General features: G+C 43.2%; 1 protein-coding gene and 1 long non-coding RNA gene across 2 annotated transcripts; one reads left to right on the top strand and one right to left on the bottom strand.

The window, feature by feature from the left end:
- Positions 1-31,459: 31,459 nt before the first annotated feature.
- PDXK (pyridoxal kinase) lies at positions 31,460-103,382 on the bottom strand. Its single transcript, XM_090061594.1, has 11 exons — positions 103,133-103,382; positions 75,265-75,319; positions 60,327-60,431; positions 58,862-58,945; positions 56,158-56,204; positions 49,777-49,862; positions 49,034-49,079; positions 46,081-46,192; positions 44,544-44,680; positions 43,787-43,853; positions 31,460-42,972 (listed from the first exon to the last, which is right to left on the bottom strand). Exons 1-11 carry the CDS (start codon positions 103,229-103,231, stop codon positions 42,860-42,862), a joined length of 951 nt encoding a protein of 316 aa, XP_089917720.1. The 5' UTR covers positions 103,232-103,382; the 3' UTR covers positions 31,460-42,859.
- On the top strand, positions 82,961-84,482 carry LOC149874434 (uncharacterized). The gene is made up of 2 exons (XR_016439943.1): positions 82,961-83,079; positions 84,182-84,482. It is a non-coding gene; the product is annotated as an uncharacterized LOC149874434 (long non-coding RNA).
- Positions 103,383-122,911: the final 19,529 nt, after the last annotated feature.

Raw genomic sequence — 122,911 nt, 5'->3', positions numbered from 1 at the left:
TGAAGAACAATGAGACCCATTAAGTCAACTGATTCCCTTAGTTGCCTGGATAGTAATGCCACAATTACGGCACTATAGAAGCACACTGATTTGATTCCTGTTCTATCCTTGGCAGAAAGTCAGCTTCCCCACTTAATAAATGCACCCCAGTTTTGGGGGGTTGAGGGGAAGGGATATTGATTTTTATGGAAAAGATCCATGTTGTATGTGAGAAAATATGGTATCTGGTCTTTCATATTAGTTTTTGCAACTCTAAAACATGTTGCCACAAATAGAATCCCAATTACTGATCTTGAATATAAGATCACCTTTGCTTTTGGTTGTTACAGATCTGGATTGGACTGAACCCACAAGAAAGAGCTGATAACAAGCTCTGTATCCCATTAGAACACTGCATTTTTAATCTAGTTTGAAGGTTTGAGATAGCTAGCATCATACAATGCACTGAAAACACATTTTATAATTTATCATTTCTAGATGAAGACAAGCTCTGGAGCACTGTTCCATGTTTCCCACCATCATTCCAGTCTAGGAAACTCCATATAGGAGGTGACTCTATCCCCACCCTCCTCCCTCTTCCTCTTCCTTAGCAGAGACAATTCACAAGGCTTAAAATGGGCTTGTGAAAGCACCCACTGAAGACATTTCATGCTTGAATATATTAATTTGAGACTTTTATATTTTAAAATGCATGTGAAATATTATTTGTGTATTTTAATTAAAATGGAACACACTGCATAATTCACGCAAAGTGCTGTGGGATAATTTAAAATTAGTCTCAGTGCCTAAAAAATGTTGCCTGGCCTCTATAAAAGGGATGGAATTTTTTTCCACCAAGCACAATTCCCCATTCCCAGCCTAGTTTTGAGGGTTATTTGGATTTCTTCAGAGTATTTTGGCTTCTAAAAAACAAACTACTTTTCCCCCTGTAAACCTTTTGAGTTTGCAGTTTGCAAATATTAAATGTAAAATAAATACAATTGTTAAGTTCCTTTACCCATTCTAATAGAGCTGAGATGTAATTTTCTATTATTAAATTCCACAAGAAGTGGGGGGGTTTTAAACCCGTAGAAATGCCATCACTTTCTATTAAATTGCATAGGATTTTTGCATAAGGAGAAAAAACAACAATAAGGGATCTAGGCAGGATTAAAATTCTGACCCCAGTGAATGCAATGGCAACATTCCCATTGCCAGCCATTTCAATGGAGCCAGAATTTCACCCAGAGTAAGGAAATAAAACATAGTTCAACCTTCAGTAAGCTAAACACAGCTGTGCTTTTCGGAGAGGAGACTCATAAAAATGTGTATGTGCTAAAGACGACATTGAAGCAATAGCACCCAACTAGATGGGTATTTACAGTGTAACATGGTGACAAACAAAATCCATGTGGTTTGTGAATTGATCCTGCATTATTTAATTCTATGGGTGTTTTTCCAGTAATTTCAATAAACACAAGGCCAAGCCCATTGAGAGGCACCCCATAATGAAAAAGGAGCTGACTCAGAGGGTCCCAGACAGACATTAAGCCTCTCTCTGAACCAACCCTCACATGTGATGACTTGTACCATTGTGCTCTAGATATCACTTAATTCAGCCTAGTGATGGATTAGGGTCAGAGGAACATCCAGAGGGGATGCAGTTGTGTGGTCCCAATCACTTAAGAATTCCCCCCTTCCCTTTCCTTTTCTCCCTTGCCTGCTGCTGCTGCTGTCCCTGCCGTCTCCACCTAGCTCGGGGTAGAAGCAGCTGCAGAGCTGCTCCTGTCCAGCTCTAGCTGGGCTCAGCCCATTACAGTAGCAGTGAACAAGTTCCTTCTCTCTCACCAATCATTCCAGGTATTCTCTGCCAGGCTGGGACCAGGTTCAGGAAGGGGAAAACCTGCTCACCACCATGACCACCACCACCACTGTTGCTGTCCCCAGCAGCACTACACTGCATATCAGCTTACACAGCAGCAGCGACCAGTACGGGAGGTGACAAATTGGAGAAGTAGTCAGGGGAGGGGAGATGCTGCTGAGCATGGAGGAGGGAGCTGGTGCTGAGGGTGGGGGGCGGGTGTAGAGATTCTTACCTGATATGGAAACTTTAAAAATTCCCTATCGGCTGCTCATGCAACATGGTTTGCCCATCTCAGTGGGGAGGGGCAAGATGAGAGACGAAGTACTACCACCCCTGAAGTACTAGTTGCTGCTCCCGTACCTCCCTGGATCCCACTGCCCTTGGTTCTTGCCCCTAAAACAGCCTCCCATTTACAGTAAAATCCCTGTTATCCAGCACAGGTGGGGAATAGAAGGGCCCGGTAAGCTAAAAGTACTGGTTACCTGAGGCACGAGGTTTCCAAACAGATGTGAAACAGGGGTTGGGGGGGGGAGGGAAGAGGGGAGCGGCGGCAGCCGTACAGGGGGTGGGAAGTGGCTGGAGGCACTGCCTGGGACCATGGGGCTCCTGGCTCTAACCCTGGGCAGGGCAGGAGGGACCACAGGAATTGCTCCCAGGACTGGTGGGTTACAGCTGCACCCTGGCAGCTCTGGCTGAGGCCCTGCCCTGGGTGCTAGGAGCTGTGAGCCCTGCTGGGGGTGGGGAAGACAGGAGAGCCCGGTCCTGCTCCCTGCAGCAGGTGCTGCAACCAGCTGCTCCACACAGGCCTGCAGGGCTGGAACTGCTGCCCGGGGGTATGGGGATCCTGGCTAGGACAGAAGGTCTCCCCCACCCCTCCATGTTTGGCTGCGCACCAGCATGTGCATCCCACTGCTGAAATTCTGGTTAATGAAGTATTCCAGTTAGTAAAATCCTGGTTTGCTGAGGTTGCTATACTGTGTATGACTAAAGAGGCCTTGACATCAAGAAGAAGATAGATGGGAAAAAACACAAGGAAAAGCAACAAAAAGGATGAAAGGCTGGCAGGAGTGAATGCTGATGAAAGATTAGCCAAAGTCTGCTAAGCTAAATAAAGACTTGGGAAGACACAAAACTTTACAAGAATTTAAAGTGTATAAATGCCAGTGAGGGAGGAGAATTACTTTGCATTGCTCCAAGAATACAACTAGGCACAGTGCCTTCGAAGCTCTCTCAGTGAAGGCAGAGCAGTATCCTTATGGAAGTTCTTAGAAATACCCTGGAGGAGGTAGGAGAGAAGCAAATTGCTAGAGACAGCAGCAAAAGCAACAATCCTGCAAAGGCTAGAAGCGGGGGTGGGGGGACAGATTGGCTGAGCTACCAAGTCTTTTTCTGTGGTTACCATTATTCTGCACCCACTTACTTGGAGTTCAGCACAAAAGAATTATTTGCAGCCAATGTGCTGGGTGTTGCTTTAAAACAAGACGTAGGGGACTAGGTTGGAGCAGGGTGACCATATGAGATTTCCTTATTTAATATCACTGTAGGTCAGAGACGAGCAGTCTTAGAGCCAAGCAGCATGTCCCATCATACGAGCTCTAAGGTCTTTAGCTCTGTCCTAGTAACTGTGATCCAGATACAGCTTAAAGGCTGAGTCTCTAAAGCTTACTGTTAGTAACTTGGCAGTAATTTGTGGTTTCTGGCAGGTGAACAAAACTACTGCAGTTGGCAGCCTTCTATCAGGACTGAGAAAGTAAATGATAAAAAAGAACACTCTGTTTTCAGATCAGCCAAGAAAACAGGACTGAGGTTGTAGAGAATTTCCCACCAGCTCCAAGATGCAAAAAAGCCACTTAAGAAAGCACTCTTAGAATAACAGTACCGAGAAGCAAGATTCAAGTTACAGTTGAAGGAAAGCTCCTAGAGTGGGCTGATTTCTCTGGGGATGCCAGCCCACCACCAGCAGTTGTTTCTCTGGAGCTGTTAGGCAGAGAAAATAAAATCCACAGGAACCCCACAGACTGGTTCACTGGAGTTATACGTAGCACAGCAGCAAAATATTTTATATTAAACCATTTGAGTTGACTGGGAGACAAAAATTAACATGCCTGCAGAGAAGTTTCACTGTCAACAAATTCTATGGAAATTGCCTTGGACGTGTAGGGTGAGATCCTGTTCCAGCTATTTAAGTGGAGCTGAAGCCTCGAAGTGAGATCACATGCCAAACTGCTCGAATCCCTGAAGAACCTTTACAAACACACAAGGTAAGTGGGTTCTTCCCTCCTCCCTGAAAAGTCATGGCTCTTTAGGGCAGGGGTGTCAAATTCATATGGCCCTGTGGGCCACATGCGTGCTGTGGGGCCAGTCCACGGACTGGATCAGGCCCATGAACCTCCTCCTGGTCCGCTTCCCCAGCACACCTGATCTGGCTGCTTCAGCTGGTCTGGCACTTGCATTGCATGTGGTGCAGATCCTGGAGTGGCTGGAATAGGTGCTGTGAGAGGTGCGGTCCGGTGGGAGCGACAGCTGCACTGTACGTGGTGGCTGCCCGAGCTAGACTAGACGGCTGGCAAGCAGGGGTGCGGCTAGGAGCTGCCAGGCCTGCCCCAAGGCTGGCCAGCTCCCTGGCTCTCCAGAGGCTCACCAGTGGCTCCTGCTCACCCCCTCCACCCCACCCCCCTCAGCTCTCCAGCAGCTCCCCACTCATCCGTCGCTCCCCAGCTCTGTCAGTCTGAGGCAGCTGAGTTCTGCAGGATAGATCAATCACATGTGGGGGGAAGGCTGGGAGAGGTGCAGCCTGGGATGAAACATTCTCAGATAAAAATGATCAAAGTTGGCTTAAAGTTGAGAGTACATATCAATGCTTTAGGCTCCATTTCAGCATTCCAGTAATGTATGCATCTCCCCTTATCCACCAACACATTATAAATTCAGGACGAGAGAATGAGTGTCCTTATGATAACTAATTACAATGCAAAGAGGTTAATTAGTTTTATCACATCCAAAGACATGGTTGGGAAGAACACTATGATCATGCAGGAGAGCATTCAAAAGAATACATGGGTGTTCAGAAACGGGGTAATTATCAATCAGATCGACCATATACTTATAGATTCAAGACAGAAGATAACACCCATGATGTCAAAAGTTTAAAGAGAGCTGGCCGCAGCTCAGATGGCTCTCTTGAAAGAGTGATAATAAGAAAGAAAATTGCCACAATAAAGAATAGAACAAAACAGATGAGCAGCAGATACAACACAGAGTTTATGAAAAATCCAAATGCAGCCAAGAACTCCCAGCAGTTGGTTCAAAAAATAAAAAATAAAAGATCTGAAGAGTTTTAGAAGACTGTAAAACTCATGGAGAATGCCAATAGTGAATGAAAGAACAGAGATATAGTAAAGATTACTGCAGAAGAGAATGGAGGAATAATTCCATGCATGAAGAACAATGGGATGGCTTGATGAAGATTGTAGGAAAGCTACATGTTGATTCTCAGTAGCAAGGAGTGCATGTCCTCAGACTCGGACTCTGTCTCATGTTCAGAAATATGACCAGAAAGATGATGGAAAACTCACAATACTTGTGTGACTTGGGGGAGAAGGATACGAGTAAGTACTTCTGACAAGGGAAACAGTAAACAGAGGAAGGGACAGCAATAGTGAACAAACCTAATAAGGAACAAAAATGGGAATCTTCTAGTTACAAAGAATGAAATGACAGAAGGATGGAGGGGTACTTTAATTAGCTCCCCCATGGTGAGAAAGATAAAAGAAAAACAACAGAGCTCTATTTTCCAAATAAGTAGTGCATTTGTAGAATAACCAATTTAGGATAAATTCATGAGGCAGTCAGAACACAGATGACTAGCAGAGCAGCAGATGCAAACAAAATTATAAACATGGACAAAATGGAACCTAAGAACTATCATGGCATCTCCCTCCAAATTATGACCTATAAAATCCTACTTTGATATTTTAATAGATTTACCTCTTACTCAGGGGAGATGGTAGGAGACTATTGGTGTGGGTCCCAGAAAAACAGATCTACTGTCAATCAAATATTTGCCGTTCATCAATTCTTCAAGAAAAGATGGATATATGACAGAATACGTATGTAGCTTGGATACACTTTTAGAAAGCACCTGGCAGGATATTGTGAGATGGCCTCCGAGAGCAATGAAAGAATTTTGAATATCCGATAGACTTATTAAGATACTGCAGCTGTGTGTTTACAGTTCAAAAATTGGGAGTATTTGGCTAGGGTACAAGATTAAGGGAAATGGGCTTTCCTGGCTACTATTTAACATGTGGCTGTGTAAAAAAGCTTCCATCATAGCAAAATTCTTAGGGTTGGGTGCATTTAAATGGGCTGCACCAACTTTTTGGATATGTCTTTCACAGGAGATGCCGAAAACATGGCCAAAGGATGGCTGGAGAGTTAAGAAACCAGGAAGAAAAATGGGACTGCATGTCAATGAAGACAAAGCCAAATGCTTGGTTGTAAGCAGACCAAGAGATCTTGGACAAGTCTGGTCCAACCCTAGATATCAGTAGATGTCAGTAACCCCAGCTATCTAATTAGATGGTTTAAATACCTGCCTAACTGTGGCCAAAATCCCAGTTGTACCCAGTTCACTCTCCCTTTCAGCATCCCTTTTCTGCCACTGAGAGACAGGACACTGGGCAAGATTGACCTATGGTCTGACTCAATAAAGGGTCTTCTTATGTTCTTACCTAACAACATTACATACTAACAACAATTTAATGAGGGAAGAAAAAATGTGAACCAATAGAGGAGTGTGATGTGTGCAGAAGATCCAATAAGGAACTGTGTAGGGTCCATGGAGAATGAATAAGTCCATAAGGGGTGTGCATCAGGATCTGGGGGAATGTCTGTTCACCAGAGCACCCCAAGGGATGACAAGGTTGAACAGTCACAAACTCCTCCAGGACTGTTTTAGGCTGGACATAAGGAAAAACTTCTTTACTGTCCGAGCCCCCAGGGCCTGAAACAGACTCCCTCCAAAAGTGGTACAAGCACCTACTCTGGACACTTTCAAGACACATTTGGACATTTATCTTGCTGAGAGCTTTTGACCTCAGCTGACTTCCTGCCCCTGGGGCAGGGGGCTGGACCCGATGATCTTACAAGGTCCCTTCCAGCCCTAATGTCTATGAAATGACATCAGCCTGCCATAAGGATGATGGAAAAAAAATAAACTAGCTAAGCATCTCTTATGAGGCTGTTCCTATGGTCATAATTTCTGTCATAATGTTAGAAATGCACTGTATACACTGGTCTAGCTACTCTTTAAAGGTGTCCTTGTCTCTACTACTGAAAGGCTGCTTAACTCATACACCCTCTATCCTTCACCTTTATAAAATACTTGGACTTGCAAACTTTGGTGTTAGTGAAAGGTATCATCTTGGTAGCCTTAGAGACTGGAGTTCTTTATCCACAGGACAGACACAGCCGCAGAGCAAGTTCTTCTCATATACTGCCCCCCCAAATGCCATTTCTCTCATCTGCAGAGGCCACCTACAGGGTGAGAAAGTGGTTCACTGTTCAGGCTTCTTCGGTTCTTGGCTTCTCTAAGACTCCTCATGAGGGTGATGGGGGTAGATTGCAATGTGGACACTTGCCATGTGCAACTGGATTGAGACCAATTAACTTTTTTTCTTTTCATGAAGAAAAACCTAAATCTAAAATCCATGGCATGAAATAGTCACCATGTTGCATTTCTGTGGGAGGAAACCAGTCAATTAGGGGCTGAACTTTAAACTATAGATGGGGACGTAGGTTGTTCCCTTAAAAAAAAATGTCAATAATTTAAAATTCAGACCATTACTGCATTCAGCAATGAGTTGCTTGTACATTGTTGCCAACACTATTGATTACTGCTACAGATAAAATATTGAAATAACGTCAGCAGAATAATTTGTCCATAGTTAAGCTTTCTGAGCAGCATTAGTGAAATTTTCCCTGGCAAAGGATGGCAAAGTAAACCTACACGCAATTAGCGCGCATACCTTCATTTTGGATTGCTAGTTTCACTTAGGATTTCTCACAGAATAGCAGAAAACAAAAACCCTTACCCTTTTAGTCATGAAACAATTCCAGATGCAGAGCTCAGCTGAGAGGAGAGAGCCAGTGTAAGCAAACCTTGGAGTCTGGGATGAGGCAGAAGCCATTCTGTTTCACATCAGAAGTTACAGCAGCCTAAAGGTTGCTTTAAGTTTCTCCTGGCTGCCTAGAGACCCATGAAGTCATTCTGGCAGCTGAAAATATCCATAATTTAAAGGACATGCCCTGTAAACTGTGTATCTAGGATATAGGTGGCATAGACCTGCTGTGATTGTGTCAACAGAGGTTTCCCTCACAAAAGGGGAGCTGATCTGGTTTTCCAGCTACCCTGGGTCACTGGAGCAGAGACCAAATCTTCTATTTCCTTCTGACTCAGTCTTCTTTTATAATCACTACATCAAACCTATCTTTTTTTGGCACACACTTATATCCATGTAGTTATTTATATAATCGGGCACTTGATACTTGCTTCTAGACCATGTGATGTTCAACCAGAGTGCCACAGCAGTTCTCTGTAATAGAAAAAAAATGCCCTATTATTTTTCTGTAGGCAAAAAAGAGTGAAGGCTAAGGACTGGCATTTTCCAAGGGAAGCTGTTGGCAAAGATATGGCAGAGTCATCATTAGTATGGGCCCTTTAACGGATTCTGGAGCTACATGACAGACCTGAGGCTGCCTGGACATGCTGGTGGGACCCAAGAAAGCAGGGAGCAATTTTTACATTTCAAAGCAGAACCTATAATGGGAATACCTGGGAAGAGACAGAGACACTGAACATGCAAGAGTCATGAAGGGTATGTGATGAGCGACAGACGTGAGAAGCATGTTATGGTCAAAGTACCCAATGGGGAGAAGGAGGTGGAGATTCTCCTAAAAAAGCCCAGGCAAAGGTGAGGCTTGTGGGATCTCCTCCTCATCACCTAAGACCACCTGTGGATGCCCCAGAGAGACTTTCTGAAAAGCAGTCTCCAAGGAGACCCACTGTCCTCAGGATTACATAAGATCTGTAGCCCTGCCAACTAGGGGACCACTGGCAGGGCTGGGGGCTGTGAGTTGCAAGTGAGGGGTACCAGCAGGGCTAAGGGGGTGGGGGACTATGGGTCGGGAGTGAGGGGTCATCCTGAAGAAATGGGGTCATGTTAAAGAAGAGTGCTGAGAAAAAACACATCGATTAAAACAAACAGTGTTACTTTCCATTGGTATCTCAGGCTGCCCTGTTCCTGCCATGGATCCCGATCTATGTGTTTCTCTCCTCCTTTTATCAGACAAGCATCACACTGACCTGCGCTTGATCTGCTTGGCTCCCCTTCCTGATACTACCCCACTCTGCACATCTGGTCTCATTTCTGTCATCTTGTACCAGTCCCATGCATGTGCATTCCAGCTTAAGCTTGCGTAAGCAGTCCCTGCATTAGTCACTGCTTTAGTGAGGTCTACACTGGTCAATGCCTTAGCAAAGCCTTTGTGGGAGCACTACTTGTGCTAATCAGTGCCTGGACTAAGCAGTGCTCCAGCTGGGTCTCCACCCAGATTAGTTCTTTGGTAGGAAATTCTGTTTAAAAACTCTGGTTTTTCAGAAATATCCAGAGGTACTTCAATAATTTCAGAGCTTTATGCCTTATACAGGTTTCCCTCAATTTATGCTATACATGCATTCCCAGAGAATGGTGCATAAATCAAATTCACATAAAGCAAACCCACTTTACAATGTAACAAATAGGGATAAGTTCCCATGGCGGTGAGGGAAGAAGGAAGTGAGTGAGGCTGGGACTAGGGAAGGGGCGGGGCGATTGGGGATGCTCCCAGGGCTGCACAAGGCAGCAAGGCAGAGGGAACAGAGGGGCACTCACACCAGCCCCGGCTGCAGCAGCCCCAGGAGTGGCCACCGCCAGTTGCCTTCAGCTGCTGGGCTGCACCATGCTCTGCCTGTCCCTACTCACCTCTGCTCCTGGGTTGCGCAGTGCCCTGGTGCAGGCAGCTAGTGTCACCTGCTCCCGGGGCTGCTGCAGCCAGGGCTGGGGTGAGTGGGGCCACGGCCCTTTCCCCTCCCCTGACAGACTTACCTGCTGAGAGCATAAGAGTGAATTTACTTTGCATATAACGAATTATGGGTCTAAATATGCTCATCACATAAGAGCAAATTCACATATAAAGAACCCACATAAATTGAGGGAAACCTGTACCTGCCTAATTCAACTGTAGTATTAAGTCAATACCAGATATGTTTACATAAAGGCAGGGCTGTCAACCATACAGCCCACAAGCTGGATCTGGCTTGCAGAGCTGCTTCATTTGATCTGCCAGGCCACCAGAAGTGTGCATGTTGGGGGGTGGCTTGCCGTAGACTCCAGGGCCCCTGGGTCCCAATGGACATGACCACCAGCGGCAGGAAGGAAAGCAAGGACTTTGTTGGTACCACCTTGCTTGCCATACTGCTGCTGCTCCCACCACAACCACTGCTGTCCCCACAATCATCCTACCAGTCTTGCTGCAGTTGCTGCCATATCCTACTGATCCCAATCATAGTCCCTGTTGCTGGCCCCACTGCCATCCTTTCAGATCCTGCCACTACTGCCCTGTCCATGCCCCAGGCTGGATCAAGGTCACAAAAGAGCACTGTGATCCCGGTATGGCTCAAGACACAAGCCAAGTTTGACATGTATATTTGCAGATGACATAGGCACTATGACATGTGGCTATTCTCCCAGCTTCTATAGAAGATTGAGTACATCAGACTCTCAGTATTCATTTATGAAAACTAAGTTTCTAGGATCAAGAGCTAGATAGAAATCTTTAAAACAAATCTGAATATAGCTGATGCAGTGACAATCCAGTCCAAGCCCAGAAAACTCTGATGAACTTCAGGGCCCAACATCAAATGTCCTCCTTTCCTGCCTTCCCGGCAGCATGTTTGGAGCTCACAGAAGTGCGGCAGGTTACAAGTGGATCCAGTCTGAGAGCACCAATCCCACCATTTCCTGAACCTAACTTTTGCACCCACAGAGGTGTGACATGCAAAAAATGCACGTGGGGTAGTCCGCTTTCACCTTTCCTAAAAAGAGAGCATGCAGGAGCAGCAGCAAGCAGTACAGTGCAAGGTGTTCTGGGAATTGTAGTTCTCTCAAGAGATAGGGTATTTGCTGCTTCTGGGAGGAATTTTCACTCCCTTTTTTTGGCTGCCAAAGCCAGTGTCTCTCAGGAGGGACCCCTGTAGCTGACGGCAAGGAGGCCGCTGCTGCTACTTCTGAGGACTGTCTGATGCCAATACAACTACCTTTCTGGGGGCTGAAGAGCTCAATACCTTCTATTAGGAAGGTATCACCGCGTGTAAGAGGGCCAGGCTGCTAAGCTGTTAAAAAGGAGTTAGCCTAGGATGCTATGTTCTCCTCTTACCCTGGCCTTAGTAAGAGGATAAATCACATGCATGTTGGGCAGAGGGGGAAAACAATAGCTTGTATTACAATCTTATGCCCATCTCTCTCCTACATATTCACTCTCCTATGTAATTCAGACATGCAAATAATGTAAAACATGCTAAGTAACTGATGTCTTTCAGCCACATAAATTGGTTCTGTGCAGTAGCTTTTTGAAAGGGCTGGGCTATGTGACCGTCTAGTAGAGGTTGCTGAATAGTGTTCCACTCTCAATTCAATTCACGCTTGGGAAGGGAGGGGAGTGCAAGACTTAATTAAGTCAATGAGCACATGTCTATTCACCAGGGCACCATGACATTTATTCACATCTGTTATATAAATTTCAGTCTACAGTACACTGCTGGTTTCTTTAAGACACCTTTATTTTGTGCAGGGGTAAGTGAAAAAAAGAGGGACAGAATTTTACAAAACTTTTCCAAATCATTCACCTCCTTGGTTGGGGGAGGGGTAAGAAAGGGGAAACACAATGTGGGATGTTTCAAGCTACACGAAAGCATTTTTAGAAAGTTACTACCAGCACCTGACTAAGACTCATTCCAGCACTTCCACTAATAGCACAAATATATATATAATTTTACATGAATGTATGTATGCAGGATGCATGTTCATAAAATTTCTAATCCCCTTCATTGTTCTGCTTACTGCTTTATAAAGAGTCTTTCCCAGGATGATTCCAAATTTCTGAAGAAGAATAAAGATCCTCCAATAAAAAAGGAAGAAGAAAACCCCCAGTAATTTAGTCAGGGATGATCTTGCCTTAAACAAAAGGCCGGACTAGATGACCTTTTGAGGTCCCTTCCAGTCCTATTTATTGATTATCTTAATTTTTAACAAAATTTTAAGACAGAATCAATTTGTAATGCTCTAGGCCATGAGTTAGTATCTTTGAATTATGAGTCAATTCATCTTAAAAGGGAAACCATCTTATTCTTCTTCCCTCTCATTCTTTCCATGGCCTTTGACATGCCCACATAGCACATAACCAGGCTAATTAAAACTGTGATCCTTGAGATGCAAGAAGAAGGATCAAAAGGCCTTCAAACAGATAGGTATACTGGGAAGTGAGACTAAGCCTGTGTCTACACTTTGAGTTCTTTGGTGAAGGAGGTAGAGCTGTATACTGTGTCTTCACGATCAACTTCCCTTTGCAGAGCTTTGAGGTAATATACATTAACTGCAGACCTGCATTCTAAATATCTTGGTTGCATAGCAATAAGGAAATGTTTATGTTCTCAGAGTACAACAGACCCCAGTCCAATAATGGAGCATGAACAATTAAATGTATATGCTAAGACTCAAAACCATCATTCTAGATATAATCTTTGTCAAAACACTCAGTTCACACCAATTTTTTCCAAAGGAAAGAGGAGCTTTTTGCTTTGTCTAATTTGGCTGATATTTTTTCACCTCCAAATTACAGTGACAACCTGCTATTTTTAAATGAATTTGTCTGAACCTTGGATAATCTTCATAGTCATGCATTTTTCAGCTTTTGAGACTTCCATGTCTGATTTCTGGGAGTGCTAGAAGATCCCCAGAAGGGCAAGGAAACTTTGGCCACATACAGACGTTCAGTTTCTCCTGGGAGTCACATGAAAGTCACTGCTTTCCCAAAAGAAACCACAAGAGGACAGATGTTCAGGATTTTTTCTCCCAGAATGGCTGTTGCAGGAGAAAAATAACCCAGGAACAACCAGGGCTAAATCATTCCTAGGACATTTTCTCCTGGGAGAGTGAATGCTCATACAAGTTCTCTTCTGAGTGATGTAAATATCACGGTTCGTTTCTTTGGAGGCTCATTGAATAACAATCCTTAGGCACACATTGTTGGTGAGACAAAAGGTATATATTTGCAAATAGGGTCAGAGGGAGAAGACAAAAGATCAAAACCCTCTGCCCCCGGGCACAATCATTAGCAGGCTTTTATCCCCTCTCCTCTGGCACGTGTACAGAAGCAGGAACTCTTACAACTCATTTCCGGTTCATACAAACATGCATGAGAATACGTCAGATCATGCATCCCATGTGTATTACAATTAACTACTTAAGTATGCGGGGCGGATAGGCTTAATATGTATTAGGTTATTGCGCTTGCCCAGAAAGCACTCGAGGTTATGGAGGGTTTAACTTCAAGGCTAAGATTGCAATTATTCTTATCTTAGCCTAAGAATGTGGGAGCCATGAAAGAAAGTGTGATTTAGTGTAACAAAGAGATAGTAAATTTGCAGAACAAAGAGAGAGTGATACCTTAGTACAAAGAGCTCTTGGAGTTTTTCCTTCAGTTTCCAACCCCCCCCTTCCCTCTCTCATTAAGGAGACAAGGAGGGCTGGCAGCCGTGCTTATTCAGAGGACAACACTATTGATGGGAGCTAACAGCTATTGATAATGCATTTTTAATAATATTTCTAACATGAGCACAGCATAGCACAGTCCTCCAGAATCCCAGGGTGCTTTGTTCCCACCTCCTGAAGAGACCATGTCACTCACTGTACCCTATTGCTCCAGCTGAGCAGGGAGCAGAACACACCCCCTTCACCATCCTCACATTGTCCTGCAGGGAGACACAGGCTGACCCTGAACAGTCCGGGTCAGCCAATCAGGGCTGCCCTGTACACTGCTGCTATTCTGTCTCTAGGCAGACTGAGGGAGCCTACAGAGCAAGTTGAGATGTGTGCATGGGAGCCCCCTAGCTACACAGCATCAGCACTGCAAGCACTAAGCTCTTCATTAGCTCAGTATTCAAATAACTACTCAGGCATAGGCAGAGGGAGAAAAAAAATATTTCGGGGGGGGCTGACCACGCACACATGTGCATGTGCACAACCCCTCCCCACCAAGCAGGAAAGACTGTTGGGGGAAGGGTGGGGAGGAAGAGGGAAGGGCCATGGGGGGAGGGGCAGATTGAGGCCCCCATGGTGAGGGAGGGGGCAAATCAGGCCCTGGCCGAGCCAGGTCGTGGGACAATTGGCGCCTGAGCAACTCATCCAGAGGTGCTGGGGAGGTGCTGGGGAGAGAGGGGGACCCTGTCACTGTGTGTACCTTGGGACAGTCAGAGTCCAGGTGACTCATTCAGGGGTACAGGGGGGCTCCCGCCACTGTGCACACCCCGGGGGAGCATGGTAGGCATGTGCCCCCCTAATTTGTGCATGGGGTAAAGGTGGACTGCCACTGTGCACTGGGCTCTGATCTAATGCCCCTAAACAAGTTGCCTGGGCTCCAACTGTCCCATGACCCAGCTGGCTAGGGCCCCACTACCCCTAACCCCTGCCCCACTCCCTCCCTCAATGTGGGGGCCTTGATCTGCCCCGCCACAAAGCCCCTTCCCCTTTACAGAGTAGACTGAGTCTTTCCTGCCATGCCGGACAGTGATCCACATGCCAGGCTGTGATCCTGGATGTGTGCGCACCCCTCCCCCTGCTGCAGCCGCCCGCTGCCCTGTGGTTGAGCTGGGGGGGTTAGCCCCATTAGCCCTGGCCTTCCACCACCTATGTACTCAGGTGTCCCTGGGTAAGGTTTGATAGCAGGAAAGAATCTTCTCTTATCATTTGAATGTGCGTACATAGCCTTTGTTAATCCTGAAGTATCCCAATCATTTGTTTCCTCCTATCAGGATATTTTAAAGAATAAAAATCCCGTATAACTAGAAAACTAACCAATTCATTTTAAAAACATTTATTACTCAAAGAAATGCATGAGAAAATTTGTATCCAGCATGGAAGTGGGTTTTTGTTCTGAGGAGCAGCATGATGTGACAGCTTAAAACCTTGCTGTGGATGAATGAAACAAAAGGTAAACAATAAACAAACAGAAGCAACAGTGACTAGCATGCTCCACAACAGTCCCAGACTAAATCTATTTAGTATCAACCCTCTACCTTACATATTTCTATAGTCCTTAGTATTGCAGCAATCTGAGCAACTCAGTCTTTTTAACTTATCTATCCTAACATCATCCATAAAAGATAGGACTGCAATTAACTCCAGTGAAGACAGGCCCCATTACTAAGGTAGAACTATAGAGCAACTGAAGTGAGATTATAGCACTGGTAGGTGGCACAGCCCTAGGTTTTGTCTAGCTAACCTGTGTAATGATAACAGTAAAGAAACAGTTGCATGGAATTCAGTGCAAGATACCAACCAAAACACAGGACCCAGGCTCCATAGTAAGCGTGTATAGCCCACTTTGAAATCTGTGCAGCCACATATTCAGAGGCTTTTGCTACCTAAAGTAGCTAGGCGAAAGCTAGCACAGATGTACCTACCTGTGCTGGAGTTGTAATATCTGTCTGCAGGGTAGATGTACCTCAGTGACTCGCCCAATGCCAGAGATGGAATCAATGGCAGAGCACGAACCTGAAGCCAAGTTGCAATCAACAGGGCCACAAATCACTGGACTATCCTTTTCTGGTTCATAGAAAAATGCCCTTTGTTTTCATTGGGAAAGGCATCTTTCCTTAAGAGTGCCCTATCCAAAAGCAATGGAGATGTCTGTATGGAATGAGGGGAAATTAAGCCATGACTTCAGAATTTGTTGCCAACTAAGAGAAAATTAAGTCTTGTTAGTGCTCCCCTTCTCCTCCGCCCCACCAGAAGTGGGATTTCTTACTTCTTTCTAAACCTGTCTGCCATTGCAGCAGCAGGGCATCATCTCCCCTGCTTCTGCCCATGTCAAGTTATAGGGTATTCCTGGCTTTGTGCCCTGCAGCAGAATATGAGGGCTTGAAGTGATGATTTTGGGGAATCCTGGGATAAACAGTTGCCTGTAAGTACAGGAGGAAGGATGCCATGGCCCGAGAGGCCCTTTCTAGTCCTATGTTCCTCTCTGTGCTTCACTAATCACCATGGCTTTTTAGCACTTTGCCCAGTGATACAAATTCAATACACAGATTGTCTTAAAGTTCTCTCCCAACTTTGTCAGTGGAGGTGGGAAATTTCCTCCCACATTTTCCTTCTCATTCCTCTTCCTTCATAGTTTCATGAATATGCTCCAGACCTGCCACTCTCTTTTTGTGTCTGTTGGAGGTTTATAACAGTGGGAAATGAGTAAGGAACCTCTTTGTCTTTTCAGCAATATCCTATGACAGATTCTGGACTGTCAGAGTAGATTAAACTGAATGGGAAAGTGTATTCAGAGGCATTTTAGACAACTTAAGAGCATTCTGTACCTTGTAGGTGCCCAAACATTTGCATCAACAGTGCACTGTCAGCATTTAAAATTTTTCATGGACTGCCATGCACACATCAGCATCAAACTTTTCATTGAAAAAGTGGGAAGATGTGTAGTCCTCTGGCTGCTTACCATGGCCCTGCAGACCCCAGGAGCCCAGGGACTACAGCTTGGGAGCCACTGCTCTGTAGACTTCCAAACAGCATAGGAAAACATACCTTAGGGCAGGGGCTTCATACACTTCACCCCCATGGGCCAGATGAGTGGTCTGGGGCCAGACCACAGGTGGGATCAGGCCCACAGACCCGTTCTGTGTGCCAGTTCCAGTGCATGTTCCAGACTAGCCCTGCAAGCAGCTTGTAGTACACAGATCACCCCTGGCCCCGAGCACTGAATGCCAAACTACATGTACATGTGGCATATGGGTCAATCTGGAGCATGCCACCTGTGGTGTGTGGGTCCCGTCCAAGATCCATAGACAGCAGCACAGGACAAGTAATAAGGTTCTGTGGGTCAGATCCAAGCTGCATATTTCCCCCCACCTTAAGGAACACCTACTGATGATGGCTAAGTGTGCACACAGATTAACACAACCTAATCAGTCAGTCAACAAGGATTCTTTCAAGGCTGTCTCTTGCAACCAACTTCCTGGAATTACTATGGACCTGATATAAAGTGATCAATCAAGTACTGATCAACATTAGCTGGATAAACTGCCACCTGCAGGCCATGCTGGAGCACTGGTTAGTATCAGCAAAAATTAGCACATATACTACTGCCACAAAGGCTTTGCTATGGCATTGACCAAAGTGGGCCTCATTCGAGCACTGACTGATATACAAATTACTTACACAAACTCAAGCTGGAATAAACAGACACAAGGTTGGTACAAGATGAGAGAATGATATAAGATGCATAACACTTCTGGGAAGGGGAGCCAGGTGCATCAAGCACAGGTCGATGTACTATGTTCATGATACAGAAAGAACAGGGACACATAGATCAGGATACACGACCGGTAAACAGCAGCCCAAGTTACCAAAGGAAAGTAATACACAGTTGGTTTTAGTCAACATTTTTTTTCTTGGCAATATGGGTTGGTCTGTATAAGGGCCTTGTTACACATTAATTTTGGGTGGTTCCTGGAGCTCTTAACCTGGATTGTCCACACATTAAACACCTGAAATTAGTTCTAAGCACACTTTAAATGGTGTAAAGTTATGCCACTCTAGGGCAAGTTTATCTCTGATCTGTGTTACCCAGCTCATATTCCATTATTGTATGGCCATTCCCCACAGATGAGCTGCCCAAGTCGCAGTGTTTCAGCATCCCAGGATGCACTATCCCCTCCCTCACCCTCCTGCTCTGTATGGAGAAACTTTCCACCCCCTGAAATGGATAGGCCAAAAAACCCAGTAATAATAGAGAGAGAGAGAGAGACAAATGGTGCTAAGCTTTGTGAGGACGTGATGCTAAAGGACATAACAATTGCTCCAGCAAAGTAAGCTGGGGTTGCTGAATTAGTCACTACCAAAAGAAGTAAAAGCAAGGTCTCCACCAGAAGCTGAAAAATCCATCCTCTACTCCTGGGCCCAGCTAAGGCACCCATCCTGCAAACCTTTACACTGAAACTTAGCTTCATGCTCTGATTTCAGTAGGACTGCTTGCGTGCTTCCAGTGAACTGTTTGCAGACTTGGGGTTTAAGAAAGCCATGTCTCTCACAGTGGGAAAAACTGGCTTATCTACATCAAACCAAGAGCAATGTAACTTAGACATGTTAAAAACAAAAACAGCAGCACTGCCACCAAGTGTCAAACTCACAATATCTTCTGTATGCTTCAGTTTTCAGAGAAATCCCAATGTGTGTACATCCATCCAGGTGGTAAGTTGCTTGATTATACAAACCCTCACGAAAATTGCAGAGAACCTTGACCTTTCCTGTCCAAATACTTTTTAAAATGAAATGTGTGATGCTTCTCAAAAACTGAAATGCTGCAAAATCATTTCCATCTCCTCCAAGACTTCATCTTTTAAAGGGGTTTTGCTTAGGTTTTCATTTACTGCTTTAAGTTCGAAAGGCATATTTCCCCAGAGACTATTCTGAGTAGCCACCACAGTCAAACTTTGGGGAATTTCTCAGAAATGAAAATTGAAGAAATCTTAGATGTGTTAAGTTTCCTTTCCATCTCCAAAGAATCTCAATTTCAAGTGCTACTTCCTTGACTTCTGAATATGTATGCAGAAAAAATTGGGAGAAAAAGGAAAATTGGTTAATTTTGAAATCCAACCAAACCAACCAAACCACCTGCAAAGTGTTGTACCCAGCTCCACACCCCAAATGAATTTATAGAAAGCACCTATGAAGAAAGACTCCATTTTAGTTCTGAGCTGAAGCTCTTAGACTGGGACTTGACTGGGACTCCAGGAGATCCGAATTCATTTTATGGTTCTAGAATAGAGCTCCTGTTTGACCATGAACAAATCACTTTACTTCTCTCTGCTTGCATGTCTCTTCACACTTTCCACATCACAGGGGACTTGTGAGAATAAAAATAATAAAATAAATCATTGTCATTTCAAGGAGTTCAGACTGGGGTCAAAGAAGGACTGAGGCAGGCAGATGGTTCTAACAGTCGCATAAAACATGGAAGTGGAGTTAATGCAGTGAGTACAAATGCAAAAATGTGTGTGCCACAATGAGCTTGACACTTTAGTTCAAAATCCTTTCTAACCCTGGTCCTGTCCCATCCTGAGGATTTACCCAGTCCCCCTCTGCCCACAAACACTGCTGCTTATCCTTAGGTACAGAGACAGATGGATCCTCTGCTGCCTCCTGTGGGTTAAGTAACCTCACCGCTGCCAAGAGACAGTCCCAGCCACCTCCTGCCTCAGGGCAGCCATAGGACCTGTGGGCCAGACCTGGACTGGGTACAGTTATAGCTACTGCCATCAGATTTGTCTCCTACCTCATCCACAGTTCTTCTTTTCAGCACCACCATGGAATAGGGATTACTTGAAAACTTGCAGCTCTGCTGTTTCTGCAGTAGTGTAATTAGGGGTGGAGGAGAGGCGCCTAGTGCAAGTGCCCCAAGTTAGGAGAGACACCAGAATCACCTTCCCACCCCAGCAGGGTCCATACCCTGTGCTGGGTACACCAAAAACAGTCCTAGGCTGCTGTTACTTTAAGAGAAAGAGCCCTGTGGGCACAGCCCATGCACTGGGCGACAGCAGCTCAGCCAAGACAGTGGAGTTCCCAGCATGGGCAAGAGTGCTGCCCTCCCCACCCCAGCTCATAACCCACACGTACCCACCCCCGCTTTCTGATCCCATGCCCCTACCCCTGCTTTTAGATCCCATGCTCCCTACAACCCCCTCCCTTCCCCCTCCCTCACTGTACTGCAGGGCTTGCCTAAGGCAGTAACTACTTGCTACACCACTGAGTTTATTAGAGGTTGCCTTATGCTCCTGCAGTGGAAGTGTCAAAGCCTAGCAAAAGTCTATGGACTCTTTGGAAAGAGTCAGCACCCATCTTCAGGCTAGATTTTCAAAATACCTTTTAGGAATTAAATCCATGTCTGGGTTTTCAAAGGAACTCATCAAATGGGACACTGAGCAATTTGGAAAACTCCTCCACTATGGAGTTTGGCTAGGTGCTAAGCACTTTTGAATAGCAGGTCCTTATTTAGGGCTGCTGGGCTTTTTGAAACTAGAAACCCACATCTGGGTTTCTTCAGGAATGCTCTCACAGCAACAGCACCATCCCACAGCTGTTATACGGCCCTCAGCCCCATGCTAACAGAGCACATACAATCAAACTGAACAGCTTGTTTTTGCTAGCTGTTCCATTTTCTTTTCTTTTCATACAGTGCTTTTTTAAAGTTTTGTTTCAAGGGCCAAATTAGTTATGAATTCTATTAGGCAGAGCCCAATAGTCAAATTCCAAATTTCTCAGTCATGCAAGTCTGTGTGTGTGCGACTCTGCCACTGGGCAAGTATCTTCCCTCCCAGATCCATCAGTCCTGGGCTTCAGATACTCCCCAAATCCATGGCAAGCATCCTATGTGCAGGCTCCAGGCCCAGAGGCCTTGGGGTTCAAATCCCCGCTAGTCTTGCTTGCTCCTAGCCAAAAGGCCAAGGAGCAAGTGAAATTCAATACCACCCCCTCTAGGAAAGCTCCTATCTGGAGCTGTTTCTTCTTGAGTATGACATAACCCTGCTTTGTGGTTTCTGTGCCTTTTTTCCTGGGCATGGATTTAAATGCACATTTCCATGCACCTAAACAAGATGGGTTGATGTTGCTTGCTGAAAAATCCTAATGACAGCCTCTCTGGCTGTGGTAAAACCTGCCAAGTTAAAAAGGCAATTTGGAAATATTTTAGAATAGGTCAAAAGATAGACATACTTTTGTCTTTGCTAGAGGAAGAAAGGTTTTGTGGTCCCCCCACCAATATATCTCACTAACACTTGCTAGCCAGCCTATCAAAACCCTAGCAAGGGAACTGAACCATAGACCAGGGGCGGGCAATTATTTTGGGCAGAAGGCCACTTACTGAGTTTTGGCAAGCCATCGAGGGCTGCATGACAGGTGGTCAGGAGCAGAAAAATATTAATTTTCTAAAATTTTTAGGGGCCCTGCGGGCCAGATAGAATGGCCTGGCAGGTAGCCCCCAGGCCACATTTTGCCCACCCCTGCCATAGACCCATTAACAAGCCAAGGAAGAATACAGGGTTTCCTTTAGTCTGCTAGTACAGGGGTTTTCAACCTTTTTAATCAAAGTACCCCTGATGGCTGGATGAGGAGCTTGGGGGAGGGGGAGGGTGGTGTGTGGCCAGACACACAGCAGGGGTGGGGACCAGCTGCAGAGTAATGAGGGGGGGCTGGCATGGGGGCAGGCAGGGGGAGAGTACCACTGCCTCTCAGGAGCAGAGGCAGAGCAGAGAAGATCACCGGGCTGGGATGGAGGCAGTGGCATCCCTCTGTGCGGTGGTGAAGCTCACTGGCCTGGTGGGTGGTGGCAGTGGCTGCCGTGCGTGAGTTTCTCTGTGCTGCAGAGGCGCTCCTGCCCTCGACCCACCCTGGCCCTGCTCCTGGGAGGTGGCAGCACTTTGTCCCTGCCTGCCCATGCGCACCCTGTAGGACCGTTCCAAGTTCCCCCGGGGTACATGTACCCCCAATTGACAGCCCCATGTGCTAGTATATATGCAGATGACTGTAGCCTTGCCTCAACTAACACTGGTTAAAAACACACTTGGCAACAGCGGCTTAATGCAAGACAAATATATTTCTTTGAATTGAGTTTTGAACTCAAATATCCTTGTAAAATGTTCTCACCAAACCTGGAAAAGTGCTGCAGGAGAAGCAGAATGGTTTGAAGTAGCAGCACATTTCATTTTCAAACTGCTCCCATCTGAGAGAAGAGATTTCCAAGGAACTTAAGCGATGTCCTCCATGAAGCTGCTGATTTAGCACTGGCATACTATTTGTCCCAGCAATGATATAAACGGTTTCTTTTGGCTATTAGACAAATCTCACTTTCAGCTCTTAAGGACCTGGTGTTTTTCCTGATTGTGAAAATCTGTAGCAGAAATTAATCTGAGATGGACTCTCCTAGCTGCGGTTCCTTTAACTCAGATAATACAACGATAGGAGCCATAAAAGTTACTTGGGGATATTTGGCCCAGATGCTGTGCTAATATGCACGTGCCAGCCTAATGAAGTCAACAGTGCTACAGATAGCTAATGATAAAGAATTCAGAGCCTCTGGCTTTATTGCTTTTTATGTCCTTTTCTGACCTTTGTACATTTCAATCATGGATAAATATATCCACAATGTGCTATGCTGCTTGGATGAGGAAGTATGTGAACCTTTATTTTTCCATCTGCTAGTGAAACGCAAGGTAGTGATTCACTTCCTGAGGGCTTGCCTACTTGGGGACACTCAGGACGCTTAATCCAAATTAACTTTTAAAGTGGATTAGTTAAATTGCATTAAGCCCCTCTCTGGACATTTTTTAAATTCTGAATGAAAAGTCTCTCTATTTTGATTTAGCATCTCATTCATCCAAAATGAATTAAGCTAACTTAATTTGTAAATTGAATTAAGCAAAATCAAAATAAGGATTCTAATTCTGAGGGAGAATGTCCACACCAGAGTTTATTGCATTTTAATTAATTCATATTAAACTCACACCATTAGGCTAATTCAGATTAATCTTCCTGAGAGTCCTTATGTAGACAAGCCCTGACAGACAGGGGGAGAATCTTGGAAGAAACTAGTCTGGAAATGGATTGTTTTACCACTTTGTTTCTCTCCATAGCTCTGCTCACCTCTGAAGGTACACCAGCTAAAATGTGTGCACATTTGCTGACTGAAGGGCACAGTTCAGTAGGTAAAGCTGTTACAGCCAGGAATGTGTAAGGACTGAAAACATGTCTGTGTATTCAAGTCTCAAACAAAATTAAGTCATTCAGCACAGCATTTTCTAAACCCACATATACTGACTGATCTCACAGGAAGAGAATCTGTGATATTAGGGTTAAAAAAAAATTTCCCTATTTAACTGTCAGTAGAACGGACACCTCAGTTAACAGTTTTCTACCATCAGGGGCTTAAATCAAATCACTGAATAATCCAGTTATTTTACTGAAGAGACGCCCCTGGTGTCCAGAAGTAGAACTGTCCAACCAGGGTCAGCAACAAGTCATGCAGATTGGCTGGATCCCAATAGCCTGAAGGCATTAGAAATAGCTAAGCGGCTGCTTGGGTTTTGGAACTGGTAGCTGAACTACTTTCCTTCCCACAAGAGACTTTGTCTTCATCTTTATTAAATGAAAGCAAGCCTACATGGCACAGCAGCTATTAGCCATTACTCTGCCAGCTTCCCTCTCAACACTCACCTGCCCAGACATGCCGGATGGTGCAGAATTCAGGTGTCCCCAACTGACCCACCACTGGTAGCTTTCTGTCATTCTAAAAGGGACACGGTTGTCCCCTGGATAACTGGGGCTTTGACCATTAAAAATTTGGTGCCCAACCTTCAAACAATTCTGAATGACAGGTTCTCTTAGGAGGCATTTCATAAAGAAAATGACTGTAGATACTATGGACATATCCACACAGCCTCATCATACCTGGGAACATCCCTGCAAAGCACACACTGCCCACTCACTCCCACACTGTACACACCAAACCCTAGGGACAAGGCTCGAGCCCCTATCTTCAGCTCTTAGTTTGGGATGTGTTACTGGCACAAAAACCGCCACCCAGCTGAAGTTTTGCTTCGTCTCTTCCATTTAACAGGGCCATGGCCTATCTGGAACATGCAGATATCAAGTGGCTGCAAATAAGGGGATAGTGACACTGATAAAGTGCTCAAATATTTTCTCTCTGCCTCTGTCTGCTTTGTATTTGGGACTGCAAGCCCTGTGGGGCAGGTGGCGCCTGCAAGCATTTGTGCCACACCTAACACAATGGTGTGCTAGGACTCAACTGCCATACCACATAAAGAACAAACACTATTGATTTTAAAAGCAAGATCTTTTCCCAGTCTAGGAAAAACCTCTGAACATTTGGTTCCAGCTTTACGCTCCAAGTTTTTTTTTTCCCTGAAAATGTAAGATAGGGTCAGTCTCACAAGGTATTATTCAGACCTTAACTAATACAAGGAAGAGAGGGAAAAAGTCCATGAGGAATATAGTGTGCAGACAGAGGTGACAAATTTTGCCCAGTTTGGCCAAAGAGAGGTTTATAGCTGTGACTAAAGACAAGTGCACGGCTGCAAACAGCTTAAAAATGGCTAATTGGGTGAAAAATCTGACCTTCATTGCATGAGGTATCAGATAAAGGTGTTACAGCATGTAGCATCTATTGCAACTTGTGTTTGCTGAGTTCCCACCCTGCCACTGTTTTCAGAATGGGAGGGGGAAGGGAGCAAAGGGTTCACAGTCTGGGGGGGGTTTCAGCCTCACTGGGAGGGTGGGCAGGTGTATTGCAGCCCCTTCCCCCCAAGGTGGGGGGGGCTCCAATTCACCCACCCCACACTTCAGCACCAGCACCACCACTACCACCACCCACCAGCCTGGTGACCTTCTCCGGTCTGCAGAAGGGCACCGCTGCCCTCACCCCAGCCCTGCGTGCTTCCCCACCCTGCCCCAGCCCTGCTTCTAAGGGGCGGTAGCACTCAGTCCCTGCCCACGCGCTGTCCTTGCCTCCCTGCTCAGTGTCCGGCCATACAGTCCCCACCCCCCCTTGGCATTCAGCCACGTTCCCCTTCTCTCCCTCTTCCCCCAGTGTCTGGCTGCGCATCACACCCTCCGCCACTCCCCCACTCAGCACTGGCCGCTGGGAGTACTTAGACTAAAAAAGGGTGAAAACCTCTGGTTTAGTGCTATTTCGCTATAACACTCATTTTAAATTGATACCCGCTTCTACTTAGTGCTCAGCAAGTTTCATTATAATGCTGATGGTCGCCATCTTGGGCATCAAATGCTTTGTTTTACTTAATGCTCATTTCGCTTAACACTAAGTTTTTCAGAAACTGGTTGAGAGCACTAAGCGGGGGCTGCCTGTATTTGATCAGAAGTTAGAAAGACCTGAATGGTGACAATAGGTGAATGAAGTCAAGTTCATTTAATTAATATAGATGCAGACAGAAGTGACGATTTCTACTCAATCTGGCACCTTGAAGTGCTTTACAGGTGTGCACTGACAGAAATGCATGGCTGTAGAGTGCTTTAAAAGAGCCCAATCCCACAACAACCTGACCCTTCATTACATGAAGGTTCAGCTGAAGGTGCTCCAGAGGAGTGCCTACATTAACAGGTCTGCATGTGACAGGAGCAGGACTGGACAGCCCTCCTTCCAGCACTGTTTTCAGAATGGGAGGGAGGAGAGGGAGCAGGGGAAGCTCATTTTGGGGCTTGCCCAGCTGGGGATGGCGGGGGGCTTCAATCCACCTGCTCCACCCTCCAGCACCAGCTGAAGAAACCCCAGACTGAACTCCCTCAGCTCACTCCCTCTCTCATTCTGAAGTCAGAGCCAAGCATGGAGGAGAAAGGGGAGGAGCGGGGCTAGGGGACAGCAGTGGCGGACTTGCAGCCACTCCAAATTGCAACCAAATCCCCCAACCCCTGGGACGCAGCAGGGAATGTCTGTTGGGTCCAGGGAATTGCTGTAACTCAGAACTTCATATGAAACACTATGAGTTATAGCAGGGAGCTGCACTTCTGTCTGCACCTTAAATACTTTACTGACTTTTGAAAATGCAGTGTCGATGCTAGAGAATCTTCAGCCCCGCATCTGGAAGAGTGCCTCACATGCTTGCTGACGATCTGTACTCTCTTGTAATAATACCAGTAGTTTAACTATTGAAGGAGAGAAAAGAATTTACCATCTCTGCCCAACTAAACTCACCTTGGAGGATGACTTGAAAAGCCAGCCATAGACTGTGATGTGCTATTTGTATGCACTGAACTTTATTTATAAATGAATTTAGGGAAATAAGGTTTATCATATCAGAGCACACTATCATTACATCCAGTACTAGAACTGAGAGAAAACACATCTATGCCAATGCTGGACATTGGAGACTGGGAAACAGAATGTTAAATTCCTTCCTGGTTCTTCTGTAGCTTTGTAGCTGCTCCAAGAAGCAAAAGAATCGATTCCCTTTGTTTGAGCTTGCATAACCAAACAATGTTATCAATGATCATAGAAATGCCTAGCTCATAACCTTCTTCAGTAATGAATGTAAAAAGCTGCCAATGCTGTGTGAACTATTAGACCCTCTGTTCATTTTAAATCTGTCCATTAATTTGAGCTAGCTTTTGTATTAACAAGCAAAAAGGGAACAGTCAGCTTTTATTACATGCTTTACCATCGTAACTCTGTTATTTAAATCTCCTGCAGCTTGCTTTATTTGCAGCTGAAATAATACTAGCATTTTTAAAAAACACTGTATTTGTGAAATTGGAGCAACAAATCTACCTCCTGGAAAGGGCTTGGTTCTATGTAGAAACATTCCACAGGCTGGGATATAAATGTGAGATGCCCTAATCCCATCAATACATAGCAGAGACCCCAGGGATATCAATGGGAGGTTTGCCTAGAGATCAAACATAGAATGTGATTTTCATGAATTAACTGTGCATTTAGTTATTTGTTCAATGCTTTGCTTAATCTAACACTACCCAGATGGAAAATATCTTTAGGGCCATCAGAATTTCTTCTCTCTGACTCTGTTCTTCCTCCAATCTCCTTGTTCTTTTTATTTGGGCTTTCCCTACAGCAGTTCTCAGCCTTCCAAGCTTCACTACCACCCTCTGCTCTGCTTGATTTAGCTGAAGCTATCAAGTAAACAATAGTGAAAGGTTAATATTTAAAGCATCAGCGCTAGCAGCCCAGCAAGATGAACAGGAAGGGAGCATCACATCTCAGAGCCATTGTTTCAGGCTCCCTGCTGAGTGACTCAGGAAGGCCTTGTGCATTGGATACACTCAGTTCTCTTGTTCCTCACTAGACTAGAGGACTGGAAACTGAATTTTTAAAAAGAATGGAGTATGCCATTGGCCAACAGGGATCTCACCTGGTGTATTTACATGACACCACAAGGAGCTGGATTTGGCCAGTGGTCTGGCTACACTTCCTGTTGTTTTGGTACAGGTCATCTCTGATAGCCTATTCTGGCCCTCTTGAAACTCAGCTTGGAAATTTCCAGAGGAGGAAGTGAAACTTTGCTGTGGTTTTCAGTTGCATGATGAGTTTAGCTTCTTCTCTCCACTTAGTCAGCACAGTAACCAGAGCACCTGCAAACAATGAAGAAAAAACAAAGCACCATTCTGAGGAAAGACTAAGGGATCTGGGACTGTTCAGCCTGGGGAAGAGCAGATTGAGGGGGGACTTGGTGGCCATCTATCTATAAGTATGTAAGGTGTGAATATCAGGTGCTAGGAAAAAAACTGTTCACTAGGACACCCCAGGAGAGGACACAGAGGAATGGCCATAAACTGTTAGAGGATGGTTTCAGGTTGGATGCAAGGAAGAACTTCTTTATGGTAAGGCTGACCAGAAATCTGGAATAGGCTTCCCACAGAGGTGGTGCAGTCTTCAACCTTGGAAGGTGTCAAGAGGAGACTGGACAGACATCTTGCTGGGTTCATTTGATCTCGGCCGTATTCCTGCCCAGAGCAGGGGGGTTGGACTGGATGATCTTTTCAGGTCCCTTCCAGCCCTTCATTTCTATGATTCTCCCCAGCTGTTAGACTTAGAGGTATATCCTCAGCCTCCTTAAGTTGCTCCCACTTTAGTGAGCTCAGCAGAGCTCTGACACATTGCACCAGCTAAGGCACTGCCTGCTAATGTATTAGCAGAAATTAGTCTTTTAGTTCTCTCTCTCAGCCTGGGTCCATGCTCAGAATTTTCTTCAACAGTGCAGCAGCCACTCGAGAGACCACTACGTGTCACTCAATATTCATACCCGCTACCAATTCCCAAGTCAGGTGTAGGTCAAATATACCATCTACCACTGACTGTACTCACGCCAACTTCATTCCAGAGATTGCTGTTGAGATATTATTTCCATAAATCATATGCTACATAAAGATTGAAAGTGGGTGGATAGAGAAAGGAACATCTCAGGGACATCATTTAACATCTCAGGAACACCTTCAGGGGCCTGTAGTAGCCTTACAACAAAGGACAGCTGCCTAGAGGTTAGAGCACAGAGCAGAAAAATCAACCCTTTTGTTCTCTTCCCTTCTGTTTCTTGTTGAATATCCTGGTCTAGTAACTCCAGTCCCAGCATGTCTGTATCTCATTATCTTCACTTTACAGACATAAAAACACAAACCTATTTCTGAAAAGGACCAGCCTGACTTCCCTGAATACAAAGGCCTGCACTTATCCGAGGAGGAAAAAGCAATTATAATGAAAAATGCATATAAAGGAAGTAAATGCTGATGTGGAAGGAGTACTCCTAGACTTGAGAAGGTAATTACTTCTGTGCCCACCCCATCATTGGCACTTGTCTGAATTTGCTGATTGGCATCTTGGTGGGGGAGGGCAGGGAAGGTGCTTTCCTTTCTGCTTGCCAACATGAAGAGCTGAAACACTAGGTCCCAGACAGATTGCTAAATGCCTTAAAGAACATAAGAAGTGCCACACTGGATTAGACTAATGGTCCACCTAGCTCAGTATCTTGTCTGGCAGTGGTAGCGGTGGATGCTTTAGAGGAAGACCATTGAACCAGATATCTCTAGATCGATCTATCCCCTATCTGTTACCCCACCGTACCACACCCCCTGGCACCCACCAGCATGGTTTTAGAGATGCCAGAGGAAATCTCTTAAACTGTTCTGTTGAACAGATATTAATAGATCTTTTATTAATGAATTTGTCCAATTCCTTTCTGAACTTAGCTATGCTACCCAGTTCCACCACCTCCTGTGGCAATGAATTCCACAAGTATACATTGTGTAAGAAAGTACTTTATCTTGTTAGTTTTAAACCTTCCTCCTATGAATTTCAGTGAGTGCCCCCTAGTTCTGGGACTTGATGAATAACAATCCCCTGGTCACTTTGTCCACACGCTTCATAATTTTATAGGCCTCTGTAGGCTGCACACTATGGGGCTGGGCAGGGCTGGCCCTCCTTGCTCGCTGCCACCACATTGAGCTTCAGGGACTCGCACACTCCTGGGACTCCAAGGACCCCCACCCCACCACCACACGCTTCCACATACTCCCACACACACCTAACACTACCCCACACTCCCCATGCCAGCCACATACCCCACACCCTTCTGCACCCCCCACCCACAATATACAAGAGTAAGACTGTATTTTGAGCTCTTATTTAATCACCTCTAGATACACTATGCACACACACACACATCAGGACATATTTTTAAAAATAAAATTAAAACAAGTTCAAGCAGATATTTGATTTTTTTAGTATATGATTTTTTTTCCAGTTTCAAGTTGGCAACCGGCCCCCATCTCAAAAAAAAAAAAATGCTTCCAGAACAAGGGGAGAGACACTTCCAGGAGCAGAGGTCAGCAGTTACAGGGCCAGACTTCTGGTTCCAAGATGGCAGCCAGGTGCAGGGCACCTGTCAAAGGGTGGGGTACCCTTGCAGCCCTCAACAGCTCACCAAGACTTGTTAGCAGCCCTCCAGCCAAAACAACTGCCCACCTCTGCCCTAAACCCGCCCCAGGAGACAGTTCAGGAAGGTTTTTACAATGATGTTTCCTGTGCAGGACCAGATTAATGCACAGGCAAACTAGGCACATGCCTAGGGCCAGGTGAAGAAGGGGCCCAGTTGTACTTATTTTACATATAATAATTATAGACTGAAAAAGTAATATAAATATACAGTATTAAGTAGAGGCCCACGAGTTTTCCTAGGGCCCACTAAAGGCTTAATCTGGCCCTGTTCTGTGGTGGACAGCAAGGCGATCCCTCTGTAATTTCCAGTCAGATCCATCTTCTTTCTTGAAGACTCTTACATGGCATCTGGGAGTTTTCCAGATCTTTAAGCTGACATATAAAGATACTTAGCTGAAATATGAAGGTATATCAAAATCACATTTTGATAAAATACTATAATGTATACAGATAAGAGAACAATAAAACTCATCACATAGACAACTATCTTTTCCATATACATATAATCCCTGACCCTTGCTGAGAAGTGCAACGTTCTTATCTGATTGATGTTTCCTTTTGAATTTGTGATGCCAGTGTCAGGAAAACTGGCTGTAACACTACAATAATCATTCAAGAAATAAAACACAGTTAAGGTGTTACAGGTTACCCAGAAGTGGAACCACATTAAAGTTAAATAAATCAGAACTTTTTTAATATAAAGAATTAACAGTTCCCTCTACTGTTTTTTTTCCTTCCCATTTCATTGTGATTAATATGTTCAGACACTTAGCAAATGAATGCTTTACTCATTCATTAACTTCACCACACATTGGGTGATATTAACTAGATATGGACATTTATCAGGTTAAACTACACCTTTGAATAAAGGTTTGGATAAAAAAATTGGACCAAGTTTACTCTGTAGGAACATACATGTTGGGAAAATTGTTCTTAGGTGTTACCTCAAGGGGTGAGAGCATACCTATTCTTTCCTATGCCTCTTCTGTCTCTCGCACTAGGAAGTCCAGTTGTGTCAGTGACTGTGAGGATAAGATGATACTCAATCGTATTGCTTGCTAGATCAAGCACTTGTGCGATATACCATAACATCTATACATCCACAGATGGACTCCTAAAATTAATTAATCAATTTATCATTTATAATAAATTTTGCAGACAAAAATGTTATGTTAGGTTGATGACATCTTGCAGTTTGCTACCTACAAACTGAGATTCCACTTTTTCTAACAAAATGATTCTAAGGCTGTGTGGCGAAACTTTCATGGCCATCAATTTGGGACCTGTTCATTAACCTCAATCCAGAGTTACACAGTCACATACCTTACAGTACTTTCCTGTACCATGCACAGTGGCACCATGTACCATGCACACTAGCACGGTCTTCTGGGGCTTCAGCATTCTGTGCTAGAATGATTTGAATGCTAAAGAACCATAAGGATTTAGCATTAGCCAGTTACTATCAACCAAAATATTGTGTTGAATTCCAGCCAGCAAGTCTACGATACCAGGACTTCGTGATTCTTTTCAGGTATTTTGCTCCCATAGGTGGTAATTAGTAATCTCTCACTGCTTTGATAAACTTTGTATGAGCTTGAAGTACTTGATCTTTCTTGCAAGGAAAAAAATTAGTTAAAAATGTATATAAAGGTGAAAGTTAGGCCCCTGACTCATTTAACTGCATTTCTTACTGAGCTTTCTACACAAAAAAATATTCAATAATTAAACAGTTCTTTGTGAAAAAAGGAAAAAGGCTACAAAGGAAAATATTTAGGAAAAGAAATACTTTATTGGAAAAAAAATTACATTTCACTTGCACACCATGAAAATATTTGTTTAATCTTCATAAGAAGAGATTAAGATTTTCATCCAAAAAAAATACACTCTGTATTACAGCATTACTCATTATGATGATAAACTCTGCTGGCATCCGCACTGTTCATTTCTACTGAGCAGTACAGCAGGATTAAAATGTGCTTCATACAAAAACCCTAAATATTGGCCTCTTCCAGTTGCTCCTACTTCTTAGTTCAGAAAGGCTTCCAACCCACTTGGGTTAATATTTAAAATTTATTTTAAGCAAGGCCAAATTTTTGTCACCCTTTCCTTATTTAATTCTGAAATAATTGAATAATTGATCAATAACCTAAAAAATTCATATTCTCATTCTCCCAGTTATTAAGTTAAAAAGCACATTAAAATAGCATTTATGAAACAATGGTTCATTTCCCAATTAGTGACATAAAAAGACTATATTCAAAATTACACAAACAACAAATAGTAAATTCATGAACTGCATTAGAATAAGTCATCCAGAATGTACACATTTCTCTCTCATATAAACCAACTCCTATAATGATAAGCTATGCTGCAGTTTTCCAGCGTTGAGAGGGGGGAAATATTGTTCAACCAACTAATATTAATATTTTTACATAAAAACTAACTTTACTAGATTCAACTGAAAAATGTTTGGATAAGGTTTCCAATTTGCAAAGCACTTAAGCACAAATTCCGTCTTAACCATGTAAGACAGAGTGCTTTGCTAGGTATACCATGTCATGTATATACCATAAGTGATCTTACAAAATTACTTGTTAACAGTTTCTGCAGACAAAGTGTTGTTAGGCTGACAATTTGTAGTTTGTTGCTTCAAAATGAATTTTTTGAAATGCCTGCATTTATGCTAATATACCTTTGGTTCAGGAAGATTTGAGAAAAAAATGTAAATGGACACACACACACACACACACACACACACCCACCCCAATTAAAATTTAAAACTTAAAAGGAAAATAATAACCCACAGGCTGAAGAATACAGCACAATTTTAATTTAGTGCTTCCTGCACTGGAGTTTGAGCTTTACTGGGCACCTTAGGCCTTTCTTGTGTAAAAGCCCATGAATCCAAACAATGTGGCAGCCTTGTAGGATGAACTAGAGGTATTTGTTCCATAAAATTATCACTGATGGCTTGGGGGTGGGAAATGTGAAACAAATACCGGATCTGCTAACATTGGTAAGGTGCGAGTATTGTCACAACGGAAATTGAAATAACCTGTGATGTTAGCAAAAGAAAACCATTCTGCTCTCTATTTCTAGTGGTCTCCTGATTAGGAAGACAAATACTAATTTTCTAACTATGAAACAATTTCCTGTTATGGGAAATGTAGTAGGCTGGAATAACCCAACTAAGATTATTGGGACTTTATTACTGGTTCCACCCAGTTTGAGATTTTCTTTTTAACCATTAAAAGAAGATGATACTGGCCAGTAATACAATATCTGTATTTTCAAAAGGAGCTGGCTCTTACTTTTAGAAGAGTAGGTGATTCTAAAAGAATTCTAGATAAAATGTCCTACTAACTTAGTACATACTATTGTACCAAATAAGAACTATTATTTTATTACACGTTCAGGCCCAAATCCCAGCAAGTGCTACCGTGTTTTCTTAAACTTTAATGCAGGAGTAGCCCAAATGGCAGCAAAAGGAACTAGCAGTGTGTGTGTTAAAAGTTTAAGGACTTATTTGCAGGATTGAGGCCCAAATCTTCCAAAAGGTGGGCAAAATTCTATCCTCATATTTCATTGTCCAAATATACAAAGAGGCACCTGTAAATTAAGTATATTGGCACCATTTAACCTCCCTGGAAATCCCCCCCTTTTTAATCCATTAGCAGAATTTCATCAGTAAATCCAGCACCGAAAAAAAGTGGGTAACCTAGTGGGATTCCAATTCAGGAGAAAATTGGGCACATAATCTGGCATGTAACCACCCACCCACCCACCTCTTCCCCCACTTTGTTCAGGCACAGCCTAGGCACTCTATTGAAAAACAAACCCAGTCTTACTGGACCCTCCTTTTCCTAAGATTTTGTCACTGAAACAAAAAGCAAAGCTACATATCTAATCTGCCAGCTCAGAAGAATTGTCTTCCTGAGTAGTGAGACAGAGAAGTAACTGGATGTTGATAGTTGTCCCTGAAGAGCTCAAGACTCCTCACATATACATGGTACCTACTGATTCTGATTAGTCAGGTATGTGCATAGTATTGCAAAAAAAGTATTCCAACTAATGTGTTAATTTCTTTAGTTCTTTGCTATCTCTGAAAAGTAGCAGCAGCAATTTCTTTCCATCTACAGATAAGTGAAAACTCCCAAGAGAGGAAAAAAAGGCTAAATTCTTACCTAAGTTTTGGCAAACAGTCACTCTTAAGTATTATCAGGAGACTAGACTGCTCCCCTACCCCCTTTCAAAAATTGCTACTACTTATTATGGTCAAAATCTCCAGTCCTCGTTAAGTACATTCATATCCCAGGCATACACAACATCCGAAACGGGGCCCTAGAATCTGACGCTGACACTGGCACCTACAGGAAAGGCCCTATAAAAAAAATGTAAACAGACAAAGATGCATGAAAACTCATAACAGATTCTTGACACTGGAAGCAATTTGCTTTTGTCCTGTTCTCCCAGCCAGAGAAATCTGAGTTGACAATGGATCCGTTGAAAGTCAGGCCACATATTAAGGATAAATTCTTATTACTGTACAAGCTTCTCAGCTTACTATCATGTACTGACTTAAGAAAATATATTTTCTTCATCTCTCCTTTTTGTACTTCATTTGAGAGGCAGCTCTCTTTCAAATCCTGTGCATCATCCAGTCACGTTCACCTTGATTCTCTTGCCTCATCTCTTCATACATAGCTTACTCTTAGTTTCCTACCTCCAGGGAAATTATTTAAACAAAAAACAATTTTAACTTAGCCCAACCTTTACTTCATTATGTGAATGCAACTTGAAACCTAAATTTGGAGCCTACTTGATAATTGATTTTAAAAATAAAGATGCACAATTTAGTAGTGGACAGGGCAACAATATTTAAGAGTTTTCCCCCCCCAAAGAGTTATCTGCTATACTACTACTACTTCCTTCTACAATTAAGCATCTAAGCCTTATTGCAGGAAAGATGAAATTCATGAGAGCCAACCAGAAAGTACACAAACACAAGAGCCTACATTTTCACTAGAAATTAAAAATCACTGTCATTACACAGCACTCTTTTTTGTTGTTGTTTACTTTTTATATATGCCTCAATGACACCTTTAAGAGAGGTAAATACAGAACAGGTCCACCTATTCAATACAAAGCACCAGCACCACAAACGTCAAGTACACAGAAAGTTTGTTTTAAATATTTTTAACAATTTAGAACTAAAAAAATATTACTTTAAAAGGCATCTTTATTTATGTTCCTCTGTCCAGGGCTGGTGGGGTTGTACTCTCCCTACCACATGGTCGCTACCCTTCTACTCTCTTCCCTTGCCATTTCACGTTCCTGGAAGAGGCAGATATGGTGCAACTGGGACCTGAAACCACAGTGCTGTCTATAAAAATAGAATTCATTCAGACTTTCCGCTTGCATTCTGAAGGCATGCACAGCCAGCCCCCAAATTCTTCCCACTGCAACTAAAATGTCAGCACGCACACACACACACAGATGTATACATACACACGCACACAAACCACATATGCTATGATCTTCTAGACACGGTTTTTCTAAATAGCAATGCAACAACAAAGGCAATAGGTAAGTAATACATGGGATTTCTGTGGTAACATATGGCACAGCCCCCTCTCACATTGCTGGCACTCTCACCAACGTGCTGCTTTATTCTCTATCCCATAAATTCAGTTTTCTGCATCAAGATCTGCAACTACTCACTGGGGCACCAGTTCAAGAATGCATCAATTAAACTTGTTCAGGAAAACACTCAGACACATGCGTAAGTCCCATTTGTTTAAAAGACCCATTAAAATTAAAGCATATGCTTAAGCATTTTCCTAAATTAAAGCTATAACGAGCCCAGTAGCTGAAGCAACAAGTGCCAATTTACAGAATGTTTCCTTCAGTGTCATCATTCAGTTCCTGGTTATCTGTACGGAAGCTCTGAGGCCACTATAAAAGGCTGCACTTTTGGTATGTTCTTCCCTCTAGAAAATTGCCTTCTGATTCGTATTTAAACAATGAGCAGGTAGTTCAGACTCTTTCTGACCAAAAACATATCTGCAATATCAGATCTCCCAGTGTTCAAGGCCATTCTTTAGTGAATTAAGGACACACTTTTCATGTTTCTGAAAAGAAACAGATGCATCTTATTATCTTAAAACCTGCTAATGTAAAATGTACATAAACCATCATTTTACCCATTATTCAACGATACTGGCAGCACGATGTATACTTTCAAAGCTTAACTCCCAGTATTGACATTCATGGCAGTTATTACATTTCAGAACGCTAGCAGAATAGAAAATTATCTTTCAATAGTCTCAATTACCAACAGTAAATACCAAAAGAACATTTTCAAAGACTTTATTTTTAAAATCTTCTATTCCAATTATTTTACAAATAATCTGTTCCTCTTAACAGGAGGTGAGTAGTGTTCTAGGAGTGATCAGTGAAAGGATGCAATCTAATGCAAGAGAACCAGTTGTTTTCTTTCTCTCTCCTAGTTAATCAAAAAATATCTTGGCTTCAAAGAAGCCAAAAATTTATATCATGTATGTACTGGCTTGTAAACCAATTATTTAAATGGGTAAAGGTGAGCCACTGTGTTATTTAATTGAGGGACACCTGGCGTACATACGGATAGACAAATCAACTTCTCTGCTGGACTTGAGCAACTGAACAAGCACCTTTAAAAGAGAAATCACCAGGGCTCTGCTCAATTGGATGGCCTGCCTCTTCCCACTCACAGAATTGACCTAAATATGCAATATGCAATACAGGAATTAGGGATATAGCCTCTAAATTAGAACTTCCTAGACCTTAAATGCTGGAGGCTGCAAGTGATAGGAACAGTGGAAAAAACCCTGGTCATACCCGTTCACTATCCCTTTCAGCATCTGCTACCACTGTGAGACACAGGATACTGGGCAAGATGGATATATGGTCTGACCCAGTGAACGGCAATTCTTAGGTTTTCTAATGGATAATGCACAAGTGTGTAATCTGGCACTGCACTTGAGTAACAGTTTCCCATCCCATGCTCTTGCTTATGTGGCCTTCATCTAAAGCCATACTGTATGTTAACAATGTGCCTTGTTAGGGCACAGCACAGCCAAGTGCTGCTTCGAACAGAGCGTGGAATGAACAGAGGCAGTTCCTGCTCCAGAGCCCCTAATCTCTTGTGCATCATATAGGACAATATACCATCTGACCTACCAGTAAGCGTGAAAGTAAAGTGCACATGGGAATGGAGATGCAGAATGCTGGAGTTATTTTTCAATAAATGAATAAAGGTGTTTGACAACTAAGGAACTAAACTCTAAATAGCAGCAACAACATAATCCTGTATAAAACTCAGTCTCACACTTTGGAGTTCCTAACTGCATCTCCTTTCCTTTCATGGATGTTACACCTTAACTCTCCAAGTAAGTCTCTGCTGTTATGAAACTCATTCAAAGAAATGCTCAGAAGGCAAACCTATTATGATTGGCCAATCCTGTGATTTTACACTGGGATAACATTCGTCTCTAAAAATAGGCTCTTTCCCTAAGTGCCCATTAATTCTTTTTTACCCAATTAAAAAAAAAAAAAAAGTCTTCAATTGAATTCACTTTACCCAGGAAGACTATCAACTGTTCTTGTTCTCTTTAATTCTGAAATGGTCCAACATTTAGATCTTTTTTTTGGATGTTACGCACAATATATTAAATGTAGACATTTATTACAATCTTTCTTGCCACATATCATAAAATAAATTAATACAATCACCGTAACAATATCACACAACAAATCATCACTTTCCAATCAAAATAAGTATGAGATACGTCTAAACAAGGCAGTATTTTTAGCTAGAAACCTTGGTCCACCGAATATTTTATATAGGACAGGGGTGGGCAATTATTTTGGGCAGAGGGCTGCTTACTGAGTTTTGGCAAGTCATTGATGGCCACATGACAGGCAGCCAGGGGCAGATAAGTATTAATTTTCTAAATTTTTTTAGGGGCCCCATGGGCTGGATAGAATGGCCTGGCAGGCCACATCTGGCCCACGGGCCACATTTTGCCCACCCCAGTATAGGATTTTGATTACAGATTCATTACATTTGAAAGTGTAAATCACCAAACAAACATTTTAGTTAGCTATTTTACTACAAGCTTTTTAAAAAAGTGCGCTTATACCAAGCGAAAATAAAATTTCCACAAACCACATTTCTTTGACATTATCATGATGAGTTTATCCATGTAACTTTCAAGGAAGTCAAAGTTTAGAGCATGTGAAAGGTACATTTAGGCCAGAATAGAGAAAATAATTCATTTTAAGGTAAGTTTTGGTCTACCAAAATGACTCCACAAATTAGTGAAATTGCACTAATCAAAATGGCTGTACACATGGACTGAAAATGTCATTACCAGAAAAGGATTGAAATACAAACTGATTAGCTGTAGCAAACAACAGGAACCTTCCTTTTTCTTACTAGTCATAAAAATTAATGAACAGAATTTACTGAATCTAGTAGTCTCTGCCAAGGTGCTTGCCCTCTGCAGTTAACAGACGCCCTTTTGGCTTACCTTAGTTATCATTTAGTTACTTTTTTGTGTAAGGATTTCTGAGGAGATAAGACCACAGGCACCAACTTTGGTTTTTGCTGGCAGGTGGGGGTTTTTCTGCGTTCTTGCACCAAGCCCCACACATGCACAGAAGCAGCAGCGTATTACTTCAACCCAGCACGCCCAACATGGTTCATGGGTGCTGAGCACCCGCTAAATTTCTTCCATGGGTGCTTTAGCCCCAGATCACCCACAGAGTCAGTGCCTATGGATAAGACTCACAACTCCGGAGATCTGGTCACTTCCTTGTAATAAATAATGGTTAGATGTCCTGAAGGACAAGTAAAACAAACATTTCCTGGTTGTTCCACAAATAATTTCATTATAAATGCTATTTTTGTGAATCAGGACTCGCAGTAGAGATGATATCTTTTATTAGACCAACAAGATTTTTGCCAAAAATTCTTCAATTTCTTTAAAGAAATATTTTTCAAAAATCTTGTTGGTCTAATAAAAGACATCATCTCTAGTACAAGTCCTGACTACCTGTTCCTCCAGACCAATACAGCTACAACCTGGATATCTGACACCTTTGTGGATGTCGCATCCACAAAAGGAAAAGGGGAAAATAAGGTTGATTGGATATGATTGTGCTGAGTTGATGTATTTTGCTCTAAATTGTGTTCTTAAATGAAAAAAACAAAAAAAAAAAGCCACTGCCCTACACACACGCACACATGCACACTAGAAAAAAAAGTGCAGTATAACATTTAACAAGTAAAAATGAACCTACATTTTATGCATAGCTTCAATATTTTTAAATATCTATGTCTGTGTGTTTCAATTACAAAAAGGTAAATACCATATGCATTTACAGGAGTTTGCTTAATGATTCCTCCATTGTTAACAGAGGCCAAGCATTATTCTAAACCTTCCACATAGGTCTAACCACATTTGGGGTAATTCAATGGGCAGTTAAATCCAACAACATATAAGCAAATCCCACTATCTTCAACCCAATTTACTTTCAGCAGTGGCTGCCAAATCTTGTCAGTAGAAAATCTGAACTGCCAGCTCAGCTTTTAAAGCAGATGTTTGCTCTTCTGCTTTCTCCTGAATATTATATTAATTTCTTACGATGTCATAGCTATTAGGCTAGAGATCAATGACTGAAGTGCTCCACCTTCCTCTGAAGCACCAGGAACAGGCCACTGCTGCATTTCCCAATATCTGACCTCAGTCAGTGCTCCAACCTGCTAACACACATGTTTAGTTCCTTATTAGCTTGCCCCTACTCTATCTTATGGTAAAATGTGCTTTCACCTCTGCTTTCCAGATTAAAAAAAAAAAAAAATCTGTGTTAAATGATAATTCAGTCCAACTCCTGTTGGTTTAAAACAAACAAATCAAAACTAAATGTAGCCATCAGGGCCATTTCTGTAGATCCACAAACTAATATATTTTTCCCTTCATGCTAAAAAGGACTTGTTTTGGTAGCAATTATCATGTTTGTCACATGTATGGTCTCTTGATAGCAAGAAACTTGGATAGACTGTTGTTATTACTACTATGATTTCAAAAAGGGAGGAGGGATTATGAACTTTCTTTCACTGTTTTCTTTGAAATGAAGAACCTGAAATTTGCCTTAAGCTATGGAGAAATAAAGATTCTGGATGGAATAAGGTTAGATTTACAACTGAAGCAATGCAAAAGCCTCCAAGAGATAGGGCAGTGAAATATCCTTTTTGTTCAAAAGCTGTTGTCTCTAGAAGTTAAGATTTCCCATGCAGCTTCCATAGTAAGATATACAGCAAAAGCTGTGTTAACTGGCACTTTATTAGCCAGAAAACTCTATTAACTGGCATCTGAGGGATGCGGCAAAAGCGAAACTGGAAGTACCACTTCTGGGGGACTTCCCGTTTTGCTGCCGCAAGCCAAGTTTTTCTTTGCCACTTCTTCAGCCCACGGCCCAGGGCAAAGCAGCCTGCATGGGGCAAAACAGCTTGCACAGGGCCCCCCTCTCTGTCCCACGGCACACTGACACCGGGGAGTGTACCAAACGGTGTACGTTTGATTAACCGGCATCCCCCATTCCCAGGGGATGCCAGATAACAGAGCTTTTACTGTATCTATATTAAAAAGGACAACTGATGAATATAAAGAGCTGTTTCTCTGTATATTTATGAGAAGTGATTAACAAGAAACAAAACTAATTCAAAGTTTAAAAACACAATACAGAGGAAAAAAGCTACTGTTTACTTTGCCACCTTTACAAGATTTAGAGGACTGTCACAAGCTCCCCCCTTCAGTGTAGATGGCTATACTTCATTTGACACCAGAATTATTATTGCTACAGTTATTTCATGGCAGTGGTTACCATAAATTGTGGCAGCAGTCAAGTTTACTAGGTAACCTATGGATTCTTTTTCTGTTTCTTAAATAAGAAAGACAAATTTGTAATTGCAGAGCAAAATCAGACTCGATTATGAAACTGTTAGCTAGGTAGGACAAAACCTGAGAGTTCTCTAAATCTATTACAAGATGCATTTACTTAAATGGCATTTACTGACTGAAAATGAGGGATTTAAGAGGCCTATGAATTATACTACCTTCGTCCTATTAATGAGAAGAAGAAAAAAATCAGTTCAGCCTAACATTAGCTGTAAAAATAGTTTTGTTTGCCCCCACTAGAGGCCAAACAACAGTACCAATAACAGAAAGTCCACACAGGAACTCAGTGAAGATAACTTGCACAACTGCAGACTTTAAAACCAGACCCAGGTTTGTTGGCAGGAGTGAGGGAGAGTGGCTCAAGCTAGATCACTGACACTGATTATAAATCAGACAACCCTTGCCAGGAGAAGGATGCTGGGGAGGAACACAGGAGACAACGACCTTGTGTTTTTGCTGTGCAAAACAAAGCTGCCCTCCCTTCTTGGTGAGCATCTGATCTCTGCTATTGTACAAAAGTGCAATTTCTGTGCTACCAGGACAAGTCCACATGCCAAGAGATGTCAAGAACTTGTGACTGCTCACTGAAGTCAACAGAAGCTGTATGTGGTCAAGACCTTCCGCCGAAAAACAGTAAATATAAGATGTGCCTGAGAGTATGCAGGGAACTGCAAAGGACTGAGGCCCCATGCTACAAAAGCTTCAGGGGACAGAAGTCTGATAAAAAAAATGGAATTATATTTCCCCAGCTGTTCTGTAAAAGGAAAGAAAAAGCTAGGTCAGGGGCACCGTTATACTGAGGTGCTCAGGTACTACAGTGATTATGAGAGAACAGTAGAGCTATCTAGATATATTTCAACATCCCGCTATACACAAGCATGAAACAGACAAGCAATGTTGTCCATCTTGCTCATGAGAGATTCAAAGAAACTTGATAAGAATATAGCAATATAAATGATAAATATAAAATGGAATAAACTGTGTATATAAAATCTTTGCTCTCATAAAATCTCTAGCAACTTATTTGAATAATGAACATAAAGTTACTATTTGTTCTGCAGCACAAGAAAAATGGTTCTGAAAATGGGCTATTGCAAAGAATGACACTATGAACAACAATTTTTCTACACATTACTCACCATGAGCAAGCTTATAACTAACCCAGCCTTTCCCTACATAGTGCATTTACAAATGAAACAGACTACTCATTTTTATTAAGCAGAACTGCCCTCTGGTGTTTATAAACAGAACTATCCATGAAGACTAAACTGTCCTCAGCAAATAATGAAGGTAATCAGTAGCATAGTATTCCAATGGATAAAAATTGCTAATAGGTTACTTAGCTTTCGGAGTAGGTAGCCACATTATTTTCCTTTCATAAGGAAGCTTTGTCTTGAATAATCTTTAGTAAAAAAGGAATGAAGTCTGCTTTCAGAGGTAGAGTTATAAGTTTCTATGCAGTGCTAGTAAATAGATATTTGTTTCTTTGTTGTCCATCTTTTTTGGAGTGGGACATGGGAAGAAAGTCATGTGGATGCTTGTCGCTGAGAATAAAGCGATTAGCACCTGTAGAAATTGGAACTGTGTAATCATTCATAGGCTCGAGACAGGAGCAGTTATCAGAAACATGAAATGACACCTCAAGACCTCTGCAGAGTACTGAAAGCAAAACATCTCTCAAGTAACTCCCTACACCCATCCTGGACCTTCTGGGCAGTTTTAATCATACTTGATTTTAGAGTAATTGAAATGCTGAACACCACAGTAGGCTACCAACTGGAATCAGCAAAAGGAGCAGGTAGCCAACTCAATTGGCACAAAATGCATTACTACTGCATAGGCTCCAGTCAGTCAGTTATACTAGCAAATTCACACCCAATGTCTTTGGCAAGTCAGGAACCCTTGTACTCAGTTGCCCAGGGTAATAAAAGACTGAGTGAATTTCACAGCCATTTTGATACCTTGCAGTAAGTTTCAATACTTGCTGTTTTGCTTTTAAACCAAGCCAGGCCGGCACATATGTTTGATAATAGGTATCTGCCTATGCTGGGTGCTATTTCATGGAAGTCAGGTTTCTGTCACAGATCTAAGGCAAACATTACAATTTACAGGAAAGAAAAAGAGGACATCAATACATTGTGCGTTATTAGGAGACATACAGCCTTTATAACACAGTAGCTTTTATTATTATCGCTGGGTTTTCTATGTCCTTTTTGCTTTGGACCATCCTTAATTCCAGCTGGGCCGAGTTTGGTTTGTTTCCTTCTCCAGCCTGTGCTAAAAATATGATATTGAAATGTCAATAACAGTAACAAAAAAGAAAAAAAGAAAAATTGTAGTTTCTTTCCTTTCCCACTATCATTTTTAATTCTTCTACCCATCTGCCCTAATATCCTAGGAGCTGTCTGGCACTTCAAAATCCCAAGACCCCTCAAGTCTCCCAGAATTATTCTTAATGTTTTATCGTTGCTTATAGACTGATCCAGATAAGTTTTGAGGTCATGCAACTTTTCTTCGGACCTTGATGGAAACTGAAAGAGCTCAGCAACAATGTACTTGCACATATCCTAGGTGGGAAGTGCCAAGCTGATGTGCTAGTACAGTCAAATATATGCTCAAAGCTGCATTCTCCTCCACTTCCAACGGTAAGGCTAGTTAAAGAGTAATCTCTTCAGCTAGACACAAATGCACAGCTCATTACCAGTTGAAGAATCCATTCCAGTCCTAACATATACAGGAAGAAGAAAATTCACCAGAGATGAGGCTCCTTCATATTGCTGCACTCAGCTTTGCTACAAATTCTCACATCACTGCTCTAGCAGTAATACAAATCCACACCTGTTGGTTGCAACACTAGCACAAAATGGCTAGTGACACTCATCACCATATCACCCAAAGCAAGAATAAAGAACACAGTGGTAAACAGACCAGCAGCTGAGCTAACTCTAGCCCCAGCACTGGAATTCCCTAATACACTGCTGTACAGAGTGCAGGAGACTTCTGCAGTGCTGAAAATCAAAAATATTTCAGACTTTTGTTTCAAAGAGGATGTGAAGAGAGTAAATTCAGGAGCACAGAGTGAACTGATTACCTTTTGCACTTGTGATGGTCCTTTGTAGAACATGTTGCATGGCTGATACAGTTTTTTCACATGCCACCTGTAATCATAGGAAATACATTCAGGTTTCACTCATATTTCAATTACTCAAGTTATTAGCAGTGCTTTTGAAAGGTAAAGTTTAGAGGATAATTTGAAAGGTAAAAGAAAACTGAGTTGTGCAACTCTATAAAAGTACAGAAAGAGTTTGGCAGTGAATGTAATATACGGCACAAAAATCTTTGGAATTCTTTAATAATCCAAAGTAATAAACCAGGAATAAAATGTTCAAAGCAAGAATGCAGTATCCAGAAGAGCCATAAAATAAGACCCTTAAGCCGATACCTGATTTTAGGCTCTTTTTATGAACCAAGGATTCAAAAAGTTAGAGATATAGAGTATCTCAGATTGAGCAACATCCCAAAATCATTTCACAGACTATATAAAGAGATATTCTAGGTCAACTGCCATTCAAAGGATAGTAATCCATCACTCAAAGATACTATTCAAAAGGGTGTTCTTTGGGTACAGAAGGAAAAAATATCCTTTCCAACTGCAGATATTTATAAAAGTCATTTTATATACACAGAATTTAAGTTTCCAAGATGGAACTCAGCCACAGAAACAGCTCAAACTCTTTCAAAAAGTGCCAAATCTCCATTTTGTGGAACCAGTGGGGGGAAAAAAAGTGAAAGAAATAGTTAATTGCAGCATTTGCCATGGGATGATGAAAACACCCCAAACATTATACCTTAAGATTGTTTGGATGTTTGTGTGTCCAGGCCAAGAGCATAGCAGCAAACAAGTCTCCTGTTCCAACAAAGACAGCATCCACTTTAGGAGACTCCACACGAATTCTCTGCATCACTTTCGTACCATCTGCTTCGACTACAATGCAAAGACACATTTAAATAACAGGCTTTCTTCTCCAAATAATACAAGAGTAAGATCACCAAACAACAGTGCCAGCAGGGTTTCCAGCATTAAATTGATAAGTTTTGAAGAGGATCTTAAAGATGGTCACTTTCTGATAGTTTTTTCAAACTGCGTTGTCCCTCATACTCTGTCAGACTGGAAAACACAGTGGCAACCCTTACACTTCACATTAGGGCTAAGTACAGACAGTCAAGAAGCCTGAGCATTCACTTTGATTCCAGAAATGCAGCCACATGCCAGCAGTGACCTAGGCCGGAAGCCAGGGGCTGCTAGAGGATGGCTTCCTGCTCAGCTGGACCAGATGCTTGGGCTAAGGCTAGGCCACCCACCTTGCAAAGAGTGGCGGGGGGGAGGGGTGTTTGCAAAGGAGGTACAAAGCGCCCTTGGATGCTGGGGGGTTGCGAGTTTAGTTGAATCTAGTGGGGGTATGGGGCACAAGTTCAATAAACCAATTTAACCTAAAATCGGCTAACCTAAATCCAGCCATGTTTATCTTAAAGTAGTTTGGCCACTTTGAAAGTGGTTTATGTGCACTGAACTTCTGTTGTGTTACAGATTTGAACTGGTTTTTGATCAATTATGCCGGTTTGTGTGTAACTTCTGTCCCCAGCCCATTTGGAGAAGATGGAGGTGATAGGTCACACCTTAACCTTCCTTATAGAATAGCAAACCACAGCATGTACAAGTTACAGTACAGTTTTTTCCACCTTGATCTCAACAGCAGTTGATTCAGTGAGTCTGGTGCATGTAGAAGTTGCTGAAATCAAGATGGGGCATCATCTACTGAAACTTGCGGCCTCTGGGTTGTATTAAAAATGGAGGAGTAGCCTACCCCTGGCCTGTTAGGTACATTTGAAATGATCAGAATGAAATATATGGAAAAAGCAGCTTATTTACAGACATATATAAATGAATAGCACTGAAAAATATCAGCTGTTTCTTATACAAGTTTGTATTTCACTAAATTTTTTCATTTGGCAACCCAGCCTGCCACCTCTAGATTTGTATTGCATGGGCAAAGAAAAAGCAGGATTATTTGCCATCTCCACACAATGACACTCCTTTAGCATAAAAACTTCATGCAATACTTGGAGCTTAGAGAGCAAGCTTAGTACTCCTGCAAGGAAAATGTTGAGGGAACAGAAGCAAATATAAACAATGTGGAAGGAATGGCCTATTCTGTCAAAAGAATAGTATGATTTTTGATTTTGACTGCCAAACCTAGAACAAACCCATGCAACTAAACTGCCCCTTGCTTTCATGAAAGCAATTTATTTTTAAAGTAATAGAAACAAAGAACTGTTTAAAAAACAAACAACCCCTCCCCCCAAAACCACAAAAGCATCACTTACTTTTTCTTTGGCTCCCCAGTGCAATTAGGTAGTTGTTTCCTAGAGGTGCCTGTAGATCTGAGCTGGTGATCACCACAGTCTCTGGTCCCATAGCATGAAGCATATCCATTACCTTCCCAAGTGTGAAAAACACAACCATTTCATTGCATATCACTCATGGATTCTGGATATGTTTGCTTCAGTAATACTTGTCCCTGCAACCCTCAGAGGAAATTTATCTGAGGCTTCTCAATCTCCTTTTCATTTTGGGAACTACATATTGGTATGTTTCAAAGCTCATATGTATATGCATAAATTGTGTATATGCACACGAACATGTAAGTGTTGTACTTTATACAGATACATATTTCCTGTTTCTGTATTTCTCACTTGAAATAATAATCCACCACTTGTGACATCGCAGTTGGTTGCTATGGGTGAGAGTTTGATTTCACAAAAGAATCAGTGATTTCAGTAATGTATTTATCATAAGCAGCAGATAAAATATTAAATCCCCTAGAAGGATTTAACAAAAGATCTTCTCAGTTTACTTATGACTCATAAGCACTGAATAAGGACTTATTTTTATTATTTTATTCTGTGCTGCTTTCCTTTCTTCTAAGCTTCAAAGTTACTTAAGCAGACTTCTTCACACATGCACATATGGTAAAAAGCAGTTACCTATCCAGCTTGTACAATGCATCTATGAAGTAACGGAAATTCAAATTTTCTTCTATACTGAAAAGTTCTTCAAGAATTTTAGTATTTCCCATTTCAGGATTCATTCTCCACTACACTATCAACTGGCTCTGTTTAGTTAGGGATAATGCTAGAATTAATCTCAATCTAGACTTGGGGTAAAATTCTGATCCCAATGAAGTCAATAGCAACAACATCTATTGGTTTCAATGGAACAAGGATTCCAGCTTGGGAATTTGTCTTCACAGGCCAGGCCTTTCAGGCAGTGGAAGAAAAGCATGTCCACAAAGCCACATATGCACACACATAAGCAACATTAGAAACCAATTTTCAATGCAAAACATACTTTTATTACTACCCACATAAAAATATTCTCATCTAGAAATAATGCTAAGAGAGATTTTTATTAGCAAAAAAGGGTCAGGATTTGGCAGCTGTATAACAATCAGACTGACTGATGGATAATTCATTTGTAAAAATCACTACTCACTAGCATATTAAAACATTCATATGTGCATAAAAACTAACCTTCCCAACATAAAGCTCACTCCTTAAGTGAATACTTGGGCGCTCGGTTCTACCAACGAGGATCAGAATAGCACACACTGTTATAACTAGCAGCAAGTTGTATGAAGGGTTTTCCCTGGGAAGAGCATACCAGGGGGATGCAAAACAGGAATAAAAATAAAAAGAGCATGTGATCTCTACTGGAAAAAAGATAATCAGTAACTGACATTCAGATGGCTTTGCCACAGGAAAAGCTGAAAACATCAGCGCTGCTACAGTCAGACTGCTCTCCTAGGTGTTGTTACAGCCACTGTTTGCCTGAAACTTGGGTTCCCACAGGAAGGTAGACAAATCAAATCAGAAGAAATAACCCCAGAGTCCATTCAGCAAAGGATTTTAATCACATTCACTGAATGAAGTATGCTGGAACAGAAATGAATCCTTCCTAAGTCACCATATTCTTCTACCATTTTCCATTCCGACTGCAGATTTCAGCATTTTCTTGAGAAAAAGTGTCTCCCTACAGTGCTAATTCCTCTCCTCAAAACAGCATGCTTCTGAAACTGGGAATCTCAGCTCTCCATACCAGTATCATGACCCTCTGTGCTTGCAACTTGGAAGCAACTAACCACCAAAACTTGCAGCAGGGTTCTAAACCGTTGCACACCCTGGACTACCATCCTGCCATTCAACTTTCTGGATATTAAACCATCTGTTCCCTTTTAGTAAAAAATCTTGTTCCTTGTGATCTGCAGCAGGAAAACAATCCAGACCCCAATCCTTGCTGCCTTGTAGTATTACAGAGCTAGTCAGAAATTTTTGCTCTCTAGCACATCATATAAGCAACACAGGAGCTATCAAAAGGAGCTGGATACTGCCAACAGAGGGAGCTGCTAGCATAACACTGTCATCTACAGCTACTTTTAGGACTGAGTACAGTTTCCATCTTAATTAGGGCATTTTTCCAGTGTGGACGGGGCAACATTTACAATACATGATGCTTCCCTCCCTTCCCCCTTCCATAAATACTTGGTTCAGGTTGAAATATTTATTACCCCTCCATCCCCACTTCTTTTTTCCTTAATACTTTGGGAAAGATCTTCCATTTGGTGCTGGACCTTTGAAAAGAAAAATATTGTGACCATGTCCATACGTGCGTGGACACTTGGTTCCCCAGGGACAAACAGTGGCAGCGCACCTTGTGCCACCACTAGTTGTCCCTGGGAAACATGTGCTCTCTATTGCACAGCAAGTTACCCCAGGTGGAAAAGGGGAGACTGGGGTCAGCACTGGGCTGGCCACAGCAGCCTTACCCAGGGACCTGGGGGCTTTCTAGGGTCGCAGTGGTGGCAATCCTGCCACGTGGAGCCTAACTGGCAGCACAGTGCAGCTCTGGCTGGCCAAGCTCCAGCTTTGGGCAGCACACACTGCTGCCACGTGCACCACTCTGTTTTTTTTTTCCCCATGGGCTTTTCCCCATGATATCAAGGTGTCAAAAAAACCCCAATCCTCCATGCTGCTCCCTTGCAGCACAAAGAACAACTTAACCTGCAGTATGTGGTGCCACAGACATGTCTGCAGTGCCACCAACTGCATGGCCACGCTCGTGTGGATGCAGCCTGTGTGTCCAAAGCATGTCCCCTAATTATCAAAACTCATTAGAGAAACAAAGAAGGATGGAAATGAGACTATCTGTAGCTTTACAGATACAAAAGAAACACCAAAGTAACAGGCAGATACCTGGATGTGCACACCAGACCCCACCTACCTCTATAGCTTCTTTTTCTGTGTGAATCTTTCTTCCCGTGAGTAACCTAGAGTCAAGAAAACAAATTTTAAAAAGACAATATATTAGAAGCAACCTCTCTTTTTTAACCAGGATGAATATTTTGAACATACAATATCTTGTTTACAAGTCAATCTAAAGCAATTTACTGCATTAGACGGTGGCTATACACAAAAGTCCTGAAAGACAATAGATACACATTTGTCTTGCTTTAAAGCTGTTCAAAATTGTGAATACCTGTGAATATGACCCCTGTGACTAGTCAAGTACTTCTTGTAGGAATTCTGATTGCCTCAGAAAAACCTATCACCTTACTTATAGTCTCCCATGAAACTATACAACTCTCTCCCTTCAAAGGAAAGGAGGCCTGGTGCATCATCGGGGTCTGACCAAGGAGCCCAGACTACAGAACAGAAAGGCGCATGAGACACCTGAACTACAACTCCAATGGAGTCATTATTAGGGGGGTATTTCTAAATCAAGATATTTCCATTTTCAGCCAGAATATTACCTTTTTAAAGGGGGGGGAGGGAAAAAAAAAAATCAAATTTTCTATTGCCCCAGGGACAAGATTTACCAAGGAACGCCATTCTAAGAAAAATTAACCCCAGTACATACATACACAAAAGGAAACTTTGGGTACAGCAAAAGGAAGAACGGTCATTTGTCTCTACTTGTAGTCACTGATTGACCAGCTATTGAGAGAGACAGAAATGAGTACTTACTCAGCCTCAAACTGGTTAGGGGTAATTATGTCTGCAACAGGTACAACTTTGTCTCTGTAAACTGGAAGAAGGTCTTTTGGCACATACTGAAAAAGAATTGGAAAATTGAATCCTATCAGCAATAATTCTGGAAGTTACGGAAGTATTTTTTCTTCCTTACATTTATCTTTGTTCTATAATATGCACACTACTTACTATATCCAAATAGGAGGAGTATTTAACAGTTGAAGAATGAATTTTGAACCCTAGCTAATCTTCCTAACTGCACAGATGACTTGATGTTACCTTAGATAAACCTCTGTTTCAGTTTTCCATCTCTCTCAAATAAAGAATTACTCTCTACCTAGCTTGAGGATAACTTCAATGCGAGTATAATTATTTTGACAGCAGGAGTGGCCAGCCTTCACCATACATGCCAAGTGGCACAGGCAGCCTCTTGTCTTTAGCTTGACAGGTCAGAGAGGGGGCAGGCAGCACAGTGGCAGAAGGGGCAGGGAGTGTAAAACAGAAAAGCAGATCAGGCAGGGAGCCCAAGGCAGAGAGCAGAGCAGCAGATCAGGCAGGGGAAGGGGATCAAAGCGGTACTCAGGAAGCACATGGGGCTTAATTTGTCACACACTTGCCAAAAAGGTTGGCCCCCATTGTATCATAGGATCAAACCAATTCTTTGGAGCAAGGGCTCCTGGGTACAATGAAAATACACATATGAAGAAATAAAAGACTGGAATTAAATGATGGACTCCTCAGCATTCTCCCCCTCTTGATGTCCTGTCAAGAGCCCCCTCTCCACCAGCTAGTCATAGGAATCAGGGAAAGGAGAGGGATTCTAAACTAGAGGGGCCAATGCCCAATTCTTGGGTTTCTGGGTCTCCCAAGCTTCTCCCTCAGAAAGTTAAGGGTGGGGGGCTGAGGAGAGAAGCAAAATGTCCCATAATAAAGCCCCAGACTTACTTCTCTCCTCCACCAGATGATACTATTTTATTGTTGCCATTAGAGATCTGCTGGGCACAGGAGCCCACCCACATGAAAGTAGTTGCAGACTGGAAACTAAGCATGACACAAGCTACTGAGACAATTTTTTTTGTGTTTTTTTTTTTAGAAAAAAATTCTGAGCAACCCTTGGAGCAAGAAAGAATGCAGTCTCTTTGGATTTATTGTATTTACTTGGATATAAGATGACCCTGACTATAAGACATCCTCCCAATAATTAGATACTATACATGGAAAAATTATAAATTGCATATAATTTTCCAGATATAGAATCTAATTATTAGAGGTATGCCTTGAATCTGTCCTCCTCCTACTGCTAGAGCAGGGAAAATAAATCTGGGGGGGTCAGGTAGCCATTTTGCTCTCACCTTCCCCAGCTTCTTCCCCTTGCAGCCCCTTTCCCCTCTTCTTACAATAAAAACCGTGCTCTTCCTCAGAAGTGATGAGCAAATTTGGAAAAACTGACTTTGAAATAAAACCTAGCTGTAGTCATTTGCATATAGTAGCCATAGACTTAATTCATCTAGACTTGATGCATTTTACCTTTTCTGAAATTGCCGTAGGTTTTAGCACAAGTACTACATAATCACACTTCATAAGCAGATGCCAAAGTGCTACTTAAAGTAGTACAAACTATGCATGATATCAGTCCAAAGCCAACAGGTTGATGATTTACTGTATAGTTCACTGGCCTGGGCTTTGCCAGAAACAAGTGTTTCAAGCAGTGGTGATGCAACAGCTCAGCACTGCTCAGTATCCACATGTACTCCAGATTACAACCCTCCTGCCTCCAAAACAGCTATGTGCTAATTAGTCCCTCATTCATGACTAGAACCGAGTGAGTACTGGGATCCGAAACCCGGCCTGGCTTCACTTTATGGGGGGGGGAGAGGGAGGGTAAGACATGCTAATCCCATGCAACAGGCTGGGAGGGAGGGACAGAGGAATTCTGGGTGAACTGTTTGGAACCCCATTTCATGATGTTTTCCAGACATTTACCTCTGGTGAAGAACTAGGAATCACTGGAAATGGGGGAGAAAGGTGCAGCTCAGCTGTGGAAGTGACGAGGAAGTAAAAATATATGTAACGTAGTGGCTCACCATGACTTTAAAGAGTCGGTGCTGAAGGGGACCGTGTTCATCAGGCATGGGCATACATCTGTTTTCCAACCTGTGTACCACGGCACAAAGTGTGAACAGGCGTGCTGCGGAATTTTCCCATGGCAATGAGCTACAACAGGTATGAAGATGGGGAATGCCTTAATAGGTATGCTATGGAAAAACTGTATTAATGTAAGTGTGCCTTGGGCTGGTGAAAAGGTTGAGAAACACTGATATATCCTTATTCAGATATGGCTGCACTCATCTATCTTTGTGATAGGTTCCCATCAGCATCTTGGCCTTTTAGCTAAATTCAAATGTAGCATTTTTGGCATTAAGAAGGTGGTGTCAGGCTTGGCTCTGCCTCTCCCAGTGTCAGTTCCCTGTGGGAGGAATACCTGCCCTTGCCCCTTTTTTGTTTTGGAGCTTTGGGGGGAACGGGTATTTAAGGGCACGCATAAAAATAGGTTCCCATCAGCATGTTTGCCCAATACACATCATGTACTTTTACGGCTCAGTGTTGGCCGTATTTAATCAACTTCATTGTTGGTTTCCATTACTGAGCCTATGCTGTTTTCAGCTGTTCAAAAGATAGACATAGTATTTAATACATTTTCCTTGTATAAAACAAGGGGCTTTTTATCCAATTCTTAATGGGGGAGGGAGGACCTCATCTTATATTTGAATAAATACATTATATCTGAATACATAAAAACATGAAAATAAATTACATGAAACGTGAAATAAGAGGCCAGAAACAAGTTTATTTTACTTTTTTTTTTTTATATTAGGAATTTATTGGGATCTCTCTCAAGTGTCTTAGAGAAAAGTGTCTGATACTTTCTGCTTTCTTGTCCCTTCTGTATGCCACATTCCTTTTTATGAATGTCTTGACAGCTATAGCAGCTGCTGATGCTGGAAGCACAATTCTTCCGCTTCTTAGTGTGCCTTCTGTTTTCTTGTCAAACCAGTTCCAGCTGCTGCAGGAATGGCAGAAATCTAAGAGCACCAGCAAAGCCATCTGCTCTTCCTTTTTGACCAATTAGCTTTGTACTTTTACTCCTTAAAGGTGAAAGCAAACTACTGTTCCTGCAGGTTTCCAGCAACTCACCATTCCCCAAGTGCCCTACATGTCTAGCAAGCGAACGCTTAAAAAAGAAGGAAGAGGAAGGAGGACTGAAGAGATCTGGAGTCAAATTAAGTCCTGATGTAAATGGCAACAATATTAGAAATCAAAGTTGCTGCAGAACAACTGAATGTTGCTCTATTAGTTTTCTGATGTTGACTAAGCAAATAATGTATGCTCAACAAATATTAAAATCCTACCAGCCTGTGCTTCAATCCATAGAGTAAAAAACCCAGAAAGTATAACTTAACATTCAGGCAATGGCACGAAAACCCTATCAGTGTGCTGGAGTTTCCTTAGGACAGTTTTGTGAATGTTTTCACTCCTGTTGCAACTCAGATTCACTCAAGTTAATTAGCCCCTTTGGAACAAGTTCACCTGGGCTAACGTTCTCTATGCCTTAGTTACCCATGGTGGCTAATACCTCCTTGGTTCCATTTTCTGGTCTCAGCTGTTACACTTTTAGATGCCTTCAGAGACAATGTCTATGTGTTCCCCACCTTCCTGAGGCTCCAATCTCTAAGTGCTACTAGTATATAAATACTGTATTATCTTGATATCACACCCTACCCCCCCAGTAATGCACATATGAAGGGGAAATAAAGACATTTCCAAAAGTATGGCCCCTCAGAGCAGAGACAGAGCCTAACCTTCACCTCACGCACCTTCCCCTTCCTACTGAGGCAAAAATTACCATCTTAATTCTTTCACAAATGAATCATCAACATCTCTTGGGCTGCTCAGCCAAAAGCTGAAACTGTAGCTATTGCTGAAGACTGGACTCGATGAGTGGATCCAAGATTTTGAAAAGTGCTAAAAACAGTCTGCAGGGCTATGAAATAGGGGAAGAGGGACAAAGGGTAACTAACAGACAGCAAAATTGAGGGAGGATGCACTAGCTTGCTTGGTGGAACATCAAAACCATGAAGAAAGGAGAGAGGGCCATTAACACTTGTGCAGTGAAAAGTGATTACAAGATCTCAGGTCACTTATAATGAGCCACGAAGTCAACTGGCTCTGCCAGCACTGCCTGAACAGATAAACCACTCCTGCTTCTGGGTGGTTGCTTTTAAACTTTGGATGGAGGAAGAATTAAAGCCACAAGTAAGCAGGGATGAAGGATGCTGGGCTTGACTGGAGCCAGCAGGGGAGGCAGGGACAGGTGGGGTGTTTACACTAAGGTATAGCTCAGAATGGCTACACCTTACTGCAACAGGAGCTGGGTAGTATGGATCAGAGATAATCCTGCCCCAGAGTGGTGTAACTTTGTGTTGCATAATGAATGCTTAAAATCAGGTTCAAGTGCTAATGTGCAGCCAATACAGGTGTTAACAGCTCCAGGAGCCACCCAATATTACCATGTAACAAGGCCCTTACAGCATGTTCATGCTTTTATTCTGGGCAGAAAAATGATCTTTCCTGCTTATGACATGCACCACAATTTTGGAATGGCTAATTTGGGGGGGGAAGCTACACATGGTATGTGAGTAAATACATTATATAAAGGAGCTCATCACTGAATCTTCCCTTGAGCCAAAACTTCCACCAATGTGCTGCCCATGAGTATTAGGTTAGCCAACATCCTGCAGGTGCACTGGACTAGGCCCTCATACATCAGTCCCGTGGGGCCTGTTGAGTTTGACACCCCTATTCAACAAAGACGACAAAACCAGAACAGGTGCAAAAAAATAAAATAAAATAAAAAAGGTCAGGGGAACAGAGTACCAATTTTACAAGAAGAGGATAAAAGAGCCTAGATAAAACAAAACTTAATAGGGGACAATTGCTCTAAGTACATCACAGGGGCTAAGTAGCAAGGAAGACGACAAGTTATCTTACTTAAAAAAGAAATTTAAGTGGGCATAAATGGGCAATGAATAACCAATGCCAGAAAATAAAGTGGCACAGCCTTCCAATACAAGTAACGGGAGCAAAAGACTTCACTCATCTTAAGTTGGAGTTTAATCACTTTATCAATGAAATTGCATGGTGTGCTTGCCTGCTACCTCCCAGTCCTGTGCCCTTAACTGATTAACCAAGAACATAAAAGAGAAGCTTTGGTGTATGGCCAGAATTCTCTGTGATGGTTGTTCATCAGAAAAAAGTAACATTTAAAACAAACTCAATGTAATTTTATAGTAGCCTAGTGGTGACGTGTAGGGGGTGCATGTGCACCCCCTGAGAGCGCTGGTGCACCTGCTCACAGCCAGTGTTCTCCTCTTAGGTGAGAGGCGGGGGTGGGGGCAGGCGAGAGCACTGGTGACCCCCCTGAGAGCACTGGCCAGGGAGTGGGGGCACCAAAAAAAGCACTGCTAGCACTTCCTGATCGGCATGTGCAACCGGTGGGGAGGGGGGACTCCCTCCCAGTTGCTGGCTGGCCACTGGGGGAGCAAGTGCCCCCCCCTCTCCCCGACTCAGGAGGCACCAGTCTTCCATCCAGTAGCCATTTTTTCTGCTGTATAGCAAATAGAAAGCCAAGGATAACACACCCTGTACTAGTTATGAACTGAAGTGAGAACACACATGCAAAGGCAAACCATATTGCTATTAAGTAATAAGTGAAGTGCTACTTTATGTGGCAAAAATCGAATAATTGAGAAGACAAACAAGAAACGTATTAGGACCAAGAATAATAGGTAATGCATTGAAAGTGAAAGCCAACTGAAACACCACAGTTGTCATTAGAAATTTAGATAAACATCAATATCCAATTGTTTGCTTAACAGTAAATTAAAACATACCATAATGCCTCATGTAGAAGAGCAGATGGGCACCAGGACCTTTAGGCCACCTTGTTCGAGCCCAGCTCAAGAGCCAATTGTTTGTTTTTTTGGAAATCACTGTTAAACAAGTCATGTCCATCAAGGTGCTAATACTCAAGTGTTAACATCACACAGACAGTGACAGAAAAAGAACACGCTGAGGAGCAGTGTGGGAGATTTTTTCACCAAGATGGTCCATATACTGGCTGTTCTGTGGGTAGACAGTAGACTACACTACCCAGAGCTACTGACGCAACACCCTTTACAAGCACTGAGTTTATCTGCATGAAGTTAACAGCATTGTAAAAGACACTGGAATTGAGACCCAAACTTGAGACTGGCGACTCTGCTTTGGCACACACAGCTCTCAATGCAAGCATGGTTCAAACAGAGGGTTACCAACCATAGAGCCTTCTCCATTCCATTTGTCACCCATCACTGGATCGCACACTGCAACAGAGAATAAATCCAATTTTAGAAACCAACAAGGATCTGCAAGTAAAAATGCTGCTAAGAATTGCTAATAGGTATCTTACAACCTATCCTTTTAGTAACTTTCATCTTCGAACAACTGCCACACTACGCTGGAGCAGAAGTTTATAAACTGGCGATCTACAGCCCATGGAGGAATTTGGGTGCAATCATGAAGAGGTGTCAGGGGTTGTAATCAATCACCCTGTCCACATTGTTTAATCTGCAGAGATGAGGAGGGGGAAAAAAGGTGTTGTGGTATGAAAACTCCTGCCTTAAATCTGAGCTCTAGAATATTAGAACGCTCAGCAGAGAGATGAGAAAAGTTAATGTTTATACAATATTTTAAGCAAGAAGAATTTTTCTTCCAGACCAGACCTGGCAAGCACACATTTGGCATGATAAAAAATAGTATTAAACTTGACATTTTTGGCAATCTCAGTATCATAAATAATGATAATACCATACTCTAAGTAACCTCAATTTCAAAAGAGTAAGAACAGTCCTAGCAGCTAGTAATGTGTGCTAGAACACCAAAACTATCCTTGGTATTAGAGTTAAATACTGAAATAAAAACATTTCATAGTCCTTTTTCACCAGTCAGCCCATCCATACTCATGCAGGTTTCTGTGGATGTCAGTGGGAAGCCTGGCTTACTATCTTCCAATGAACAGAAAGAATGCTAAGAGTCCAAGTGACTTGATTATTTGGCTGTTAAATTCTGCATTTCTCGGATGGTCCACAGCTAAAGTGGTTAGTTTCTAGTTTCTGTTTCTAGTCTGTTATATTTTTTGGATTTAATGCCCAGGCTGAAGGCTGTTGCCTTAATAAAACCTCAAAGAATATGTTTTGCTAAATGTTTAAAAAAGAAAACAAAAGAAAACATGAATATTCTATAAAGCTTTTACAAAACAAGTTTGCTTTCAAAAAGAATGTAAAGCATAAATTGTAGGCCAAAATTTAATGTCTAAGAAAAGCCCAGTTCAAATCATGTTAGCTAAAGCTATCTTTACGTATTTTCACTGGCTTTGGCAAGTACTTTTTTACTATGTCAAAAGATTGTTAGAACAATTTCCCCAAACACGTTCTGTATGTTCTCTTTGACATGGTATAAGTTGCTTTGTAAACAGAGGCACCGCTTCAGTCCTGGAACAGAGGGAAAATCATATTATAACAACACTTAATTTTTTACTTATTTTTAATAAAGAGCAGGTTACTGCTCAGCCCTCTCAGATGTACTTAACAGTTCGCAAAAAAAAATTAGCACTATACCACAATCAACCCATCTACATGGTGAAAAACCACATAGGCACGTCTCCATCACCAATTATTTAAATAATTGGTTCTGGATAACTAAGTTGGAAGTACAACTTCGATAGGATCATTTAATTTCAATGTAAATAATACATACATTTAATGGTATTTACAGAAAAAAGTTACAAATACTGACTGATCTTAATTTACAGATTAATTTTAATAAATTTAAATAATCTTGTAGATTATGTATTATTATACCACAGGAACTGTCTGTTACTTGTATTGTTTAAAGCAGTGATGCTCAACGCTTTTGCCCTATGGACAAGATGTGTGGTGGCCCATCCCTCCATGGGCTGGATCCAGCCAGTGGGCAGGCACAGCAGAACCTGATCCAGTGGTGGGGGGGAGCAGGGGCATGAGCCAGCCCCCATTCAGGGGGTGGGGGTATGGCCTGGTCTGTGGCCCAGTCCTGATCCAGCTGCATGGGGTAGGGGGAAGCCACCTGGATGCACAGGACTTGGGAACTTCGTAGCAAGGAAGGCAGGATTAATGGCCACTGTTCCCCGCTGCCAAATTTCTGACCTGTGTGGAGCTTAGTGGGCTGGATGCCATGACTCCACGGGCTGAATTTGATCCATGAGTTGGGGGTTGAGCACCACTAGTTCAAAGCAATGGAGGCCAACCAGATGTGCCACAAATCAGCTCTGAGTCCTCCCCAGGTGCCATTCTTTCCCCAGCCGATCTGCTGCTCTGCAGATTCCTGTCCTGTACTCCCTGACTTATCTTTTACTTTGCTGTTTGCTCCCTGTCCTATCTGCCTGTCCCCTCCCCTCCTGCTATGTGCCACACAAACCACCTGTGCCACTTGTGTCAGACATGCTACAGGTTGGCCACCCCTGGTTTAAAGTATGTTTTAATGCCTACATTATCATTACCAGGGCTGCTGTTCAGATGTGGCCCAACTGATTCTATGAAATACTGAAATCACTGCTCTGCTTCCAAACGCTACCATGCTATTTGACACTTCACTAGCCAACATGAGATGGTTACGATTTCTCAATCTCTACAAGCCAAAGGCAGTGACAAACTCAACACCAGCATACCAAATCATACCATAATAGGAACACAATTTTGGTAGGCATGGATGGCATGATGTGAGAAAAGTAGCACAAGGAACAAAGTTATATGAAAAAAAATCCCTCACCATGTTTAATAAAGCTAAACTGACATTCCCCTGAAGTCTCTGTGCCAAGAAAAACCACAGTAAGACGCTGTTATGAAATCTGGGATAGTATCACAATACTCCTTTCATCCTAAATGATTTACACAGATACACGGGAAATAATGAAGTTAAAATGATTAAATTATCAAATCCTTACCATACACTAAGTTAGAGTTCTGTTGTTTCAACTCTTTAACAATATCGACTACCATGGCAAGGAATGATGTGTCCCTTGTGTAGCCTTTGGGGAGAAGAAAAACTGGCAGTTAATTTTATAGAGCAATACCTTAAAGAATCACTGCAGTAATTATATGCAGAAAGTTGTTCACTTCTCATTTCTGGAAAAATGTAGTCCCATGAATCTAAGTTTCTCACACTTTCAGATGCTCTGAGGTAACTGGGAAACAAGGAGTAGGATTAAGTTAAAACAAAACTTAAAACATTTTTTATTTGAAATTTTTAACTGCTATAACTACTCCAGCAGAAGAAGATGCCTACAAACCATTCTTTGGAAGTACTCCATATCAAACAGTTTGTTGGAAGCTCCTTTTTCAGGAACATTATTCTGCTCAACTACAGAATAACCCTTCTCCCAGGAGAAAAATGTGCAGGTGCCTTTCAGCCACATGAAATTCATTTATACTGAATTCCATTACTCTGCAGTGAAGTTTAAATGTCTCCTTTTACCTCTGAGAGCTCCACAACAACAGAAGGGGAAAATAATTATCAGATATAAAATACCCTTCACGCCAGAATGACTGTTATGGGATGATAATCCCAGCTGCATATAATTAAACTCTCCCATTATCCCTGGCTTTAAAACATCTCCTACATGTGGAAATCATGTAATCAATCACATCTAGCAATCAATTTCTGCTTGAGTTTTGTAAGATGAACGAAACTCAATGAAGTGGAACCCAGCTGATAACAAGCCACAGAAGAAGAGACTGTATCTTTTAATTGGTAGGCAGCTGATCACAGACCATTTATTTTTCCATTTAAAATGCCTCCTATGGAAGTACCTTGCATACACATGCACACATATACCAAGCCTCTGTATTACGTGAAATAAGACATGGCCCAAGACTTACTCTACACCCTCAAAAAAGGTTAAAGGACCATTATATGCACACAAGCAACATTTCAAGGAGTATGATGGCAGGGTTGAGAATAGACTGTAAGCCATCCAACTCTCCATTCTGTTCTCATCACACTCCGCACCCCAGCTCCCATCACTCCCCACCCCAGCTCCCATCAGAGATCAAAGAAAGAACAGCACATCAACAGGATAAAGGCCAATCTTTTAAACTGCAAAGCAGACATTACTGCAGATTTAGGAAGGGCATTTCAAATCCATGCTACTTTACAATAAATATAAAAATTGTGCTGTGGAGATGGATGAAGATGTGCAGGGATTAGCTGACCCAGCCCTTCACAACTTTAGGGCTGGATACAGCAGCTGTTCTACAACAATATGACAAACACTGAAGTATGAAGTATCCAGCTGAAACTGCAGGAGGAAGTTCAAGGGAAAATGGGATTACCTGGGTTGAAATAAGGCAGCACCTCTCCTTTTGCATAAATAACATAGTATTTAGCAGGCAAAATAAATACTTACTGACCTGTGAGTACATAATCATAATGGTTGACGTTGTTCAGCTTAAGTCCTTCATACAGTTCATGAAGTTCATCTGAATTTAACACCTGACCTTTCCAGTGGGCGTAACCTACAGCAGGGAAAAGCCAAATAATTTTGTAACGGAAATTATATACATCAGGGGTGTCTAACTCATCTGGCCCTGCAGGCTGGAAGAGCAGGGCAGAGCCAGTCTGTAGACCACAGCCAGAGTGCAAAGACATGTCATCCATCCCACAAGGATTCCTTGGGTCAGATATTTGGGGTGGCAAGACAAGCAACAGCTGCTGAGGCTCCAGAAATAGCAGCAACTAACATTGCCACCACTTGCCCCACAGACCAATGACATGGCTCCTCAGGCCATATTTTTGACACCTCCAACACATATTATATAAGCAGGAATATGCTATCTATCAGTTCCCTGATGACACTCCCAGCACCAATACCACTATTGTAAGAAATTAGTCAAGTTGTCCTCTACAAAAGACAATGTCGAGAATGTAACTAATCATCTTTACCTTTCTGAAAATGAATGGTTTGCGAAAGGGGCCAAACTAGACAAGCCTGGATATTTAACTCTTCCACTGATCAGAAGACAGAGAAATCACAACCAAAATGCAAGCTTCTCCAACCAGCTCCAATCTTAAACCATCTCTGAGGCAAGATGTTAGTTTCAGTCTTCATTAGATGGTTAGGATCACATATAGTATTTGATATTTTACATTATACCAATGCATCTGATAGCAGCCAGACAGCTTCGTGACAGATTTATTTGGCAATAAACCACCTCTGCAATTTGCAGTAATTCTGAATCTAGCATGCATACAAAATAATTCATGCCAGACCCACACTCCCTCACAATATTATGGTAGAAAGGAGACTCTCCATTCACCTCAGAAAACAGTCTAGTGCTTCAGTTTAATCAGGAAAAGCCATTTAAATATCTCCCAGAGCACACAGTAAAGAGAAGGTTGCACTCTCTTGCACCCTAATTCAAAACTATCTGGTACCCTGTGTTAGAAATACAGTCACTGTACAGAAACATTGGCATAGGATGTTCCTTCGCTATAGGACTTCATGTAATAAGAAAAAGCTGTTCTCCAGGAACAGCATGTCCATACTGGAAGCAGTCCCACTGACATCACTGTAGATAAAAAAACAATTCTATGGATAGAAAAATAAACTATCCATACCCTTATCCTTATAAAGACCTAAGAGTTACTGGAGCTATGAGAACTTGTTTTGGACTTGGTTTAACCTAGCTTGAAGTCAACAGAAAGGACAAGGGCCTTGAAGAGCCCTCCCAGATCTGTTCACTGTATTCAAAGTAAGCCCTTGCCCAAAGGATCCACAAAGATCATATTGCCAGATTCTTCTCTCACACCACAGCCAGAAAGCATCTTATTAAAAAAATCCTCTATAGCATGCCATACATAAGAAGTAGGGGAGATATGGGCACCATCAGTGCCTTGCCACTCAAATTCTCTGCTATTGATTAGACTAACATGTGCTCAGGTGATCCAACAAGAAGGACCATGTTCCACCTAACAGAAGAGAACAAAAAACCTACAATCTGTGCAAACCTGACTTTCTTAACACCCAAATCTGTCACACCCAATACCTGAGAAATTATTAAATAGCAGTAGGAAGTCCAGGACATCCTAGCTTTGAAAAGGAAGGAAAAATAAGACGAAACAAAATAAAAACCAGAAGCCAAATAAAGAGCCTTCATGGAAATAAAAAAGTGTCTTCCTGGGCCCTACCAGTTGCCAGCAGAAGCCCTGAACTACGCAATTACCAGATATCTCCTACATCAAGACAAATTTAATTTCAATGCCAAGATAGGGGTAACCAAATACTTTAACTCATATATCGTATGACTTGATTATCCAATCATATTATCCCTCTCATAAAAAGTTCAGCTTGAACTTTCAGGCCTTCCTCTCCAAGGCACCATAAACCCTATAACTGTCTCCCTAAATGGCTGAGAACCTGCTTATTGAAGAGACTACATCTGTCACCCTATGCCATACCACCAAAGCCCTCCTTCCCAAGCTGCAGGTCTCATTTGTTATTACAGATGGGACTATTTCCAAGAAATCTGCGAAGGACTCCTCAAGCCTGAATTCTTTTTCACAGTCTTAAAATGAAGCAATCTAAAATTTGCTGTCCTTGACACTGTGGGGTGGGGTGGGGTGTGAAAATACAGTGTAACCTCAAAGCAAAAGCTGATTACCAGAGATTGCTGCCAAATGTACTCCAGTCATCTGGATTGCTTCAGGGTAAGCAAATAATGTAGAATAGCTGGCAGGGAGATTAACAGCAGAGAGTATGGCTGTTCAACTATCCAGAGAACAACCTCTTCCATTTAGCTGTGTAAACCATTCTGGCAGAGGACCTTACTGTACAGAAACCAAGCAGAAACAAAAAGCATCCCTTTTTCTTCCCCCTCGCACTGTCCCCTACCAAAAGTGGTTTAGGCTTCTCATCTGAGGCTTAAGTTCTAAAAGGAAGTTATCCAGCTAATATCTAAACCAGCGATCCTCAAAGTGCCATGCAGTATTAGCGTTGTTTGGTGTGCCAAGACCTACATTCAATTCACAAGATAAACCCAGAGATTTCAAAAAGGAATCCATAGTGTCAAAAGCCTTCTAACCTGTTGTGGTTCTTCTGTTGCAAGATCTCAGAACAACTGCTCTAGTATTGTCTCAGTCAAAAACAGAATGAAAGCTAAGAAGAGGTCATTTCCTGCTTCTATATGTGAAGACAGTAGCACTAGCAAGGTGCTTATACATTTTCCACAACCCTTTTGAAACTGGTTAGAAAAGCTCAGCAATTCTCATGTAGTGTAATGTCACACCACCATTTTTATATTAGTCAGTGCCAACCATCCACTTGTGTAAGTTAGGGTATTTGTTTTGATTAATGAACTCAAAATATTTACAAGAACTGCCAGGCTCAAGTGTCTCATTAATTACAATATTATGGTTATTCATGCATGATTTTTTCCTTTTTGTTTAAAAAAATGTATTTCCAGTCACTTTATTTTTTTTAAATGGAATGCTTCTAAATTAGAGGTGGGTAATTATTTCAGCTGGATGGCCACTTAAGTTTTGGTGAGCTGTTGAGGGCCACACATGCAAAATCTTTTAGAAGACAGCATTTTAACAAAAAAAACCCCACAAATATACTACAAATCAAACATCTACCATAACATATTTTAATTTTATTTCAAAAAAATAATTTTGTCCTGATTTATGTTTTTATAAGGCGCATATAACAGAGGTGATTGCCTAATAGCTCAACATAAAGTCTCACTCCTATATATTGTGTGGGGGCTGCCCACATGCCAGGTCACAGGAGCCGGCCAGGGTAGGGGGAGGGAGAGGGGCCAAGGGGCGCATTCATTAAAATGGGTGGACAAGGCTGCTGCAGATGTTGTGGATTGCCACTCTAAATGCATATTCACACCTGGCTGTTGGTGATGGATCTCTGATCTCAGAATTGGAAGGCTGCTGCTAAATAAATTCATCCCTTCAAAGCGGAGGTCTCCTATAGGTAGGAAGCTACCTAAATTGCACTGGAATTTCTGCAATTCCTTTAATTTTGTTCTTTTTGCTACACCCCCCTCCCATTGGCAGAAGGGCCCCGGTGGCCCTGACACTTGTTGCTGCTCGGCTGGGAGGCAAAACGCACAGCATATTTAAAACCACATTTTTTTGCCTCCCAGAAGATCAGGAGTCCCTCCACCAAACAGTGGTGGGGGGTGGCAAAAAGAACAAGATTATAGGAGCCTCTACACGGCGCACTTCCGGAGCAATTCAGGCAGATCCCTATTTACAGGTCTCTGAACCTCCTGAATAGGGAATGCCTGGAGCTAAAAAGAACATCTCATGGTAACAGTGAGCATCATGTCAAGGGTATCAAGCAAAATTTCTTGCTGTAAGCTGGGCTTCCAGTGTGTTTAGTTTGTCCTGATGACTTTTTGAGGTTTGCCTAGTATGCTTGATAATTATAAAAGGTAAGAGGCTTACCTGTGCAGATCAGCCTCAAAAAAATTTCTCAAAATGTGAACATTACATGTTAACCCACTTTCCCCAATTGGCTGTGGGTAATGCACGGTATAAAACCCTGCTCTATATATCAACGGTACAAAATGAGAACAAAATATAATTTTGATCTTTGCAACCAAAAAAAATACTTCATTTCTAATTTTGGCAACAATTGCTAAGTTAACCAAAAAGGCTTGTACAAAAACAAGCAGACCTGATTTAGAGACTTCTCAGGAAGGCAACAACTACTTCTTTTGGGATGCAAGTTAAGAGAGGCTATGAGTCCCAGCAATTTTTAGCATAGCCAAAAAACCCTCATTATTCAAGAGTTATCCTGTGTGTAGACAAACTGCTGCGTCAAAAACACGGAGTCTAAAGGAAAGTGAACTCTCTCTGTAACATTAATACATTGCTTTACAGCTATAGTGACAAAAATTATGTTGTTAGGAGGTAGTATCTGAATGGCTAGCCCAACAGGCAAGGGTAATCAGACAAGCTACCATCACCATTAACCCTGGCTGTGTACACAAATTCAAATAACCTGGGAGAATTCTCCCAGGTTTATTCTCATGGTAGAAAAAACAAAAGCAAAAAAACCTTACCTAGAGTCACATGTATAGACTTTCAAATGCTGAGGCCTTGAAGAGTAGAGAGCTTGCAGTGCTGACACTGTGCAACTGGGAGAAGAGGATGGGTGGAGGGGAGAGAAACACGTGCAGACATCTCAGCATGCTCTTCAGGCTCTTTTGGCAACACATGGCAGCAGTGCATAGGCAGTCCTGACTGACTAATTCAGACTGCCCATTGTTACCCTGTTGTCAGCATATACAGACATTCGCTCTCCCACAAGAAACTTCCCTGGAAGTTACTCAACTCTGGTTGTTCCCAGGCTATTTTTCTCCTGGAGCAGCCACTTTTACTCTGGGGGAAAAAAACCACCCGAACATCTGTATACTTGTGGAGAAAATGAACATCTGTGCAAGGCCACTGATGTCCAATGCCTGGTCTTGACCAGGAAGGTAATTAACACCTCAAAAAGTTACCCTGACAAACTTCATAAATTCCAACAGATATGTTTAGACTCTAATGTAGATGAGGTTTGAATACTGTGAAGAATGTACTGTGTGTGTAGCATCAAATCTTAGGGGCCAACCAAGGGTTGACAATAATAAACTAACCCTTTAAGGCAATTAAACTTTATTCACATTAGTTGCATTTTTAAACAGGAACTACTTCCCCAGTCTAGCACAGAGTTGCCCTTCATGCTATCCTTCATTCAACCTTATGTTCAATATGTTTTAAACTGTGCCAGTCAGAATATATCACAGCACTCAGGTAATAAGACTGTGCTGATGCCATTATGATCACAAAAATTTGGTGACACATAATCCAAAGTTCAGCACACACAATAGAGGGACTTAAACATGGCAATTCCAAAAGGAAACCGAGTCAAATGATACATGAAGAATTAATGAAAACTAGGTACATTCAAAATTAAGAGAATATCTGCAAACAAGGTCCTAAAAGAAAAAATGATTAAAACCATGCTTCTCCTATCAGCATGAGTTTTCCATTTTCCGTGGAAAAATGTGGATTTCCTCCTTTAAATGAAAAAAACCTGGGAAACCATGGGTTTCTCCTCAGCTGGGCATAAACAATGCGTGCCCCCAGAGGCTGGTGGGTATGGTGAGCTCCTGCAGGCGGCAGCAGCACTGTTGGCAGCAGGAACATGGCAGAGGTAAGTGGGGAGTTGCCACAGGCAGCCACAGTGCTGTCAGGTGAAGGAAGGGTGGTGAGCACCAACCAGTGGTTGGTGACCACCTGCAGACACCACTGGTAGTGACAGAGGTGGCCAGTGGCGATCACGAACTGCTTGCAAATGCCGCCTCTGGTATTAACGGCAGGGGGAGTGGTGAACGGCAACCACCCTTTGCAGGGGGTACACCACCATGCTCAGGGGGTCCACATGCACTCCCTATGCATCGCTAAAGCAGATGGGGCTAGGGCACTGCCCAGCTGGAATGGTGAGCAGTGCCCAGGGCCCAGGACCAGTACAGGTGAAAACGCATGGCCAGGGACCCAGCCAGGGAATGGGATGGAGCCACGGACAGCTTGCCCCAAGGGAGGGGAGGTAGTGGCTCCCCACCACTGCACCCACTCACAGAGCGGGGTTGGACCCATAGGCATGTGCCTCCCCCCAGATTTTTAAGCCCACAGCTGGGCAGGAGCTGGCAGCGGACCAGCACCAGCCATGTCTACAGCAGGTGGGACCCAGCGCAGGAGGATGGAGTGGGGATGGTAGGCTGAGTGATGCTGCTACCGCCACTGCAGCTGGGAGTGCCATGCTGCCATACCTGCCAAGGTGAGGCGCCACAGTAGTGGCATGGAGTTGTGCTCCCCCAACTGCAGCAGCAGGCATGGGATACCTCATTTTGGTGGCCATGGCTGCAGCATCAGCACCTAGTCTCCCCTGCCTGTTCCACGCTCCCATACTGGGTCCCACCTACTGGCCTGCAGAGGTGACTCCTGCTCAGTGCCAGTTCAGCCAGGCTGCAGCCCTGTGCCATGCTGTGGGAACAAAATCTGGGGGGCATGTGCCCCCCATACCTCCCCAATGCATCACCTATGCCCACACACCCCCTGCCCCACACACTGGGGGCTTGGGGCTGGGGGGCAGTGGGTTAGAAGTGAGGGGCACTGGCAGAGATGGGGTGCTGCAGGTTGGGGATAAGGAGAACTGGCAGGGCTGGGGGGTCTGTGGGTTGGGTACCAAGGGCAATGGCAGGGGAAGGATACTGGCACAGCAGGGCTGCTCAGTGCCACAAAGTAGTGGGGTGGGGCAGCTGCAGCTGGGCCCTCATCCTGGTAAGCAAAGGGAGAAGAGGGAGCTCCGATTTTCCATGGTTAAAAAAACCAAAATCAAATGCCAAAATATACTGGTATTTAGAATTTATTTCATTATAATAAATGAGGCACTGGTAGGCTTCTGAATTATTTTAAAATTGTAAATATATCAATAAAATGTTGTGTTCAACTGATACATATATGTATATAGTGACATTTCATTTGAATCACAAAAAAACATGAATGGGGGGGGGTACAATCAGAGACTTCCGTGTTTTTTAATAGAGAAAACCAGGATTCCTGCTTATCTGTCTCATTCAGAACAGATTGCCAGGTTCCTTCTACTGCCCACTCTATTTGGTCCTCGTAGCAAAGATTGTTGGCAAACATGCTTTGGACAGAAACTGCTGTTTCAATCAGAAGGTGATCTGATGAAACTTTACACAGCCAAGCAGAATTAGTCCGTAGAGCTTTATGATAATTTCCTAGGGAAAATTAAAATTTAATTTTGTCCAAATAGATCATCAAGATGATCTCAGGGTCTTCATTATCTAGTCAAAACTGAATGTAATTTGCAGGAATGGAGTTAGAATGCATGCTTTAAAAGGCCCAAACGATAATGAACTCATGAAATTTATTCCCCCATATTATCGTTTCACTAACTGTACAGAAAATCTGAGGAACTCTAAAAGAATTTTTTTTTTAAATGTATCATAGTTCATCCCCCTTCCCACCCGAACATGCACCATTTTCTATTACCCTACCATCAATAAATATTTCCATTTTGGCATTTAATAATACTCAAGTTCAAGGTCACATATTTTACTATTTATGCACATTAAAGTAAAAAAGCACAGCCAAGAGAAAGAAAACTTATGGAATAAAACATTTGTACTTAAGATAAACAAATGACTCCAGGCTGTTTGGAAGGGATGTGCCTTGTGCTGAGACTGAAAGAGGGTGTTGGCTTGGAAGCAACAGTGGTCACAAGATTTAACATTCCCTCTTTGGAAGCCAAGTACAAATCCTGGCTTATGCCCTTTTGTAAGGAAAAAATTGGATTTTACCATTCTAGTTTCTTCAGCTCAAGTTATAACACCACCAAACAATTTACTTACTCCAGTCAAGACAGGCCCAGAACTGGTAGAACAGAAATTTTGAGTATGGCAACACATTTTCCAAATTTATTTTTTTAAGCAGAGGAAACTCATAAGAATTATATGGGGTGTTTTTACATGTGCTCCAGAAGTGTATGGGGAAGTGTACTTTAATTGGAGCTTTAATTAAAGTACCCCTGCCACCATTTTGAAACATGGAGATGCTGATACATGGGACACGGCAGATGGCTGATGCATGCCAATTAGCACACTCCAGCAGACTTAATTAATCGAGTCTGCTCCGATGCAATGTAATTACAGAGCATCAGAGGAGCCTTAGGGCATGTTTACAGGCAGCCCATAATACCAGATATCTTGCTGTCCAACGTTTTCTCTTGATGTACAGAATTACACTTCCCCTACACATCTAGATTTAAAAAAAAAGGTTAAGACCCTGAAGTATTTAAATGCATTTGCTCATCTCTTCCGAGAGGCTCTTCCATTCCTTAGAATTCATTTAAGCTTTTTGAATTGCTTTACAATTCAAAACTAAAAATCCCAAAACACCAACTTCATTAGGGATGGTGAGATGGGAAAACAGTGATTGACTACAAGGAAAGAAAATATAAAAAATATAATTCCTATAGAGTTTTGAGGATGTTGGTTGTAGCCATGGTGGTTTAAGGACATAGGCAGACAAGATTCTTTGGGTAGATGTGATACCTTTCATTAGAGGCAGGTCCTGTCAGACCAACCTGGTGGCCTTCTATGACTAGGTCACGAAATCCTTGGACGCAGGTGTCTCAGTGGATGTAGTCTTTCTAGACTTTAGGAAGGCCTTCGACACTGTCTCTCACCCCATCCTCATTAAGAAATTAGGTGACTGTGGCATTGATACCTACACAGTCAGATGGGTTGCAAATTGGCTGGATGGCCGCACTCAGAGAGTGGTGGTGGACGGGTCTTTTTCAACCTGGAGGGATGTGGGCAGTGGGGTTCCCCAGGGCTCGGTCCTTGAGTCCACACTATTCAACATCTTCATCAGCAACCTGGATGAGGGGGTGAAAAGCACCTTGTTCAAATTCACAGATGACACCAAGATGTGGGGAGAAGTGGGCACGCTGGAGGAGAGGGACAGGCTGCAACTATATCTGGACAGGTTACAGAGGTGGGCGGATAAGAGCAGGATGGGTTTCAACACTGACAAGTGCAAGGTGATGCACCTGGGGAGAAAGAACCAGCACCACACCTACAGGCTGGGGAACTCTCTTTTTGTCAGCAAAAAGGATTTTGGAATCATTATCGATTCCAAAATGAATATGGGCTGCCAATGTGGGGATATGGTCAGGAAGGCCAACCACACCTTGTCATGCATCCACAGATGCATCATGAGCAGGTCCAAGGAGGTGATCCTCCCCCTCCATATGACACTGGTCAGGCTGCAGTTGGAGTACTGTGTCCAGTTTTGGGCGCCGCGCTTCAGGAGGGATGTGGCCAGCATAGAGAGGGTCCAGAGGAGGGCCACTTGTATGATCAGGGGGCAGCAAGGCAGGCCCTATGAGCGGAGGCTACAGGGCCTGAACCTGTTCAGCCTCCATAAGAGAAGGCTGAGAGGGGATCTGGTAGCTGTCTACAAACTGGCCAAGGGGGACCAGCAGGCAATGGGAGAGTCTCTGTTCCCCCAAGCACTACCAGGAGTAACAAGGAATAACGGCCATAAGTTGATGGAGAGTAGATTCAGGCTAGATATCAGGAGGCGCTACTTCACAGTCAGGGCAGCTAGGATCTGGAACCAACTTCCAAGGGAAGTGGTGCTCGTTCCTATCCTGGGGGGTCTTCAAAAAGGAGGCTAGAAAATCATCTAGTCAGGGTCATTTGACCCCAGCCTTCTTTCCTACTATGGCAGGGGGTTGGACTTGATGATCTGCTCAGGTCCCTTCTGACCCTACCTACTATAAAACTAGACCAACTAAATAGTTGGAAAAATTGCTCTTTGCAAGCTTTTGGGCACAAACACCCTTCTTCAGGCATAGGGAGAGTCTGCTGTTGATGTGTTCTTCTAAATGGAATAGAAGTCAACGTGCAAAATGCAGGTCTGTGAAAATGCAAATGTGTGGCAGTGAGGATCAGAGGCCATGAGAACCTTGTCTACCTAATTCCTACAGAGGGGTTTATAACATCCTGCTATTTCTACCATGCCACCCACTATCTTGAAGTCTGAATTCTCTTCTCTTTCTCACTCCAAAATTATACGGAGCTGCTCAAACAAAAGCCAGACTTAAAAAGCCTTGAAGGAGAAAAGGTGATCTTACGTTTAAAACACACGACAGGGAGAGATGATACAGGCTGTATTCCCAAATCTGCCACAAAATTCCTTCTCCACCTGTGCCAAAGTTTCTCTATCGGTAGCTTCCTTCTGGGGAGGATGATGCTGAAGACAAACTTAGATGTGCAGGACCCAATTTCCCATTCCCTAAAACCCTAGAGCGAGTCAAATTTCATTTGTGAAATGTGGGAATAAAATGTTATTACTGGTAGGCATGAATGAAGAAATTTCTACTTTCCACTCGCTCTGAACAGATATGAATGACTATATAAGGGGTAGGCAGGCAGTTGAGCATCAAATCAGTGAGGCTTTGTTATAATCTCTTGCATATCAGGGCTAACAAAGCTACCGTACTGTATCCAGCTCCTTGAACAAGGAAGCAAAAAGTTCCTTGCTTTTAAATATGCAAATTATTTGTTCTGGAACCATTTCAAGCATGGGATTTGGAACAATAAAGCAAGCGTATGATATATATTCTACTAACTAATCTGCCAATCTCTTCAAGAAAGGAAAGCAACATAAAAATGACTGCTTTCATAAAAAGGCAACAACCCCCTCCCAAAAAACCCTGCACCAAACTAGATTAGCATTCTTACACATTAAAGACAGCATGACAATCTTCCAAATACTGGCTTGTCCCTTCCCTACACCCCCCCCTTTTTCTTTTCTTTTCTTTTTTAAGAAAGAGCATCTCTGTAGGCTGTGATGGCTTCTTTTATTTCTGCGTGAAGCATGATGTCGTTGGGAGGTGAGTCACTCTAATCATACAGTAAATTCTCCTCACCAGGCAACATGACAAACTGTGCTCCAGGGGATTGTGATTTAAAATGCTGCCTGTATTTCAAGATTACTAAAGACTGAAGAAGGCTGACTTTTCTGAGCAGCTGTCAGTAGAGGTAGATTGTGACACAACTGGATTTTCTCTCTATTAATGTAGAGAAGAAAAACTGGTAATGATTCTACTATAGCAGCAGACCTGTTAGCAAACAATTTTGCTATACTTTATCTTTTGCTCACAAGAGCAAAAGGGGAGGGGGGAGGCACAGGAATGAGTTTGAAAGAACGTACATGGGTCCACAGGTCACAGAGTAGCTTTTGCAACCTGTTGCTTCTGGGATGCACTACTCCCTCATTATCTAGAAATCACAAAAGCAGTTGGCATGAGCCAACTGTATCTACCAGCTTTTATAACCACTCAGCTCCAGAGACCCGGATAAGATCCATGTCTTTAAGATAAGGCATCTCTAATCTTCCTCATTTCCTGCTACAGTATGCAAATAAGAACTTTGCAACCAGTGTTATTTTCCCAGTGCCAAAAAACAGCATGTGTATTTGCTCCAATATTTCTTTTTCTGGCCATCTGTAAACCTTTAATTGATTTTTTTTTTTTTTTTTAAAACCGAGATGTTTTTCCTATCGGTAAAAAAAAAAATCTTGGGTTGGCACCCATGTGGTTTTATACTTTGCTGCCCCTACCACAAGGGTCCCCTACTCCCCCACACCCTGACACCCCAAACTGCACCCCACACCATGATGCCCCTCTCAGCCTACCCTGTAAGCTTTACTTTCACTGGCCCCACTCCCTCGTTCCAGGACAAACTCCCCATCCACGGCCTCTCCTCCTGTGGACCCACAGTTCCGTCTGGGCCACACTATCTCCTTCCCTGTCCCTTAAAGCAAGCAAGTGTAAGAGCCAAGGGACGATCAAAGGGACCCAGTGGTTGGAGGGGGGAGAGGTTGAAGCAGGCTCTAGTAAGCCACAAAGCCCTGACAGATCTATGCAGGGTGCTGCGCTCCTGCTCAGACAGGAGGTGGCTTTGTTGTCTTTCAACTTGCCTCCAGCTTTCTTTTCCCTGAAACTAAGCTAAAGCTCCAGTGGCTTCATGTTTCTAAGAAAGGCAAACTGTTTTTAATGACAGGCATTTTTAGCGTTGGTTTTTTTTTTTTTTATGGAGTGTCCATACGTTTATAGCAACCCCAATTTGCTCACATTTGTGTTTATTTGTGTACTCGCATGTATAAAATGGGTTTCTGCCTCCAAATATGTGCACATAGGTATGCTGCTACTTACAAGGGAAATTTAGTTTGGAAACTAGGAAGAACTTCCTAACTATGATGGTGGTTAAGCACTGAAACAGATTACTGTCCTAGAGAGGCTGTGGAATCGCCATCCTCATTTAAGAAAAGGTGAGACAAATCCTAGGCTGAGATGGCCCTGCCTTAAGCAAGAGGTAGTTGGACTTTGAGGCCCCTTCTATACCTATTTTTCAGCAATTCAGAGCACAACTGCAGAGTCAAATCAGGCCCAAAGCATAGGTTCAGATTTAAGAAGGGATTGTTGGAGTTACTGAAAGGAAATGGCAAAACTGCAGTGATGAAAGATTTCAAGATAAGCAGGTTCCCTGCTCTGCAACCAAGTAACAAAAACTTCCACTTCTATCCACTCTTGCTAACTCTCCAGAATTTGCTGCAAGACTTCCAATATTTGGTGTTTCTTCTTAAAGAATCACAGTTTGGAGTCATGGCTTAAAAGAAGAAAAAAAAAACCAAACTGGTATCCACCCCTCAGATAAGAACTCAAGCTTGAAGCTGGGAACATTCCAAGAGCCCCAACATTTTTTAAAATTATTTAAAAAAAAACATTTCATGAGTTTTGGTTTTGACTAGCAACTTTTGAGCCCTTAGGGCCATCTCTCTTGCCCACTTTAGAATGACTGTTTTTGTTGCTCTTCCCATCATCCTCAATGAGTGCCAGCCGCTCATCATGCAACCACGCGTATTCATCATAAGCCTTCCTAACTTTCACTTGTCATACTATTAAAAACACTTACTCCCATTTTCTCTCTCAAGAAGCTGGTCATCCAACTGATAATGCGAATGCAAGCAAACTACATTATCTTCAGTTTATGGTCCAATTACAATTTTTATGAATCTCTTAATATGCCATAAAACTGATTTAATTCTTGAATCAAGGAAGCAGCAAAAAAGTGAAATCTGTCATCAATTACACAGGTGAATTTATTACTTCATTACTGGAGCTTACAACAATTTTACCATGTTATCTAGATACTTTTTAAGCTAAATGCATTAAAAGATTTCAAATCAGCTCTAGAGCTTTCACTCTGCAAGGTGTGAGAACACTTTTGCACTGTGCCAAAGGTTGCCAGCAGGCTACATAGCCTTTGATCTAGGCCAACTGCATGTGAAAGAAACAGGTCTCCTTATTTCTTTCAAGGAGAAACTTGAAATCTGGGGGTCAGACTTGAAGATCTACAAGGTCTCTTCCAACCCTACTTCTATGATATTATTCTATGATTACTCTCTCCACGGCTTCCCTAGACAATAAGAATATACTGATTTTTTAAAATGATGCTGAAATGTTCTTTCATCCTCTTGACCTTGTATCAAAAGCAAAATTATGGCTCTGTTTTAGTCAAAGGCAGAATTCCCATGAAATTCAGTGGAATCAGAATTTTACTCACTGCCTCCAGGCAACCTCACTTAACCTTCCTGAAGTCAATATCCTGCTGAACAGGATAAGATAGTAGAATTTGGCTCAGATTTGGTTTTGGTTCCAAAGATTTAGCAGGTGGTTAACAGAGACCATTGTTATCACTTTAGGAACATTCAGTGCAAAAATCACACAATCATTCTCTCTTTTCAAAAGATGTTAATACACAAAATAACTTTCTTTAAAAAGGTGCTAAGAATTCTCCTTATCCATAGTTTACCATCCCTCTGGCAACTGGTACATTGTGCCAGGACTTACTAAAGAGCTGCCCCAAGGTAATATCAGTGTTGCCACCAATTGCAAGTGTTGCGATACCTTTTATTAGGCCAACTAGATGGTTACAAAACAGATTCTTTATTTTTGGGTATCACACCTACCACAAGACTACTTGTGATACCCACTGTTTTTCTTCAAAGCCCCAGTGGGGACAATCACTGGAATACATGAGAATGTCAGCTTTCAATCTGAGCCCTCCCTCAAAATGGTAGAGAAAAATTTAAAACATGACACGGGCACACCACAACTGACAGGCTCAAAAACCAGCATGCATATAAAACGAACCCCAGATATACTCCTGTAAAAACAAAAGTTAGTCAGGATTTTTAAAGTCAACCCCCAAGGAGGGGCCTGACTAAAATAATGAGTAATTCTGGGTGGCAGTACAGCTAAAAGTCATGAGGTTTCCTGTAAAAGCCCAAATACTGGAGACTTATTCAGATTGCCAGTTATGGGATGATGCAATATTTATTCTATTTAACATCTAATGTTTTTACTGACAAGATATCTCCTTGCTCAGTTTTATTTCTTCTACACTGTTTAACAAAATACCCACACAAGATTAAGCAACAGACTGGAATGCATTACAATTTAGATTTAGGCACTTTTCCAAAGCTCACAAACCTCAATATGCTTTGGATCAAACTCTGAACATTACACCCATAGCCCCTGCATTTCAAAGGGAGTTAGGAAAAGGGAATAGAAAATAAGAACAAAGCACTACACAGTGAGAGGGACCGAGTGCTTGGCAGCCATAACTGTACCAAACTGTGCACAGGCATGCAGAATAATATATTGAGTGGTTTGTTTTTTTTTACCTGTGTGGTTTGAAAACTGGACAGAGTTCACAGTGTCAACTTCCAATCCCAACACCTATAAATATGAAACAAATACCAATTTTAGAACATCAACATTCTTCTGCAGATCATCAATATCATAAAACAGTAAGATATGAATTATCACCATGGTCCATGACAGGCTGGTAGACAACCATCACACAACCTGGCCAGAAACAGAATCAAGATCCAGAGATGGGCAGTGAGACAAATGGAGAGAAAAGCGATCTCAGTGCTTTAACAAACCCAACTTTTCTTAGAGGAGGGTGGAGAATCTTAAAGGGAAACCCAATGTGGCTCCCAAATTTAGATTTCATAAGCCAAGAAACCCAGGCCAATAGAAAACACTGAGATTGTGCTTTGGGGACAAGAGGTTAATCCAATGGAAACAGCTAAAGAAAGCCACACTCATCACTAACCACATCACTGTAGTACTTGCAATCCAGATACTGCAGCAGTACATAGGATTCCAAGAGTATCATGAGAATACATTTCTCACTCAATCTGAAAGGAGTGGTAAAAGTTAAGCTAAAAAAAAGCAAAACAAAGGCTTTTATTTAAAATTAATATCTAATGTTATTATACATAATAGGTGGGGAAAAGCAACTAAAGATTTTAACCTGACATTAGCCTTTTAATAGAGAAAGCAATTACTGTATTTTTCTGATGTTCAAGCCATGTAACTTTTTTTATACACCACTACAGTTGAATACAAATCTGACATAACAGCCTGACATTTAATATTTGCTTTCACATCTCTTTGCTTTGAATAAAATTTCTCCTCAAAAGAAAAGCTACTATATATGGCTCAGTGAGTCATAAGGAGACAATAGTAATGATGCAGAAAAAATTGTGTATGATTCATTTTCAGGCAATTTGCTGGGGGGAAGAGGGTGGTAATTGAAGCCTTTGCCAGTCATGCTCTTCACTGGGATGCACATATCTTCCTTGTCATCAAGAGGGTAACCACCTCACCCAAATTAAAAACATATAGGCAAATTATGCCAGCTCTAAGACTATCTCAGACACAAAACACAGACTGGAAAATAATAAGATCCCTGTTTTAATGCCTGGGGCAACAAACGGTTAAAGGTACGTTTCAAGGGTGCAGACAGAAGTGCAGCTCCCCACGATAACTGAGAACACTTTCCAGGATGCGTTCTGAGTTATAAGAACCCCTAGAATCAAACAGAAGTTCACTGTTGGTTCCAGTGGGAAGAGGAATCTAGCTGCTCGCTGGGAACCTGCACCTGGTTTCCCCTAGCAATGGCCCCTCCTCTCTCCCAACCTGTCCCTGTTTTCAGAATGGGAGGAGGGAAAGGGAACAGAGGGGGCACCTCAGGGGAGTCTCCAATATACCCACTCCACCCTTCAGAGGGGGCTGACAACCTCACCAGCGGCAGGCAATTATTTTGGGCAGAGGACCACTTATTGAGTTTTGGCAAGCCATTGAGGGCCACAGTCAGGGGCAGCTAAATGTTAACTTTCTAAATTTTTTAGGCATCCCACAGGCTGCATCCAGCCCATGGGCCGCATTTTGCCCACCCCTGCCCCAGACCAAACTCCCTCTGCTCCCTTTCCCCATTCCCATTCTGAAAACAGCTTAAGGCTGGCAGGCAGTGCAGATGGAAGTTACAGATAACCATAGGCAACACGTAGGGGGGGCATGTGCACCCCCTGAGATTGGCTGCTACCACAGACATCAGCAGGTGGTCACCGCTCACCTCCCCCCCGACCCGCTGACACTGCCACAGCTGCCTGCGGGCAGTCCCTGCTCGGCCCACCCTCGCCACCTACGTCACCGCAGCCATCTGCAGGCAGTCCCCGCTTGCTACTGCCAACGCTTCCGCCTGTGGGCAGTTGCTGTGCCCCCCCCCAGACTAAGGAGGCATGAGTCATTCATGCAGAAAACATTATGTTGTGAAACACCTTCATCTGACCTCTCATACAATGAGGGGGCAGATTTTCACTGGATCAGCCATTTTTGAAGCTGTCTGCAGCCATGCACTTGTGCTTGGTCACAGCTATAAACTGCTTTCTGTGGCAAGATCAAGCAAAAATTATCACTTCTGTCTGTGTACAAATGCTGTTTTGTTTCCCATCAGCCCCTTATCAGTTATGATTTTACGGAGTCGTATAGACTCTGTTAGATGCCATATAAATCTCTTCCAAACGAATCTCCTAGAAAAAGGCAGTTTGGTTTCACTGCCCAGCCAGAGAACAAAACAATCCTATACATTCATGTTAGAGGGAGAGATGGGAAAGTTAAAACAAGGCTTGAGCCAGATAGGCTAGCATCAGGTTCTACACCTACTCTGGAGTCAGGTTGGGAGATTTTACATTTGCATATTTTTAATCTCCACTGTTGAAGTGCAGAAGATGCACAATGAGGAACATCATTTAAAGCAGGAGTATCAACTTCATCCAGCCGGTCTGCAGACCATATCTTTGATACCTCCAATATACAAAGTGAAACAAAAAGCAGATTTAAAAATATCTCATTTCTTTCAATCACTAGCACAAGCATTACCTATAAGAGAAGCACAACACTTATCTACTATTAAGTGGTAATTAATTTTGAGAGTGTCTCTAACTCCACAGCGTTGAACACTTCAGAGTGCCTACTGTTAAACCTTAACATTTAATTGTACTTTAGAGAAAAAGAGATTGCACTAGGCAGAACAATTAAAAACAGCTTTTAATATATAAGGTTTACATTCAAACAAGGCTCAAGTTTTAGGAGTCTGACATCATCAACTGTCATCCCCAGGAAACAGGGTAAGTTGCACTTCCAAAGTCATGACGTTAATTTGTCTGCAAAGGCCTTGTCCAGAGTAGCATTTAAAGCATCCTAGCTAACTCCTGCTTATGTTTAAAAAGGGGTGTCAATCATGACCCAGGCACCAAATCCAGCCAACAGAACTGCTCCCCATCTGGCCCAGCGAGCTACCGGCAGGCTACTGGAAGTAATGGGAGAGGTCAGAGGCATGGCCTGCCACAGAATTGAGGACCCCTAGGCCCCAGTGGACATGGTGACTGGTGTCCAGAGGGCTGAAACAATTCTGGTTGCTCCCAGCCACTCCACCTGTCACCCTGGCCAAAAACACAAGGCAAGTTTGACACCTGGCTTATAACTTTAAGTCCTAGAATAGATGAGCCTTAAACATCTATTAGAAATTAAGTGGTCTTATGTCTACATATTCCCACCCTGCAGGAAACCTGCTGTTTTGATTTAACCCTAAATAATGCATCACAGCTAGTCATTTTTTAAGTAATTGCTTTTTATAGATTCTCACCAAAATAGAGTGGATAAAGATCTGTTCGAAAAAAATCTAGTTTCCCCTCCAATTTATAAATAAATCTAGGTTTGAGAGGTTGTGATCAACTAGTTCTGAAAACTAAATCATTTCACTAAATACAGTTTTGGACAAAGAACTTCCTTAGTTTACTAAATCAATCTTAATGTAAAATAGGTCTTTATAAACTGTATCTTTTATTTATCCAGCACATTTAAGACTTTCCAAAATGAAAAGGGCTGTTTCTGTCCATGTTACATGACTTCTAATTTTCATCCAAACACAAGTGGCCCAACCTAGGTATTGATGGCCTAGTGGTAGAGTTCTTGGCTGCCACATGGGAGACCTGGGTTGTATTCTTGGGTCAGGACTCCTAACCAAGGCACCATAGAGGTGAGTTGCTGGGAAGAGGAAATCCCCACTGGGTAGAAGGTTCCTCCTTCCCCTCACCTCTTTTAGGGTCACCTGACCCCAGCACTCTTTCCTGCCTGGAGGAGGGTGTGGGGGTTGGACTCCATGATTTGCTCAGGTCCCTTCCGATCCCAATATCTATGAAAAGCTCCTTCACTTTGGACAGAACAATCCCATGCACCAGTACAGGCTGGGGACTGACTGGCTAAGCAGAAGCTCTGCAGAAAAAGACTTAGAGGTTACAGCCAATAATAAGCTGAATATGAGTCAACAGTGCACCTTTGTCGTCAAGAAGGCTAACAGCATACTGGACTGCATTGTAGGAGCATTGCTAGCAGATCCAGGGAAATCATTCTTTCCTTCTATTCAGCACTGGTGAGGCAACACCTGGAGTACTATGTTCAGTTTTAAGCCCCCCCACTACAAAAAGGATGTAGACAAATTGGAGAGAGTCCAGCGGAGGGCAACAAAAATGGTTAGAGGGTTGAGGAGAGGCTGAGGGAACTGGGCTCATTTAGTTTGGAGAAGAGAAGACTGAAGAGGGATTTAATAGCAACCTTCAACTACCTGAAGGGTGGTGCTAAAGAGAATGAAGCTAGACTGTTCTCAGTGGTGGCAGATGACAGAACAAGGAACAATGGTCTCAAGTTGCAGCAAGGGAAGTTTAGGATAGATATTAGGAAAAACCTCTCACCAGAAGGGTAGTAAAGCACTAGAACAGGTTACCCAGGGAGGTTGTGGACTCTCCATCCTTGGAGGTTTTTTATACCTAGCTAAACAAAGTTTGGCTGGGATGACCTAGTTGGGGATGGTTCTGCTTTGAGCAGGGGATTGGACTAGAACAGAGGTGGGCAAAATACAGCCTGCAGGCCAGATTCAGCCCCACCTGGCCCAAGCATACTCTGGCTCGTGGCACATCCTGCCATCTCCTGGGCACATAGTGGGGCTGAGGCAGCTCTGCATCTAGACTGCCCTTCTAGGTAGCCAAGGCGGCAGCGGCTCTTTCTGGCTGCCACCACTACTGGTTCCAGCCCTGTGGTACCGGCAGGGACCCATGTGCACAGCCCCAACTCTGGCTCATACCATACCAGGTCTGGACTTGGCCCAGTAGAGCAGACCAGTTCAGGACTGGCTGGAACCCATGCCCACAGTCCCAGCCTGCACCTGCTCCAGACTCACCTGTCCATGATGAGCAGTGGCAGTAGTAGAGGCAGCCAGGCAGAAACTGCTGCTCAGCATATGGCAAAGGTAGCTCCTCCCATTCACTGCTGCCATGCCCTTCTTGCTGCAGCTGCCCAGAGCTCACTCCCAGGATGCCCTGTGGCTCCTCTGCCCCTCTGGGTGGCCCACAGGTGGCGGTGATGGCAGTGGAGAGGAGCTGCAGCAAGAAGGGCCCAGCAGTGGCAAGGGGGGACCGCTTTTCCCCCCGCGCCAAGCAGTAGCGTCTGCCCCACCACTGCTCAGCATGGACAAGTGGTCCAGAACAGGCACAGGGTCAACCAGGGTCAGGGCTATACACACAGGTTCTGGCTGATCTGCTCCAGCTAGACTGAGTCCAGAGTGGGCATGGGGCAGGTTGGGGCTGGAGCTGTGCACTGTTCTCAGTGGCAGGGAGAAGCTGTAGAGAGCGCAGGCTCTGGGCTATTAGGGGGTGGAGGGTGCTGAACAGCCCATAGCAGCTCCCCAGAACTGCCTACGTGGCCCACAGGCCCAAATACTTGCCTGCCCTCGGACTAGAATAATTAGATGACTTCCTGAGGTTCCTTCCAACCCTAGTTTTCTATACAACAAGTAAAAAGTTATAATCTACTTAAGAAAAGGCAAAACATAGTTTGCAATTTTCTAATATAATTAAAAATAGATGAATGAATAAAGCTATGTTAAGCCAGGAAACATTTAAATGTGTATAGCTTTAGTATATCCTCCTTGATAACAGGTGTACAAAAAAGTAGCACCAATTTTGCCAAAAAGGCAAATCAACACATTTTAATGGTTACCAACCAATGTGAATTACCAAGATATTTTTTTCTAGAGACTGAAGGAAAATACATAGAAAGTACAAAGGGAAACTAGGACTACTTTATGATTTAAACCTAGAGTTAAATCGTTTATTTTAGTAACCAAGTTTGAATTTACTCTACCATGTTTAGAGAAGATTTCGCTTACCCTGTTTCTGTAGAATGGGAAAAGAATAAGGGTCAAGATAACCTTTCTTTACAGGTCAGAAATAAAATTCAGCCTAAAGATTTCATCTAAAATCTGGTACCTTTTGTGAGATATCGCAGTACAATAATTCAAAGATCACAAGCGAAAAAAACCCAAACAGTAAATAGTTACGAAGCTGGATCCTCTGGCAGTTTCACAGGAGTTTAATCAACAAAAAAAGAATTCAAGCTGGTAACTGTATATCATGGTTTACTGAAGCACACAGTAACTGTAGACTTTGCTGGACAAATATAGTGTACACCAAATGAAGAATGCCACCTTGTCATTTCTTAGAGGGGTTGCTGCAATGTGTTAAATGTCTTTGACCAGACACTGAATATTTCACCTGTGACATGCACATTGCTTTTTCTATTGCCTCTAACTTCTGTAGATGCAAGTTTGCCAAGCACAGCACAAAAAAGGGCATGGTTTAGTAACTGCTACTTGAATAGCACAAGTTACATGTCACCAGGATTGGGTTCACAGTCTTCAGGAAGAAGAAAAAATGACTATATGGAGGTATGGAAAAAGGATGCGTCTATAGATATAAACACCTTGCCTTCTCATTTGTTCTGGAACATGCTTTTGTAGCTTTGCATCAAAAAAACCCCCATAAAAAAAGAAGTTACATAGAATGTAGTGACCCATTTTATCAGGGTGTACTTGGTAGCTATGTTGGTGAGACAAGAAGACATACAAAATACTAGAACTCTTGGCTCCAAAATGATACCTTTTATTAGACCAACTGGGAAATTGCAAGAAAACTGTCCTTTTCTGCAAGTTTTCGGGATCAAAGTCCCTTCATCAGGCTCTGGGAAAAGTACAGATGGTACAAAATGGTAAAAAGTCCCCATAGATAGGAAAACAAACTTCATTTTTGCACAAACAAAGATGAAGTTGGAAGGCTATCCATCTGGGTCCATGAGAGTGTCTTTGTGAGCTGTGCCGAGTAGCTCTTTGATGTGAGGGACAGTAGCTCCCTCTGTGCAAAAATTAAGTTTATTTCCTACCTATGGACACATTGCAGTGATATAGCACTGAGGTTACAAAAGCCATGGATAATAGTGGCCAGACCCAAATTTGAAATGAGGGGTTGCAGCCTTTTCAGCAAAGGAGATTGAGGAGTAAAAGGCTGCAAACCTCAGTGGCAAAGAGAGGCTGAACACCTTCAGTGATGGGTGTCCCAATCTACTGCTCCCCCCACCCCACATCAAGGGGTCTGCCCACCACCATCACTTCTAGATTCAGTTTCAACTGGTCAACCCACATCCAATCCCTAACTGCAGTCCAGCACAGGGAAAGGATGAGACTACAGAACCAGGCTCAGGAAAGGAGACAGAGATGGGTGTTTTCCACATACTAACTGCACCTTAATCCAAATCTCTGTACAATCTCATTCAACAGCCTCACTATATATTGAACAAGAGTGGTGACAAGATGGATCCCTTAGGGGACACCACAACAGAAGTCCCAAGATGAGGATGAGCACTTCCTCATCACCACCCTCTGGGTTCCCCATACTTGGAAAGAGCACAACAAATTTAGAATGGCCCTGCAAATACCACCAGGTCACATAAATGTAAATACCTTGTTGTCACGGAGTCACGTAGGTGCCCCGTGACTGTGAGTGAGATTGGCAGAGCTGCCAATCACCAGGGCAGCTCAGGTGCCGGTTGCCAGGGCGACTAGGCAGGTCAGGTGGCCAGAAGGGGGCAGGGCCGGGCCTTTATAAACAGCTTAGGCTGGAGCCTGACCAGCAGTTCCCTTCTGACTGCTGCAGGAGCAGGAGCTCTGCAGCTGAGCTGAGCGGCCCAAGTTAGGAGTTGCAGCCTTACCACGCTGACTGGCTGCGATGATGCCGGGAACAAGAACACCCTAAAGGGAGGTAGGCTTGAGAGCCTGGTGAGGGGCTTGGAGTTTATGTTTGGGAGCACGGAGACTCTGCGTGGTTTATGTTATAGCCGGGTGCCTTGAGTTTGGTTACAGTTATCCGGAGGACCGGGTGAGGCTGTAGGGGAGTGAGGAGGCCTCAGCGGGGCTCCCCAACAGCTTGGGGGTTCCAGGTGCTCAGTAGAGGCACAGTGCCGGCAGGGCACTATTGTCTGTGCCGGAGAGGCACAGTATTGCGCCGGGGAGGCGCGGTGTGCAGGGTTGCAGACCCCAGCCCATAAGGGTGGTGTTGTGCCCAATGGGGGCAACCGGACCCAGAGAAGGGTCAAACGGACAGGCACGGCGGCGGTCGCCTGTGCCCCTAGCGTGCAGAGTGCGGTAGTGGCCCCTGAGGGGGCAAGGCCCCAGAGCGGGGCAGAGAGGGAGTGCGGTATCGGCCCCAGAGAGGGCAAGGCCCCAGAGCAAGGCGGAGAGAGAGCGCGAGGAATGCAGTATCGGCCCCAGAGGGGCCAAGGCCCAGTACAGGGTGGCGGCTTCGAGCCAGGCCCAAAGGGCGCCGGTAACAGGGCAGCAGTATCGGGCCAGACCCCAGGGTGCCAGCAGTAGCCAGACATCGGCGAAACAGACCCGGGGGCGCCGGGAGCGGGCTGGTGGAGAGGAGCCCAGCCCAGGGGTGCCAGATGGGCGAGGAGCCCAGGGTGCCTGAAAAGCGAGAGAGCACCAGAGGGGCGAGGGACTGCACAACATCCCACGGAACAGCTGCGAGGCTTGGGGCATGCTAAAGGGGAGCTTTGGAGGCATGCATACCCCTTAAGGGAGGGGCGCACCGAGGCACCCCATTTGGAGTAGAGGCATGAACACGCATACCGTTCAATAGGGGAATAAAGGCAGCCTCCCATTTAACCATTTAAGATCAAAGTCGTGGCGGGCGAGAAACCGAGGGTGCTGAGTACAGCCTGTAGTGACGGTAGGGGGGTGCTAGGGAGTTCACGGCCACTCCTAGGCCCCACTCCCTCACACCTGTGGTCAACTGTATCAAAACCTGCTGAAAGATCTAGTAAGACCAGGTGGGCATAATTTGTCTTGTTGATCTCCAGGCAAATATTGTCAAACAAGGCCAGAAGTGCAGTCTTTGTGCTACATCCAGGAAAAAAGCCAGAATGACAAAGGTCCAAAGAAAACTATGGCATCAGACACCTACAGCTGTCGGGCAACTACCTGCTCAATGACCTTTCCCAAAAAGAGGAGGTTGGAGATAGGGTGATAACTGGCTGAGAAGTCGGTGTTAATTGATGATGTCTTGAAAGCAGATTTAAGCATGTCTGGCACCCTGCCCTCCCACAAAAGGGAGGCATTTGTGTTCTTCACCCCCATTAAAAAAAAAAATTCAGCTCCTCATACTCTTGTCTTTCTTCCCAACCCCATTTTACTGTTGGGTAGCTTCCAGGAAGCCCAGGGCTACAGTAGCAGCAAGGGCTGGTTGGGTGCCTGCTTCTGAGCAGCCCTGTCACTGCTGTTGGTGGGTGGTAATGGGGTTACAGTGATGGCAGGTTGACTGGGCAACAGAGACTGTCCAGTCAGCCCTCTGCCAAGGGCTTCCTGCAAGCAGTCCCATCAGCTCTTGTTGATATTTCAAAGCTACCATCTTCAAACACAGGAAAGTGCAAATAACACTGAATTAGCATGGTTCCAGCCTCTCCCCCCAACCCCAGTGTAATTCTTAACATTGGGCTAATTTTTTAAAGATCAGATGGATACCCCAAAAATTAATGTTATACTACAGTCCTGAGATGCTAAGAGGTACACATTTTGAACTTCTAATTTATCGTTTGCTAACTGAACCTTAACATTACTTCAAGACAGAAATCTCTTGGCTACGAAGATTAGTTCTGCCCCAAAGTAGATGCCAATATTAATTCATACATAACAATCCTATGGAAGTATTTTAGGCAGAAGCATGAGTTAATAATGAAGGCTATTACATAAACTATATATAAGTATTTGTGTAAAATAGTGTCCCAATGCTTCACCATCACTACTCAAAATAAATATTTTTTTAAATTAGCTTGTAATAGGGCATTGAACAAAACTTAATTTTTACTCTCCTTAGACACATTCAGCCAGCAAGAGATCTGTCAAATCTTCAGGCAGTTTAAAGCAAAAATACCACTCAAACACATACATTTCTAAAACACTATGCAAAATGTGAGTACTTCTCAGTGCATTCAATCACTATAAACAAGTAAAACACAATCAGCAACGTAAACTACACATAAAAATTGCCTAATATTTCAGTGCTCATTTTCAATTCAAGACATTACCATGAGGATATGAATTAGACGTGTTCAATATACTTATGGTAGCTAAGTGCACTAATTTTGTCAATCGATATCTGTTTGCACAAATTCAACACAAACCTTAGTGTTGCAGTTAACTAGGTGTATTGATCATCTCGAGAATAAATTATACAGCTTTGTTAGAGTAAAATTAAATATAAAATAATTTTCTTTCCAAGTGCCCTTTTCTACTGGGTAGCTACAACAGGACAGATTTGTTCTCCAGCACCCAGTTTGGCATTTTGCTCCGAAGTTCAGAAAAAACAAAGTAAAAACAACAAGCCATGCATATTTTCAGTAATGCACTCAAGACATTCTAAAGCCAGAAAAAAGCAAATGAAAACGAGTGGAATAAAAACTGCGAGCAGGATGTTGAGGAAGAAGAGAACTAAAGTGAGTCTGAAAAAAAAAAAAAAAGATAGCTGTAAAAACTGAACATACGATTTCTTCTCAGTAGTTCTCAACTTTTTTAGATTTAAGGCACCCCTTCATAACTATAGTGAATTGAGAGGCACCCCATTTCAAAAAATAACTTATGTATTACAGTGCTTAGCTCCTTCCAGAGGGAGCAAGCTGTAGGGGTTGAGGAACAGCCAGGCAGGGACTGAGCCTGAGCTTATCTCCTTGCACTTTGTGGTACCCCTTCAAAGGCTCTCACAGAACCACTCAGCAGGCCGGCACCGTGATTGAGAAGCACTGCTCTGGATAAAGACTGGATTTTTTTTTTTTTTTTATGGTTACTTCTGTATTTTGGCACTGGGCATGCTTGACAATTAACTCATTTTTTGCAGGAGAAGAGATATGATGTTTACTTCAACACACTTCATTTAGGAAGCAAACATCCATTTTTCTACCTATAATAACATTTGGAACTTCCCGTATCCAAGAGACTGATGCAAACTTTTTATTTGCATGTTAGTGAGGCTTCTAATGGCAACCTGTTACGGAGATTCAGCAACAAGTGGGAGTAAAATGAGAATTATGGACCAAATCCTGCAATCTTTACTTCATTCTAGCTCGTAAACATTAGACGGTGATTTGCTTGAAAAATAAACACCAGATTCACTTTTAGGTGACCATCTGCATTTCAGAGACACAAAAAAAGAACAGTGCAAGGCAGAAATGGAACAAAGCTTATTTTTGGTTAAAATGTTATCACCCAACAATACTGGAAAAAATGATGTGCAAGTATCACAGCATATGATGCTTTGCATAATTATTACTTGAAAAATAAAACAAAGGATTCAAAACTTTTCAAAAATACCTTTACTGAATACAGCTTACAGAACTAGAGTGCTGAGTCTCAACTACAGTGCGGTAATACCCTGGGTGGCTGAGAGATCCTTTTAAAGGTGCTGTGGGGTGCCACATAATATAAGCACTGTTAGATATTCAAACACCTACACATGATCCACAAGATAAACCCAAAGATTTCAAAAACCAATTCACAGCATTAAAAACCTTCAGACTTGTTGTGGATGAGCAGAAAACACAGTGGAGACCAGGGAGCAGCATATCAGGTACTTAGGGCTGGGGTGGAAGGGGCACACAAGTGGCAGATGGGCAGGCAGGGGGCAGACCACAAACGTCCCTGCCGTTACTTTCCTTGCCACAACAATAGGAAGGCGGGGAGGGAGGAGATTTAAGATGAGCCTCCAATAAATAGATTCTATACATGGAAAATTATAACAAATTTATAAATTTCCATGAAAAATCTAATTACTGGGGATTGCCTTAAATTCAAAGTCATCTTGGATTTGGGTAAATGCAGTGTTTAAAATTTGAAAATTAGTGTTCAAACATAGGAACATGGGGCGGGGCAGGAAAAAGAATGCATTAATTGGTAGGAGATAAAGGCTAATTTAAACACATATTTTTTCACTTATCTATGGAACCTAGGAACAGGGGAGTCAAAGATACCTTTCCCAAGTCATCAAGTCCAGCACTTGGAAAAGTGTTGACTTCTTGCAAACCTGCAAAAAGCTGCATGGATATAATGATCAGAGCCAAAAGGTTAAAAAGCGAAGAAGCAGAAAGAAAAGAAGAGATACAGCAAATAAAATAACCTAAATGCAGCATTCAGATGCTTACCACCGGCAATCAGACACCCAAATTCCCTTGCTGTTCAGTTAAAGCTTATTCAGGTATTCACACACCAATTTAGCCAGGGGCTCCCTCCCTTCAGCACTTAAATTTGAGACCAGATGCCCTGGCTCATTTGCCTCCATCCTAGTTCAGTTAGCAGCCTAATTTCCAATTTAAAGTGAAGGGCAAAACTGTACACTTAAATCAGCTTCTGAAAGTGTTTAAGATTCAGAGTATATTACTAATCTCCTTATTGTATGCACTCACATACAGCCTTAGATATAAGAAACCAACCAAATTTTACAGTTTTATATCCACCTGCTTTATTATCTTTCAAGCATCATCTCTCTTGGTGAAGACACTCCAAGTTGTAAAGCAGTCTGGGACTCTGGGAGATGAAGTCCACATTACCACAGTATACCCACCAAAACACTGATAAACTTCCCTCTTAAAGTACCTGGAAACTGTGATGCGACAAGGAGGATCTGACAGAAGACAGCTGTGTTACACTGACTATCATGCAGTTTACTGATCTTCTTCGATCTTAGCGTACCTCTACATCACTGATTCTCAACTAAGGTGCCATGGCAACATGGGGTGCTGCCAGATCCTTTGAAGGGTGCCATGACATGTGAGGAGATAAGCGGATAAGCATAGGCTCACTCTTTCCCCAGCCTGACCAATCACTTGCTGCCCAGCCCCTCTACAAAGAGGCAAGCACTGTAATATAAAAATTAGTTTTTGATATCATGGGAGTCTCGAGTCCATCGAGGTTGAGAACCACTGATCTACAATCAGGGTGGGCAAAACACAGCCACCAGGCCAGATCCGGCACATGGAGGGTCTTTGTCTGGCTTGTGGCGAGTCCCTCTGTCCCACCTAGCCCAGGCACCACCTGGCCATGCGCATCCTGCTACCCCCTGCGCTTGCCTTCTAGGCAGCCCAGGTGCCAGCAGCTCCTTCAAGCTGCCACTGGCCCCAGCCCTGTGATCAGTGAGGACCCGCACACAGTCCCAACCTGGCCCACCCCAAGCCTGCTCCAGACTTGCTTGCGCTGGGCAGCAGCAGCGGCCAGGCAGAAAATTTGCTCAGCGCAGGGGCCGCAGTATAACTGTCCGAGTAACCAACATTTCCCAGTTACATTTCTTTGTATTCAAAACAAACACACATTAGAAAATGTCCACAGTCAACCGACTTTAGGCAGAAAAGAAAATGTATACAAGCAATTTATTTAGCCTCTGTTGTACTGCGTTATTATTACCACACCTTTTGGTGCTTTCATGCAAGCTTTTTCATTTTACAGCTTCTTTCCATTTGCACCCACTGCCATAGCAATCCGGGATTTAGAACACTTGTGCCATGGTACAAATTCTGCATCATGGCTTCACTGAAGTATCACAAAGTAGTTAAAAAAAAAAACCAGCTGCAAAGGAACAAGTCCTTATCTCAGGAAGAGAAATGTTAAAAATAGTATTTTGTAAATTTGCCACAAGTCAAATTCCAAAGTGTAATTGGCAAGACAAACCTCACTGTAGTGGGATGACACATTTTCTCATCAAAAGGAAGCCAAAGTTCTGTCCTTGGTTGCACCAGGGGTTAAGTTAATAAGGTCACACAAGTTTAAAGGAGCGGAGAACTTTCCCCTCTGGTTTTACAGTGCAGAAAGCAATTGTTCATAACCTAAAGATATTCAAATTCATTCTAAAAAGAGGAGGAGGGGAGGGGGGAGGAAGGGAAGGTTAGACTCTGTCAAAAACATTTTGACCTGTTATGATCTTGCTGAGTTGTTTGTAACAAAATAATTGCTCCAGTATTTTTCTGTTGTCAGAAAAACAGAGTGCCAACTAGAGGGCTCACACTTTCCAAGGGGTGCCTTGAGTCTAAAAAGGTTGGGAAACACTGCTCTAAAAGTGAGCTTGTAGTTCAGGTTGAGGCATACTAACAGTGCAAAGATGTTTGCACTGCTACTGGTTATGCTGTACTCGGTTTCAAGAAGAAAATTTCATTTCTCAATCTAGCATCTTTCAACAGACATACACGCAAACTCTAAACATATTTGCTTTTGTAACATAAGAGAATCAGCCACCTAAACAGTTAGGCACCTGTTACCAGAAAGTACTTAAAAAAATTAATTTATACACATATATATTATATATACATAACACACTCGTGTAGGTGCCACGTGCATGCATATATGTATATTGTATGTATACATTTTATGAGAGTGAGAATGGAAGAGCGAGCACTGTAAACTAACAGAGTATGGCACAATAGCTGGCACAGGTTGATGAAGTATGCTGAAACTGCTCCTGAGAACCCAAACCCCTTTCTCCCTCTTGCCACATTTTTATTAAAGTGCACCAACCAGATAATGGGACTTCTACAGACATAACATAGCTGTATTTTGGGAAGGCATTTGACAAGGTACCACACAGAAAACTCATTAAGATATTGGAGAGACAGTGTCTGGATAATAATACGATAGTGGATAAACAAATGGCTTAGAAATGGGAAGTCAGAAGTTATCACTGGTGATACATCAACCTGAGAGAATGTGTCAAGTGGACCCCTTCAAATTTGGCAGTAGAGACAGAGCAACTCACCACAGCATTTACGACCTTGAGGAGGAAGTTATTTCACCACTGCTGGAAAGTAGAAATAGTAAATATAGGCAGGGACACAACAGATACAAAAATAGTATCTGGATTGTATGAGACTTTCAAACAAAAAGGATTTGTATTATAAAAAAGTGCAAAATAACATACCTTAGAAGAATAACTCTGCACCAATTAAGGACATCCAAAGGACTTATATAACCAGACATATTTTCCAAGAAACCTCTGGGGGCAACAGTTGGAGCACACAGAACCAGTGCCAGTTCAGTGTCCCCCTTCACCTGGAATGTCGTCCTTCCACCAGCTTAAATTTCTTGCACTTTCACATTGGTGCAATCCAGCCCCGCAGACAGGTAGCTTTGGGCTCCTCCTGCGCCATCATGCAGAGGAGCACCAGCTGCGGGCAGTCTCCCCGTAGCACAAGAATAGCTGGCTGCAGGCAGGTCCTAGTACGTGCCTGCCTCTGAATCAAGGTGGGTAGCTCCAGCTTGCAGCAAGAAAAGGTTGTCTATTACTGCTCTATGCTATGTTCTTTTCCACATTTCCTCCTGTCAGCTTTATGGCCAAAGCAGAAAAGACACAGAGAAGCTAAGCATGAAGGACACAAGAGCTGCTTACAATATTTCATGAGCATTACAGTCCCATCTGTTTGATGTTACACCGTGACTATATGATCACAAGGCTTAATCCCAGCACACAGGAAGGAAGCAGTCCATTCAGAAGACCGCTTCTACACACCCTTAAAAACCAGGTTTCATTCCTTTTCACTTTAACCAGACTGATTTCAGCACCTCTGACTGGCACAGGGGAAAGATCAAAAGCTCAGTTACTCTTTAACTGTGATCTTGTGGTTGAACTGTGGGTACATCCAGCAATTTAAGGAACCTTGTCTCTTCACCGATTCTCCTGTTCTTATGACTATGATTCTCAACATTTCTACTCAAGGCCTTCCTTGGAAGATGCCAGCTTTTACCTTCTACTCTTTTTGACTATACAAAAATAATAAAGCAATTCTTCCATTGCAAACAACTCAGAAAGACCACAACTGGTCAGCAGTTTTTTGACACCATGGATTCCTATTTGAAATCTATCTTGTGATAGATGTTTGCAAGCCTAACAGTGCAAATACTGCATAGGACCCCACAACATGCTTAAAAGATTCTTCCAGCCCTGATTGGGAATCACTGTTCTATAGTAATACCACCAATGCCAGATGAGGAAATTATAAAGTTATTCAGTTACTTAGAATAAACTTCAGATTGTATTTAAAATGATTTACTTTGCTTTCTTTCCAATCACTGCAATTAAAAATTCCACATCAATTTCATAAAGGAACTCTGTCATGGGTAAGTAATTCTACCAATCTAATGCTGATCCCAAGCCCAGATAAAAAGAGAGTTATCATCAGGAAGGACAGCCACCTGTAAAAACCTCTGCCAAATCATCATGATGTGGATCCAAGGAGATGTGCAGGAACAACAACCGGATCCTATGGAGAGCCAGGATCCACAAGAGTGACCCCAGTTAGAAGGGAAGACCAAGGGAGGAAAAAAAGAGGAGGATGACAAAGAAAAGGCAAAACAGTAAAAATCAATAGTAATCGATTCTGAGATCTAAAAGTACTGTAAAAAATGCTGAAAAAAGAAACGAAGGAAGGGCTGACAAGTGCATTTCTGCACTTCAAAGCTCAGTACAAAACTCTGAGGCTCTGTGGGCTGACAAGCACACATCAACCCAGAAATTCAAATATACCATTTTAGCTAAGCTGCCAACTGTTCCCACTACTGTAATTAGAATGAGTTAGAATAGACTGCTAGCTTTAAGCTGGCAGACGAACACAGTATTCTTTATACCTGCCTCAGCTAGGACTTATTAAATTGGATTTCCATTCTTCAAATAATGTTTTCATCCTTTTGTAAAGACAAATGTGCTACAGTAGGCTGTTAGCTGTGAACAAAGGCCAATATAGCACATTTCACACCACACTGGGTATGTTTACATGTGCACTTTACTGCACAACAGACTAATATACTGTGCCATGAAGTGTCACCATATACACATACCCAGCAACTGGGCTGGTACAGACTGGAATGGAGTTAATTACTGCACTTAAATGTGCATGTAGATGGTGACATCAGGATTAGTTCACCCCACCTCAAATGGCACCAGCATTTATTCAGTTGCATTAATTGCACTTGTAGATGCACCCACTCAGAATATTTTTAAGCTGGATCGCCAAACAAAGTACATAAATTGGAGACTGAGGAGAAACCACAATCTATTAGGATTAATTTCCCAGGAGTAGTGCATCATTCTAGGCTAAGGTACCAAAGAAATAAAAATGCTTTGTAAAATTATATAACCTCCACAATACTCTGTACCAATAAATATTTGAGCAGGACAACGTTTATTTTATAAACAAACTAAAACCTACAAGCAGATTAAACAGCTTGACATGATCACAAAACCAGCAAGATTGTTTGTAATATGAGCTGAACAAAAGTTACACAAGCAGTCACTACAAGTGTGCTGGATTATGTTAGTTTAAAATGAATTTAGATAAACTGGTGCAAACCCTTGTGTAAACACTCATTTTGGTTTATGAACACCTTATTTAATTGTAGCTTAAACAAATTCTTAATAAAACTCAAGCTAACCTAAAATAAACTTGGTTTAAACTGAAACAAAGGTAACCACCCAGATGTCTGCACCTCTTCAGACCTTCCAGTTGGCTAAATGCAAACAAAACAGACTTATTTCTTCTGTATCAGTGCCAATAAAAGCTGCTTTAGATATAGGTTTCTTTTGATATGATAGGTTTACATTGTTCAGGCACAAAAGTTGACTAGACTCTTGGCAAAGGGAAAAGAAATTGCTCATTTTCCAAGGTCTAGGTCAGGGCTGTCTAAATGGCAGTCTGTGGACCACATCCAGCTCACAGAGGGTTAAACTGCTTTGATCTCCCCTTCCGTCCTCAGGCTTTTACTTCCTGAGGCTGCACCTGCAGTGCCAAGGCAAGGTATGGTTATAGGGAGCCAAGAGGAGAAGGGAGGGTAGCCAAGTCACCCATGTGTGTGACACAGCATGAAGGGAAATTACCTGTGAATCATGCCAGTGTGGCATATACAGTGTGCACCCCTGCCCACGTAGAAGTTGGACAGGCCTGGTCTAAGTCATGGTAGAGGCATTACCAATGTTTCCTCTAAGGTGTAGCAGTCTGTGAGCACGCTGCTTTGGAAACCACAGGTACCTGAGGTGCACCCTGCATACCTATAAGGCCCAGGGACCCTGGGACTGTAGTGGAGGGTGAGCAGCCTTGCCTGGGGTCAGGGACTGGGATGGGTGGAGAGGAACATGCCCTGCACTGGCCCTGGTGCCTCTGTCTCGCACTGTGCCCAGCTCATCTGTGGGCAGGTGCACAGCATTAATAAGTTAGTGAGCGGCAAGGTTTTAAATCATGCACAGCTGCGCACATGCGCACCTTGGAGGGAACCTTGGGCATGACAACACTCCACATATGATTCAAGGAAGGTTCAACAAGTGCTTACAGATAAATGTATCCTTCATGTGTCTATAAAGGTATCCATGGAGTCAGCAGTCAAGACAAACAGCAGCCCCAGACAAAGAATCTTACCCCTCCACTATTATCATCCGTCAGCACTCATCGTGTTTATAAACACAAGCAAAATACACGCATATGTGTATATCTGTTTTCAGATGTCAGACCTACTTCTGCACGATGCCTTGGACAAAGACATATTTGGAGATTAGGGAAGAAATAGAAGCCTCTCTCTTTATCAAAGCAGACTGCAATTCTGTCAGAACGCTCTAGACCAGTGATTCTCAGCCTGAAGTGGTTGAGCGATCCTCTGAAGGGTGCTCCTCCTTCCCCCAATCCCAACCAAGCGCAGAACAAGGAGGTAAGCACATGCTTGCCTCTATCCAGACAGTCTTTTGCCCTCTCATCCCCCTCACCCCAACACCCACTGGTCCTTGTGCAGCACATGCCTCTACCAAATTTCCCTCCAATTTCTCTGCATCATGGAATTTTTTTCATAAGTTACTTGAACAAATAACTCCCCAAGAACTGGACGATGTAGCTATCAGCTTCTATTTAGGCAGGAGCTTCCATTACACACTTGGGATGCAATCGAATTACTGTAATTCTATAGTACTGTTGGAGTGATGTTGTAGCCATGATGGTCCAGAAATTACATCAGACACAAGGATTTCTTACAGCAATATCTTTTATTGGACCAGCTATGTAGTTGGGATAAAGTCAGACAAGCTTTTGAATGCAAGACATTCATCCTGACATTCAAGACCTGAGGATAACGTCTTGCGTTCAACAGCTTGTAATTCCATAGGCAGTCATTTTAGGAATAGGGCAAGGAGAGCCAGGGAAGCCTCAGTACAAATGTCTTCTGCTTACTTTTTCCATTAAGCCAAAAACAAAATACAGCCAACCAACCCATTTCTACTCCCACTGCAAAAGGCATGGTATTACTTCCACTGGCTACAAATGTAGCTGAAACAACCTACAAAGAAGAGCTGGGAACTCTACAATGTTAACGGTTTCACCTGACAGAATTACAGAAGGAATGGCCTGCAGTTGTGGCCCCCATCCTCTGCTGGCCCCAGAACAATCATGACGAGCAAGTAATACGCTGCAAGCCACTTCGCTCTCCCTTGTCAATTCCACTTCTAACTTCATACATTTCCTGTGGCTGCAAGCAACACAGGAGAGTCTCATGGGCAACATGCTGCCCAGAAACCAGAGATTGGGACTACTACTTTAGAGAAAAAGAAAGAGTAAGAGTAAGTGCCACTGGCTTGTTTTGTAATTTTCTGTAAGTTGCGTCTTGGCTGACCCATCTGTTAAAGCAGCATAATACATCCTTCACAAAGTAGTAGGTGGCTTGATTTAATTCAAAGGACACTTACAAATAAAATATTACGTTCACGATTAAGAGGAAAGTTACTTCAGGCTCCAACTTCAACCTTGAGCTTTCTTGTCATCTTAAGACCTGTGTTTTTCCCCATTAAAAATAATTACTCTCTTCTGGTGCAACAGGAACCATGGGAAGTAACTAAATAACTGTAGCTAGCTGAAAATAGCAATGCTCAACTCTGACATTTTTAACTGGCTATAGTTTTCTTATAATAGTTGAATTCTCCTTTTCTTCCCCTCCTTCTGAATGACGAGTGATATATAGACTGTAAATACCAGTCAGAAGATAAGATTTAAATAAAGAGTTACTATATTTTATCACGTGTTTGGTGTGTAGTATATCAATTCACAAACCAACTAAAGGAAAATTACCCAATTCCAACATGCTACAGCACTCAAGTAGAAAGTATTAGGTATGGAGAAGAAAGCCTCATGGGAATTGTCTGGTTACACAATAAAATTGTTCAAGCAACATTTCTCTGCAATTGCAAGAAATCCAATTTTTGAACTACAGAACAATGTTACTGAAGAGAGAAGCTGATTTTTTTCCTTACCCTAACTGCAAGCGTGAGCAGCTTGGTCATCTTTGCTACAGATTGGTTCTGAGTTTTTAATAACTTCCATATCCTCTTACAAGGAGTGAAATGTCAGTGCAAGTCAGAGCAGTGAAGCATAGTTAGCTCCAAAGCAGAATAACACAGCCTGGAGAGATTCCACTGGACAGGAAGACCACTTGCCTCAATTTTTAGAAATGGCTCCCACAACAGAAGTTTCCTCTCCAGATTCAACAACACATTGGAGGACACAGTGTCATTCTCCGACATCAGAGAGACACCGATTTACAAAAATCATCCCCTGGCAAGAAGATGTTTGCACTCCCAAAATGAAGAGGTCATATCCTCATGGGATTCCGAGTCATTCTGTTTTCTCTCTTTAGTAAGAACAGCCCTCCAAACCTGATGTGCCTAAAATGAAGATAAGGAGAGTTTTTAAGTGAAATGTACAAGAGTAATACATTTATCTCTTCTACCCTGTTTATAATTACACTGGCAGGGAGACTGGTGGTCTGAGGAGGCACCAGAGGTGGTGCTCATTCATTCAAGCCTTATAGAAGAGCTTGCAAAACTTCACTTACATTGATATAAGATGGTTTCAGTTCACTTCAATAATACTTCATTGGCATGACAAGCTATGCCAGAGTTGCCAAATTGTACTGAGATAGTCTCTTGTAGTATCAGTCAGGGGCAAGTACAGGCTGTCAAGAGGAGTTTTCTATGTACTTGAGGTTTTATACTATGGATCAATAGCATCCCCTCCTGAGCAGGTTGTTACATAGCATCTCTGCTGTCCCTTCTTGCTCGAGGGGATTGACATATTTGGTGTACCAGGTTTCAAAAATCCTTATATTGATCTTGCTTTAGCAGCCTCAAATTTGCTGTTTACATGACAAAAACAAAGTTTCCAGGCACCCCTTTGCCATTGAACAACTCTAAGAATAAATGAGTAAGGTGCATTTACAGAGGAATACAAAAAAGTGCTCCAAAACTCCAAATATCCCAGATCTCTCTGATTCAGCAAAATTATGAGACTAGAGAAAGAGAGAAAGAAATTTACACCAGCTGCAGATCTGGCTCAACAAGTCCATATTCCTGTACGAAAAAGCAATCAAATAAGTTATGCATACCAAGATATTGGCTTAGAAACACTTGCAAAAGGATGCAAAGTGTAGCAAATACCTCCCATTTCCTACCAACAATTTCCATGGATAAACTGTATGTCATACACCAGTTTTTCAGCCCGTACTGTCATTTTAAATACAAAGCTCTTCAAGAAAAAGACTGTGTGTATCAATATCGCTGTACAGCATGTACCACATTTAGCTAGATTGTAGAAAAGGAGAACAAAAGCATCTCTTTTTTGCCAAGTACGGATTAATGCTAGAGAAGGACTTGAACTAAAACGCCCACAGCCTGGAGAAAGTTTCTAATCATACTTGAATGCTTCTGCCTCCAGCCCATCTAACTAGTACAAAAATTATCATTCTGAGAGTTCAAAAGTGTTCTCTCATAGGATTAAAAGGACAAATAAGAAAAACTGTCTCACTGAAGAGAATCACTGAAAAAAATCTGTTCCATGAAGAATAAGCATTACCTGCCTTTTTTATTGCTTCAGCAGATAGCTCAGTCCACTTATCAGAGAAACCCACTGTGAACAGATTTCAGAAATCCTTTGTTCTGCAAGGGGAAAAGTTTATCTCATCTAAAATTGTTTATTTGTGATTTATAATCTCATTATCTAGATCAAAATGATATCATTTTGCCAATGCTTTTAGCTACCTCCTACAGATAGCTGGTTCATTGAAACCAAGGACAAAGTACTGGGACCAGAAATGAAGTTCCTGCCATTTCATGAGTGTGTGAAGATGAGATGGAATAAATAATTATATAGGACCAACATTATCAAAAGTGAAATAAGAATAGAAAATTCTTTAAAAAAAAAAAAAACAACCCAAAATCTTTTAAAGTAGTATCCAAGATTAGATTATGGCTCTCTGGATTAGTAACAGGATGCAAAGTTAGTCAAACTTTATGCTATAGGACCGCAGGCAGCTCAGACCAAGATACCAAATGCTCATGTCAAAGGACTACATGAAATTGGCATGCGTTTCTCTAAACTTTCCTAACAGACATATGGACATATTTTAGAAACACCCTTGTTAAAAAAAAAAAAGAAAGAAAAAGAAAGAGAGAGAGAGGTGCAAAAGACTGGACCTCTTCTTTCAGATATTCAGACACTAGTGAGAGGCACATTTAAACAAAAAGATGTCATCCATAGAGATAATCCCTGGAAGTCAGGACCAAGACGCTGGCAGAACAGTACTGGGAAACCTGTTCTGCCACATTTTTTTCTGTGGTAAAAGTAAGGGCTTCAGTCTCCAGAAGAGTTAGCACCACGAATTTCAGTAGTACTGAAAAGTCACGAAAACCACTATAGCACAAAGGAAAGACAGGTAAAGCCTCCTCTGTGTACCACAACAGGCAATTATGTTTTGATGGCACTTCCCACATTGCAAATTTGACAATTGGAAACAGTTTCCCAACAGTGAGAGCTGAGCTAATGGCATGCATGTAATGTAGCTTTGTTAGGGCTTATTCATAAGTAGCCAGCACAATTCTGAGAACAACTTTCAAAAAGCCAGTTCAATTATTATGCCCCCACCATCATCACCCCCATTGCAACTGCGTTAAAACAGAATGCAACACGGCAAAATTCATAGCACAATCACAGACTAAAGGGAGCTGCTCATTTCTTAAGTTTTTTTACATAAAAAACAAAATCAAGGTATACAAACTTTCCCGGATACGTTACCTCAACTTGTTTTAAAGCACATAAACAACGTCAAAAGGACAAGTATAATTTATCCCTGATTTGGTACAAAAGGTTTTAACTTCTGTCCCCAGTTGTAATTCCCTCATTAAAGTAGGTACCAGGACAAAGTCTCGCTACAGCAGATTCCGTGTGTTCTTTTAAACAAATACCTATTTGAAAAATTTTGCTGTGAGACTTAATTGGACACAAGAGAAAGGGTGCCATACACTTAGAGACAGTCTTTTTATTTCTTTTTTTAAATGCACTGATTTTGTTAAATATTTCAACTAATACAGTGGAAATTTAGCAAAGAAAAGCAACAGTTAAAAGAAGAGATGTTGCATTAATAAACTGTTTAGTTGCAAACCTTAAGTGGACAAGAAAGCTAGATATTGGCTTCACTGAGTGCCACCAAAAAAAGCCATAAACACATGAACCTAATTTTTACAGTGTCTTCTAAGCTCTATAGTTTCCACTTAAGGGAGCAAAGCCATTTTTCATTTAGCTGATCCAAACTATGGGACCTCTCTGATTTTTCTTCCAATAAGTTCTACACAATCATGGAAAAATGAACAGAAAAAAAAGATAAGAAGCCAGAGAAGTCACTCGGGATGCATGGGTGCTTTTAACATGATTGTGTATGGCACTTAGCAATACCAACAAGTGCAAAGTGCTGCACCTAGGGAGGAACAACTGGCACCATACCTACAGGTTGGGGAACTCCCTTCTTGTCAGTACGGAAGCAGAAAAGGATCTTGGAGTCATCACTGACTCCAAGATGAACATGGGCCGGCAGTGTGGGGATGCAGTCAGGAAGGCCAACCATACCTTGTCATGCATCCACAGATGCATCTCGAGCAGGTCCAAGGAGGTGATCCTCCCCCTCTATGCGAAACTGGTCAGGCCGCAGCTGGAGTACTGCATCCAGTTCTGGGTGCCACACTTCAGGAGGGATGTGGACAGCATTGAGAGGGGCCAGAGGAGGGCCACTCGCATGATCAGGGGACAGCAGGGCAGGCCCTACGAGGAGAGGTTACAGGACCTGAACCTGTTCAGCCTCCACAAGAGAAGGCTGAGGGGGATCTAGTGGCCTGTTACAAGCCAGTCAGAGGGGACCAGCAGGCATTGGGGGAGTCCCTGTTCCCCCCGAGCACTACCAGGAGTGACCAGGAATAATGGTCACAAGCTGGCAGAGGGTGGATTTAGGCTAGATATCAGGAGGTGTTATTTCGCACTCAGGGCGGCTAGGGTCTGGAACCAACTTCCAAGAGAAGTGGCGCAGGCTTCTACCCTGGGGGTCTTTAAGAGGAGGCTAGATGCATACCTTGCTGGGGTCATTTGACCCCAGTACTCTTTCCTGCCATGCCGGGGGTCAGACTTGATGATCTGCTCAGGTCCCTTCCGACCTTAGAAACTATGAAACTTTGGAGAATGGTGCCCTTGATTTTGGTCATGGAAGAAACTGTCTTAAGGTCTATTTGAACTACCACTCCTGACATTCCAGTAGTGCTAGCAATAGCAGGAGCGCAACTGGAGATTAGGCAAAGGTATTTTCACCTCAATGTTGTCTAGTCCACCATGGTGCAATAACCATCTCAGCTAGTTTACACTCGTGTTCCTTCCCACTGTTGCTAAATAATCCCACAGCCAAACACAACCACTACTCAAAATACATTTGATTTTTGTGTAAAATAAAAATTCAGCTTCTCTACTTGTAAATTCCACTGTATACAAAGCACACTGTAGTGGGATGTGACCTTTCTTCCTTCAAAAACCTGAAGACCCAATTTTATGTTTTTGGGTCTGAAGGAAATCTGAAGGCTGCATCTCATTCAGGAATCCTTCTGTTTCTGTTTTCCAAATCTCTTAGATCTTCTTTTTCAACCAAACACTATTTGCTTCAGAAAGTTAGGAAAGCAAAGCTGTTGAAATTTTGCCATAACTAAGATCTATTTACAACATAATCTTAACAACCATCTCCAACTCTAATGACATTTTCACACATAAAATCCAGAAACAGTCCCAAAAATGCTGTTTGCAGTCCCTGTTTTCTTTCTGAAGCCAGAAAAATGCATAGGCTGGAACCACAATTAAAAGTATATTACATAAAAAGTCAGTAGGGAAAAGATGGTATTTAACAAAGGAATTCTGAAAAACTAACCATTCTTTAGGCAGCTATTAGGAGTTATAACAGACAGCTGGTGTCACTAGTTATAAAAGAAATATTGTAATACATGAAGAAAGAGTGCTTTATTATTAATCCAAGTACATCAAAAATAGCTGTTTGGCCTATGTGGAAAATAACCCTTTTTTCTTTTAATCCTGCCAGTAAAGAGACAGTTTGGGTTCTACCATTAACCAGTGAACACTTTCAGCCCTTTGGTTTGGAAAAACAGCCTTCTCAATCTTGCAGATACCTCCTGTAGCCAACTCAGCAACAGTGCTAATGGGTTCCAAAGGACGTCACAACTGAACCACCGCCCTTGATTCAGCTAACTTAGGAAAAGGGGAATAAAAAAACCTGAGGAAGACATAAGAGGATATATTCGCTAACAGAACAAGTCCCCATTTATTTTTGCCCCATGGAAAAGACAATAAAGGATATTTAAGACTAAACTCAAACTCACAGTTTTGGTAAGTAATAAAAACCTTGAAGTTTTAGTATGGCAATGCTGTACCCCCAACTCTGCCTCAATCCGGGGTTTCAACAGCTTTCAGCAGCCTATTTATTGAAGGCTGCCTAGAAACAATTCCTGGGTGCAACTGGTGATGGCTCCTTGCCCTTATCTCCTGCAGTAGCTCTGCATAAAGTTAGTTTACAGAATATACAATGCAAGTTATTAAATTCTTCAAACCGCATCTGGTGGCTACATCACCAACCATTTATAACTGAAGTCATGGTTTTAGTCCATGTGGTTCTTCTGACAGAGGCACTTTACAACTACTGAATCCATCCCCTTAGCCTCGTAGGCAAGTCATATTCCTCAGTTTAGAAATAAGGAAAGGTGTTACAAAGAGGACAAGTAATCAACCCCACATCACACTGGATATCTGCCATCATGGGAACAGACTCCAAGCTGCACACTGGCCATGAGGCCAGACTGAATTAGGCCCCACTTTGTACATTAATCCTTCCTATACTACCTTCCTATACTAGGTTTTCAAGCCCTGCATTTATCTGATTGGAGTGATCTCTGGCATGGGGAGAGGGAAGGAAATTCTTTATATCTTAATGTGAATGAGGCCAAGATTTGACATGGGTTTGCTCTGGAGGATGACAGACAGTGGAGCAGGAGTGAGTACTGTGTCATTAAGGGAATTTATTATCGTCTGCCATTGCCTATAAGCTGCTCTGAGCCTTTCTGGATGGAGCTGGGATGAGTCTAAACAACAGTAATGGTGGTGGTAGTAGTAGTAATAAACCAACAAAACAACCATAATGTAAGAAGATATCATTATAATAGGAGTAGTAATCATAATACTACTAATACAAATATAATAGTAACCACAGTAGCGGTCAAGATCATAAGAGTAATAACAATAGTGGTACTGAGAATAATAGCAACAGTGGTAGTAAAAATAGAAATAATATTACTACCACTGTTACTGTTATTCTCAGTACCACTGTTACTACCATTATTACTATTATTTCTATTATTACTACCGCTACTGCTATTACTCTTAGTATTACTGTTATTACCATGACCGTTACTATTATGATTACTATTTCTACTATTAATATTATTTCTATTATTAATAGTAATGGTCATAGTAATAACGGTGGTACTTGGAACAATAGCAATAGCAGCAATAATAATAGAAATAGCAAAAATAATAGCAAAATAACTGGCACTGAGACTAATAGCAACAGTGGAAGTAATAATAATAGTAATAGTAGTAAAAGTGGTACTGAGAGTGATGGCAAGAGTCATAGGCAATGCATAGGAAGGCACAGGGGGGCATGTGGCCACGAAGACTAGCCGCTGCCAGCTTCTGCGGGCAGTCACTGCCCCCCCTCGCCACCAACACGGATGCCCCACTTGCCACCCACCGCCACTGCCAGCACAGATGGCCACTGGAGGCAGTCCCCACTTGCCACCCACCACTGCCCCCCCACCTCTGGACCACCACTGACACTTCCAGCAGTGGCAGTGGGCAGTCCCTGCTCACCACTTGCTGCCATGGTGCCCCCCCCAGTTGCGGGAAGCACCAGTCGCTCATGGCAAGAGAGTGGGGGCAATAACAGCAGTAATGAGAGTAACAGCAACAGTGGCAGTAACAAGAATAGGAATAGTAACTGTCATAGTAACAGTAGTAACAGAGTAAGAGAATAATAGTAATTGTAATAGAGAGCGGTAATAATGGTGGAAATCATTATAGTGGAAATTACACCAGCAACCATCACAACAAAGGGTAGCGACAATAATAATCACAGCAGCAGTAAGTTAACAATAGTAGCGGCAGCAGTGGTAACAAGTAAGCACAACAGCAGCCGCCCGAGGCGCCGGGAACGACAAAGGCGCAGCTCGGCCGCGGGGACAGCGGCGCGGGGGAAGCGGTAGCAGCTCCCGCACCGCAGGGCAAACCCCCGGGGCCGGCAGAGAAGGGGTCTCCCGGCGCGGGAAAGCGGCGGTTACGGAAGGCGGCCCCGGCCACGACCCCGGCCCGCCCGCCCGCCCTGCCTCCGCGCACCTGCAGCGGGAAGGTGGCCGCCTTGTTGCCCACGTAGCCGCGCACGACGTGGCTCTGGATGGACAGCACGCGGCATTCGCGCTCCGGCCCCTGCTCCATCCCTGCGCCGCGCCGCGCCGCGCGGTCTGCCCCAGCCCAGCCGGCACTCGCGGGACTGGCCGCGGCGCGGGGCTGTTGGGAGGTGCCGGGCAGGGCAGGGTGGCCGCCGGGGGGCGGAGCCGCGAGAGCCTGGCGGAGGAGCCGGAAGAGCCGAGCCGCGCGGGCCCAGCCCCCACTGACGTCACTGACTTCACAGCAGAAGGCGGCCCGGCGCCTGCAGCCCCGCAGCGCCCTCCAGCGCCGGCGACGCGCATACGACACACACACACGACATGCTCTCTCTCTCTCTCTCACTCACACACACACACACACACACAGAGCTATGACATGCTCATACACGCGCGCCCACACACACACACACACCCCTCTTGCCATGCCCACACACACACACACACACAGAGCCATGACATGTTTCTCACTTACAACATTTATAAATTGACACCCTGTTTCAACTTTATGACATCGTCAGTTTCGACTTTACAACACTTGATCTGATGCCACGCCATGCCAGTGAACAAGTTTGCTGCGTCGCTCATCTCCCTGCAGAACATCTGTCCAAACTTCCCTGGACACTTTCTTTAAGAAAAGAGACAAGACTCCAGAAAAACCTGCAGCCAAGACTCCTGAGAAGACTCCAGCCAAGAACCCTTCAAAAAGTCCAACCAAGAGCCTTTCAAAAAGTCCAGCAAAGTCACCTCAAAGAAGTCCTTCCAAATCAATATGATTGCTATTTACAATATAAATACATTAATGTAGCCATATTACTCATCTATAATTGATCGAGTACAAAATTCTGGGGTATTTTTGGTGAAAATAGGGTATTGAGCCTTGGTTCAGGAACCAATCCCCCATTTATAGCCTTGTTTCTTATGAGAAAATTGGTTCCGAATTACAATGTTTCAACTTATGACACAACCGGTTCCTGAAAACCGCATCTTAAGTCCGAGGACTGCCTGTAGTCCGTACATTTGAAAGAATTATCCAGATCCCCTGCAGTAACCTGCTACAATACAAAAAGAAAACCCCCTGTGACCGCACACTCCTGGTGGTCGCTTGTCCCCTGTACTGGAACCCATCAGAAGAATCAGCAGACAACTGCAACCTACACTCAACAAAGATCAGATCTTGAGAGAAATTGTCCTAGCCCCTTTGCCCCGACTTTTAAACAGCCCCCTAACCTTGCCCAACAAACATCAAATGGGACACAGCCTTGCCTTGGCAAGAAATGCATAACCTGTCAGCACATCTCCACTCCCACTCCTATCAACACCCCCCATAACAAAATAGAATCTATGGTTCCTGAATTCTGCCTTTCCCAGTGCCTCTCTCAAAACATGATATACCTGATCCAATGCACCAAGTGCTCTCATGGCATTTACGTGGGTGAAACTAAACAGCAACTACACACCAGAATGAACGATCATAGAAAAAAATATAAAGGATGGAGACATGCACACACCATTAGAAGCACATTTTTCCCCAGAAATCAATCACTCCCTCTCTGACCTCATTATCCTAATGCTCAAGGATAGTTACCTGACACCTTTAAAAGGTGAATCTGGGAACAAAAATTTGTAAGCTGTCTGGACACTAAGAATCAAGAAACACCGATACCAGCTTTATGGAATACATTATATCCAACTCCTGAATTCTTTCCATGCAGGGAAAGATGAGAATGACTCTCCTCCCTTTTGATAGGCCTTGATCTCCCAGTAAAACAGTTTCATTTCTTCTACTGTGTGTCTTCTACCCCAATGATTTCTCTCTCTCTCACTTCCCTCTGCTTTTTTTTTTTTTTCCCACTATGCAGTGCCTAGTTCCTGTGATTAGAGACCTTAGGAAGAATGTCTTCCACTTGAAAGCATGTCAAACTTTATCCAAGCTACACAGCTGGTCCAATACAAGATATCAGCCTAAGAAATCCTTGCCTCTCTCAGTTTTATTTCTGATCATTTGAGACAATGCTGAGACAGTATCTTCTTCATACACCTACAGTTTGGGGGCAGACTAGAAAGTGTCCCCCTCACTTTCATATACATTCTCCCACTCTACATGCACAATGGTTTATTTTAGGATTTATACTATGCTTTATGGCTTTTAGTTTCCAGATGTTGTTTATGGTCACTTATTCTGTTTGATAAGGTACACATTTTTCACATTTGGCCGTAGTGCAAGGTAAGCTATGCAGGCATCTATAGTTTAGCATATTCTTTGTTATATCCCCTTCCCAAACACCCACCCTACATTGACATTTTAGCTGGTAGTTCAGGTGTTCTTGGGAAGTTAGGGTTGCTATGGCCTGAAAATAATGTCATCCTAGCAGTACATCAGCTCTATTAAGTGAACCTTCCTTTTCAAATGTTGACTCTAAGAGCTTTAAAACCTACATATTTACTTGACTTGCCTTGAAATTGGATATGCCTCATGGGGCTGCAAATTCCAAGCTAGTAATCCAGATTTGGAAGCATCTGAGACAGATGTTTCAAGGATATAAATAGGGACCAAAACGTTTCTTATGATCGGCAGATTCTACCAGCATTTTTTGCACAGACATGGGAACTGAATCCAAAGGTCTCAGTCATTTCAGTCCTTTACTCCATGTAGTGCTTGGCACCCTCCACCTCTTTAGGGAAGCAATATTGAACATGATAGCAAACAAAGATTTAAACTCTTACCAACAGGCATGAAGCAAATGCTCTGGTGCTAAATGGTTTACACTGCTCTTGTGCAGAAACCCGAGAGTGTTGCCAGCCCACCATTATGTATGGATGCTCACTGGCTGGGGAAGAGGAGAGAGGTGTTTAAGATTGTGTGGGAGAGAGAAGGGAAAAGGAGGAGGAGATCAATGAGGGACACAGGGTGTATGAAACACTGGCCTCCATTCATGTCAGGATCATTCCTACCTAGTTACTGATTAGCTCTGGTTTTCAGGCTTCTAATCCCAATTCACCACAAGTGTTCTTGGCCAGAACATCCTTGTCTAATTCCTTTAGACTTCTCTCCAATCTCCTTGCACAGGCATTAAATCCTCCCCATCTCCATTGTCTCCAGTTTCATTTACTCTGTTGAAACATCTCCATCTGCTTGTCTCTCTTCCTAATCCTGGTCTCCAGTCACCCCTCCCCCCACATCTCCACTAGGGCCTAGTCCCATTCTTAGTGCTCCCCCTATCCCAGGGTCTTGCTCAAGCAGTCCCAATTCTCTCTCGGGAATTTATCCTAATGAGATCAATTTCCAATCCCCTTCTGCCCTTTGCTCCACTAGTTCTCAGTCCGGTCTTCCAGGTAGGTGTTTCTACATCTGATTTCAGACCTTCAACTTTTTCCTACCATTCCCTCTCCCTCATTTCTTTACCAGATCCTAGTCTCCCTTTACCTAGTTAATCCCTGTTTCCCCATCCCCAGTCCCAGTTTCCTTTTTCTTCTCCCTGCTGTCAGCCTGCAATCCCAGTTTCTGTCCCCTTTTCTCCTCTCAAGGCTCCTGAATTCCACTTTCGCCTACTATTCTCCTTAACATAGGGCTCATAGTAGAGATTATCTTTTATTACACCAACAAGATTTTTGCAAAAAAAAAATCTTTAATTGCAAGCTTTTGTGCACAATCACCCTTCCATCAGGCACTGGGGAAAAGATTGTAAAAGTTCTCCTAGGTAGAAATTAAAGTTCGTATTTCATAGGATTTCACAGAGGAGTCAATAGATGGAAAACTCCTCTGGGCAGTCAGTTTATAGACACATTCCCAACACAAAGTCCCTTCCTGTTGCACATCCATAGTCCAGCCCTAGTACTTCATTATTTCCAACCAAAATTTTCAACTGAATTTTATTTTTAACATGGGTAAATTATACCTTCCCCCCCGCCTAATTCTGGGACATGACACATTTTTGTCCGGGGGGAAAAAAAAAAAAAAATCAGCCTGAGAAAGACAGCAGACATGGAAAGGTCCAGCTGGGAGATTTAAAGTTTGGCAGCAAGTCATGTTAAACAGCTCAATACAGAGTCCTACAATGGAAAATGCTGGGCAAGTTTAATAGATAAGGTTACTAGCCCCACCTGTCAGGCACACACAGAATATAGGTTTGACCAAGAAAGTGCATAAACACAAGGACATACATGATAGACATACATTTCCACAAAGACAATATTCTGCACACTCCATGCACATGCAGTAACACTGCTGCCACAAGTCTGCAACAGTGTACTATCAAGTTGTACAACAACATGCACTGCCTGGATTATATGCATGTCCAAATGATATAGAGCTCATGCTGTAGATAGGCATGTATAAACCACAACATACTGTTACTACTCAACATTAAACCCACCCACAATTTACACACCAAAAACCACAGCATGAAGCCTGGCAGTTGCTTTTTATTTTGCAATTAACCAAATTCTCCAGTGCTATTCATGTTTCTTGAACTTTATGAATCAATAGTTGAAGCTTTGGTTTTACTGTTGTTTGCAGAAGAGTCCCTACTATTCCAAAATCCTCTCAGGTGACATTACAGCTAATCCCAAACCAATCCTAAAGTATACAGAAAAATACAAGTGATAGGGAAAGACTAGCCATATTAGTGTCTGGGTTTTCAGGTAACTGCAGTGAAATGTGAAGTATTTTGAGAGCACAAAGCTGTCCATAAAGGGCCTATGCCTCTACATACACAGGCCTCCACCTTAAACTAAAAGGAAAATGTCTTCCACTCAAGGAGAGACTATACACATAATCATTACTAGAATATATCTCATTAAGATAGTACATTTTGATATGGGAAGGAACAACTTACAATAAAAGGGTTTCCCAGCAGCCCATAGCTGCAGCAAAATACTGAGTTAATTAAATATCATCATTTAATGTCATCTGATTCTTTCTCTGTTTCATAACAATTAGAAATAAGTCTTGCAGGGTAATTATTTAAAGACATATTGATCATTACTTTTGAGGTTATATAATGTTGAGGATCTATTACTCTCCACTGTTTTAAAACCCACCTGATATTCTCGGAAATAACATTTCTTCTGCCTTCCTCCTAGCAGAAGAATGTGATAGAGGTGCATTGTTTGCCTGCCCTTATTCCTCCTCAGCAGGTGATGGGTCTGAATGCACTGTTCTAGCCCCAGGGTGTGGTGGCACATGGCAGCATGTATCCATTTTAGGGAGCAATCAGGAAATATATGCATGTGCTGGAGTACAGCAATTCCTTTAGGCGACTGAGTCTCTAACAACTTCATCGCACAAGGTTAATATTTTCTCTCTACAGGCTTCTCCTGCTGGTATTTGTTCTCTCCCTACAGGCATTCCCAAAGGGATGCCAGTGCTGTTTTGGCATGGGTTATCTCTAGGCTTACCATATGTCCGGGTTTTCCTGGACATGTCCTCTATCCGGACCCTCCAATTTCCATCCAGACATTTTTTTTAAATCTGAATCAACGTCCAGGATTTTAATTGCTCTGCTGGCAGAAGCAGGGGGAGGGCAATTGGAGGCTGCAGGCACACATGCATCTGCACACATATATTCACATCACCAGCACCCCCTCTTCCCTTCCACCCACACTAGGGCTGGACTCATTCTGCCATTACCCACATGAATTGGAGCCGCTGCACTCTGGCTTGGTCAGGATGGGGACAGCTGGGGGCACTCCCTGGCAGTGCTGTGGGGAGCAGGGGGCTACAGATTAAGAGTGAGGGGCACTGGCAGGGACAGGGCCTGCAGGCCAGGAGTGAGGGGCACTAGCATAGCCGGGGGGGAGGGGGGAAGGAGAAGGCAGGGTGGGTCAGGGATTGTGGGTCAGGAGTGAGGATCAATAGCAGTGATGGGGGCTGCAGGTTGGGATGAGAGGGAACTGTGGGTGGGGAATGAGGTGTTCCCCCAACAGGTGTCCTCTTTTTTGGAACTGGAAATGAGGTAACCCTATATATCTTTCTCTAGATACCCATGTCAGTCCCATGTTGTCCTTGAAATGGTTCCCCCTCTCTCTAGACAATGAAGGGTGCCTAAATTCAAATACCTGCCCTCCAAGTGTTGACAGGCTCTAGCATAGGTGCACACACCAGGGATAGCACCCAATATGCCCTTACACAGCTGGATGGGCAGCTGCAACTTAGATCCCACTGCTTGCACTCCTCAGGAGCAAGGCAACTGCAGCATTGCCAGAAGTGCAAGAGCACGTGGTAAGGTAGTAAAAATGTACGTGCAATTACCTGTCCTTTTCTGTGCTCCAGTGGACAGTCTATGGTTATTTGTTAAAATGAACAGCAGGTTATACTTCCGAAAAGAGAACACAGAAGGCAGTTCTACAGCATACTCCTCCCACTTCACCCTGAAGTCCAAAGGCAAAATGCCTCTCTCTGGCAATCTCTGCATGTGGGCTAGATCAATTTTTCAGCCCTTCCTCTGATCAATAATCAAGCTGTAACAAGTCATTTATTTGAAAATTGCAATTGCTTCAGCGATGAAAAGCTTTATACACGTGGAACCTGTATGTGGGGCCCATCAGCAGACCGAGCTAATCAGTAAAAGTATATACGAGCAGCAGGGTTTTTTTTCCAACAGGAGTAAAACTGTGCCTATATAAAAACAAAAGGCAAATTCTTACAAACATGGGAAAAGGTTCCCTGCAACCTACAGTTAATTCAGCTCTGAGCTCTCTAGTTGCTAAATTCTGACTCTCCACATACTCTGTGTCCTGCCAGCAGTTAGAAATCCTATCTATGAACACTGGTGCCAGAGGAGAAAGTGAAGCTGGAGTTTTCCTTGCATACACTGTGAACCGCTTTGCAGGGGGTGGGAAGTGACAATTTACCTCTCTTCCACTGAGAGCTACATTGTTATGGTTTAGCTTCCACTTACCACAGGGTAAGAGGATGCACAGAGCAAATTCCCACAAAACAGCTTTAGTACAGTAAACCCACCCTTTTTGCCCTAGGGTAAATTGTGTGCATGCCCATGCATTCAGACTCGCTCTGTAGCTTAAGTACACAGTTCCCCAGAATCATACCAGAAGAGTGAGTTTTCTGGTGCACAGCTGAAGTCTTCAGTAGCCTCATCATAGGTATAAGTAATTAGGTTACATACAAATAGACTTTGCAAAGAGTCAATCAACACAACGCTGCTCTGTACTTCACAGAAAAAAAGTACAACTGAGGGCAAAACATTAGAAACTATCCAGATAGGGCCTCTGCATGCTGGCTCACCCTGCCTCTAGCAATCCCTGGGAGGTCTATTTGTCATCAGGAGGAGGGGTTTCCTCTGCCGTTAAGCTCCCGGAGTGGCAACTCCTCCTCAGCCTGAGCTGGAGAAAATAGCTAGAGAGCAAACAGCCCATATCTTGCTCTTTTATAACTCCCCCTCAGTCAGGTGAGTGCCTTGTCAGTTCCCATTGGGTGATCCATAGATAAGCCATGATTTAATTTCCAAATTAGCGTTGGGGTGATGTTTTAGCCTTGATGGTCCAGGAAAAATGTCAGAAGCATTTTCAATTAATTTCCAAGATGATCTCTCTCCTGATATAAGCCAGTTTTCCTTGTTGGGAAGTCCCTATTGTAATGCTACATTTGAATAGAAGAACCCCTTTCCATTTTAAGAATTCTATAGGTAAAACTACCCTTTGGGGTTTTAGCTGAGCACAAAAGTAAAAGGACAACAGAAAAGGTAAATGGCTGTACATCTAAAATGGAGCTCTCAGTTTGCTAAAGACATGACTTCATCAATAAAGAGGATTTGTAAGTTGTACAGACAGAGTCCCCAGGCTGTCACATGCATGCGTCTATGCAAGGGAAAAGGTCGAGATTAGGTGAGAGTTATCTAAAGCACATTAACTAATTAATCCCAATCATTTTTCCCAATCACTTTTAATTTGGCAGAGTTAAATGGTAAATTAATACACTTCTGTGTCCCCTTAATAACAAGGCCATCTTTCATATGGCATTGATGTTTTTTGCTCACTTGAATGGTTCTTTAATCCAGATTGTACTGTACAAAATTAAGATTTTCAAAGTAAAAAAAAGTCTTAGCAGCATCTTACTAATGAAGTCACAGTCATGTTCACTTAACCAGGATTAAATTAAATAATAGTGTCAGGAACTGTCAATGAAGAGGGAAAAAATGTTCTTGCTAACAGAAAGTAGATGAGTGAAAATGGGTAGTTTGTCATTGAAGCTGGTCTATGCTGGAGAGTTATTACAGCCATTCTAAATTATTTGACAAGGAGTCTTGGGATGCTGGCTGTAGTACAAAAGGGACATCAATGCCATTTCTCAGAAAGTTGAATAAAATAAAACTGCAACCTAATAGGACTGGCAAGTTCTTAGCTTTGATGAAAAAGAGCCAGCCTGAGGAATGATTGCTGGACTTAACTCCATATCATCTGCGACAGCAATTATAGTGCAGTGGAAGACAGTTATGGATACCTTTACTTTCTTCAGACTGAGTTCAAAGAAAGACTCCTCAGAACAAATAGTGGATTATTAACATAAAGCACAAGATGCCTGCACTTGGGACATTAATCTGCTGAGGGGAGAGTGCCCGCTCCTCTTACTGACTACAGGATGAAGCTAAGCATGTTTTCAACAACCAGCCTCAGTTTTTAAATCTTCTTCAAAAGGAAAGTGGCAAGCCATTTTTAATATTTGAGAGACTTTATGTGTCAGGGGATTAGTAGTAGGAAACAAACCTTCAGTGCTTGGTATGCTACCCATTCAACTTTACCTGGCTGCAGTTTACACTCACGCACATCCACGTGTCCCCCCACCCTCCACCACACATACACATGTGCACACACACACACACACACACCCCCACAAACCCCATACCCTCCACAATATGCAGGAGTAAGACTTCACTTTGAGCTAGTATGCAATCGCCTCTATACACACCACATGAACACACAAATCAGGACAACAATATTTTTTACAAATCAAATTGAACTATGTTATTATCAATGTTTGATTTTTTATCAATGTATATCATTTGGGGGGGTTTCTGGTTTCAAGCTGGCAAACCCCCTTCCCAAAAGGACTACTCTTGATGGCAAAGGTCAGGGGTGGGACTTCTCATCCCAAGACAGCAACCAGGGGGCAGGACACCTTGACAGCTCACCATAACTCTGTAAGTGGCCCTCCAGCCAAAATAATTGCCTGCCCCTGCTCTATATAATCATCAGTTGTACTGATCTTTGGCAACCCAGCTAGTCATTTTACAGAGGAGCCTCCACAGGGATGGTAGGCACCTGTGGGATCTGATCTTGCAAACCTTGTATGTCCATCCAGTTGAAGGAAATGGGAGTACTACTATGAGTGAGACATGTAAGACAGAGTGCCATGAACAAAGCCAGGGCAATGGGTGATGATTAAATTAGTTTAAAATATTATTAGAATTACACATTGAATACAGTCCAGTGTTTGGATGTCCTGCAGAATCCTAAACCTCATCCTGACTTCCTCCAGAACACTGAGGCTCAAAATATCCTTTAATTAGAAAACAACCCAAGAATATTAGTATTAGAATGTGCATTTGAAGTTGTGCTTTCCTTACAAAAAAATTACATTTCCTCTTACTGTACACTACAGTGTTCCTACTGTTTCCCTCTTCCACTTTGTTTTTGTTTCTAGTACATCTAGGGCCAGATATTCTGCTGGTAAAAATTTGCATTGTTACATCAAAGTCAATGGAACAACGTTGCTCTACTCTAGTTATTTGTTCTTGCGGTGGGGGGCTATTACCTGAATCCAGGGTTTAATTCTGTTGCGTTTACCACCAACTGTGAATGCAGTAGGGGGATCTTTCTGCTATCGGATTTGGTGATTGATTTTTTTAGTTTATTAATTGTACATTATGTTGCTGTTATTACTTATGTAGCATGATAACAAACTGGGTAGGTACAGCATTCTAACAATAAATAAAAACCCCCTGTTTTCAGAAAATGTGAAATCCAAGAGGTGCAAACTGCTACGGTGTTATATATTATGTTAGTGTGTGGTGGCCTTGCAGTCCTTATAGCTAGCTGCGTTTCAGAGCTGTGCTTTAAGGTGTTTTGTTTTCAAGGCATCTTGGCAGTTTTCTCTTTTATTCCATTTTCCGTAATTTATGCCTGTATGCAGTTTAACTATTGTTCATTATTAAACCCTGAAAAGTGTTTTGGGGCAGGGTTTTTATCAGGGAAGCTGCACTAAATACATTTTTATGCATGCTATGTGCTGGAAAAAGACAAGCCCTTTGCCGGCAGAAGGAATAAACCTCCCAGACATAAATTGCATCTCTCAGCAGTTTGCCCTGTATGTGTCTTGCGTCACATGCTGCCGTCTTGCAGTTGTGAGTCACTTCAGTTTCCATTGCTCAGGGATATCTGCTTGGCAAATCATGTCCCCATGTATTTTATTCCCTTTAGAAACATACACACAACGCAATACAAACTCAAGACACTGCTGTGGTTTAGACAGAGCGGATTTGCATTTAAGTTAGTACTGCAGGGGGAACATGGCAAGCTGGCTAATATCGTATCCATTTCCAGCCTTGTTACCTGGGTGACAGTCATTTTGTTGTGCGCTTTTACTACAGTGGTGAAAAAAAACCCCTTCTACCTGAAATGGATTGAATTTACATTTTTTTTTAAAAATCAGCAGCTTTGCAAACAAGCAAACAATTTTAACATCTGAAAGTACTGTTCAACTGATTAGTAAAATCTTGAATAGCCAAGACAGGAGTTAGGGAATGTCTGTTTTGTCTCAGGTTGGATCTTCCTCTCTATTGCTTGGGGTTTACCTATATAACTAGAAGCAGAATTTCCTTGATATCGTAGCTCTGCCTCTACTGGCTACTAGCAAGTGTGTGCTAGTTCAGCTCTGGAGGGCTTCTGCTCTTTTCTTCCTAGTTCAAAATACAATCCTAAAAGGAAATCAGTTCACTTAGTGGGACTAGGATTTCATCATCTGACTTTAGCCCCAGTTGTAACTGGCAAAACTCTCAGTGGTTTCACAGATATGCTGTATTTGAATAAACTAACAGATGTATTTGAGGAGATATAAACTAAACTATGGATATGATTAGTACCTGTGTCTTCAGATGGAAGCTATGAGTAAACTACCATTTCTCACAAACTATCAGTTGCACAAATCCAGATACAACATCAGCAGGTCTCTCTCTTTTTGAAGTCATCCTGTAACAACCTCCACTCTATGGAGACAATTGCAAGCATTAGGAAAGGCCCAGAAAGCTTAGCTATATACCACATTCTGCACATTAATCCAAAAAATGATCTAAGCTATCAAAGCATTATTATTCCTGCACGCTAGCAAAGTGCGAAATCCCTGGCTTATTTAGCATTTGAATCCCAAAAAAGTTAAAGGGAAGTTGGATAAATTAAATGATATAAACACTTCTGTTGTAGAGTTTTACATGAGCAGGGGATGACATTTCAAGGTCATCTTCTGGAAAAGCATAGAGGCAACAAATCCAGTTCTGTTTTTCCCTTGAGAAAATGTTCGCTGGGTGATCTAAGTAGACAAGCTGGAAAAAAAACCAAAGGCAGCCCCCCAAGTTTCTAGCAGCAATGAAAGATTAAATGAAAAATCTGAGAAACATGGGCATTAAAACTGAATGCATTTGTACAGAACTGGAGCTTGTGCAGGAGCCACAGGAACTGGATTCTGAGAACTGAAAGAAGAAATGTCAGGGAAATATGAATTGTTTTTGCCTTTTAAGTGCAGAGTAACAGCTCTCTGATTTCTTATGAAATCCTTTCTTTTACTGTTTTGCCTTAGCAAAAAAAAAGCCAGCAACAAAACAATAGCTATTAGTCTCTTTGTACAACTAAACATGTAGTTTATAGCAAAAAAAGACACAAAATTAAGCAGGTTTGTGATTTTACTAGAGCAATCAATGCTCCGTCTTTATAATTAATTTGTTATCATGTTTTATCATAGAAAAGGGTATATATTACAAATCAGTACATCAATACACAAACCACAACATGCTCGTGGGGTTGCGCCTTTCGTGTCAGCTCATCTGGAACAACAGAGACCTCCTGTATAGCCACTGCCACTCCTTCCAAGAGGTGCCAATGACAGGCAAGAGCTTGTGGAGACCTTCTTCACGTGGAAGCTGTTTGCTCTTAAAAAGTATAATGCAGAAATTACTTTAATAGCACTTGTATCCACAAGGTCGACATTTGCCAGTATTCCTGTCCAGCGACTCCTGTGGAAGCATGAATACAGTGACACAAGTGGCTTCAGATTGGAATTACCCAGACGAGTTCATGTACAGCTCTCTTGCTGTCTCTGTGCCCTGTTCTCCAAGCAGAGCACATGAAACTCCTTCCTCTGTGGAATCCTACCCACTTCTCACTTCCAAATTTTTTGATCTGTTGCCGAAGAGGTGGTGCGCATGGGGTTCTTTCTGCACATACTGTTGCCCAAACAATACAGTTCCACCCACAGACATTTCCACATACCTAGGATTTCCATGTTTTTAGTAACCATCATCTAAGCTCAGTCTGAGTAGATTCAAAATATGGTGGTAAAGATATCAGAATCTTGAACAAGCTATAGCTTCCACAAATAGAGATTAGGTTCTTGGATAACTGTGCACCCAGAAATCTTAGATTCGCTACAGCTTGGGGAAAGATCTCAGTGATTACATTGTTAATTGGATCTTGTACTCCTGCTGTGACAGAATTGTTTGTTCCCCATTTAGGCTGGGTATCATTTGCCCCATCTGCACAGTGTCACAGCTGTTGCCAAGGCTAAGTCAAATCCGGGGTAAGGTGTTGCCTGTAGCTCTTGAGGGGAGACATGATGTTGAAGGAAAGCAGACAAGGAAGTTGTTCTCCAAACTAAGGAGTGCTGTTCCCAGCTAATGATGCATGCTGGGCCAAACTCCAAAAGCCATAGGTTAATTGTAATGCCTTTTTGGCTCATGTAACTAACACAGGGGTGGGTAAAATAAGCCTGTGGCCCAGATCTGGTCCACCAACAGATGTTATCCAGCCCACAACAGGTCCCTCGGCCCTGGCCAGCCCAGGCACAGGGTACAGCCTGGGCCATGGCATGTGATGCTGGTCCCACCGTTCCCAGGTGCGCAGTGGGACTGGGACAGAGCGGTGGCAAGACTCCACTTCCCAGTAGCCCCAGTGGCAGCAGCTTCTTCTGGCTGCAGCTGCTAGTGTCACCACCACTGGGATATGGTCTCATGTCCTGGGATCAAAATGCTTGTGGTTTATTCCTGCAAGAGAGAAGATCTTCCTTTGAAACAAATAAAGAGCGGAAAGGCAGAAAAAAGAAAAAAAAAATCCTTTTGTGCCCTCTTACAAAAGGAAATTCAAACGCCAGGAAATTCAGATGTCTGGTCAAGGCAATTGCTACCTACGTCTGATACTAGTATGCTGTTAGCCATATATTCATTTTGCAAACCATACGAATGATAAAGGCACCACAATTCTGGAGACAGAACCCCAAACTATAATACATGTCTTCTACTCAAACTGTCTTATGAGAGACACTTTGCTCTAATGTAACTTTTTAAGCAATGCAGTTCATGATAGCTGTGACAAGATTCAAATCAACTAGAGAAATACTATTGAAAGATATGCTGTCATTTTAAACCTATATTTTTAAGAAAAAAAAATTATATTAAGTGGGTAATTACACAGAGGAACAGTTTGGTTTGAAGAGCTGCTCAAGTTTCTGCACTAGAGGCTTGCTCAACTTCCTTTAAATATATTTTAAGTAGGAGCTGGATGATCCTAAAATTAGACATTCATGATGAGGTCTAATAGAAATACAATTATCATTCCTGCCTTAATTATTTTCCACAGGTCATCTTTACAATAGTTGTTTTTATAGTCTTTTTCATGATCTGAGTATGCCAGGTCTCAAACTTTTTTGGGAGTTTTGTTTTCCTGGGGGGAAAAGGATGGGCCTGTGGTTTAATTCCAAACTTTGCCACATAGTATCACTTTGGTACCGAAACAGCCAAAGGGTGGTTCAGATTCTGTACCAGTCAGAATTTGCTCTGCTGAAACTCTCAAGGTTATCCCTCCTCTGCTCCCTCAGGACATTAAAAAAAAAAAAGAAAAGAAAAACCCCCAAAAAACCAAAACATACATGTGAAACATGCAGGCAGACTGAAGTAAAATTTAAGACTGATAGACTCTTAATTGCACATTATTAACCGTTATTCAAATGAAGTCTCAGACAGAAAAAGACATTTGTTAAATCTTGGTAAGCATGAATTTTCTTTAAAAATCAGACTCATGGGAGTAGGACTACTTCTTGCACAGGATTGTATACCAAAATAAGTACCTTTTACAGTCTTTGAGATCTGTGTCAGAAAGTTCTCATTGCCTATTGCTGTGTAATGGACAGGTCATCTTTTCCAAACTGAGCTAAATTTTCAGATTTCTGATGCTTGAAAATGTAGTTCCTCAAATCTACAACTACAGCCCCACAACTACAGCCCAGCCCAGACCGACAAGCGAAGCAATCAAACAGGTAAGAGAGAGGGGCCAGGGTAATGTTGGGACTAGGGGGTCAGCACACACACCCACAGAAGGCCTCAAATGCCTCTACACAAACGCTTGTAGTATGGGCAACAAGCAGGAGGAACTCACCCTCCTGCTGGCTGACACCAGCCCGGACATAGTGGGGATTACAGAAATGTGGTGGGACGAAACGCATGATTGGGCGGTCAATGTCAAGGGCTATAGGCTGTACAGGAGGGACAGGATAGGAAAGAGGGGTGGGGGCATGGCGCTCTATATTAAGGAGGAATACACATCCTCGTTAATTAGCAAGGAGCCAGGGGAGGGGCACTCTGAAGTGCTTTGGGTTACAGTACAAGGCAGTCGTGGGGAAAGAGACTTAATGGTGGGAGTCTACTACAGACCTCCCAACCAGGGAGAGGAGCTTGACCAGGAATTCTTGGGTCAGCTCACAGAGGTAGTGAAGGCTAAGGATGTGGTAGTCATGGGGGACCTGAATTTCCCGGACATCTGCTGGGAAGAGCAGTCAGCCAGGTCTGAACGCTCACGTAGGTTCTTGGCCAGAGTGCAGGACCTCCATCTAACCCAGGAGGTGCACAGCCCCACCAGGGGGGAGGCCTTGTTGGACCTAGTGCTGGCCACGGGTGATGACCTGGTGAGGGGGCTGCGGGTGCTCGACCACCTGGGTGACAGCGATCATCGCCTGCTGGAATTCACCATCCAGCGCAAGGTGGCAAAGGCATGCAGTAAGGCAGCGGCCCTAGATTTTAGGAGGGCAGGCTTCAACGAGCTAAGGAGGATAGTTGGAGAAGCGCTGAGGTCCCGGAGGGGAGGGGAGCCAGGTGTCCAAGGAGAGTGGTCTCTCCTTAAGGAGACGATCCTCCAAGCCCAAAGGAAGGTAATCCCAACGAGGATCAAAGGGGGCAGGAGAGCACACAAGCCTCTGTGGCTCACCAAAAGAATCCGGGAATGTCTCCTTGCTAAAAAGGAGGCTTATACCCAGTGGAAAGAAGTGGTCTTCACCAGGGAGGGCTATTCTGTAGTTGCTTGGGGATGTAGGGGGGCAGTTAGGAAGGCCAAGGCAGAGATGGAACTGGGGCTAGCTTCCCAGATTAAGGACAATAAGAAGTCTTTTTTTAAATACGTAGGGGGTAAAAAGAAGGTCCCGGGTAAAGTGGGGCCCTTGCAGGACGACATGGGTAACTTGGTTGTCACACCAGACGGCAAAGCTAACATGTTTAATGATTTCTTTGCCTCCATCTTCCTAAGTAGGGACCAGAACAGCCACCTCCCTGCTGGGCCCCCCTCGGGCCCCAGGGGAGGCACACCTGGGCCACGGGTTAGCGAGGATTTAGTTAGGGAGCTTCTGGAGGGGTTGGACGTATTCAAGTCAGCCGGTCCGGATGATCTCCACCCTAGAGTTCTAAAGGAACTGGCCGGGGTCATTGCAAGTCCCCTGGCACAACTTTATGAGCACTCGTGGTCCTCTGGTGAGGTACCGGAAGACTGGAAGAGGGCCAACGTGGTCCCCATCTTCAAAAAAGGCAGGAAGGAGGACCCGGGAAACTATAAGCCAGTTAGTCTCACCTCGATCCTAGGCAAGCTGTTCGAGAAAATTATGCTGGCACACGTCCAGGAGGGGCCAGCAGGAGACTGCATGTTTAGGGGCAACCAACATGGGTTCATCAGTGGCAGGTCCTGTCAGACCAACCTGGTGGCCTTTTACGATCAGATCACCAGATCATTAGATGCAGGGGTAGCAGTGGATATAGTCCTCCTGGACTTCCGGAAGGCTTTTGACACTGTCTCTCACCCTGTTCTCATTAAGAAACTGGGGGGCTGTGGTGTAGACACCCACACAGTCAAATGGGTCGCCAACTGGCTGGAGGGCCATACCCAGAGGGTGGTAGTGGATGGGTCCTTCTCAACCTGGAAGGACGTGGGCAGTGGGGTTCCGCAGGGCTCGGTCCTCGGGCCCGCACAGTTCAACATCTTCATCAGCAATTTGGACGAGGAGGTAAAAAGCACCCTGTTCAAATTTGCTGATGACACTAAGATGTGGGGGGACGTGGGCACACTGGAAGGATGCAACAGGCTACAATCAGACCTAGACAGGTTACAAGGGTGGGCGGATGAGAATAGGATGGGTTTCAACACAGACAAGTGCAAGGTGATGCACCTCAGGAGGAACAACCGGCACCATACCTACAGGTTAGGGAACTCCCCTCTTGTCAGCACGGAGGTGGAAAGGGATCTGGGGGTCATCATTGACTCCAAGATGAACATGGGCCGGCAGTGCGGGAAGGCAGTCAGGAAGGCCAACCGCACCTTGGCATGCATCCACAGATGCATCTCGAGCAGGTCCAAGGAGGTGATCCTTCCCCTCTATGCGGCATTGATCAGGCCGCAGCTGGAGTATTGTGTCCAGTTCTGGGCGCCACACTTCAAGAGGGATGTGGACAGCATGGAGAGGGTCCAGAGGAGGGCCACTCGTATGATCAGGGTGATGTAAAAATCGCGGTTCATTTCTCGGGAGGCGAAAAAAACCTTCAGCCACAGACACACTCTATTAGCAACACAAAAGGTATGTATTTGCAAATAGGGTCAGAGAGAGAGACAAAAGATCAAACACTTTGCTGCCCCCGAGGGAAACTGCCCAGCTGGCTTTATCCCCTCTCTCCTGACCACGTGTGCAGAAGGAGGAACTTTTACAACTCATTTCCGATTCATACAAACATGTATGTGAATACGTCAAATCATGCGTCGCATGTGTATTATAATTAACTACTTAAGTATGCGGGGCGGATAGGCTTATATGTATTAATTCATTGCGCATGGGTAGAGAATATTTGAGGTTACAAGAGTTTGAATTTTCCTTGCTTCAAGGCTAGAACTGCAATTTACTCTTATCTGCATGAGAAAAGCTGAGGAGTATATGCTTTACTGTAACAAAGAGATAGTAACTTTGCAAAACAAAGAGAGAGTGATACCTTAATACAAAGAGCTCTCAGTAGCTCTCCTAGTTCTCTCACCAGGGAGGGCTGACAGCTGCGCTGTTTTAACAAGACTTATTGATAATGCATTTTTAATAATATTTCTAACAAGGGGACAACGGGGCAGGCCCTATGAGGACAGGCTGTGGGACCTGAACCTGTTCAGCCTCCAAAAGAGAAGGCTGAGGGGGGAATCTTGTGGCCTGTTATAAACTAGTCAGGGGGGGATCACCAGGCATTGGGGGAGTCACTGTTCCCCCGGGCACCGCCAGGAGTGACCAGGAATAATGGTCACAAGCTGGCAGAGATTAGGTTTAGGTTAGATATCAGGAGGCACTACTTCGCAGTCAGGGCGGCTAGGATCTGGAACCAACTTCCAAGAGAAGTGGTGCAGGCCCCTACCCTGGGGGTGTTTAAGAGGAGGTTAGATGAACATCTTGCTGGGGTCATTTGACCCCAGTACTCTTTCCTGCCATGGCAGGGGGTCGGACTAAATGATCTGCTCAGGTCCCTTCTGACTCTAGAACTATGAAATCAGGAAAGTGCAACCTGCATCTGCCCCAGAGATACTGGCCAGTAAAAAAGACCGCCAATGTCATAGATACACATATAACATACTTCTTAGGAGTTCTTAGTACTCAGGTGAACTTTGTAATTATATACAGAACATTTTACTACCTGAGAATATACACGGAACTCTTGTAGTGCCCATTCTGTTAACTTAGTGAGGCAGATCCAGTCCACAAGGCCATTCTATCCAGCCTGCAGGGTCCCTAAAAAATATAGAAAATTAACTTCATATGCCCTTGGTTCCTGTCAAAAATGACAGGAACCAAGGGCGGTAGGACCCACGTGAAACCCGGAAGGCTCCCACAACAGCAGGGCCTGCTCCCCCAGCCAGAAGCATCAGCAGGGGCTTCTGGCTGGGACCACATAGCTGCCCTGTGCCTGAAACTCAGGTAAGGGCTGGGAGAGCAGGGGAGGACTCCAGGCAGGGAAGGAGCCTGGGGAAAAGTGGCCCAGGGAAAAGCTGAGTGTGGAGTGGAAAAGTGGCCCTTCACCTGCCCCAGTGCGCCCCGCGCTGCAGCCACTCGCAGCCCATATGGGACAGCCACATGTGGGCTGCGAGCAGCTGCAGCAGGGAGCGCTTGCCACAGGGCCGCTCCCCTCCCCCCCCCCCAGCCTCAACTTTTCCCCGGGCTCCTTCCCAGCACCGAAAAAAGCAGCCCACCCTCCGACCTGTGGCCAGCGCCCCATGCTGCAGCGGCTTACAGCCCAGGGTGCTGGCTGCAAGCACTGCAGCACAGAGCGCAGGCCATGGGGCAGGTGAGGGGCTGCTTTTTCTCCACCGTGCTCAGCGCCACCTTGTAAACCAGCCCCACTGCCAGCCTGGGCCCGCTCATTGGGGCTGCGCCTGGTGACAGCAACTGCGGCCCAACCCGCTCGCCGGGCAGTGTTTGCCACCACCGCCTGTGGGCTGCCCAGTGCACGAGCTCCAGGCAGGCAGCAGCAGCCAATACTGCCCGGCGCAGCAAGCAGGGGGGCCACAGCTGCTACCGCTGACAGGCAAGCCCAGAGGGGCCCGGAGCCCAGGCTGGCAGCAGGGCCGGATTACAAGCTGGTGCTGAGTGCGGGGAAAACTGGCCCCGCGCTCACCCCGTGTCCGGCGCCCTGCACTGGAGCCACTCACAGTCTGCATGGGGCTGCCTGTGCCTCCTTCATACAGCCCCACACAGGCTGCGAGTGCCTGCAGCAGGGAGTGCCGGCCATGGGGCGGGCAAGGGGCTGCTTTTTCCCCGTGCTTGGCCCCAGCTTCTTCTCTGCTGGCAAGCAGGGGGTCGGGGCTGTGTGCTGCCCCTCTCCTGTACCGCAGGGCTGAGGGGCACCGGGACTGAGCAGGTGTGGGAGCCAGTGGGAGCAGGGCCAGTGCTGGTGGGGCCCAGAGCAGGGTGGCAGGAGCGTAGGGTCCCAGCCATCAGGGGCTCTACAGAGCTGGCCCAGCCCCCCCAGCTCCCTGCCGGTGCAGCCCTGCCCGGCCCCACAGACCCCTGACAGCCTGTGTCCCACTTTGGGCCCTATCGGTGCTGGCCCTGGGACATTGGTCCCAAGATGGTGATCAGGGGGCAGGGCACCTGTCAAGGGGCGAGGCTACCCATGCAGCCCTCAACAGCCTGCCAAAACTGGGTAAGTGGCCCTCCACCCAAAGTAATTGC

This window comes from Crocodylus siamensis, chromosome 1 (genome assembly GCF_052110815.1).
Source record: "Crocodylus siamensis isolate JL-2025a chromosome 1, ASM5211081v1, whole genome shotgun sequence".
Taxonomy (NCBI): domain Eukaryota; kingdom Metazoa; phylum Chordata; order Crocodylia; family Crocodylidae; genus Crocodylus; species Crocodylus siamensis.
The sequence above is the reverse complement of the archived record's forward strand: the minus strand, read 5'-3'. Positions and strand labels throughout refer to the sequence as shown.

Coding starts and splice junctions, on each gene's coding strand:
- PDXK (XM_090061594.1), bottom strand. CDS start 103,231: ATGGAGCAGGGGCCGGAGCGCGAATGCCGCGTGCTGTCCATCCAGAGC. Junction 58,946..60,326: donor TTATGATTATGTACTCACAG/GTCAGTAAGTAT, acceptor TTCTCCCCAAAG/GCTACACAAGGGACACATCA. Junction 56,205..58,861: donor GAACTCTAACTTAGTGTATG/GTAAGGATTTGA, acceptor TCTCTGTTGCAG/TGTGCGATCCAGTGATGGGT.